Source organism: Oncorhynchus masou, chromosome 12, assembly GCF_036934945.1.
Source record: "Oncorhynchus masou masou isolate Uvic2021 chromosome 12, UVic_Omas_1.1, whole genome shotgun sequence".
Classification (NCBI taxonomy): Eukaryota; Metazoa; Chordata; class Actinopteri; order Salmoniformes; family Salmonidae; genus Oncorhynchus; species Oncorhynchus masou.
The window spans coordinates 38,405,564-38,544,661 of record NC_088223.1 but is presented as its reverse complement, the minus strand read 5'-3'; the positions used below and the strand labels follow the sequence as shown (position 1 = coordinate 38,544,661).

The following is a 139,098-nucleotide window of genomic DNA, read 5'->3' as shown; positions in this document are numbered from 1 at the left end:
TTTTTGTTCCTCTGATTCAGAATCTATAGAGCATTTATTTTTTTCATGCCGCCATTCTAGTAAACCATAGCTTGAAATTCATGAATGGTTGTGTATAAAATCTCCAGAATTACCTATGTTTACCTTTGATGATGTTAAATGGCATTATACTTATCCTTGTAATTCCGAACATAACTATTTCATTAACATTATTATTCTCTTGGCAAAATATTATATTCACAAATGTAAATGGGGTGGAAAAATGCCTTATTTTGTAGGGTTTTTTTTTTTCATAAAACTGTTACAATTTTATAAAACTTAAAGTTGGGAAAATTATTAGAAGTCATTATTAGAAGTCATGTCTCTGAATGTCTGTTAATGTCTCATTGCTTTGTCACATATAAATGATGTCCTGAATTCTTATTAAAAATAAATTGGGCAGGGGTCGTTTTATTTGTTCATTGCATTCACAGGAATGTCCCTATATTGATTTGTAATATTGTTATTATTGTTGCAATAAATAATACCAAATAGGAACATTTTGAGATTGCGACAGTTGCTAAAATTCCCACAAGAGGGCAATGAATAAAGACGTTTCTATTTCTGTGTGTCAGGCGCTTGCCTCAGATTTTGCGAATGATCCGGATGTACATTGCCTGGCCCGGTTGTGCTTAAACGTCATTGAGCTATAATAAGAAGTCAACTTGCGTAAACTATTCATTTGCGTCACTGCATAGAAACGTTACGCCACAGATTTTATATTATATTGACAAGATACTCGAGTGACTGTTCTAACAATGGAAATGCCGTGTCCTTAAAGATGGAAGGCATGCGGAAAGAGGCGAGATCAGGTGGTACAATGGTAGCCAATGAGAGGGCAGATACGAGGGTGACCAACAGGCACAACTCCAATATAAAGTATATTTTTTCAAAGTTGCCGAAATGCCACGTATGTCAACTTACATCAGTGCGTTTGTGACAACCAAACCATTACGAAACATCTACTCGATCAACAAGCCTCTCCTAACAACTTCTCAATTGCCTATTTTATTCATTCAACCATGACACTGATTGACCTCCATACAAAAATTCCTCCCTTTAGGGGTCTTATTTTTGTTAATTGGTAGACAGATTTTGGGCGGAAGTAAAAACCCTCTCCCTTCGCCTCTTCCTCTCTGACTACACAAACTTGTAGACCCTACACCACCCACTGCCCATACCTTTTTAGATCATTCTGATGTGTCTGCAGACACAGTCAGTGGGGAAAATGTGTCATTCGTGCTCTGACACAACAACTTAAATTATTTCCAAAATTGTCCCTTTGAGTAGGCCTAACTGTTCTGTGACCTGGCTGTCACTTATAAAACCAGATTCTCACTACAGTCAAATGGATACATGGACATAATCAGTACTAACTTAAAGCGTGACTGCACTTCTTAATTTGGTCTTGTTTTACATTTGGGCAGAGAGGAAGAGGCGAAGCTTGGCTGGATTTACTCCGCCCAAGCGGTACCAGAGCACCAAGTCTGGGAACAAAAGGCTCCTGAACAGCTTCTACCCCCAAGCCATTAGACTGCTGAGTAGTTAATGAAATGGCTACAGGGACAATTTGCATTGACCCACTTTTTTTGCGCTGACTCTCTTGCGCTGGCTCTATGGTAGGCATACTCACTGGACTCTGCCCACACACTCTCACATACTACACTGACACTCCAACACACACACACTACATATGCTCACAAACACATGCATATTGATGCCACACACACACACACACTTTCACGCTTTTCACACGCTGCTGCTACTCTGTTTATTATCTATCCTGATTGCCTAGTCACTTCTACCCCTACCTACATGTACGGTGCATTCGGAAAGTATCCAGGCCCCTTCACTTTTTCCACATTTTGTTAGTTACAAACTTATTTTAAAATGTATTAAATTGTTTTTTCCCCCTCATCAATCTACACACAATATTCCACAATGACAAAGCAAAAACAGGTTTTTAGAAATGTTTGCTAATTTATTAAAAATTAAAAACTGAAATATGCAATTTACATAAGTATTCAGACCCTTTATTAAGTACCTTGTTGAAGCACCTTTGGCAGCGATTACAGCCTTGAATCTTCTTGGGTATGATTGTACAAGCTTGGCACACCTGTATTTGGGGAGTTTCTCCCATTCTTCTCTGCACATCCACTCAAGCTCTGTCAGGTTGAATGGGGAGCGTCAGGTCTATCCAGAGATGTTCGATCGAGTTCAAGTCTGGGCTCTTGCTGGGCCAGTCAAGGACATTCAGAGACTTGTTCCGAAGCCACTTCTGCGCTATCTTGGCTGTGCGCTTAGGGTCGTTGTCCTGTTGGAAGGTGAACCTTCTCCCCAGTCTGAGGTCCTGAGCACTTTGTAGCAGGTTTTCATCAAGGATCTCTCTACTTTGCTCCGTTCATCTAGTTTCCCAGTCCCTGCCACTGAAAAACGTTCCCATAGCATGATGCTGCCACCACCATGCTTCACCAACACCATGCAATAAGACTGATGGTCACTGTGAAGCATCATAGTAACAGCATCATGCTGTGAGGATGTTTTTCAGTGGCAGGGACAGGACGACTAGCCAGGGTAGAGGGAAACATGAACTTGAGAGGATCTGCAGAGAAGAATGGGAGAAACTCCCCAAATACAGGTGTGCCAAGCTTGTAGCGTCATACCCAAGAAGACTCAAGGATGTAATCGCTGCCAAAGGTGCTTCAACAAAGTAATGAGTAAAGGGTCTGAATACTTATGTAAATGTCATATTTGTATTTTTAATACATTTTCAAAAAATTCTAAAAACCTTTTTTTCCTTTGTCATAATAGGAAATTGTGTGTAAAAAAAACAACAATTTAATCAATTCTGTGTTAAGACTTTCACCCTTCACACTTGGCCTGAGACCAAACAAAAGAAAAAGCTGACCAAATGGACTTTGTTTGCATATGTGAATCAACTCCTTGATATTGCCAGAGGGTGACAGACTGTACAGATTGCTCAGACTCAGTGAGCATAGCCTTGCTATTGAGAGAAGATGCCGTAGACAGACCTAGCTCTCAAGAGAAGACAGGCTATGTGCGCACTCAGTGACTACCAGTCATTCAGGGCACTCTGCCCCACCTGTTTTGAGCCCCACCTGTTTAACTAAAAAAAGCATAGCAATTTGCAAACAATGTAAAAAATAATAATAATTGAGTTAATAAAGCCGCATACAAACATGGTCTCTTTTTTGCTTTCTTGAGTAAGGCAGCTCCATAATGCAGGTGTTTCAGTCTAGCCCCGTGCTTTCTGCAGTGGTGTGGCAGCCAGCTGAAAATATGGAGCGTATGGGTTGGTAATGTTCTGTAGTTGCGCCGTGATTGGCTCAGTGTTCTCTCACTCATGGGGACACTACGTCACCGTAAAATCTACGGGGAGAGCTTGAAAATTAAAGCCTCTTGGGTGCTGCCATAGATTTACATTAGAAGTGCCCAAGAAAGCTCAAGGTCACTGGCCACAGATAAAATTATGTCAAATCTCATTATATCTACTGTAGCATCTCAACATCATACTTTCAAAATCTTAGCAAGCAAGCTAGACAAGCAGTCATCATTGTGAATCTAGTCAACAATATACTGGCAAATCCTTTTCAATTGTCACATGAAGAGAAATTATAGATAAAACGTATCGGAGCTCATCGGCCATTGGACACAAACATTACACAACAAGTTGGAAATTGCAAATTCAACAAAGAGTGGTTTGGAAAGAATCAGTGGCTAACTGCAAGTGTTGCAAAGCAATCATTAGCTTGCGATTCAGTGGAGTCTGGGTTTAAGGGTCTCTTTTTCAAGCTTAAAAGGATAAACATTCATATGCAACACCATGGGCCAGAAAAAGGTTGAATACCTTGGCAATGCTGTCAATCCAGCATGACTTCTGCCGTGTTCAAAACAACTGGAAACTCAGAACGTGAAAATCTCAGACTTCAGTGAGTTCAAGACAAACTGGGAACTATGGAAAAAATGAACTCCGACTGAGAAAATACATTTTGAACGGTCATCCAACTCGGAATTCCAAGTCGGGAACTCAGGCCTCATTCTAGAGCTCCGACCTGACGATCACTGATGTCATGATACGGCCATGTTTCTTTCAGTTCCCAATTGTCTTGAAAGCACCATAAATCCAGACAATGCCAGACTTTGATGACAAAGTTTGATGACAAAATTTGCCCACAAGAAGGATTGCCACATCACCTTCCTTTTCAAGTGAGCACAGCACAACAAGGTGAGTCCAAAAATGTATTGTCTGCTGCTGCATAAATTATGTAATAAGCTAGGGAGATATATATACTGTTGCTAAGAAAGTAATACTAACTGTATATTATGTAGTAAGCTGTAAGTAGCTATGGGCCTCACCCTAATAATTTGTTCCCTTCCCCCTCATAACTTAGCCTACTGTTCTGACTTGGTGGTGCACATATAGCCTGTTTTCGAGAAATGTAATCATTTAATATTTTAAGAGCTTTCACTGTCTGCTTATATGCCCCCTTTATTCATCCTATGGTTCTGACTTGGTGTACAGAGAGAATACTGTAAGAATGGCCCATGTTCTGAATTCTGTTGCTGTACATTCCATAAGTGCTGAACAAATTATTATAGTGATTTGTCCTAGATCGTTCATTAATGTCTTAATCTAAATTACGGATTGCCTCTTATCCGCTCATCGTTCCCTTATGCCATAGTTTGTACATCTCAATTGTCAGTAGAAACCACATTTGTTTAAGCAAGTCAGCCATATAAAACAGCTGGAGGCAGGGCTTTCTCCTATAGAGCTCAATATTTATGGAAATATCTGCATATCAATGTGAGAGACTCAGACCTTTAAGTCTTTACTGAAGACTTATCTCTTCAGTAGGTCCTATGATTGAGTGTAGTCTGGCCCAGGGGTGCGAAGGTGAACGGCAAAGCCCTGGAGCGATGAACTGCCCTTGCTGTCTCTGCCTGGCCGGCTCCCCTCTCTCCACTGGGATTCTTTGCCTCTGACCCTATTACGGTGGCATAATAGTGCTCTTCCATGTCGTCTCTAGGAGGGGTGTGTCACTTGAGTGAGTTGAGTCACAGACGTGATCTTCCTGTCCGGTTTTGCGCCACCTTGGGCTTGTGCGGTGGAGGAGATCTTCGTGGACTATACTCGGCCTTGCCTCAGGGTAGTACCTGTCTTTGATTGTCTCCACCTCCCTCCAGGTGTCGCCCATCTTCCCAATTATCCCATGTATTTATACCTGTGTTCTCTGTTTGTCTGTTACCAGTTTGTCTTGTTTGTCAAGTCAACCAGCATTTTGTGTCTCAGCGCCTGCTGTTCCCAGACTTTCTTTTTCTCGCACTCCTGGTTTTGACCCTTGCCTGTCCTGACTCTGAGCATGCCTGCCTGCCTGACCCTGAGCCTGCCTGCCTGCCAACCTGTACCTTTCCCCTACCTCTGGATTATTGACCTCTGCCTACCCTGACCCGAGTCTGCCTGTCTAGACCTGTCTATTGCCTGCCCCTGTTGGATTATTAAACTTTGTTAATTCGACTTTGTCTGCATCTGGGGTCTTACCTCCAAACATGATACTATGTGCCGGTTGGCTAGGCACAGTCTTTTATATCTGGTGTAATTCTCCTGTCTTATCTGGTGTCCTGTGTGAATTTAAGTATGCTCCCTCTAATTCTCTCCCTCTCTCCCTCCCCTCACGCAGGACCTGAGCCCTAGGATCATGCCTCAGGACTACCTGGCCTGATGACTCCTGGCTGTCCCCAGTCAACCTGGTCGTGCTGCTGCTCCAGTTTCAACTGTTCTGCCTGCGGCTAGGGAACCCTGACCTGTTCCCCCCGGATGTGCTACCCTGTCCCGGACCTGCTGTTTCTGACGTTCTCTACCGCACCTGCTGTCCGACCTCTGAATGCTTGGCTATGAAAAGCCAACTGACATTTACTCCTGGGGTGCTGACCTGTTGCACCCTCTACAACCACTGTGATTATTATTTGACCCTGCTGGTCATCTATAAACATTTGAACATCTTGGCCATGTTCTGTTATAATCTCCACCCGGCACAAACAGAAAAGGACTGGCCACCTCTCAGAGCCTGGTTCCTCTCTAGGTTTCTTCCTAAATTCCTGCCTTTCGAAGACGTTTTTCCTAGCCACCATGCATCTACATCTGCATTGTGTTGCATGCTTTTTGTGGTTTTAGGCTGGGTTTCTGATATCTACTGATGTAAAAAGGGCTATTCAAATATATTAGATTGCTTGATATCAGCAATGATTTTTAAAAAGGCAGTAAATGAGGCTGAATTAACTGTTTCGCTGCCAGACAAGGCTCCGTTGATAGCCAGATGTTATAGTGGTAAGGTTTCCCTCCAAGGTGCTGAAAAGAAAGCTCTGCTTTTGGGACAGCTTTATGTAGGCCCTAACAGTTTGTGGGTACCATTTATTACCGTTGTAGTGCAACTAATGTATTGTTTAGTGTTGTAGTTTTGCTGGAATGCATAAAAAAAAAGTTTTTTGCCCCACCAAGATTTACATGCTAAAGTCGCTACTGTGCATGACTATATTAGAGACACATATTGCCCTCAGATTAGCCAGACCCACAAAGAATTAACATTTAAAAAAAAAAACTAATTTAGACTCCCATATCTCCCATTTGACTCCCACACCCATTGGGTGAAATACAATATTGTGCATCACAGCAGCAAGATATGTAACCTGTTTCCACAAGAAAAGGGCAACCAGTGACGAACAAACACCATTGTAAATACAGTTGAAGTCGGAAGTTTACATACACATTAGCCAATACATTTAAACTCAGTTTTTCACAATTCCTGACATTTAATCCCAGTAAAAATTCCCTGTCTTAGGTCAGTTAGGACCACCACTTTATTTTAAGAATATGAAATGTCAGAATAATAGTAGAGAGAATTATTTATTTCAGCTTTTATTTCTTTCGTCACATTCCCAGTGGTTCAGAAGTTTACATACACTCAATTAGTATTTGGTAATATTGCCTTAAAATGGTTTAACTTGGGTTAAATGTTTTGGACAGCCTTCCTCAAGCTTTCCACAATAAGTTGGGTGAATTTTGGCCCATTCCTCATGACAGAGCTGGTGTAACTGAGTCAGGTTTGTAGGCCTCCTTGATCGCACACGCTTTTTTCGTTCTGCTCACAAATTTTCTATAGGATTAGGTCTTTGTGATGGCCACTCCAATACCTTGACTTTGTTCTGGAAAATGGCTTAAGGACAACTTTGGTTGTTGCTTCAATATATACACATCATTTTCCTACCTCATGATGCCATCTATTTTGTGAAGTGCACCAGTCCCTCCTGCTGCAAATCACCCCCACAACATGATCCTGCCACCCCCGTGCTTCACGGTTGGGTTGGTGTTCTTCGGCTTGCAAGCCTCCCCCTTTTTCCTCCAAACATAATGATGGTCATTATGGTCAAACAGTACTATTTTTGTTTCATCAGACCAGAGGACATTTCTCCAAAAAGTTCCATCTTTGTCCCCATGTGCAGTTGCAAACCGTAGTCTGGCTTTTTTATTGAGGTTTTGGAGCAGTGGCGTCGTCCTTGCTGAGTGGCCTTTCAGGTTATATCGATATAGGACTTGTTTTACTGTGTATACTGATACCTTTGTACCGGTTTTCTCCAGCATCTTCACAAGGTCCTTTGCTGTTGTTCTGGGATTGATTTTCACTTTTTGCACCAAAGTACGTTCATCTCTAGGAGACAGAACGCGTCTCCTTCCCGAGCGGTTTGACGGCTGCGTGGTCCCATGGTGTTTATACTTGCGTATTATTGTTTGTACAGATGAACTTGGTACCTTCGGGCGTTTGGAAATTGCTCCCAAGGATGTACCAGACTTGTGGAGGTCTACAAATTATTTTCTGAGGTCTTGGCTGATTTATTTTGATTTTCCCATGATGTCAAGCAAAGAGGCACTGAGTTTGAAAGTAAGCCTTGAAATACATCTACAGGTACAACTCCAATTGACTCAAAGGATGTCAATTCGCCTATCAAAAGCTTCTAAAGCCATGACATAATTTTCTGGAATTTTCCAAGCTGTTTAAAGGCACAGTCAACTTAGTGTATGTAAACTTCTGAACCACTGGAATTGTGATACAGGGAATTATAAGTGAAATAATCTGTCTGTAAACAATATTTTGAAACATTACTTGTGTCATGCACAAAGTAGATGCCCTAACTGACTTTCCAAAATTATTGTTTGTTAAGAAGAAATTTGTGGAGTGGTTGACAAACGAGTTTTAATGACTCCAACCTAAGTGTGTGTAGACTTCCGACTTCAACTGTACAACCCATATATATTTGTATTTATTTTCCTTTTGTACTTCAACTATTTGCACATTGTTACAACACTGTCTATAGCCATAATAAAACATTTGAAATGTCTCTTCCTTTTGATTGATTCTGAGTGTAATTTATTACTGTTTATTTCACTTTTGTTTATCTATTTCACTGGCTTTGGCAATGTAAACATGTTTCCCATGCCAATGAAGCCCAATGAATTGACAGGAGGGCACTGCCTTGCAAAATATTATATTTGCATTAGCAATCCGACCCCATGAAGGTAAAATGTGTATGTGTACCTCACACATATATTTCAGATATCAATACTTTAAATGTATGGCTTTGTCAGTAGACTATATGAAGAACATAATTGTTACTTCACTGACATTCTATGCTGAGACTATTTCCCACTATTTTTACACCCCAGTCTTATGTCACTGCATGACTAATGTTTCCCTTCCATTAAGGTTGGAATCTGTACTATCTATTGCATAATAGGCCACTCTAAGATAACAAGACTGTTGCTAGCAGTCACAATCTTAACTGCCTGCTTAGTCATCTGGAAGAAAAGGTTCAACCCTGCACTATGAGCAGGGACTCTGCAGGGGGCACAGCTATTAGCTGACAGCCTGAACCATGACATCCTCACTGACACTCTGCCAGACACCGTCCACTTGCCCTTCCTGAGTTAGTGTGTGCAATAAGACCTCAGCTGTCGTTTGTTGTCGCTGTGTGTGCGTCCTACTGACATTAAATCAAATCATAACTTCAGCGCTGACTTATAGTGTTGCCTGTGTGTGAGGTGGCCTGAAAGTCATGAGTTTGTCATCTACAGTGGCACCCGATAGGGAACACCGGTTGTGTGATATTTATATGCTGGTGTGAGCCACTCAGGGACATCCTGACTAATTGGTGAGCGCAAGTATGTGCCTAGGAATGGGAAGGGGTGTATGGGTTGTCTAGCCAGCCACATGGACAGCTGCAGTTATTCCCTTCAACTGCCACCAATCTCCCTCAGTTACAGTTTTTTACAATCACTTTGGCACTAATTTCGGAACCTTTATGGCATTTTTCAAAACTCTAGACACAAAACTCACAATGATCAAAATGCAAGTTTTTCAAATCTCGAGCACTTTTTCCAATTGCTTGGATACAATACACATAAAGCTAATATAATTTGTTCACTGAACTAAAATCATCTGTTCAAAATGACACAACTTAACATCAAAGTATTACCATCTGAAATGACTGTCCATTAATTTCATTACAATGATCTAACTATCAATTGATACAACTGCACATCATCAAATTTCATCATTCTTTATCAGACGATGTTTCTGTGGTCCCATGTACCACTTTTCTAGAACATGGTTTCAGATTTGATATTACTGTACACTCACCGGCCACTTTATTAGGCACACCCATCTAGTACTGGGTAAGACCCCCTTTTGCCTCCACAGCAGCCTGAATTATTTACGGTGTTGTACGTTAAGAGATGCCATTCTGTACACCACTGTTTTAAACAGCTGTTAATTGAGCATTTGTGGCCTTTCTGTTTGCTTGAATGTGTCTGGACATTCTCCTCTGACCTCTCATTAACAAGGTGTTTTGCCCACAGAACTGCCGCTCACTGAATGTGTTTTATTTATCGCACCATTCTCTGTAATCTCTAGAGACTGTAGTGTATAAAAATCCCAGGAAGGCAGCTGTTTCTGAGATGCTGGAATTACCATGAGAGGCATCAACAATCATACCACGGTCAAAGTTTCTTAGATTACGCATCTTGCCCATTCTAATGTTTGGTCAAAAAACATCTTAAGCTCTCTACTCTATATATTGAGTTGCAGGCAGCCTCATGATTCGCTGTTCAAATGTAACCTTCCTTGATGAGCTAAATCAGGTCATCAAGCTGATGTCATGACCTATGTCATTGTGTGGGATAATGTCAGGTTCCACCATGCTTAAATGGGGTAAGCATGGTTTCAGGCCCATCCACAATTTACCACCCTGTACTTACCCCCATACTCTCCTTTCCTAAAACCCAATTGAGGAATTTTTCTCCATATGGAGGTGGAAGGTACAGTGGGGAGAACAAGTATTTGATACACTGCCGATTTTGCAGGTTTTCCTACTTACAAAGCCGGTAGAGATCTGTAATTTTTTATCATAGGTACACTTCAACTGTGAGAGACGGAATCTAAAACAAAAATCCAGAAAATCACATTGTATGATTTTTAAGTCATTCATTTGTATTTTAATGCACAACATAAGTATTTGATACATCAGAAAAACAGAACTTAATATTTGGTACAGAAACCTTTGTTTGCAATTACAGAGATCATACGTTTCCTGTAGTTCTTGACCAGGTTTGCACACATTGCAGCAGGGATTTTGGCCCACTCCTCCATACAGACCTTCTCCAGATCCTTCAGTTTTCGGGGCTGTTGCTGGGCAATACGGACTTTCAGCTCCCTCCGAAGATTTTCTATTGGGTTCAGTTCTGGAGACTGGCTAGGCCAATCCAGGACCTTGAGATGCTTCTTACAGAGCCACACTATAGTTGCCCTGGCTGTGTGTTTTGGGTCGTTGTCATGCTGGAAGACCCAGCCACGACCCATCATCAATGCTCTTACTGAGGGAAGGAGGTTGTTGGCCAAGATCTCGCGATACATGGCCCCATCCATCCTCCCCTCAATACGGTGCAGTTGTCCTGTCCCATTTGCAGAAAAGCATCCCCAAAGAATGATGTTTCCACCTCCATGCTTCACGGTTGGGAAGGTGTTCTTGGGGTTGTACTCATCCTTCTTCCTCCTCCAAACACGGCGTGTGGAGTTTAGACCAAAAAGCTCTATTTTGTCTCATCAGACCACATGACCTTCTCCCATTCCTCCTCGGGATCATCCAGATGGTCATTGGCAAACTTCAGACGGGCCTGGACATGCGCTGGCTTGAGCAGGGGGACCTTGCGTGTGCTGCAGGATTTTAATCCATGACGGCGTAGTGTGTTACTAATGGTTTTCTTTGAGACTGTGGTCCCAGCTCTCTTCAGGTCATTGACCAGGTCCTGCCATGTAGTTCCGGCCTGATCCCTCACCTTCCTCATGATCATTGATGCCCCACGAGGTGAGATCTTGCATGGAGCCCCAGACCGAGGGTGATTGACCGTCATCTTGAACTTCTTCCATTTTCTAATAATTGCGCCAACAGTTGTTGCCTTCTCACCAAGCTACTTGCCTATTGTCCTGTAGCCCATCCCAGCCTTGTGCAGGTCTACAATTTTTTCCCTGATGTCCTTACACAGCCCTCGAGTCTTGGCCATTGTGGAGAGTTTGGAGTCTGTTTGATTGAGTGTGTGGACAGGTGTCTTTTATACAGGTAACGAGTTCAAACAGGTGCAGTTAATACAGGTAATGAGTGGAGAACAGGAGGGCTTCTTAAAGAAAATCTAACAGGTCTGTGAGAGCTGGAATTCTTACTGGTTGGTAGGTAATCAAATACTTATGTCTTGCAATAAAATGCAACTTAATTACTTAAAAATCATACAATGTGATTTTCTGGATTTTTGTTTTAGGTTCCGTCTCTCACAGTTGCAGTGTACCTATGATTAAAAAAATTACAGACCTCTACATGCTTTGTAAGTAGAAAAACCTGCAAAATCGGCAGTGTATCAAAAACTTGTTCTCCCCACTGTATAGGATATAGGCGCCTTCACGAACAAGCCACCCTTCTCCAGGCCATGGATGACGCATGCAATGACATCACTGCAGACCAGTGTCAGGCCTGGATTCGCCCGAAGATTCTTCCCAAGATGTTTGTCTAATGAAAACATCCATTGTGATGTGGATGAGAACCTGCGGCCAAATCCACAAGACAGAGTTGATGGAAATATAGGACAGTAATCAATCTTTTGTTTTGCTTTTTACAGTAAGCCAGGTGAGGAACACTGCAGTTGACGTTTTACTGTAGTTTTTTTCTTTTTTTGTAGCTAATTATTTTTGCTTTGATTCAAAGAAACCTATATTGTAATTTTATTGTATTTCATCAATACATTTCATATTTTGTTCAATGATTCCACTATGTCTGTAGTATTCTCTCTACTAGTCCTTTTACAGTGATGTATTTACATGTATCACATATTTTGTACTACAATATTTAATGATTGTACGAACAACTACACAGTGAAACTATCGGTATTTTGTGTGTGGGTGATCTAAATGTGTGTTCCTATGGTATTTCATGATAAATGAGTTATTTGAACCAATGATTCTGCAGGTGCAAGGTTTCTTTAAAGATATGAATTAACAATGCAATGTTTTGAACATTGGACAGCCTGTGTTACAAGTGATGACCGTTTTGAGTTTTGTGTCTAGAGTTTTGAAAAATGACCACAAGGTTCTGAAATTAGTGCCAAAGTGATTGTCAAAAACTGTAAGTTATCCACTGCTCTTCAGTGTGTGTGTTTCTGTGTGTGTGTGTGCGTGTGTGTGTGTGTGTGTGTGTGTGTGTGTGTGTGTGTGTGTGTGTGTGTGTGTGTGTGTGTGTGTGTGTGTGTGTGTGTGTGTGCGTGCGTGTGTGTGTGTATCGGTGTGTCGGTGTGTGTGTGTGTGTGTGTGCGTGCGTGCGTCGGTGTGTGGGTAACTGTGTTTGTGTACGTGTTCATTATATGGGTGTCACTTTAAGTGCTTGAACTCAACTTGGGTCTTTGCCAATTTCTGTGCTCCACCTCTCTAGCACTTCTGCTGGCCACTTGGAATGCTCAGCCCTCAGTAAAACTAATTTCCCTCTCTCTCTCTCTGAGTCTGCTGTACTGGTAACTGGACTTACAGGCAACTTCTGTTTTCTTTTGCTGTAGGGAACAGTTAAAGTAGGGTTCTGCCCCAATTAAACATTGCCTTGTCAATGTGATGTACATGATGTACAAATACAATATGATGTATTAGACAAATAAGGCAAAACTTTTCATTTTAGTGTCAGTTTAGTGAGGCCCTAAGACAAAATGACAGTAGCTAAAAGTAATCTATTTGGCGTAAACCCAGTCGTTAAAGTGGCACTCCAGTCTTCGTTTCACCTCATTTAACAAAGGCAAATCGCAACAGCTGATCCAGGTAAATCATGACATAACACCTCTTTTGTTCTCTATTGCTCCCCTATTGTTCCTCAAGCAAGGGGGAAGGCCGATGACAACATGAATTCCCATCAAACCAACTCCTTGAATGCCCTACTCCTTGAAGTTTGTAGTTGTATCTAAAAAACACTATTTTGTTAAAAATATGTATTTTTTACCCTTTAGTGTGTGTATTTCAATGTATTTATACTTGGGAAATTGATTTCCAACAGGAAAAGTTCAAAAATCACTGGAGGACTTCTATTACAGCATCATTTTCTCCTAGTCCCTGATTATCAGTCACACCTGCTCTTAAACTTAGCTAAATATTCATAATACAACATATGAATATGTTATTTGTCATATTCTTATCATAACTGTTATGTCACATGTTAAAGCTGCATGCTTTTTTGGTCACTGCTTCCTTATTCAAAACAGGACTGTATCTAGGAACCCGAGAGAATATATTTTCATAACATTGTTGGGTGTGGTTTAGCAATGGTTTAATTATACAAGTTTGGGTGGTATCGGACGTCAGCAAGACAACCCAAGGCTGGAGCTTCAACAAATAGCCCTTTTGTAAAGAGTTATGTAGTTCAGTTACATTTGCCTGCTCTTCTGGTGTTAGTGCTGCACCCACCCTTTACTTGTTGGCCTTTTTACTATACTAGCTCCTTCCTCATTCTAAAAGGAAGATTCAGTACTGTATAATCTTTGGGGATTAGAGACAACCAGGGCACATTTCCAGTGTTTCGTGTATTTATGATAAGTGCTTTAACAATTTTTCCACATAAAACCCAGCCGAATATGTGGGCCAATATAATGTCACGGGGAAACTTTTATAGAATAAACCATTTGTCCTATTTTTACGATGTATCATGCCAACACTTTTTAACAGACCGTCCAGAAGTCTCTAAAGCTCTGAGGAAGGTGTCTGACATGCTGAATTGTAAAGCCTATTAGTTTGCCCTGGATAAACCTTAAGATCAATGTTGATATCTAATTTTTTCTCTGGGATAGTCATTTTTAAACTGAGGTAAAAAAATGTATTTTTCTGGGCTCCTGAAAACCTGTTCTTGGCCAATGCCTCTCCGCTTCTATTCCTCCTTTGCTTCCCCCTCTGTTTTTTTTAACCTCTCCTGGCTTCCCATACTATATCTCCCCCTCTTCCTCGGACACAGTGCAGTTGCAGCAGCATTCATACTGACCTCCTGCACCCCAACACTCCCACCTATCCGCTGCCTTACTCTGACACCGGCCTCCTCCCCAACTCTGGAACTCCCTCCCTCTCCATGTCAGAACCTCACAATCCATACACATATTCAAGTCCTCATATAAGACTGCTTTCTCAGTGGCTGTTACCTGAACTGAGGGAGGAAGAGATAGTCGGGGAGAGCCGTCGCCGTGCCAAGGGATGCCAGCTGTCCTATATCGGGAATTCAACAGTGATGAGGACAGCAAGGAGACTGAAAGGCCCTGAGTCTGACCTCTCCACAGCACCCAAAACACAGAATGGACTTCCACAGCATCCTTTGGAATAGGCTCTATAGATTAGAATATATTGATCATATATTGGGCAATAGCAATATGCACATCATCACATCTTTGTGATGCTGGAGATGAGATACATCAATGTTTACATTGTTGTTGACTGTTCTTTTGAAACAGAGTGACTGAAATGTTGTAAAAAAACATGCAGAGTCATTTTTATCACTATTTGTCATAAAGCACAGTCACTGACTAGGGTATTGGGAAAAGGAAATGTAGAATGTAGAACTGCAATCACAGTTACATCACCCAACTTTGATGCAGTGTTATTGAATTTAACATTGTTTTTGGACTAGGTGGGCAACACATAGGCCTACAGCAAGGAGAGTTTTAGCATGCAATTTACTATATTTAATTTGATTGATATGATAATTATGAGAAAGCACTCAGCATTACAATGTGAATGGAGAATCCATCAGGACTCCCTCACACTTATTGATCACTGTATTCACTCACCTTAGCCTGGTCGGAACCTCTTTTGAACCTGAATGTGTGTGAGATGTGGTCATTGAGACAATGAGTCTGGGTCTCCCTTCTCAGTGCACTGTTTGAGTGCAAATCTCTGAATTTGAATACTCTTGTTATACTGATTGGGTCACCAAGAATCAATACCGGGCATTTCCTTTGTGTCTAGTGTAGCCTGCTACTAAAGTAATAATCCAAGACAGTTAATAGTCCACTGAGAAAACTGTATAATCTAATTATAGTAGGTCTAGAGTAAACTGACTAAATAACAAAATATGATATGACAATTGTAAATGCTATGTACTCATGTTGAAACCAAATTGATGAAATAATGTCATTTCATTTCCAGAAAGCAGGTTTTAATAATCTCACTCAAGGTTATGAGACAATGGGGATTGGTTTGTTGAGATATCTAATCCAACTCAATATATAGTGGGGTAATCTACTTTCAGATTTGAATCAAACTCTTGTCAATTGAGTTATTCAATGAGTTTCTGGTCATTTTTTCCTCGTGCCAATAAAGAGTGTACTTGACCACATGTGGTTATTTAGTCAATTTATAAATTACCTAGCTATATTGTTTTTAGACCCTTTGATTGAATCAGAAAGGATTTCGTTCAAATTTGGAAAATGTTTCAAACATCATGACGTACCACGACAGACGGGCATAGTTTTTCGCTGAATTGTGTGTGATTTGAGGGTTCGAGTAGGGAGGGGGAAGGGAAGCGGGGACGCAACCCAGTCTAGCCACCTCCCAGTGTATAAAAACTCAAACTCAACCAGCATTCTTTCTCTTTTTGTTACCTGGGTAGGGGCATCAGCAGTGGTCGAGTGAGCGCACAGTAACACCGGTAAGCGCGTTTATCTTATTTAGCCTCTAGTGGTTTCAGAAACAGGCCTAACATGTTAGCACGTTGGTTTTTATAACTTGTTAGACACATTGCGAAAACGTAAGCTATTTCAGATAGTATTTAATGGTGTGGGCAATGTTTCAATTTAAAGTGACTTGGATGGCGTAGGGGGATGCTTTAACGGTACTATCTAAGTTAACTTATAAAGTGGTGATTTGGTTTAAGTGAACTTCAAGATATATTTTGCCGGGGGGAAAACGTTTTCAATTGGGGGAGGGGGAGCTGGGGGGGAAACAAAGGATACTAAAGCGGTGGCCTGTGAGGATGAGTAGGTAGCTAAATGGAATGTCTTCCATGATCTGAACTGCACGTAAACCCAGGCGACTTGTCTAGTAGGGATACATTCCTTCTGGATATTTGGAGTTCTTTCTGTAACTCTATACGACGTGGCCTGGAAGCAACACGTGTCGCTTTTGGCCCATGGCCGACTGAGGCCTAACAGTACGTGATCGTAACTCACTCACCCCTTTTCGGACGAGTTTAACGACGAAGTCAGCTGACAGCAAACTATTTTATTTTTTTCTTTCGATATAATTTTAATGGGATGTGGACAGTGATTTGATGGTCCATCGACATAAGCGTTCGAATGCATAGTCTGAGTGACCTGGTGTTTTAATGCTGCAGCCTTGTTCCCCAAGCAAATTGGTACACTAACTTCAATGTTCAGTGTTATTAAGTGGTATATCTGCTCATTCTATTTCAGAAACTAATTAAGCAACCATGGGAAAGGAAAAGATCCACATTAACATCGTGGTCATTGGCCATGTCGACTCCGGCAAGTCAACCACCACAGGCCATCTGATCTACAAGTGCGGAGGCATTGACAAGAGAACCATTGAAAAGTTCGAGAAGGAGGCAGCTGAGGTAAGCGTTTTTCTGGTTGTTGGAGCTTTTTTGTTCTGGTTACATTACTTTGGATCGAAGATGGCGACCACGGCATGTTTTTTTTTAAACTGGTGAAGCCGGCAGGGTGTGGGTAACGAGTGCGCGCATGTGGGACGGTGCTTGCGCGCAGGCCTAGTGTCGGATAATGACGATGCACTTTGTGTAATGGCGGCTGAGGACTTTATAGCGGTCATGGCTAGGAGGGATACAGTTTACATTTAAAATACATATATACATTTTTTTAAATTAAACCTTTCCCTAACCTTGACATATGTCTCATAACCTGCTACATACAAAATGTATCTCATCTAGGCAACATTGGTTTAAATCATTCTCTACGTTTCAGATATTGCATACATCAGGATATGTTAAATTATGCAAATTATTTGGGCCATGTTTCCCAAGACTAATCTTAGCCTAACCCTATAAATGAGCTACTTACTCACTATACATTTTTGCTGTGTAGCATTACTTCACCGGTAAAATGAATTATTGAACATAATGTGCCTTTCCTCTAATTTTAGATGGGCAAGGGCTCTTTCAAGTATGCCTGGGTGCTGGACAAGCTGAAGGCTGAGAGGGAGCGTGGTATCACCATTGACATTTCTCTGTGGAAGTTTGAGACCGGCAGGTACTACGTCACAATCATTGATGCCCCTGGACACAGAGATTTCATCAAGAACATGATCACTGGTACCTCTCAGGTAATTGGGGGGGGGGGGGGGCAGGCAGTGCAATCAGACTATACTGTAAACCTGACCAACTAAGGTGAATGATGAACAAGTTGGGCTGACATGACTTGTCCCCCCCAGGCTGATTGCGCTGTGCTGGTTGTTGCTGGTGGTGTGGGTGAGTTTGAGGCTGGTATCTCCAAGAACGGCCAGACCCGTGAGCACGCTCTCCTCGCCTACACTCTGGGAGTGAAGCAGCTCATTGTTGGCGTCAACAAGATGGACTCCACTGAGCCCCCCTACAGCCAGAAGCGGTTTGAGGAGATCCAGAAGGAGGTCACCACCTACATCAAGAAGATTGGCTACAACCCTGCCACTGTCGCCTTTGTGCCCATCTCTGGATGGCATGGGGACAACATGCTGGAAGCCAGCGCCAATGTGAGTAGCCTATCCTCAGTGCATTCTACTACATTGAAACTCTCACCCTGTCACTTGCATATGTCATGCTTTGTACATAAACAGAAATTCTCCTTTTCTAGATGGCCTGGTTCAAGGGATGGAAGGTCGAACGTAAGGATGGTAACGCCAACGGTGTGACTCTGCTGGAGGCCCTGGACTCAATCCTGCCCCCCTCCCGCCCCACAGATAAGCCCCTTCGTCTGCCCCTCCAGGATGTCTACAAAATCGGCGGTAAGAACCAGTCTTGGACTTGATGTTTGTATACAGACTGTACTTGCATCTAGACTGTACTTGCTTGTATAGACTGTACTTGCTTCTGCTCTTGATCGTTAATCTATTCTCCCCTGGTTTCCCATCAGGTATTGGAACAGTACCCGTGGGCCGTGTGGAGACTGGCACCCTGAAGGCCGGTATGATCGTCACCTTCGCCCCCGCTAATGTCACCACTGAGGTGAAGTCTGTGGAGATGCACCACGAGACCCTGGAATCGGCCATGCCCGGTGACAATGTCGGCTTCAACGTCAAGAACGTATCCGTCAAGGATATCCGTCGTGGCAACGTGGCTGGAGACAGCAAAAACGACCCCCCAATGGAGGCCGGCACCTTCACCGCTCAGGTAGGCATGCTGTTTAAAATTGTTGGGTGGGTGAGCTGTCTTCCCTTGACAAGTTAATTGTTTTCATGCTCTAATCGACCATATCTTGTTTTTACAGGTCATCATCCTGAACCACCCTGGCCAGATCTCCCAGGGCTATGCCCCTGTACTGGATTGCCACACTGCTCACATTGCCTGCAAGTTCAGCGAGCTCAAGGAGAAGATCGACCGTCGTTCCGGCAAGAAACTTGAGGATGCCCCCAAGTTCCTGAAGTCTGGAGACGCTGCCATCGTAGACATGATCCCCGGCAAGCCCATGTGTGTGGAGAGCTTCCAGGAATACCCTCCTCTTGGTAAGTAATCCATAAGCCCTCCTACCAAAGACATTGTTCCTTTTTAAAAGGTCTTCTATGCTTGGAAAAGGCCTCGTTCCTAATTTTCTCTTTCTCTCAGGTCGTTTTGCTGTGCGTGACATGAGGCAGACTGTTGCTGTTGGTGTCATCAAGGCCGTCGACAAGAAGGCTGCCTCCAGCGGCAAGGTCACCAAATCTGCCGTTAAGGCTGGTAAAAAGTGAATTCTCCTCCCACAGGATGTCCCTCGGGTGGTGGGGTCTGCAGCCCTACATCCTGCGGAGTCTCGAAACCTGAGCTCTATACTTAAGGACTGGTTAATGCTGATTAAAACCCATCGTAAAAGTTTTCGCAGGAAAAGAACCCAACGCAGATACACTTTGTCACATGACTGACAGTGCCTCTTTCAGTTATATTTGAGTTAATGGTTGAGAACTACACCTGTTTGATGCCACAATTAAATTGGAAGAAAGCTGCTGGTAACTAATAAAGGTCTTTAAATGTCTTGACCAGAAAGCTTGCTCTGTCGTTTTCCTTAATCCTTGTTCTTGTTGTAGTTGAGTGGGAGCTGTGCCATAGGGTAGAACAAGTGCAGCACTGTATCTAACTTGGTCTTTGCAGCTGTTTTGACACAAGCTATCCCTGACTGCTGCAAGGCTGTGCCCAGTGATGGTTTTTGCCAGCCAATCACCTAGGTGGAGTTACACTGGCATAACCAATGGCACTTTATTTCTCGTGACACCAGGGCTGTAGCACCCGCCTCCCACTACACTGGTATAAAAAGAGATGTGGGCTCATATTCTGTCCTTTTTCTCCGGTCTAAAGCAGGAATACCCGTTACCTGTATTGTTTCAGGTTAGTGAAGAAAATGCTCATTTCAGGATGTAATTGTTATGTAGCTACACTAATTACCTCAATACTGCTACACTTAAATTGCAGCATGGTTATGAAAGTGGCAGCCTCTCTTGGGGCGCATGATTTTAGGACCGGTCTGATTTGTACAAGATGACTAACTGCTTTTTAAAATTTGGGGTCAGTCTCATTGCAGACCACTTCAAGTTTAGTGGGTAATTTAATTTCGTTCATGGGTAACGAAGTTTAACTGAATTGCTGTAATATAGCCTAGATAGAATTTTGAGTAGTCGGCTGTGCACGCCTCCCTTCACCGCCATAAAGCGGGTGTCGTTGATTTGCCTCAACATGGCCGGCTTGCTAGTCTTATGACTGAACATGGAGGGCAGTGGGAGGGGAATATTTGTGGATAGCACATGGTGCATGAGTCAGGGGCGCCTGTCGGCAATCTGTCGAATTCATCACTTGATTACACCATGAATTTCTACTCCTGCAGCCATGTCGGCCATATGTGTATTTTGTGTAAATAAAATTGTACATCGGTAGTTATGTCAAGTCTCCTTTTCATCAGTAAATCATGGGAAAGGAAAAGATCCACATCAACATTGTGGTCATTGGCCATGTCGACTCCGGAAAGTCAACCACCACAGGTCATCTGATCTACAAATGCGGAGGCATTGACAAGAGAACAATTGAAAAGTTCGAGAAGGAAGCCGCTGAGGTATGTTTGGGAGCCCTAGCATTTTCTAGGAATTCTGAGTTGGCTAATGTAGCTATGAATTGCGACGTTCTTTAACGGGTGTGGTTCGAAGAGAAAATCCTTCAACTGATTACTTTGACACGAGCGCCGTCTACTGTACCAAATGTATTGTCAGTTGTGGCCATTGTGCACTAGTTGCAAATGGCATATATTGATTAACTGATTAAAATCTTATTTAAATCTAATCTGTTTTGTCAGTGCATTATGACGAGTATTGGGGAACACAAACAAATGAATGTTGGCAAATGGGATTGAGTGGCCAGTTTGACTTTAGTCAAGAGAAATATGGATTATCTTTGATGGGACAGATTTATTGCTCAGCTAGCAGAAGTTTATCTGATTAGGCAGACATTTTAGGAGTAATTTTATTGGGTTGGATCGTCAATTTGCAATTCACGAGTAATACTGTTGTAAATAGATAAAATTCTTAAATTGTGTTTGCATTTCATTAACTGACAAAATAGTACAAAATTATCAGACTTTTGTAGTAGGTGTAATTGGATCGATTTGAACTGTGTAGACATAAGTGCAATAAAAGCAAACTTTTCTTTGCGTGTGTAGATGGGCAAGGGCTCTTTCAAGTATGCCTGGGTGCTGGACAAGCTGAAGGCTGAGCGGGAGCGTGGTATCACCATCGACATTTCCCTGTGGAAGTTCGAGACTGCCAAGTACTACGTCACAATCATTGATGCCCCTGGACACAGAGACTTTATCAAGAACATGATCACTGGTACCTCTCAGGTAAAGATGAGCTTTAATGTCCAATCTGCTTCCTAACTGAGAGAATCTATCAGTAGTGGCATTTTACCACAAGGTTTGGAGTGTCTATCTATGACTTCATCTTCTCAGGCTGATTGCGCTGTGCTGATTGTTGCTGGTGGTGTGGGTGAGTTTGAGGCTGGTATCTCCAAGAACGGCCAGACCCGTGAGCACGCTCTCCTCGCCTACACTCTGGGAGTGAAGCAGCTCATTGTTGGCGTCAACAAGATGGACTCTACTGAGCCCCCCTACAGCCAGAAGCGGTTTGAGGAGATCCAGAAGGAGGTCAGCACCTACATCAAGAAGATTGGCTACAACCCTGCCACTGTCGCCTTTGTGCCCATCTCTGGATGGCATGGGGACAACATGCTGGAGGCTAGCCCCAACGTGAGTAGCCCATCCACACACGATAAACTAAACCACAGCAGTGTAGGTCGAGGTGGTTATATGCGTAAATTATTAGGGCTAGAACTTTATAGTAGGATTAACTCTTGACAGGTAAGTAAGTCTGTGTAATAGTGATCTTGTTTCTTCTGTTGGCCATTGCAGATGGGCTGGTTCAAGGGATGGAAGGTCGAACGTAAGGAGGGTGGCGCTAGCGGTGTGACCCTTCTGGAGGCTCTGGACTCCATCCTGGCCCCCTCCCGCCCCACTGACAAGCCCCTCCGTCTGCCCCTGCAGGACGTCTACAAAATCGGTGGTAAGAACCAGTCATAGATCAATATGTTTGAATGTACTGGTTATCTTCTTTAGACATGAATGTGTCTTGTGGTTAAATACTTGTTTCCCATCAGGTATTGGAACAGTACCCGTGGGCCGTGTGGAGACTGGCACCCTGAAGGCCGGTATGATCGTCACCTTCGCCCCCGCTAATGTCACCACTGAGGTGAAGTCTGTGGAGATGCACCACGAGACCCTGGAAGCGGCTCTACCCGGTGACAATGTTGGCTTCAACGTCAAGAACGTGTCCGTCAAGGATATCCGTCGTGGCAACGTGGCTGGAGACAGCAAGAATGACCCCCCAATGGAGGCCGGCAACTTCACAGCTCAGGTGAGAGATGGAACTGATTTTCAATGTAGTTTTGGGAAAGATAAAAATACTAATATTCTAAGTCTACTTTACTACATATCTCGTTTCTGGCCATAAATTAGCACTTTCATAAACACCTTTTTTTTAAAGTGCACTTTTTAAATTCAGTTTTGCCACGTACCAACCCCCTTTCACTGTAGGTCTAGAGTCCAGCCCATCCTTACGCAAACTTTACCCCAATCTTCAGGTCATCATCCTGAACCACCCCGGCACCATCTCCCAGGGCTATGCCCCCGTACTGGATTGCCACACCGCTCACATTGCCTGCAAGTTCAGCGAGCTCAAGGAGAAGATCGACCGTCGTTCCGGCAAGAAGCTTGAGGACAACCCCAAAGCCCTGAAATCTGGAGACGCCGCCATCATTGTCATGGTGCCAGGAAAGCCCATGTGTGTGGAGAGCTTCGCCGCCTACCCTCCCCTTGGTGAGTCACACACGAACACCTAATGATGACGATTATGGGTTACGTGTTACGTGGGGGTTCCCATAACTGTATAGGACACATCTGGGTAATGCAGCCTTTTGGTATTGAAAGAATTCTCCACACATTTACTGTTGCATTGCTTGTAAGATGGTGAAGAGATCTTACTAGTCTCAACCTTACAATGTCACTTACAAAAACAGTGAAGTAGGAACTTCAATGACTTCTGGAATATGCTGACACTCCATTTAGCAAAACCACACAAAAAATCGTTCAGACCCGTCCAATAACCATTTCTCTTAACTGTTGCAGGTCGTTTTGCCGTGCGCGACATGAGACAGACCGTTGCCGTTGGTGTCATCAAGGCCGTTGACAAGAAGGCTGCCAGCACTGGCAAGGTGACCAAGTCTGCCATTAAGGCCACCAAAGCCAAATGAATTCCTGCTCCAGACATCCAGCAACAACAAGGCGTGTCACCGGCATCCCATCCTGCAGTGTCTCAGAACCTGAGCTCTCTACTCAAGGACTGGCTAATGCTAATAAAAACCCATCGCAAAAGTTTTCGCAGGAAAGGAAAACAAATGTTCGAAGAATAATGCTTTAGGGGAAATTATGATAAAACCAAAAATAAAAAAACATGAACATTACCTGCCAAAACGCTGCTGTTTCTTGTTTCTCATAAGCCAAACGCTGAATCAGTTACTGTTGGATACATACTGGTATCTATCATGAAATTATATGTTGTGTTAGAATATGAAAATAAAGTCTGATTTCTGTTGCTGTGAAACATTGAGCTAGTTGTCAGATTTTGGATTGATTTGCTGAAAACGTTCCATTGGTTTACAATATTGACTACAAACAGAAAATAATACCTATCAATTTCTTTGGGGAATATTCTATAGATATGATTCACTGCCTCGGGTTTTCTCGTTTGAGTTACTTCAGAAATGTAAGTGCTGTTGCTCAACATGTCAATACTGTAGATGCATACTTTCAGAAAAGTGTCTGCCCTGTAGGAAATTGTACATCAGTAAATTTCGGCTACAGTTAAATTATGGGGTTGTTACTGAAAGATAAACTAATTTCCAGTGGTGTGTTTATTTCTTAATATTAAAGCTTTCGCACAAAATGGCAAGCTTTCACGAACCGAGCAGAGCATAATATTTTTATGACGGTACCTATACAATCCTCTGGTGAAAACCTCTCTTACAGTTTTACGTTCAGTATCAACCCGTCACCTGGAATACATATGTGCGACCCGTCATTCACTGCTAAAAAGACAAAGGAGGGGCAATGCTCTTTTATCTTTCATTTATAATGTGACATCATACTTGGGAAATAGAAAGCGAAAATGGGAATAGTGGCAGGAAACGGGGATATGCTGTCACAGAGAGAAGGAACACAGTAAGTGAGCCGACACGGAGAAGAGCAATAGCGACGTCTCAGTCTGTCACCCTACCAAGCTGATATTTGTGACAAAGACGGCAATAGCAGGTAAATCTTCACAACCCGTGTAACATTTCACAATGGTTGAATGATTATTTAACAATCGGTCTGGGATTATGAATAAAATGTCACAAACCAGGTTGTCTTGAGTAACATGTAGCCTGGGCTGGGGTCAATGTGGTTCGGGTAAGGTCTTGGAAACAACAATTATGTTAATTCCTCATGGCAGGACCTTAGCATTACTTTCATTGTACTAAAATTACATCAAATGTAGTAATTTATTATGATCTCTGTGGTGCTATGTTTATAAGCAACCACTGAAGGTTGAGTGAGGTAGTTTTTTATTATTGAGCAGTCCTATCCCATATACATTCAACCTAGAAGGAAGAGGATATTCAAATGATATTTATGTCATACTTGCAGATATAGTTTCTCTGAATTGATTTGTGTTTGTGTGCGTTGATCAAAATAGAAAGATGAACAGAAGCACACCTCAGAGGGGATCATCCTCCAGGAGACAGTGCTCAGTTCCATCCACACCCTCTGGAGAGCACCAGACAACTCCAACACTCAGAAGGACCACATCCACCCCCATCGATCACCAACCTAGCCTGGGCAGAGAGGCAGAGGAGGGTGGGTTTCTGGACAGAGATGAAGGTAGCCCTATAGAGGACTCTCAGACTGGGGCATTGCTGGGTCAGGATGATGGAAATGCCAGTACCCCAGCCACACTCACCTCACACCTCCCTTGGCAGAGACCACACCTGGCAGGTAATAGCATGTTAGACCTACTCGCTTCAATGCTATTGTCGATTGTCCTCATCTGATGTGTGTATCAGTGTATGTCAAAGATGCTAAGACAATCAGTAACATGTTATATTCATGAATCTAGCTAGAATTTACATTCTGAGTTGAGTGAGTTTTTGCCTCTGAGACAGAAAGATGTTTTGTAGATGAAGTTCATGTGTGCATAATCCTGTAAAACAGGTTTGAAAATGACACCATTCATGCTTCAATACTATGCTCATCTGAGACAGTCCAGCCAATACATCAATCTGCCCACAGCCGAGATCCCCAAACCAGGGGACGAGCTGGCCCCTATCTCCCCAGAGCTGGCCCGTTGGATCAGGCTTCGGGCCCAGGACCTTAAGCTCCGCCAGAGTGACCGGCAGTGGGCCGTGGACCTGGTCAACCATCTCCGGGAAAGCCTGCTGGTCTTCCTCAAGAACAGTGACGAGCAGCCCTACTTCCAGTCAGCCTCTGTGCTCAGCAGTGGCTCATACTACGAGATGGTCAAGGTAACTCACACCATGAGACGGGATATGTCTCTGGCTGGCAGCTCATTTAAAACACATGAACACAAGAGAATAACCCAACAGCAAATTATCCACATTTCCACTTAAGGTGTGTTTTAAAAAACATGGATTAACCCTGAGTGACTGATAAGACAGTTTCGATGAGCCAATACGGCAATATGGCTGCCTGTCCTGCATTACCGGTAAATCTCTTACCTCCTCACCAATGCCCCACCTTAACACTGATAGGAATGTTTACTGTCCGTCATCAAATTATTTCCACAAACATATACAGCAAAAACAAATCCTCACCCCCAAACATATACAGTTGAAGTCAGAAGTTTACATACACCTTAGCCAAATACATTTAAACTCAGATTTTCACAATTCTTGACATTTAATCCGAGTAAAAATTGCCTTTAAATTGTTTAACTTGGGTCAAACGTTTTGGGTAGCCTTCCACAAGCTTCCCACAATAAGTTGGGTGAATTTTGGCCCATTCTTCCTGACAGAGCTGGTGTAACGGAGTCAGGTTTGTAAGCCTCCTTGCTCAGACACTCTTTTTCAGTTCTGCCCACAACTTTTCTATAGGATTGAGGTCAGGGCTTTGTGATGGCCAATACCTTGACTTTGTTGTCCTTAAGCCATTTTGCCACAACTTTGGAAGTATGCTTGGGGTCATTGTCCATTTGGAAGACCCATTTTCGATGTTGCTTCAATATATCCACACCTTTTTCCTACCTCATGATGCCATCTATTTTGTGAATCAAATCAAATCAAATCAAATGTATTTATATAGCCCTTCGTACATCAGCTGATATCTCAAAGTGCTGTACAGAAACCCAGCCTAAAACCCCAAACAGCAAGCAATGCAGGTGTAGAAGCACGGTGGTTAGGAAAAACTCCCTAGAAAGGCCAAAACCTAGGAAGAAACCTAGAGAGGAACCAGGCTATGTGGGGTGGCCAGTCCTCTTCTGGCTGTGCTGGGTAGAGATTATAACAGAACATGGCCAAGATGTTCAAATGTTCATAAATGACCAGCATGGTCGAATAATAATAAGGCAGAACAGTTGAAACTGGAGCAGCAGCACGGCCAGGTGGACTGGGGACAGCAAGGAGTCATCATGTCAGGTAGTCCTGGGGCATGGTCCTAGGGCTCAGGTGCTCCGAGAGAGAGAAAGAAAGAGAATTAGAGAGAGCATATTTGGGGTGGCCAGTCCTCTTCCGGCTGTGCCGGGTGGAGATTATAACAGAACATGGCCAAGATGTTCAAATGTTCATAAATGACCAGCACGGTCGAATAATAATAAGGCAGAACAGTTGAAACTGGAGCAGCAGCACGGCCAGGTGGACTGGGGACAGCAAGGAGTCATCATGTCAGGTAGTCCTGGGGCATGGTCCTAGGGCTCAGGTCCTCTGAGAGAGAGAAAGAGAGAGAGAAGGAGAGAATTAGAGAACGCACACTTAGATTCACACAGGACACCGAATTGGACAGGAGAAGTACTCCAGATATAACAAACTGACCCCAGCCCCCGACACATAAACACTTCTGCAGCATAAATACTGGAGGCTGAGACAGGAGGGGTCAGGAGACACTGTGGCCCCATCCGAGGACACCCCCGGAAAGGGCCAAACAGGAAGGATATAACCCCACCCACTTTGCCAAAGCACAGCCCCCACACCACTAGAGGGATATCTTCAACCACCAACTTACCATCCTGAGACAAAGCTGAGTATAGCCCGCAAAGATCTCCGCCATGCACAACCCAAGGGGGGGCGCCAACCCAGACAGGATGACCACATCAGTGAATCAACCCACTCAGGTGACGCACCCCTTTCAGGGACGGCATGAGAGAGCCCCAGTAAGCCAGTGACTCAGCCCCTGTAATAGGGTTAGAGGCAGAGAATCCCAGTGGAAAGAGGGGAACCGGCCAGGCAGAGACAGCAAGGGTGGTTCGTTGCTCCAGAGCCTTTCCGTTCACCTTCCCACTCCTGGGCCAGACTACACTCAATCATATGACCCACTGAAGAGATGAGTCTTCAATAAAGACTTAAAGGTTGAGACCGAGTTTGCGTCTCTGACATGGGTAGGCAGACCGTTCCATAAAAATGGAGCTCTATAGGAGAAAGCCCTGCCTCCAGCTGTTTGCTTAGAAATTCTAGGGACAATTAGGAGGCCTGCGTCTTGTGACCGTAGCGTACGTGTAGGTATGTACGGCAGGACCAAATCAGAGAGATAGGTCGGAGCAAGCCAATGTAATGCTTTGTAGGTTGGCAGTAAAACCTTGAAATCAGCCCTTGCTTTGACAGGAAGCCGGTGTAGGGAGGCTAGCACTGGAGTAATATGATCAAATTTTTTGGTTCTAGTCAGGATTCTAGCAGCCGTATTTAGCACTAACTGAAGTTTATTTAGTGCTTTATCCGGGTAGCCGGAAAGTAGAGCATTGCAGTAGTCTAACCTAGAAGTGACAAAAGCATGGATTCATTTTTCTGCATCATTTTTGGACAGAAAGTTTCTGATTTTTGCAATGTTACGTAGATGGAAAAAAGCTGTCCTTGAAATGGTCTTGATATGTTCTTCAAAAGAGAGATCAGGGTCCAGAGTAACGCCAAGGTCCTTCACAGTTTTATTTGAGACGACTGTGCAACCATTAAGATTAATTGTCAGATTCAACAGAAGATCTCTTTGTTTCTTGGGACCTAGAACAAGCATCTCTGTTTTGTCCGAGTTTAAAAGTAGAAAGTTTGCAGCCATCCACTTCCTTATGTCTGAAACACATGCTTCTAGCAAGGGCAATTTTGGGGCTTCACCATGTTTCATTGAAATGTACAGCTGTGTGTCATCCGCATAGCAGTGAAAGTTAACATTATGTTTTCGAATAACATCCCCAAGAGGTAAAATATATAGTGAAAACAATAGTGGTCCTAAAACGGAACCTTGAGGAACACCGAAATTTACAGTTGATTTGTCAGAGGACAAACCATTCACAGAGACAAACTGATATCTTTCCGACAGGTAAGATCTAAACCAGGCCAGAACTTGTCCGTGTAGACCAATTTGGGTTTCCAATCTCTCCAAAAGAATGTGGTGATCGATGGTATCAAAAGCAGCACTAAGGTCTAGGAGCACGAGGACAGATGCAAAGCCTCGGTCCGATGCCATTAAAATGTCATTTACCACCTTCACAAGTGCCGTCTCAGTGCTATGATGGGGTCTAAAACTAGACTGAAGTATACATTGTTTGTCTTCAGGAAGGCAGTGAGCTGCTGCGCAACAGCCTTTTCTAAAATATTTGAGAGAAGTGCACCAGTCCCTCCTGCAGGAAAGCACCCACACACCATGATGCTGCCACCTCTGTGCTTCACAGTTGGGATGGTGTTCTTTGGCTTGCAAGCCTCCCCCTTTTTCCTCCAAAGATAACAATGGTCATTATGGCCAAACAGTTCTATTTTTGTTCCATCAGACCACAGGACATTTCTCAAAAAAGTACGATCTTTGTCCCCATATGCAGTTGCAAACCGTGGTCTGGCTTTTTTATGTCCGTTTTGGAGCAGTGGCTTCTTCCTTGCTGAGTGGCCTTTCAGGTTATGTCGATAGAACTCGTTTTACTGTGGCTATAAACTCAGCAAAATAAGAAACGTCCCTTTTTCAGGACCATGTCTTTGAAAGATAATTCGTAAAAATCCAAATAACTTCAGATCTTCATTGTAAAGGGATTAAACACGGTCTCCCATGCTTGTTCAATGAACCATAAAAAATAAATGAACATGCACCTGTGGAATGGTCGTTAAGACACTAACAGCTTACAGACGGTAGGCAATTAAGGTCACAGTTTTGAAAACGTAGGACACTAAAGATGCATTTCTACTGACTCTGAAAAACACAAAAAGAAAGATGCCCAGGGTCCCTGCTCATCTGCGTGAACGTGCCTTAGGCATGCTGCAAGGAGGCATGAGGACTGCAGATGTGGCCAGGGCATTAAATTGAAATGGCCGTACTGTTAGACGCCTAAGACAGCGCTACAGGTAGGCAGTACGGACAGCTGATCGTCCTCTCAGTGGCAGACCACGTGTAACAACACCTGCACAGGATCGGTACATCCGAACATCACACCTGCGGGACAGATACAGGATGGCAACAACAACTGCCCAAGTTACACCAGGAACGCACAATCCCTCCATCAGGGCTCAGACTGTCCGCAATAGCCTGAGAGAGGCTGGACTGAGGGCTTGTAGGCCTGTTGTAAGGCAGGTCCTCACCAGACATTACCGGCAACAACGTTGCCTATGGGCACAAACCCACCGTCGCTGGACCAGACAGGACTGGCAAAAAGTGAGCTTCACTGATGGGTTGCGGTTTTGTCTCACCAGGGGTGATGGTCAGATTTGCGTTTATCGTCGAAGGAATGAGCGTTACACTGAGGCCTGTACTCTGGAGCGGGATCGATTTGGAGGTGGAGGATCCGTCATGGTCTGGGTCAGTGTATCATAGCATCATCGGACTGAGCTTGTTGTCATTGCAGGCAATCTCAACGTAATTGTGCATTACAGGGAAGACATCCTCATCCCTCATGTGGTACCCTTCCTGCAGGCTCATCCTGAGATGACCCTCCAACATGACAATGCCACCAGCCATACTGCTCGTACTGTGTGTGATTTCCTGCAAGACAGAAATGTCAGTGTTCTGCCATGGCCAGCGAAGAGCCTGGATCTCAATCCCATTGAGCACGTCCGGGATCTGTTGGATCGGAGGGTGATTGCTAGGGCCATTCCCCCCAGAAATGTCATGGAACTTGCAGGTGCCTTGGTGGAAGAGTGGGGTAACATCTCACAGCAAGAACTGGCAAATCTGGTGCAGTCCATGAGGAGGAGATGCATTGCAGTGCGTAATGACTGTTACTTTTGATTTTGACCCCCCCCCCCCCCCTTTGTTCAGGGGCACATTGCTCAATTTCTATTAGTTACATGTCTGTGGAACTTTTTCAGTTTATGACTCAGTTGTTGAATCTTAGGTTCATACAAATATTTACACATGTTAAGTTTGCTGAAAATAAACACAGTTGACAGTGAGAGGACGCTTCTTTTTTTAAACTTTTGTACCTGTTTCCTCCAGCATATTCACAAGGTCCTTTGCTGTTGTTCTGTGATTGATTTGCACTTTTTGCACCAAAGTACGTTCATCTCTTGGAGACAGACCGCGTCTCCTGTCTGAGCGGTATGACTACTGTGGTCCCATGGTGTTTATACTTGCGTACTATTGTTTGTACTGATGAACGTGGTACCTTCAGGCATTTGGAAATTGCTCCCAAGGATGAACCAGACTTGTGGAGGTCTACATTTTTTTCTGAAGTCTTGGGTGATTTCTTTTGATTTTCCCATGATCTCAAGCAAAGAGGCACTGAGTTTGAAGGTAGGCCTTGAAATACATCCACAGGTACACCTCCAATTGGCTCAAATGATGTCAATTAGCCTATCAGAAGCTTCTAAAGCCAAGACATCATTTTGGGGAATTTTCCAAGTCGTTTAAAGGCGTAGTCAACTTAGTTTATGTAAAATTCTGACCCACTGGAATTGTGATACAGTGAATTATAAGTGAAATAATCTGTCTGTAAACAATTTTTGGAAAAATGACTTGTGGTCATGCACAAAGTCCTAACCGACTTGCCAAAACTATAGTTTGTTAAGAAGAAATTTGTGGAGTGGTTGAAAAACGAGTTTTAATGACTCCAATCTAAGTGTATGTAAATTTCCGACTTCAACTGTAGTATCACATACTGTACATAATAGGGAAATATGACATGCAAACATGGAGGTCCTTGTTCTTCTTGTGTTGAATGTCAAGTGTTGCTGTTTGTGAGTTCATCTGGGTCAGTCAAACCTGCCCTTTGCATTCAGTGACTATACTTTACTTTTATTATAATCCTGTGAATGAAACTAAATAGTATATAAATATTCAATTGTACTTATTGCCATTGTGTGCCAACAGATACTCAACCCAAATGAGTTTGACATGATGCTGAAGCTCCAGTCTCCTTCCCGCCTCAAAATGACTGAGCTGGACCAATACCACGGCCTCTTCTACGAAGTCGCCCTATTCCGATCAACCCGTTCCCACATACGGTCTTTCCTTTTGGACGATGGGCTCACCATCTCAGCCAGCAAGATCATAAGTGAAATGCACCGTCTGGTCCGCAAGTTCATCAGCACCTACAGAGGTGTGGTAACTGGTCTATATTCACCTGAGAGTATACGAATGCAGTCATACAAATGCTCACATACCCACACTGTATATCTTGTACAACTGGTTTGTCTGTAGATGCTATGTTGTTGAGGGGTCAATATGATTATTTGAGCCTTTGAGGTCAGTGGTCGTAGTCCACATCTCCAACCACCTGGGGCATTGTTTTGTCTAAATATGACATGACGTTGCCTGTATGCTTTTGTGTGTTCTTCGATCACCAGTGCCTGGAAATAGCTGGCGTTGGGTTGTGAATAGGAAGCGTCCAAACTCCCCAGCGGTGACACTTTCCCTGTTGGAGGTGGATAATGGGAAACAGGAACTACTTTCTGTGGATGTGGTGCCCGCCCTGGAAGTGCCCTCCTCACAGGGCTGGCCTCTGGCTGCCCGCGCCGGCCCAGATGTGGACAACTGGCTGGGGAAGAAGACCCGGCGCTCTCTCACCCACCAAACTTGCTTCTTTGTGCCCAAGAAACCCCCGGGACGAAACCTTAGTGAGGCAGCTAAAGGTGTGCGGAACATTGTTGTTTTGTGCCAGAGCCATAGGTGCATGACTCTGGATGTGTATAGTTTTTGTGACTGATACATGATTGATACACTGAATGTGAATGATATTTTCCCTTTGATTGAAATGTTGCTGCTTTGTCTCCTGCAGAGAGTTGGAGGATTTCCTTTTCTCACATAGAAAAGGAACTGATCAAGACTCATGGGAACAAGAGGACCTGCTGTGAGACCTCTGCCACCAAGTGCTGCCGGTCAGAATTCACTCTACAACACCGTTTACTATCACCTGTGACTCATTTAGCCCTAATACTGAACAAACACCTTTATGTGAAGTGATCGATATTATGAACAAAACCTCTCTTTCTCTCCTCCTCTCGTTTAGTAAGCAGTGCTTCAAGCTCCTTAAGTGCCTGATCGAGGGACTGAAGCAACGCTACCCTCAAGAGCTGGATGCTCTGTGCTCCTACCACGGGAAGACAGCCTTCCTACACACCCTCTCGATCAGGGCCCAGGACTCCCTGTGGACGCCCCGTCAGCTGCCTGCCTGCTTCATGCACCTCCTAAGGGCCCTGGAGGGCCACGCAAGCAGTGGTCTGCTCCCCCACTTCTTTGTCCCCACCTCCAACCTCTTTGCCCCACCAACCTTCCCGCGCAAAGCTTTGGTGTTTCTGATTGAGGCTCTGGGGGAGCAGAGGAGACAGGGGTTTCCCCTTTTAATGCCCCCGGCTCCTGCCCCACCACTGGCAGTGCACTCCCACAGTGACTCCCAGCCCCAGCTTTCCCCTGTTGTACAGAAGACTTCTGTTATCCAGTATCCTGTTATCCTGCCACCCCAAGTTGTTGAGATGAAATCCTTTGGGCAAATGTTCAAAATTGTGGCTTTGGTTATGGTTCTTGTCTATGTTTGTTACCTCCTGTAGAGGTGTCTGTCCTGCCCATCGGTGGTAGGAAGGTGGCAGAGACAGTCTATCTACAGCAGATGGTGGTACAATGACATGCAGCTGTAGAAAATGGTATGCCATTTTGAAACAGTATAACATAGGATAGGATTCCAGATTTGTATTTCTCTCTAAATCATGTCTTTGCTCTAGACACAGTGAAACATTTAGCCCAAAAGTAAAAATGTTGTATTTGTATATACAGTGCATTCGGGAATTATTCAGACCCCTTCCTTTTTCAAATTTTTTTATGCTGCAGCCTTATTCTAAACTGTTCCTCATTAATCTACACACAATACCCCACAATGACGAAGTGAAAACAGGTTTTTAGAAATGTATAAAAAAATAACAAACAGAAATACCTTATTTACATAAGTATTCAGACCTTTTGCTATGATTCTCGAAATTGAGCTCAGGTGCATCCTGTTTCCATTGATCATCCTTTATATGTTTCTACAACTTGATTGGAGTCCACCTGTGGTAAATTCAATTGATTGGACATGATTTGGAAAGTAACACACCTGTTAATATAAGGTCCCACAGTTGACAATGCATGTTAGAGCAAAAACCAAGCCATGAGGTCAAAAGAATTGTCCAAGAGGCACCAAGACAGGTACCGAAAAATGTCTGCAGCTTTGAAGGTCTCCAAGAACACAGTGGCCTCCATCATTCTTAAATGGAAGTAGTTTGGAACCACCAAGACTCTTCCTAGAGCTGGCCGCCAGCGACAGAGCTCCAGAGTTCCACTGTGGCGATGGGAGAACCTTCCAGAAGGAAAACTATCTCTGCAGCACTGCCCCAATCAGGCCTTTATGGTAGAGTGGCCAGATGGAAGCCACTCTTCAGTAAAAGGCACATGATTCTCTGGTCTGATGAAACCAAGATTGAACTCTTTGGCCTGAATGCCAAGTGTCACATCTGGAAGATAACTTGGTCCCTTCCCTACGGGAGGGCATAGTGGTGGCAGCATCATGCTGTGGGGATGTTTTTCAGCACCAGAGACTGGGTGACTAGTCAGGATTGAGGGAAAGATCAACAGAGCAAAATACAATGAGATCCTTGATGAAAACCTGCTCCAGAGCGCTCAGGACCTGACTGTGGCGAAGGTTCAGCTTCAAACAGGACAACGACTCTGAGCACACAGCCAAGACAACGCAGGAGTGGATTTGGGACAAGTCTCTGAAGGTCCTTGAGTGGCCCAGCCAGAGCCCGGACTTGAACCCGATCTAACATCTGCACAGAGACCTGAAAATAGCTGTGCAGCGAAGCTCCCCATCCAACCTGACAGAGCTTGAGAGGATCTGGGAGAAACTCTCCAAAGACAGTTGTGCCCAGCTAGTAGTGTCATACCCAAGAAGACTTGAGGCTGTAATCGCTGCCAAAGGTGCTTCAAGAAAGTACTGAGTAAAGGGTCTGAATACTTAAGTACTGACCAATCTAAAGACTAGAGCTGCCGCTTTCAAGGGGCGGGACACTAATCCGGACGCTTATAAGAAATCCTGCTATGCACTCAGATGAACCATCAAACAGGCAAAGTGTCAATACAGAACTAAGATTGGATCCTACTACACCAGCTCTGATGCTCGTCAGATGTGGCAGGGCTTGCAAACTATTACGGACTACAAAGGGAAACTCAGCCGCGAGCTGCGCAGTGACGCGAGCCTACCAGACAGTCTAAATGCCTGTTATGCTCGCCTTAAGGCAAGCAACACTGAAGCATGCATGAGAGCACCAGCTGTTCCAGATGACTGTGTGAGTGAGATCTTTAAACAGGTCAACATTTACAAGGCCACAGGGCCAGACAGGTTACCAGGACGTGTACTCAGAGCGTGCGTGGACCAACTGGCAAGTGTCTTCACTGATATTTTCAATCTCTCCCTGACCGAGTCTGTAGTACCTACATGTTTCAAGCAGACCGCCATAGTTCCTGTGCACAAGAAAGCGAAGGTAACCTGCCTAAATGACTACTGCCCCATAGCACTCACGTCGGTAGCCATGAAGTTCTTTGAAAGGCTGGTGATGGCTCACATCAACACCATCATCCTGGAAACCCTAGACCCACTCCAATTTGCATACCACCCCAACAGATCCACAGATGACTTAATCTCAATCGCACTCCACACTGCCCTATTCCACCTGGACAAAATTAATACCTATGTGAGAATGCTGTTCATTGACTACAGCTCAGCGTTCACCCATGTAGTGCGCACAAGCTCATCACCAAGCTAAGGACCCTTGGACATAACACCTCCCTATGCAACTGGATCCTGGACTTCCTGACAGGCCGCGTCCAAGCTTAAGGTTAGGCAACAACACATTTTCCACGCTGATCCTCAACACGGGGGGACCCTCAGGGGTGCGTGCTTAGTCCTCTCCTGTACTCCCTGTTCAACCACGACTGTGTGGCCAAGCACGACTCCAACACCATCATTAAGTTTGCTGACAACACAACAGTGGTAGGCCTGATCACCGACAACGACGAGACAGCCTATAGGGAGGAGGTCAGAGACCTGGCAGTGTGGTGACAGGACAACAACCTCTCAACGTGAGCAAGACAAAGGAGATGATCGTGGACGACAGGAAATGGAGGGCTGAACAGGCCCCCATCCACATCGACGGGGTTGTAGTGGAGTAGGTTGAGAACTTCAATTTCCTTGGTGTGCACGTCACCAACAAACTATCATGGTCCAAATACACCAAGAAAGTGGTGAAGAGACCACGACAATGCCTTTTCACCCTCAAGAGATTGAAAAGATTTGGCATGGGTCCCCAGACCATCAAAACGTTCCACAGCTGCACCATCGAGAGCATCCTGACCGGTTGCAACACCGCCTGGTATGGCAACTGCTCGATATCCGACCGTAAGGTACTGCAGAGGGTAGTGCATACGGTGTCATACATTACTGGGACCAAGGTTCCTGCCATCCAGGACCTATATACTCGGGGGTGTCAGAGGAAGTTCCAAACAATTGTCAAAGACTCCAGTCACCCAAGTCATAGACTGTTCTCTCCAAGTTTAGGTCCAAAAGGCTCCTTAACAGCTTCTAACCTCAAGCCATAAGACTGCTGAACAATTAATCAAATGGCCACCCAGACTATTTGCATTGACACCCCCCCCCCCTTTGTTTTTACACTGCTGCTACTCGCTGTTTATTATCTATGCATTGTCACTTTACCCCTACCTACATGTGCAAATGACCTTGACTAACCTGTACCTCTGCACATTGACCCTGTACTCCTGTATATAGCCTCATTATTATTGTGTTATAATACATTTTTCTTTGATTTTATTTAGTCAATCTTTTCTTAACTCTATTTTCTTAAAACTGCATTGTTGGTTAAAGGCTTGTAGGTAAGAATTTCACGGTAAGGTCTACACCTGTTATGTTCGGCGCATGTGGCAAATAAAATTGCATTTGATTTTTGAATTCAGAAAAAAAAGATTTTCTACAAACCTGTTTTATTGCTTTGTCATTTTGATCCATTATCATCAATTTTAGAATAAGGCTGAAACGTAACAAATTGTGGAAAATGTCAAAGGGTCTGAATACTTTCCGAATGCACTGACAGTTATGCAGATTTCCAGGAGTATAGTAGCTACGCAATGTATTGTTGGCTACTTCTGTTCGCTACTCCCAATGTACATTTACATTTGAGTCATTTAACAGACGCTCTTATCCAGAGCAACTTACAGTAGTGCATACATTTTCATACTTTCTTCGTACCTGTACTTCATGACAAACATTTAAATAAACATGATTAAGTATCTCTTGTCCTGCATGTATGATCTTATATTTTATAATATGGTGTGTGTAAATTAAATCCTTGTTTCCTTACAGTGCTATAAGAGAGTTGCTGGTCTGTTGGTGTTGAAATCTGTTTTACGGTAGGACCTTCAAAATCAGCAATTTCTGAAATCAAAACTAATGTAATGGCATAACTAAGATGGATGACTGACTGATGAACAGGGTACCACAGTATGTCATAATACACAAACAACCCAGTGGTCAAACTGTTATGTACTAGAGTGAAGACCCAAAAGCGGTTTTAACAGAAAACAGAGTTCTTTAATGAAAAACAGGAATGGCATAAATCCTCTTCCAACGTTGACAATGGAACAAAAAGAACGTAGTATTGTGCAGGATGCACCTGCCAGGCAGACTCCGACAGGATAGGACAAGGTGGAAGCAAACGAGACGACAGCTTGCTTCTGGCATCAAAAACACAAACAAGAATCAGACACTGAAAGTAGCAGGAACAGAGAGAGAAATAGAGACCTAATCAGAGGGGGAAGAGAGAACAGGTGTGAAAGAGTGAATGAGCTAGTTAGGGGAGATGTAGAACAGCTGAAGAATGAGAGACAGAGAAGGTAACCTAAAAAGACCAGCAGAGAGAGACAGAGTGAAGAGAAAGGACAGGAACAGACATAACAAGACATGACAGTACCCCCCCACTCACCGAGCGCCTCCTGGCGCACTCGAGGAGGAAACCTGGCGGCAACGGAGGAAATCATCGATCAGCGAACGGTCCAGCACGTCCCGAGAGGGAACCCAACTCCTCCCCTCAGGACCGTACCCCTCCCAATCCACTAGGTACTGATGACCACGGCCCCGAGGGCGCATGTCCAAAATCTTACGAACCCTGTAGATGGGTGCGCCCTCGACAAGGATGGGGGGGGGAGGGACGGGGGGCGCGAAGAACGGGCTTAACACAGGAGACATGGAAGACCGTGTGAACGCGACGAAGATAGCGGGGAGAAGAAGTCGCACTGCTACAGGATTACTGACCTGGGAAATACGGAACGGACCAATGAACCGCGGGGCCAACTTGCGAGAAGCTGTCTTAAGGGGAAGGTTCTGAGTGGAGAGCCATACTCTCTGACCGCAACAATATCTAGGACTCTTGGTCCTACGCTTATTAGCGGCCCTCACAGTCTGCGCCCTATTACGGCAAAGTGCCGACCTGACCCCCTTCCAGGTGCGCTCGCAACGCTGGACAAAAGCCTGAGCGGAGGGGACGCAGGACTCGGCGAGCTGAGATGAGAACAGCGGAGGCTGGTACCCGAGGCTACTCTGAAAAGGAGATAGACCGGTAGCAGACGAGGGAAGCGAGTTGTGGGCGTACTCTGCCCAGGGAGCTGTTCTGACCAAGACGCAGGGTTACGAAAAGAAAGACTGCGTAAATGCGACCAACAGTCTGATTGGCCCGTTCGGCTTGACCGTTAGACTGGGGATGAAAGCCGGACGAGAGACTGACGGAAGCCCCAATCAAACGGCAAAACTCCCTCCAAAATTGAGACGTGAACTGCGGGCCTCTGTCGGAAACGACGTCAGACGGAAGGCCATGAATTCGGAAAACATTCTCGATAATGATCTGAGCCGTCTCCTTAGCAGAAGGGAGCTTAGCGAGAGGAATGAAATGAGCCGCCTTAGAGAATCTATCGACAACCGTAAGAATAACTGTCTTCCCCGATGAAGGCAGTCCGGTGATGAAATCTAAAGCGATGTGAGACCACGGTCGAGAGGGAATGGGAAGCGGTCTGAGACGGCCGGCAGGAGGAGAGTTCCCAGATTTAGTCTGCGCGCAGACCGAACAAGCGGCGACAAATCGACGCGTCACGTTCCCGAGTGGGCCACCAGAAACGCTGGCGAATGGAAGCGAGCGTACCCCGAACGCCGGGGTGGCCGGCTAACTTGGCAGAGTGGGCCCACTGAAGAACGGCCGGACGAGTAGGAACGGGAACGAACAGAAGGTTCCTAGGACAAGCTCGCGGCGACGGAGTGTGAGCGAGTGCTTGCTTTACCTGCCTCTCAATTCCCCAGACAGTCAACCCGACAACACGCCCTTCAGGGAGAATCCCCTCGGGGTCGGTGGAGACCTCAGAAGAACTGAAGAGACGAGATAAAGCATCAGGCTTGGTGTTCTTTGAGCCCGGACGATAAGAAATAACAAACTCGAAACGAGCGAAAAACAGAGCCCAACGAGCCTGACGCGCATTAAGTCGTTTGGCTGAACGGATGTACTCAAGGTTCCTATGGTCAGTCCAAACGACAAAAGGAACGTCGCCCCCTCCAACCACTGTCGCCATTCGCCTAGGGCTAAGCGGATGGCGAGCAGTTCGCGATTACCAACATCATAGTTACGTTCTGACGGCGATAAGCGATGAGAGAAAAACGCGCAAGGATGGACCTTGCCGTCAGAGAGAGAGCGCTGAGAAAGAATGGCTCCCACGCCCACCTCTGACGCGTCAACCTCAACAACAAACTGACTAGAGATGTCAGGTGTAACAAGAATAGGTGCGGATGTAAAACGATTCTTAAGAAGATCAAAAGCTCCCTGGGCGGAAACGGACCACTTAAAGCACGTCTTAACAGAAGTAAGGGCTGTGAGGGGAGCTGCCACCTGACCGAAATTACGGATGAAACGACGATAGAAATTAGCGAAGCCCAGAAAGCGCTGCAGCTCGACGCGTGACTTAGGAACGGGCCAATCAATGACAGCCTGGACCTTAGCGGGATCCATCTTAATGCCCTCAGCGGAAATAACGGAACCGAGAAAAGGGACAGAGGCGGCATGAAAAGTGCACTTCTCAGCCTTCACATAAAGACAGTTCTCCAAAAGGCGCTGGAGGACGCGTCGCACGTGCTGAACATGAATCGAGAGAGACGGTGAAAAAATCAGGATATCGTCCATGTAAACGAAAACAAAAATGTTCAGCATGTCTCTCAGGACGTCGTTAACTAGTGCCTGAAAGACAGCTGGAGCGTTAACGAGGCCGAAAGGAAGAACCCGGTATTCAAAGTGCCCTAACGGAGTGTTAAACGCCGTCTTCCACTCGTCCCCCTCCCTGATGCGCACGAGATGGTAGGCGTTACGAAGGTCCAATTTGGTGAAAAACCTGGCTCCCTGCAGGATCTCGAAGGCTGAAGACATAAGAGGAAGCGGATAACGATTCTTAACTGTTATGTCATTCAGCCCTCGATAATCCACGCATGGACCCGTCCTTCTTCTGAACAAAAAAAAACCCCGCTCCGGCGGGAGAGGAGGAGGAGACTATGGTACCGGCGTCGAGCGAAACCGACAAATAATCCTCGAGAGCCTTACGTTCGGGAGCCGACAGAGAGTATAATCTACCCCGGGGGGAGTAGTTCCCGGAAGGAGATCAATACTACAGTCATACGACCGGTGTGGAGGGAGAGAAGTGGCCTTGGAACGACTGAACACCGTGCGCAGATCGTGATACTCCTCCGGCACCCCTGTCAAATCGCCAGGCTCCTCCTGTGAAGAAGAGACAGAGGAAACAGGAGGGATAGCAGACATTAAACAGGTCACATGACAAGAAACATTCCAGGATAGGATAGTATTACTAGACCAATTAATAGAAGGGTTATGGCGCACTAGCCAGGGATGACCCAAAACAACAGGTGTAAAAGGTGAACGAAAAATTAAAAAAGAAATGGTTTCGCTATGATTACCAGAGACAGTGAGGGTTAAAGGCAGCGTCTCACGCTGAATCTTGGGGAGAGAACTACCATCTAAAGCGAACAAGGCCGTTGGCTCCCTAACTGTCTGAGAGGAATGTCATGTTCCCGAGCCCAGGTCTCGTCCATAAAACAGCCCTCCGCCCCAGAGTCTATCAAGGCACTGCAGGAAGCAGATGAACTGGGCCAGCGGAGATGGACCGGAAAGGTAGTGCGTGATCCAGAAGGAGAGGCCTGAGTAGTTGCGCTCACCAGTAGCCCTCCTCTTACTGATGAGCTCTGGCTTTTACTGGACATGAGGTGACAAAATGACCAGCGGAGCCGCAGTAGAGACAGAGGCGATTGGTGATTCTCCGTTCCTTCTCCTTGGCCGAGATGCGGATACCCCCAGCTGCATAGGCTCAGCATCCGAGCCGGCGGGGAGGGTGGCAGTGATGCGGCAGGTGGCAGTGATGTGGAGAGGGGAGCAACGGAGAACGCAAACTCCTTTCCACGTGCTCGGCGACGAAGATCAAACCGTCGCTCTATGCGAATAGCGAGAGCTATTAAGGAGTCCAGACTGGAAGGAACCTCCCTGGAGAGGATCTCATCCTTAACCTCGACGAGGAGACCCTCCAGAAAACGAGAGCAAAGCCGGCTCGTTCCAGTCACTAGAGGCAGCGAGAGTGCGAAACTCAATAGAATAATCCGTTATGGATCGATTCCCCTGACATAGGGAAGACAGGGCCCTGGAAGCCTCCTCCCCAAAAACAGAACGGTCAAAAACCCGTATCATCTCCTCCTTAAAGTCCTGAAACTGGTTAATACACTCAGCCCTCGCCTCCCAGATTGCCGTGCCCCACTCACGCGCCCGTCCGGTGAGGAGAGAAATGACGTAGGCGATGCGGGCTGCGCTCCTGGAGTAAGTGTTGGGCTGGAGAGAGAACACCACATCACACTGAGTGAGGAATGAGCGGCACTCAGTGGGCTCCCCTGAGTAACAGGGCGGGTTGTTGATCCTGGGCTCCGGAGACTCGGAAACCCTGGAAGTGGGCGGTGGATCGAGGTGGAGTTGGTGAACCTGTCTTGTGAGGTCGGAGACTTGGACGGCCAGGGTCTCAACGGCATGTCGAGCAGCAGACAATTCCTCCTCGTGTCTGCCTAGCATCGCTCCCTGGATCTCGACGGCGGAGTGAAAAGGGTCCGGAGCCGCTGGGTCCATTCTTGGTCTGATTCTTCTGTTATGTACTAGAGTGAAGACCCAAAAGCGGTTTTAACAGAAAACAGAGTTCTTTAATGAAAAACAGGAATGGCATAAATCCTCTTCCAACGTTGACAATGGAACAAAAGAACGTAGTATTGTGCAGGATGCACCTGCCAGGCAGACTCCGACAGGATAGGACAAGGTGGAAGCAAACGAGACGACAGCTTGCTTCTGGCATCAAAAACACAAACAAGAATCAGACACTGAAAGTAGCAGGAACAGAGAGAGAAATAGAGACCTAATCAGAGGGGGAAGAGAGAACAGGTGTGAAAGAGTGAATGAGTAGTTAGGGGAGATGTAGAACAGCTGAAGAATGAGAGACAGAGAAGGTAACCTAAAAAGACCAGCAGAGAGAGACAGAGTGAAGAGAAAGGACAGGAACAGACATAACAAGACATGACACAAACAAGGAAATGGTTCCAATAATTTCCCCACCATTTATTTTCAGTGGCGTGCATTCATTCATGGATGCCGAGGGCAGCCAGGCTTCTCAAATTATTTTACCAAGAAATATATATATTTTTAAATCTTTCATCTCTGTGTTTCACTATTTTCCTCCAATTCGCAAGAGGCTAAATGTATTTTACCAGAGAAAACATCAGAGAGAGCGAAACAGTGCCCCTCTATCTGTAGGCCATCTATCTGATACTGTCTGGTCAGAAAGAGTATGACATTGTTGCAGCCCATAGCATTGAATGCAAGGGAAACCAGGGAGTGTTTGGCTTCTCTTTATATCTTTTTTATAACATAATAGCCAATCAGCGTTGAGCTAAACTGATTAAGCTCAACTGTATATGGTCCCGGCGCACCAAAACAAAGTGTCAAGAGAAGCCAGTTTGGATTTGGCTTTACACCAATCACAAGCCAAACATCATTTACAGAAAAAACTTGTTGTATCTTCTTGTGTCGTTGTCCTCCGGTGGCTAGCTAGCATGCTAAAATGATCCCTTTCTTAAATTAGCCATGGATGGAGATAGGGATTTGGACTTGGTGGTTTTACTTAATTCTCTGTACTGGCCAATGATTATAATGGTGATTCTGATCTCACCATAAATTCATACATTGTGCCCCTGGTCTGAGAGGATGGAAGTTCAATATGTAGCTAGATGTAGTAGGCTAATGTTAAGAAACTAGCCTGTCACGTTGTTGCCCATGAAAGGAAGTTAGGCTAGCGAGGAAGCATTTTAACCAGGTAGCCTAGGACAACAAAAACTAAAGTGTGATTTGCAGTGGCGATTTTAGCATGTAAATCTTGGTGGGGCAAAAAAAATAAACGCATGCCATCAAAGCAACAACACAACACTAAACAATACATGAATTGCACTATAACGGTGACAAACAGTGCCCACAAACTGTTTAAATAAAGCTATCCCAACAGCAGAGCTTTCTTTTCACCACCATGGAGTGAAACCTTACCACTATTACATCTGGCTATCAGCGGAGCCTTGTCTGGCAGCGAAACAGTTCATTCAGCCTAATTTACTTCCTTTAAAAAAAGCATAGCTGATATGGGTGACTTGCTTAAAAATGTGGTTTCTACTGACAATTGAGATGTACAGACTGTAAGGGGATGACGAGCAGATACAGGGCAATCTGTCATTTCAATTAAGACATGAATGAGGACGGACGTAGTCAATATAACTATTTCTTCAGCACTTTAGAAACGTACAGCAACAGAATTCAGAACATGGGCCGTTCTTACATTATTCTCCCTGTACACCAAGTCAGAACTGTAGGATAAATAAAGGGGGTATATAGAGTGCATTCTGAAATTGTATTCAGACCCCTTCCCTTTTTTTTACATTTTGTTACGTTACAGCCTTCTTCTAAAATGTTTTTTTTTTGTTTTTAATTGTCCTCATTAATACCCCATAATGACAAAGCAAAAACATTTTTTTCCATTTTTTATTTTGAAAACATTTGAAAATATTTCTAAAAAACTGTTTTTGCTTTGTCATTATGGGGTATTGTGTGTAGATTGATGAGGAAAAAAACTATTTAATACATTATCCGAATGCACTGTAAGCAGACAATGAAAGGTTTTATAATATTCAGTGCTTACATTTCTCTAAAATAGGCTACTGGCCACTTAATAATGGAACACTAGTCACTTTAATAATGTTCAAATAATGTTTACATACTGCTTTACTCATCTCATATGTATATACTGTATTCTATTCTACTGTAATGAATGCCACTCCAACATTGCTCAATTTAATATTTATATATTTCTTAATTCCATTATTTTACTTTTAGATTTGTGTGTATTGTTGTGAATTGTTTTAGATACTACAGCACTGTTAGATACTACTGCACTGTTGGAGCTAGGAACACAAGCATTTCGCTACACCCGCAATAACATCTGCTAAATATGTGTATGTGACCAATAACATTTGATTTGAGGCTACATGTGCACCACAAAGTCAGAACAGTAGGCTAAGTTATGAGGGGGAAAGGGACCAAATTATTAGGGTGAGGCACATGGGCTACTAACAGCTTACTAAACAACATACTCTTATTATTACGTTCTTAGCTGGCATTTTACATAATTTATGCAGCAGCATACAAGACATTTTTGGACTCACCTTGTTGTGCTGTGCTCACTTGAAAAAGAAGGTGGCGCAGCGGTCCTTGTGGGCAAATTTGGCATCAACGTATGGCATGGACTGGGAACTGGAAAAACAAGACAACTGGGAACTGGAAAAAAACAAGGTAGAATCACAACGTCACTGTGATTTCTAGAGCTCTAGAAAGACGCCTGAGTTCCCAACTTGGAATTCTGAGTTGGATGACCATTTTCCCAGTCTGAGCTCTTTTTTTCAGAGTTCCCAGTTGTCTTGAACTCACTGAAGTCTGAGATTTCCCAGTTCCGAGTTTCCAGTTGTTTTAAACATGGCAGAAGTAATGCTGGATTGACAGCATGAATGTTTATCCTTTTAAACTTGGTAAAGAGACTCTTAAACCCAGACTTGGACCACACACCCACTCCACTGAATAGCAGGCTTGTGATTGCTTGCAACGCTTGCAGCTAGCCACTGATTCCTTCCAAACCACTCATTGTTGAAATTGCGATTTCAAACTTGTTGTGTAATGTTTATGTCCAATGGCAGATGAGCATCAATACATTTATCTATAATTTATCTTCATAAGACAAGGATTGAAAAGGATTTGCCAGTAGATTGTAGATGTGATTCAAGATGATGACTGCTTGTCTAGCTTGCTAGCTAAGATTTAGAAAGTATGATGTTGACATGATCAGTCCAATCAATAGATATAATGCGATTTGATGTCATTTTATCTGTGGCCAATGACCTTGAGCCTTCTTGGATGGGCACTTCTAATGTAACTCTAGGCAGCACCCAAGGGCTTGAATTTTCGAGCTGTCCCCTTAGATTGTGCGGTGACGTAGTGTCCCCATGAGTGACAGAACACTGAGCCAATCACGGCGCGACTAGAGGACATTACCAACCCCTACGCTCCATATTTTCCACTTCTGCCCCACCACCACAGAAAGCACTGAGCTAGGCAGAAACACCTGCATTTTGGAGCAGCCTTAGTCCAAAAAGAGACCACGTTTGCATGCAGCTTTATTAACTCAATTATTATTTTTATTTTTTACATTGTTTGAAAACTGATATGTGACACATATTAATTAATGCCAAAATAACATGCAAATCAAGCAAACAAATAGGGATGACATTTTCCACTTGTAATTTTGCTTTAAATAAACCATTTGATTGTGTTCTTTAATCTAAACAGTCTTATATAAGCGCAATTGAATAATGATATATACTGTTTTACTGTACATTATTATTGAATTTGTGCGCCTATGGAACCTTTCTTCAAATGCGTGATTTTACGTAGGGCTCGTTTAGTTAAACACTTCCCTATAAATGCACTGGCCCGGAAATGTGTCGTCCTCTTCAAGTGATCAAACATGGCGGTGAGTGCAAGTTTTACGCATAAGGAGGCAAGATTTCGCGGGTTACCTTTTAAATCCACAATCATCAGCGTTATACGGCCAAAAACCCATTGTTTTTATAACCAGATATGAGTAGGTTAATGTGCACTATTGAAACAAAGTTGTATTACGCACAAAATATGCGTCCTTGCTTTTAATTGAAGCGTATTTTGGGGAAAGTGACATGGCTGTTGAAGTCGAGGTTTCTCTCCGAATATGTTTCTCAGTACTTTGTTACAATTGACGCGACATCGGTAGAACGTTAACATGCGAACAGTGAAAATATGAACATTCACGAAATTGTACAATTGACTGCAACATTGTAAACATGATACCTTAGCAAGGTGGCTAGTAGCAGCCGACGATTAAGCCATAGCATATGCACCGGCATGTCCTGTTGGCAGGAATCTGGTTATTTAGCCCGGAAGTTAAAACACATTGAATCACGTTTTTGAATATATTTGTCAGTGTAAACATGTGGCTGCTTGGAAACGGCCTAAAGATCGCCAGTTGGGTATCTATTGACATTGACCAGGATTTAATATCTAGTTAATATCGACATGTTGCTGTGTTGGCAACTAGCTAGCTATCCAGCCTGGCTGCATAGCGGACAGCTGATGTAGCTAGCGAAATTTACGAAACGTAACCGTTAACCTCCTAGCCACCTAATGCCAACGTTTGATTTCAACAGGAACAGAGCGAGAAAAAGGAGAACCCCATGCGTGAGCTTCGCATCCGCAAGCTTTGTATGAACATCTGTGTTGGGGAGAGTGGTGACAGACTGACCCGTGCTGCTAAGGTGCTTGAGCAGCTCACAGGCCAGACTCCTGTCTTCTCCAAGGGTAGGTATCCTATGCCTGTTTGGTTTATGATCATCTGTGGCTGTGTGTTTGATGGTTACTCTGTTGATTGACGTGGTGTTAGTGGAAAATGTTTGTGCTGAAGTCTTCCTCCCCCTGTACCCCTCAGCCCGCTACACTGTGCGATCGTTCGGCATCCGCAGAAATGAAAAGATTGCTGTCCACTGTACCGTCCGTGGAGCTAAGGCTGAGGAGATCCTGGAAAAGGGACTCAAGGTGAGTTTTCAATATTTTATACACTGTCCGTTTTCTACACCTATTTATTACAAACACTGCATGAAGTGTTTTGGGATTGTGGGTTTGTTGACTATGCAAAACTCTTAATCACCATTAATTTGTCAAGGAAATGTTTCTTTCTGACACCCTTTAGGGTAGGGCTTAGTGTAGTGGTAACATTTACCCCTATTTGTACTTTCCTAGAGTTCCGTATACTTGTGGTTAAGTTGAATCACTTGTGTTCATCCTCAGCCAATGGTGATTTGATTTGGCAAGGTGTCAACTTTGACCATTGTCCACATTAGCAATGTATTTGGGCATATTGCCTAATGTTGCAACATGTTGCCCCTGCTAAATGGAATACCTCGTTTCTTCCAAAGGTGCGTGAGTACGAGTTGAGGAAAAACAACTTCTCTGACACCGGCAACTTTGGCTTTGGCATCCAGGAACACATTGATCTGGGAATAAAGTACGACCCCAGCATCGGTATCTACGGACTGGACTTCTACGTCGTGAGTGGCTAAACATATTTTAGAATTATTTTTTAAAAGTTGATTTTTACCTGCCAGTTGGGATACGATAGGGTTTTACATGTCTTCTAATCTGAACCACACTCTTTCTTTCACTCTTTGTTTTCAGGTCCTGGGCAGACCCGGTTTCAGCATTGCTGACAAGAAGCAGAAAACAGGCCGCATTGGTTTCAGGCACCGCATCCGCAAAGAAGAAGCCATGCGCTGGTTCCAGCAGAAGGTGTGGCTCTGTTTAAAAAATATATATATATATATATATATATATATATATATATATATGACTCATTGTTTTGAATGGGTTCTCTTATACAGGGTGGGCAGTCATACCTGCAGATTATTGGCTGTGTGTTGCCAATTAAGCAGTATCGCACTCCTGAGTCTACTAATCAACAATTTGGTCTTCAATGTTGACTTTGATTATTTTGAATTAGTGGTTACTGTTTGGCTGAAATAAAAGCCTGCACTCAGTGCCCCCATGCAGGTATGATTGCCTTCTGCTGCTTAAATGCTGTTGGTAAGAACTCTGTTGACTCGTATTGTATAGTAAGGCTGAATGACCTGTGTAATATAAAATTGACGGCTTTTCTTTTGTGTGCAGCTTGAGTGGACTTCCTTGCAAAGCATCTAATTGTTTTTTTTGTTTTTTTCCTTTAGTATGACGGTATCATCCTCCCCGGGAAGTAAAGGACCATCATTGACCTTGTTTATAACTATAATAAAATGGAAAAATACCAGTGTTTGGTTCTGTGGTCATTGACGTGATATGAACAATATGCTGAATTTTATAGTCCACATTTATAATTCTGCATAATAGGAAATTGTTGGCAGTAACGTGACTCAAAGGACAGACTGCGCTAATGGGTCTAAATTCTGGAATGAATGGAGCTTGCTCCTTACAAGCACATATTAGTATGTTCTCTTAGTCTGCTCTCAAAATACTAAGGGTCTGTTGAGAAGCTTTTGCTTCAAAGGGGAAATTAATATAAAATCAGAATGCATGATGGAGACAATGTATTTGATTTTGAGTGTTTTGCCTGAAGTATACTTTCCTAAGTGCATCCAGTTGTATTGAATGGTTTGTGTATGTAATACTTGGTGTTTCATTATTCTGGCACATGATGGCAGTATTGGCTCTTAAATTGAGTAGTCTGGGTGAATTGAGTTTGATACTATTTTTGGAGGTCACATGGCTCTTGAAATCATGAATTTAAGCAGCTGTCTCCTCGCTCTTCAGAATGCCTTTGGGAGGGTGTCAGATGAGTTGGTGCAGGCATGGAGGATTTTATGCTTCCAAATGCAGCTATTTCATGCCATTTTAGAGAATGTGGCAATGGACAACGCAGAAATTGTTTCCTGGACAATGTGACTAAGTTACCTCAGGGTTTTAATTAAAACCGATCCACCAAAGCCCCATACACTACCCACCATTGCGACCGTTGGTTGGCCCTTGCTTCATACTTGTCTCCAAACCCACTGGCTACAGGTTATTTACAAGTCTCTGCTAGGTAAAGCCATGCCTTATCTCGGCTCACTGGTCACCATAGTAGCACGCGCTCCAGCAGGTATCTCACTGGTCACCCCCAAAGCCAATTCCTCCTTTGGTCGTCTTTCCTTCCAGTTCTCTGCTGCCCATGACTGGAACGAATTGCAAAAGTCTCTGAAGCTGGGGAGACATCTCCCTCACTAGCTTTAAGCACCAGCTGTCAGAGCAGCTTACAGATCACTACACCTGTACATAGCCCATCTGTAAAGAGCCCATCTATCTACCTCCCTCATCCCCATACTGGTATCTATTTATTTATCTTGCTCCTTTGCACCCCAGTATCTCTACCTGCACATTTATCTTCTGCCGATCTACCGTTCCAGTGTTTAATTGCTATATTGTAATTACTTCGCCACCATTGCTTATTTCCTAAACGTACCTCATTTGAACTCACTGTATATAGACTTTTTGTTTTCTTTTGTTCTACTGTATTGACTTTTGTTTATTCCATGTGTAACTCTGTGTCGAATTGCTACGCTTTATCTTGGCCAGGTCGCAGTTGCAAATGAGTACTTGTTCTCAACTAGCCTACCTGGTTAAATAAAGGTGAAATAAAAAAGATCCCCTTCGGTCAGTTATGAATTGGGCTGCTTATGTAAATGCCAAAAGCACCAACACACACTTACCCTGTGCCAGCAACTCTCAGTAAGACGAATACAGAGTGATTCCTCCAATCCAATAAGCCTAATTAGCATCCAATGACATTATAGTTGAGTCCTCATTTACTTGACCCCTATTTTTGCTAGGCAGGTTCCCATCTATGGGAGTTTTACTGATTCCTGGTAGCTTGTCATTGTATCGCCTGGATGGAGGTCAACTCTATAACAAACAGGTGAGCTGGAATCCATGGCCTAAATACAAAACATGACCTGTGCCAAATCTCTAAACGGTCACCCATTTAATTTCCAAATCAAAGGTCTGCTGTTCTGTTTCTGGTAGGTGAAAATTCTGAGGCCTGCGAATAGGTCAGGGTCACAGTTTGCTGGGCTATCACCCTGTCAGACATTCTCTACCTGTGCTCGTCAGTGGGTGACATTGTAATCATGTTATTTTGACCTCTAACGTTGTCCACCTATACTTCAGCAGTCACTGCAACTCTCACTTCATTGCTCTTAAAAACATTTTTTATGTATAATAAAACTTTTGAGCTAAACTACTTCAGACAAGCATACTTTACAGTACTGTTATACATATAGTATTATAAATACATATTCACAGTTTTTTTAAATGAGAAATGTTTAACATTTTGCTGAAAATCATATTGTAATATTTGTCAAGATTTTATGACTTAATGTAGAACACCCAGACACTATCATTCACTCCAGAATGTTCACACACACACACAAAAACACACACACGTAATCACCACAGTCGTTAAATGTTCCACCTTACTAACTGCAATACATATTGTACACATTCTGCAAATTGATTTAATTTACAGTCATATTCACAGTCAACAACCACATAGGCCCCATTCCATTGAACTCCCTAATGTGCTGTTGTCATACCAGTATAGGAGTTAATTCACTCTGCCTTCCATCTTTAATTTTCCTTTCTTTACTGCTCTGTTCCTCTATCTACAGCACTCTTCTCTCCTCCACCTCTATCACTCCTCCCTTCCATCTTCCTCTCTCATATTTTTTTTTTTTAAATCTCGCTCTTAGTCAGTGATGGACTGTGGGGCCACGCTGCTCTCTCTCTGTGGCAGACGCAACTCCTCTTTGGTTGTTGGGGTGTTGCGGTGCTGTTGCCTGCGGGGGGTGTGGCGGGGTGGGAGGGTCAGGGTGCAGCAGGACACGCCCACAGTGGCCTCGGGCAGATTCTCCTCCATGGACCAGCTGTCAGTTGCCGGGGTGTACTTCTGCACGGCCGCCTTGTAGCGCTTCTCGGCCTCGTTCCAGCCACCCAGCAGGTACAGTTGTTCCGCGAGCGGCGACAGGCCTGCCGTGCTCACGCCCAGGGGCAGGGGGAGGCCCGGCTCCACTCACCGTTCTCTGGGGAGAACACCTCCATGGACAGGACGTCCACGCGGTCTCCGCTGGGGCCCAGCTGGCTACCACCCACCACGTACACCTTCCCTCCCAGGGTGGAGGAGCAGTGCCATCCTCGGGGGGTCTCCAGGCTGGCCTTCTCACTCCAGGTGTCCGTCTCAACGTTGTAGCAGGCCACGGAGCGCGAGTAGGCGCAGTTGATGTAGCCGCCGGTCACCAGGATGTCTCCGGAGGGCAGCACGGCACTGGCGTGGCAGCAGCGTGGCATCTCCATGGGCGCCTTGAGCTGCCAGATGTTGGAGGAAGGCAGGTAGCTCTCGGTGGTGGCCAGCAGGCCCTCCACGTTGCGGCCGCCAACAGCGTACAGGCGCCCCCCGGTGGCTACCAGGCTGAAGTGGGTGCGGCGCTGGCGCATGCTAGCCAGATGCAGCCAGGTGTTGAAGCGAGGGTCGTACCTGAGGAGGAAGTGATAAACAGTGATGAGTCAGAATATGAAGTTGTCTAAATTGAAATGAAATCTACACATAATCAATGAACACTCAAGTATGCTTTGCTGCCTTATAATCTTTACTGTATGTTAAGGTCTGGACCTAGTCAGTGACTTTTCTCATGTGTGGGTGTTTGCTAATACATTAACTCAGCAAAAAAAGAAACGTTCCTTTTTCAGGACCCTGCCTTTCAAAGATAATTCGTAAAAATCGAAATAACTTCACAGATCTTCTTTGTAAAGGGTTTGAACACTGTTTCCCATGCTTGTTCAATGAACAATAAACAATTAATGAACGCGCACCTGTGAACACCAAAAGAAAGATTCCTTGGGCCCTTGCTCATCTGCATGAATGTGCCTTGGGCATGCTCCACGGAGGCATGAGGACTGCAGATGTGGCCAGGGAAATAAATTGCAATGTCCGTATTGTGAGACGCCTAAGACAGCACTACAAGGAGACAGAACAGACAGCTGATCGTCCACGCAGTGGCAGACCACGTGTAACAACACCTGCACAGGATCGGTACATCCAAACATCACACCTGCGGGACAGATACAGGATGGCAACAACAACTGCCCGAGTTACACCAGGAACGCACAATCCCTCCATCAGTGCTTAGACTGTCCAAATAGCCTGAGAGAGGATGGACTGAGGGCTTGTAGGCCTGTTATAAGGCAGGTCTTCACCAGATATCACCGGCAACAACGTTGCCTATGGGCACAAACCCATCGTCGCTGGACCAGACAGGACTGGCAAAAATGCTCTTCACTGATGAGTAGCGGTTTTGTCTCACCAGGGGTGATGGTCAGATTTTAGTTTATCGTCGAAGGAATGAGCGTTACACCGAGGCCTGTAATCTGGAGCGGAATCGATTTGGAGGTGGAGGGTCCGTCATGGTCTGGGGCTGTGTGTCACAGCATCATCGGACTGAGCTTGTTGTCATTGCAGGCAATCTCAACGCTGTGCATTACAGGGAAGACATCCTCCTCCCTCATGTGGTACCCGTCCTGCAGGCTCATCCTGAGATGACCCTCCAGCATGACAATGTCACCGGCCATACTGCTCGTTCTGTGCGTGATTTCCTGCAAGACAGAAATGTAAGTGTTCTGCCATGGCCGGCGAAGAGCCTGGATCTCAGTCCCATTGAGCACGTCTGGGATCTGTTGGATCGGAGGGTGATTGCTAGGGCCATTCCCCCCAGAAATGTCAGGGAACTTGCAGGTGCCTTGGTGGAAGAGTGGGGTAACATCTCACAGCAAGAACTGGCAAATCTGGTGCAGTCCATGAGGAGGAGATGCACTGCAGTACTTAATGCAGCTGGTGGCCACACCAGATACTGACTGTTACTTTTGACCCCCCCCCTTTGTTCAGGGACAAGTTATTCCATTTTTGCTAGTCATGTGTCTGTGGCACTTGTTCAGTTTATGTCTCAGTTGTTGAATCTTACGTTCATACAAATATTTACACATGTTAAATTTGCTGAAAATAAACGCAGTTGACAGCGAGAAGATGTTTCTTTTTTTGCTGTTGTTATACAGGATATCCATGTACCTGCTGAGGGTGCTGACAGCGTGCTTGGCCTGGTTGCGTGCATCGTTCTGGTCCTCTCCTCCTGCCACATACAGAAAGCCGTCCATCACAGCCACACACTGGTTGAAGCTCTTAGCGGGCAGCTGGGACAGGTGGCGCCAGGTGGCCGCACCCTCACGTGGATCTCTCCACAGCACCTGGAAGGGAACCAACGTCAACAATGTAGCACTTCTCATTTCGGATAATACGGTTGAATCATGGTGATTGGTGAAACAGTAGTTTTCTAAAATGTTGGTTAACTTCTTCATCAGATCTTTGACCTCTGCCTAACGTTTAGCCTACCACAAGATCCGCCACACTCACCACTCTGCTCAGTGCCCGCTCGGTGATGGAGGGACGCCCCCCAACAGTCAGCAGGGTGGCCTGTCCTCCACGCACCTGCGTGCGACGAGACTGCAGCGTGTTCTGTTGGTGGGGCAGCAGGTGATAGTTCATGGCATCCACTAGCAGGCGGTGGCAGTGAGGGTCCATCATCATCCTCGCCACGGGCTGGATCTCGCTGACCAGCTCGCTGGCAGGAATGGTCTCGAAGCGCACGTGGGACAGCAGCTCGGCGGCGTGCACCTGGCGCTTGGGGTCGAAGTCCAGCCACTTCATGGCCAACTGTGGTTGAATGAAACCAGAAATATACTTAGAATCCTATTCGATTTGGCTTATAAATACCGTTCCCTCTCTGCTTCCTTGCTATGTCTCTCATTCCTACTGGTATTGTGTATTAATAACCATACATACAGAGAGTTATACTGACTGAGTATTTCTATTCACAGTAGGATGTCAAATAGCCTGGCAAGTGTCTGTGTACTAGGGTCATGTGGCTATATCATGTCCTTAACAGCTGGTCTGAGGATTGATTTAGGTTTCGCTCAAAATGGCTGTAGTTGGGGGTAGGGAATGAGGAGACCTGATCCCAAGTCAGTTATTACACGCAGAAAAGTAGGGTAAAGCAAGGTTAGCGGAGCTGACCTGGAAGGCGGTGACTTCAGATGGCAGCAGCAGGCTGTCCTCCTGGAGGAAGGCTGTGATCTGTTCCAGGGTCAGCTGGTTGAACAGGGGCGTCTCGGTGAACGCGACAAAGTTCTCCAGCACAAAGCGGCGGGCCGCGTCGCGCACGGGAATCAGGCCGTAGGCGACGGCGATGTTCCACACGTACACGCACGTCTGCACGTTCATCTCGGCCAGCAGGAAGTCCATGCACATCTGGAGCAGCTGGGGGATCTGGAGGGTGGCAGCGGCGGACACAGTGCAGCCGATGGTGTACAGGGACATGTGGACGCGGCCCAGGTAGGCGAAGGTGATCACGTTGGCCAGGCCTGAGAATAGGTGGAAAACATTATTGCTTTATTCATGTGTTTTTGTCTATTCATGTGGACTTTGACAGATACGTTTCCAAACAAGACTGTTCCTGCCTTTAATAAATGTCAGCTATAGATGCTAGGCGGTTAAGTTTGAAACCTACCGAGGGGGGAGAGCGACGACAGCTCTAGACGCTTCATTCCAGGGTCCTTGGCCAGGATCTCCCGGAAGTACTGGCTGACGGAAGAAATGACCAGCTTGTGCACGTCGAAGGCCTTGGTCTTACAGGCCAGCTCCAGGTCAGTGAGGAAGCGCTCCTGGCGCATGCGGCTCAGCTCCTCCAGCAGGGCGTTGCCGTGGAGGGGGCGGGTCACTTCACAGCCCAGGCCCAGGCCCTTTTCTCCGGGCTTGATGATGGGAGGGGGCAGGGGGAGGTTGAGGTGGTTGAGCTGCACGATATCCAGTGCAGCCATCTCCTCGATCTTCTTCACGCCCTCCACCACCACCACTCCTCCTCCTGTCATCTGAGTAGTAACAGTGCTCACCTGGGTGACAACTGGCTCCATGGCAGTCTCCTTTGTACGATTGATCTTCTTCTTGGGGGCCATGGCGACAGCTACTTTAACAGTTGGGTTAAAGATTTTGTCTCTCTCGAGTTCTGACTGAAGCACTGAGGGATGAGGACAGACCAACTAATCAACAAATTGACAAAGTAGATGTTTTACTGAGTGTGATACGGTGGACTTTCTTCATTGATAAACAACCACTGAGTGACTGTTGGACTAGCTATGTGTTCTCTACTGCTAACAGAAGGGGAACAGATTGACAGACACCGGTGTGTAAGGGTGGTGGGTAGGTGGGGTTGGTCAGTTTCAGTGCGACAGCACACAGGACCTGAAAAAGAGAAGTACTAAGTACCACAACATCAGAGATAAAGGCCATGGCAAAAAAGTAACGACATATACTCTTTATCTCACTCTCTATCACAGACGGAGTCTAAAAAAAGAGGGGTGTGTGATTGACAGCTGCAGGTTTCTGAGGGTGCTTCGGGTCAGGTTTATGGTTTATAGCAGCCAGACACAAGTGCTTGTACTCATACTCAAATACAGACTCCCACTATATTTCAGTAACAGAAAAACTATGAATCTTATTCATGTTTTAAAATGGTCCTATTTAAAAATGTGAGAAACTTGAGGGGAGTTTTAGAAGGACACTTGAAAAATATACCGTATGATCCTGTATAGTCTCTTAGTTTTGAATTAGAAATTAAGTATAAACGTTGCTTATACACATGCTGGTTATTCAAGTTTCAAAGTGTCTCAATCATTACGACAAACTAAGCACACACTTGTAACGCATACTTGGAAAAATACACACATCTCACTAGCTCAACATCCATGGCAACTTCAATTACAGATACACAGGCGTGCTCATGTCACCTAAAAATACACTAAGGGCAAAGCGAGTATAGCGGCGCCCCTGCCCCTTGGATTACTACCCATTAAACCACCTCTCTGGTTCCACACCCCATACCTCCCCTCATCATATCCTCCCAGTGATTTGACACACTATACCCAAATTACTTTCATTCAGTGCTTATCACTTTGTAAATAAACACAAAAGGACAAGCTGGGACTGTGGCCTTTATAGATATAAAATACAAAGGATCACGGGCAATTAAAATGATCATAGTGGGACAACCTAATCATGACTAACCCTTTGATTACAAGGGTACAGTGTCATTATCATCAACAGAGGACCAAAACCTGGAAATACTGCTGCTACTCTGTTCTTTTTTACTCGTATTATCTATCCTGATGCCTAGTCCCTTTACCCTGCCTTCATGTAAATATCTACCTCGAGTACCTCGTACCTCTGCACATTGATCTGGTACTGCTCCTCCCTGTATATAGCCTCATTCTTGTTTATTTTTATCCTCCTGTTATTATTGAAATTGTTCTTATTTTTAACTCTGCATTGTTGGGAAAGGACTCGTAAGTATTTCACAGTAATTTGTTGTAATGGAATTGGCCCCTGGGTGTTCTACTCTGGCAAAGAGTCTCATTTTGCTTCATGTCTGTTTTGACATGTACAAATAGAAACAGAAATTCAACATGCTTTTTTTTTACCTTGTGATATTCCTCTGCAGATTCATAAAAAACTAAAGTAGCAAGAAAGGAGATAATATGTATATGTTTTGTGTGAAAGGACATTTGTTTCTCTCTCAAAAACCATGGAGATTTTTCACTCCATGCTGCTGATGTTCTCGGTAAACGTTATACCTTTCCATGGCCAAAGTCAGAGTAAACAACATGTCAGAGTGCAGGTGCTTTCCACCACGTGTGCTATGAAAATACATACATGGAGATCCTGTCGGAGATTGACCCTCAGCCAAGGTTATTTATGTCCAGACTGTTGTTTACAGATCACCAACAGAAGCAGTGGATATGGGTCACCAATCATCCTTGACCTATCAAAGAGGTGTACATCTCCTCAATGTATGAAGTACCAGTTTTAAGAGATAGTAATTTCATTGAATAAATAGATGTGCTGCTATTTCTGGATCCTGTGCTGAAGTCTGATGTTGTTCTATTGTTGTGTCTATTTGCCATGGGGTGTCCAGTATGGGAGATGACACAGCAGCTGTGACTCCCACCAACCGTTGTTACAGATATTTGTGAGGGTTAATGTACTATGTGAAGTTATTTTCATTTGATGTAATCATGTCACATTGTTAGCTACATTTCTAGAACATTGCTGAATATTCTAAGACCTTTGCAAATGTCTTCCTTTGGTGGTTAGGTTCTTGCCCACCCGCGGAGAAGTTTTAAGAAAGTGGTCTCAGAAATATCAGGTTCTTTCTTACATAAGCAGCCTCTACTTGTGTTGTTGACCTTTCAGTGGATGCTTATCTTCACTTGCACTTCTCAAGAAGGCCTGGCCAAGCAACAATTTAGGTCAAACTGTCAGGGATCACTTTCCCCCATCATTCCGATAGTTATCATCCCACTGGGCACACACTGGAACCAACGTGGATTAGACGTTGAATTGACATCTGTTTCCAGTGGAATCTCTGGTGCAGACCAGCTATAGGTCAGTAATGGTAGGTTATAATTTTGGCACCCAGAACAAATCTTGAGTAAGCGGTGGCCTCTGGCCATCTACTCGATTTTGGCAAGTCTGTCACAAGATATTATTAGTGGTACAGTACATCACTGGTCACTGCTGTTTCATCTCTTTTGCGGTGTGTTGCGACATCCAACTAGGTGGCTACTCACACCCGCCCTTTGGCATGTAACTAACTATCTCCCAGTGTCAGCTCTCTCTCATATGACACCGACAACAGCTGCTGTCCTGTCCCCCTCTCCATATGGGGGTGAACACAGCCCAGACACAAGCATCATCCACTGCACTGACCGGGGATATTTGAAAACATCAAGTTCAGAGAGAATGAGTAGGAGGGGAGTGAGAGAGGCAGAGAATCTAATACAGTATGCATGTGAATCTTTGTGAAAAAAATAATGTAAGCTAGTTGAGGTCTGAGGCAGAGCTTAACGTTGGGAGGTAGTGGTGTACATTTTCATTGGTTGCTGTTTGGGGGTTTAGCCTGGGTTTCTGTATAGCACATTGTGACATCTGCCGATGTAAAAAGGGCCTTATAAAGAAATGTGATTGATTGATTGAGTGTACTTCTCAAATGTGTATTGGAGTGACCGAGTGTGCCATAACCTCCGTACGGAAAAGATGTCTTTGTCGAGGATGATGAGGGTCAGAGTTGGTAGGAAAACAGGACAATAATGTGAAGGAAAGATGAACTACCAGACCCTATGAAAAACATCATATGGGATAGGCTAGGAACAGACAGAACATCATATGGGATAGGCTAGGAACAGACAGAACATCATATGGGATAGGCTAGGAACAGACAGAACATCATATGGGATAGGCTAGGAACAGACAGAACATCATATGGGATAGGCTAGGAACAGACAGAACATCATATGGGATAGGCTAGGAACAGACAGAACATCATATGGGATAGGCTAGGAACAGACAGAACATCATATGGGATAGGCTAGGAACAGACAGAACATCTTATGAAGCTGAAGAAAAAGGAGGACAGAAATGAAAAGGGGGCATGAACATAAGGAAAATAGCAGAGATGGATCAAAATCGACAGGAAAGATTTTGGAACGTGGTAGAGGTACCTGAGTAGGTGACACCGTGACAAAACAAAAACAAAGCCTGAAAGAATGATCGTTAGCACTAACACCACCTGTTGTTTAACAGTGTTGATGCAAAATTGGGCTCCTGAGTGGCGCAGCGGTCTAAGGCACTGCATCTCAGTGCTAGAGGTGTCACTACAGACCCTGGTTCGATCCTGGGCTATATCACAACCGGACGTGATTTGGAGTCCTATTGTGCGGCGCACATTTGGCCCCGTGTCCTCCGGGTTAGGGTTTGGCCGGGGTAGGCCGTCATTGTAAATATGAATTTGTTCTTTAGTGTCTTGCCTGGTTAAATAAAATCTCAAAGCCCAGAACTCTGTGCGGTACACAATGCCATCATGCGTCCGACTCTCACCTCCCCCAGTGTCAGAATTCCTTTGCCTATCTCCAGAGATTATTTATAGATGCTGAGCAACACTGTGCCTTTGAGGCTATAGCTCGTATGCATCCTGCTATCAACTTGGCCTCACATGAACTGTTTGTGAGTGTGAGTGAAATAAAATGCAACTTCAGATTCTACATAGTGTGTAATTGATGCTATAGTCAATGTGATTACATCCATTATTTTAGGTGATGAAATGTTTGAAAAGGTTCTTATTTGGGTATGTCTTTCATGCCAATGTCTGCACAATTGTAGTTTGTATTATTGGCAATGGTTAAGTTGTAAGGTTCTGGTGAAATACAAGAGCACAGCAGTGCAACTTCTAATGTCAGCATGTTACTTAATATGTATAAATGCTTTATGATTAGGATAGGCTATCTCATCAAGTTGGATAAATCATGAGTCGAAGAATCATGCAAATAGTTAGAGAAAAATACAGTCAATATGCTTTACCTGTCTCTCTACCCACTTTCCTCTCACTCTTCTTCCTTTTCTTTCTTTGTTTCTTGGCTTTCTTTCACTTGATTGATTTTCTCTCACAGGTTGTTCTCTCTTCCTCTGTCCCTCCGTCCTCTGTCTGTCTTTCAGTGCACTGTGGTTCAGTGTTTGAGCGAGTCGGGGTCCAACCAAGTTTATGAAATGAGACCCCTCCCTCCCTAATTTCCAGCTCACACCACCTACAACTCCAAATGCCCCCCCCCCCCCCCCACTAAAAATACTCCATATGTGGCCAGCCCTCTGCAATCCACCCCCTTCAGCCACTAGGCTGAGCAGACTATGCCAATATGCTGTGCTCAAGTTTCTGTTGTCTCACAGTCTATCTCTCTGTGTTGTGTGTGTGTGTGTGTGTGTGTGTGTGTGGAAGGGCCTCTGGTGCTATTTTAACAAAGTAGTGGATAAACTTGATGGGGTTGTTGATGCACCGGATGTTGTAGAGGTTCTATCAAGTAGGCATGCACTATGATACTGACAACAACATAATTGTATTGATTATTAATACATTAGCATCTGAATACCAGTATTGTAAAGGCAATAACTAATGATGGCAAAAATATATGATAAAAACTGTAAGATGTAACATTTATATAGGGCCATATCAGTATATTATCACCAATATCATTGAGGTCACAAAGGATATTAAAGGCCCAGTGCAGTAAATATGTAATTCTCCTGTGTTTTATATATATTTCAACATTATGAGGTTGGAATAACGCTGTGAAACTGTGAAAATGATGATATTCCCCTTTAGTATAAAACAGTGGTTCCCAAACTAGGGTTTGCGAACCCATGTGGGGTTGCCTGATAGGAAAATGGGGTCGTGGGTGAATTTCCAAAATCCGGAAAAGAATGTAACATTATAGTAGACGATCTTATACAGAGTGACTTACATGAACAATTAGTGTTAAGTGCCTTGTTCAAGGGCACATAGACAGAGTTTTAACCTAGTGGGCTCGGGGGTTACTGGGCGAACGCTCTTAACTGTTGGGCTACCTGCCACCCTCAAAATGCTGTCTTTGTCTCTCAAAATCATTATAATGTCGTTTACATAAAAAATCTAAATGAAAATTATTTCACTTTAAAAAGTTAAAATTCAACCAGAGAGCCCCTTAGATCGTGGGAACGGCCGAACTTGTCCGTTGTACTTGAATCATTCCCACCGTGAATGTGTAAGCCTGCTATGCTATGAAACCCCATACTATTCCAGATACGTTGATATTACCAGCCACAATTAATGTGAAAAAAATGTGTGGGGAGGCAGAGAAACTCACATCAATACCTTTGTCAGATAACACTGTGAAACTAAGAATTGATGCTATCGCTAACTATCAAGAGGAAACTGACTGAACGACTCAAAAACTCCCCACACTATGCTCTATTAGTTGTGAGGGCCGAGATGCCCATGCATTGACTTTTGTTTTCTAGGGGCATGCTATTCACAAGTAAACATGGTTCTGTCTCACGATTTCCAAGCATGAAATGAAGCAGGGGACATTCAATGTGCTGCGTGGCTATATTGACGAAAAACAGGTTCCTTTGGATCGAATGGTGGGCTATTGCACAGATGGGGCTACATCTATTAAGGGACGGCAGAAAGCCTCTGTACTCTAGTTATGAATGTGCCTCCCTCTGCTATGTGGACGCACTGTATGATACACCCTCTGAGCTATGATGGATACACCGCAACAACTCGCCGCAAAAGAGCTAAGCGCCCAACTCGGGGGATATGCAGCAGGTAACTTCGATTGTAACCTAAATCGCGCACGCCTGTTGGCAAAACTATGTGGAGATATGGGATCAGAGCAATGACAATGTTCTAGTGAAAACAGAGGCTTGGTGGTTATCGAGGGGGAGTGTTGGGGGAAAAAAATAATTGAGAGAGAAACTGCTGTCAATCACAATGTCTGTGAAACAAAACAAAGACTTTGTTGACTTTCTGTATAACAAAATACAATGTGGCTATGTAACAGACATATTTGGGAAACTGAACAAACTAAACGCAAACATGCAGGGGGAAATACACCAAAATTCTACGAAATACGTTAGACTATGATCCTGGCTGTGTTGACATGCTGGTAAATCAAATCAAATCGCTGATCGAGCTGTCATGTGACCAAATGCTGCAGACAACACATTAATGGGCCACTGTGTCGGAGTTCTGGTTCCGGACTCAAAGGGATATTTTTTTCTTTTTGACCATTTTAATTTAACTCAATCACAGTAAGGTACTTAGTTGTTACCCAGAAATGATTTTACATTGAGATAAAAAAAAAAAAAAAAAAAACCGTCTGCATTGGACCTTTCATCGTCAAACAGGTTTATCCTTTGTCAGCTGTTTTATTGCGTAGTTCCGTCAATCTCCATGTCAACTGCAGGCTGACTGAAGCAGCGGATAGGACAGCGCTGACCCATTTCTGCTGTAATGAAGCAGCTTCCGGGTCACAGGACACCAGCACTAAACATGGCGGAGGAGCTGTTGGAAGTGGTGGAGAGACTTCAGTCTCGGCTCTCCGAAAACCTAGAGCCTCGCAAGGTAATAGTCGTAAGGCCCAGAATGAAATGGCAAGGCTGTAGCGGATGGCTTCGGCTCGCTAGAATGTTTTCAAATATTGTCGCGTGGCAGGTAGTTCCGCGAATGTCGCTAGCGACTGATTTTTCTAAGATCACGATGCGTAACTTAGCCAACGAACTGTGTTTCTTAACCATAATTCATGTTAAGTTTAACCGAGTCCCCGAGCTACCTACCAAGACCGCAGAACTGTTCTTTATGCGTTGGAGCCAACCGACATTGCCACTTTCAAATGCTAATAATGTAGCCATCTAGCTAGTGTTCAAGAAACGACACCGATTGTATAAGCTCCACGATCGAGTGACAGCAACATCAGCACGGGCCTAGTTGGTAGATTGTTGCACTTCACTCATGGACCAGTCCAAATTTGAAGGGCAACAACAATACATTGGGTTGTGCTGCGTTATTGTGATGTCGGCAGTTTCTTGATTGTGTCTCATTGAACAACGCAATCCCTGCACGCACTGCCGTGTCGGGGTGGATTTTTATCAGCTGATCGACTTTAGTAAACACAACCCCCTCTCCGGATATGCGTAACTAGCCTACCTCACAACCCCCATAGGCCACGACAACGGACACATCTTGATGAGCCATGACAGTGCGCAATTCGGGCACATTTGTCAATTTCTGACTCAAATACATCCTCAAAGTACGACACAGTTTGACATATATAGCCTACAAAGTCAACTACCAGTAGGCCTACACTTTTACACAGATAACGCTATCGTACGCTTTCACCCAGTAGACCCATGACATCAATGCTGTGATTTTGTAAATATTGTTATGTCGCTATGTTTTCATTCATTCAATGCGCAGCAGCCTTGAATTAACCTGACCATTACCTTTAACCAGCTATGTCCTCCCTTTTGGCATACCTACATTTTGTGCACTTGGCTAGTGTGCAGACTGTTATGTTTTTCTCAGAATCCGGCTAGTTAGGTCAATCAGTACCAAGGATGGAGTGAGCACAGTGTACATTTTCTGTATTTGCACTATTTAGCTCCTGAAGACACTCAAAAGGCTGGGGGAGCTGCCTATGACTGTGGATATCCTTGTGGTAAGATTTTGAAATAATGCATGGTCCTGTGTGACTGTTGGTAGAGCATGGTGCTTGCAACGCCAGATAGTGGGTTCTAATTTGTATTTTATTTTTTTATAAATCAGTGCACGCTCACTACTATAAGTTGCTCTGGATAAGAGCGTCTGCTAAATGACAAATGTAAAAATGCTCATGTCACGATTTTAATAGTATCTCTTTCTTTAGTCTCAAAGCCCCACATTGATTGCATTGCGCCCTCGTTCCTCAGTCACTGCAGAGTGTTCTTTAGAAGAGGAAGCCAAATACAGTCTTTGGTTATGCAACCGGATGATGTGGCCCTGTGTAGCCAGTTTCCCTATAGGAGTTGATGTGCTTTTTAATATTGTCAAGCAACCTTCAGAGCATGCTCACTTCCTTTTACCATGGGCAATAATGGTAATGTGGCCTATTTTATGTGCAATACTAAGAGTGCTGGCCTGCTCCTGAATCTATACAAACCACCCATGTCTCTCTCAATGACACTAGTGTCAAAACATAATGTACTGATGAGGAGGACACCCTACTACTATCTGTGTCCTGCTTATATTTTGTTCTCTCCGGTGCAGGAAACTGGAGTAGGAAAAACTGTGAATTCGTTCCGGAAACATGATCTTGCTGGAGATCTTGCGAAGAGCCTTGTGGCCAAGTGGAAGAAACTGGTTCCCACCCCGTCTGCTGAAAGGTACATTATTACTGAGGGGGATTTGGGGATTTCTTCTGATTCTTCATCTTCATTTTCTTCATCATCGAGTGTATTTTCATCTGGATTCTACTAAAGTGTAGCTTTAATGTTTTTCTTCTTCCTCACAGACCCGGCAACGCGAAGGATTTACGGACACACGGGCACCCTCGCAGCTCTGAGGGAAAGGACGGGAGGCGCGAACGTGTCCGGGAACTATCCCCGGAGGAGCCGCCTCCTCATGTAGAGGAGGACGACGAAGAGGAGGAGGAAAGAAGCTACCACACAAACTACTCCCCCTCCCCCCCTCAGCACCACTACAGCCCCCCACAGGTTGGCCACGGTGGCCAACGAGGGGGGTATCAGTCGGAGGGCTACGAGAGCCCCACGGAGGAAGAGCCAGAGCCCGTGCCCAGCCCCCCTCGCAAAGAGGTCCGACACGCCAAACCGCAAAAAGAGCCTGGGAGGGAGCATCACAGTTCCCACGGCGACGAGAGACGGCAACGTCACGCCCAGGCGAGCAGTGGTGGTGGCGAAGGGAAGAAGATCAGCATGGGAAAAGAACCGCAGCACAGTGGCAAGGCCTCCAAGCACAGTCGGCACTCCGCGCAGCACGAGAGCAAGAAGGACAAGAGAGGGGGAAGTGAAGGTGAGTGTGCTGCCGAGTGAGTTTGCTGAGAGAAGTTCGCTGTGACTTCTGTGTCATTGTGACATTTACAGAGAGGCTGGTTCTCAAATGTCATCCTATTCCATAGATGCCCCTTTCAATCTTTGAGTCAGTATTGGTCTGTTAATAGATGGTTTTCCAATTGTGTATTATATTTATTAATGTGGGATAATAAGAACTTTACTGTATTGTGGATTTGGTGACCCATGGTGTTTTTCATCAGAACTCTGTAACTGTACTGTGATTAAAATATGCGATGATAGTAGTGATTGTTAGCATTTCCCCATTAATTTGACCCTTAAAGATGTGGGTTGTCTCACACATCTACCCCCCCCCCCACTTAAAAAAATATATATATATATATACATCCCATAACATCCTTCCCTGTTCTCCTTACTCTTTAGGGAGGTCACGTGAGCCTAGGGACTCTCCTATATTAGCCCAGACACCTGAGGAGCAGGCAGAAGAGGCATTTGATACCCCCGCCGTGTCGTTTGAATCCTTCCTCACATATGACGCCCCTACGCCCACTAAGAAGAAGAAGAAGCCCGGCAGCAGCAGTCGGCCCTCCTCCCACCACCACACACCTCGTCCTCCTGTCCAGCCTTCGCCTGCTGCCCCTTCCTCCTCCAAGGAGTCCAAGCCCAGCAAGGCAAACGGGAACCGCAGCAAGAGGGCTGATCCAGCCCAGACCCCAACAACCCCGGTGCCTGAGAAACGCAGGAGGGTAAGAAGACTTTCACTGAACTTTTCCTCACTCGATCATGCATATGTTCAATTGGAGAATGTTATATTTGCTGTCAATTTTATGATGCTGGACAGTAAGTCCTTCCAATCGTGGGGCGGCCTAGTGGTTAGAGCGTTGGACTAGTAACCGAAAGGTTGCAAGTTCGAATCCCCGAGCTGACAAGGTACAAATGTCATTCTGCCCCTGAACAGGCAGTTAACCCACTGTTCCTAGGCCGTCATTGAAAATAAGAATTTGTTCTTAACTGACTTGCGCAGTAAAATAAATAAAGGTGTATGTTTTTATTAACCAGTTGCCGACTCTTGATTTTCCCATAGATGTTCTCAGCTTCTTGACTGAACTCTTCCTCTTTTACCCCAGGTGGTCGAGGTTGTGTCCACACTGCCTGATATCCCTCTGCCGGCCATCCAGCCTTACTACAGACCTCTGCCTTCCATTGATCTCACACCATTGTCCCCTCAGCGGCGCAAAGGTACTTAAACAAAAAAAGTTGGTTCCTCCTTCACACTGTGTACTTTCCAATATCCATAATACTGTACAACTGATTGCATTCCCAATACATTGATTAATTCTGTGTTATGATAGTGTGGATATTGGTAGTAGAATTTGTGTTGGTCTGGACTTGTAATTTGGGTAAATATGTATTAAGATACACTATGTATTTCTCTCTAGGCCTAAACCAGTAATTTCTGATTGTCAGCAATTTGTCATGCTTAACTTTTCACCTCTTTCCGGCAGGTCCTGTGTCAAATGACGCCGAGGAGGACACCGGCTTCACTGGGAGACGCTTTAACTCTAAAATGACTGTCTACTCGGGTTCAAAGACGTCTTATCTGCCCAAGATGATGAGTCTGTACGAGCAGTGCATCAGGGTGCTACAAAACAACATTGACTGTGAGTGTTGTCTCCTAGTGACACTGAATGCCATGTAATCATAATGCTCAAGTTTTATTTCAGTGTCTTATCACATTATGTACATGTTAATGTCCTACACCTAACATCTCCCAGAAGGCAAAAGACAATTTACCTCATTTATAATGGTCTATTGTTTAAACACCAACTTAATTGTGTGGTTTCTTATGGCTGCTGGCCAACTTAGATCCACTTGTACACACTCAATCATTAAAACCAGAACGTCACGTGTTGCTCTTAGTTAACATTACACTCCACAAAACATTGACGGTTAGTGTCTTACTCTTCTAGGACTTTTTATATTTGTCTAAATCCAGGAAATGTGTTCCTGCCACAATTTTCAAATCACACTATCATTGTTTGACACCCTGCCGATTGTGTCATTGTATAATGAGATACTGTATGTTTATCCAGCAATTGATGAGGTGGGAGGCGTGCCTTTTGAGATACTGGAACCAGTACTAGAGCGATGCACCCCAGAACAGCTTTACCGCATTGAGCAGTGCAATCAGGTAACAGACACAAGTATGAATGCACAAACCCACAAATGGAATGAAATGGTCAGTTGTCAGTTGTGCCTTTAAAGAACTTGGAAAATTCCTGCAAATAATGTCATGGCTTCTTATAGGCTAATTGACATAATTTGAGTCAGTTGGAGGGATACCTGTGGATGTATTTAAAGCACGGGGTGGCAGCATGTTGTGGGGGTGCTTTGCTGCAGGAGGGACTGGTGCACTTCACAAAATAGATGGCATCAAAGGTAGGAAAATTGTGGATATATTTAAGCAACATCTCAGACAGTCAGGAAGTTAAAGCTTGGTCACAAATGGGTCTTCCAAATGGACAATGACCCCAAGCATACTTCCAAAGGTGTGGCAAAATGGCTTAAGGACAACAAAGTCAAGGTATTGGAGTGGCCATCAAAGCCCTGACCTCAATCCTATAGAACATTTGTGGGCAGAACAAACCTGACTCAGTCATGAGGAATGGGCCAAAATTGACCCAACTTATTGTGGAAGGCTACCCAAAACATTTGACCCAAGTTACACAATTTAAAAAGGCAATGCTACCAAATACTAATTGTGTATAAACTTCTAACCCACTGGAATCTAAAATAAAATCAGTACTATTGTTGACATTTTACATTCTTAAAAAAAAAATTGGATCCTAACTGACCTGAGAAAGGGTATTTTTACTAGGATTAAATGTCAGGAATTGTGAAACTGAGTTGATGTATTTGTCTAAAAAAATTAAAGCAGGAAGCAGTCAATAAAACAGTGTACATACCAACCAGAAGCCATGGATTACAGGCATCATCTGAGCCAAAGGGTAGAGCTGCCACTTTCAAGGAGCGGGAATATAACCCGGAAGCTTATAAGAAATCCCGCTATGCCCTCTGATGAACCTTCAAACATCAGAACCTTCAAACATTCAAAAATCGTACTACACCGGCTCTGACAGATGTGGCAGGGCTTGCAAACCATTAGACTACAAAGAGCAGCACAGCGACACGAGCCTACCAGACAAGCTAAACTAATTCTATGCTTGCTTCGAGGCAAATAACGCTGAAACATGTAGGAGACCACCATCTGTTCCGGATGACTGTGTGATCAGTCTCCGCAGCCGATGTGAGTGAGACCTTTAAACAGGTCAACATTCACAAGGCCCTCGGGCCAGACGGATTACCAAGACGTGTACATGCGCTGACCAACTGGCAAGTTTCTTCACTGATATTTTCAACCTGTCCGAGTCTTATACCAACATGTTTTGAGCAGACCACCATAGTCCCTGTGCCCAAGGACACTGCGGTAACCTGCCTAAATGACTACCGACCTGTAGCTCAACAACATTAGTCCCCCGGATGTGCTGCACATTGAGATGGAATGCAACAACATCAAATGTGTCCGAGGAGCAACCCCTAGGTACATCTGGGTCACCTTCCCAGAGCAAACTCTCCCCTGAGTTTTCCTTCTCTAACCAGCTCTAGCCGCTCTTGTTGCAGCTTGATTATTAGCACGCTCCAATCTTTTTAAATTCCAATTCATATTTTACACAATCATGCTCTAGCTGTAACAGAAGCAGGTTTCTGCTGTTCAAAAAGAACACTCCTCGGACTAACCGATGGCGTGGCCATTGTGACGTTACAGGGAGACAGAGTCCTCAGAGGCTGCCCCAGTGGTAACTTCAGGAATACCACTCTCCATCAGATTAACCTAATAGAATTTGACATTTATCTCCCAATTTCAAACTTGTAGTGTTCAGCAACCTTCAGCTGTTCTTTAGTACATAATTCTAACAGTTCCTTGGATGAAAAGCGAATGAACGCATCTACATAAGACACCATAGTCACAAGAACAAAATACAAATAATCTCGCTCTTCTCCTCTGCTGAACACACCAGACCACACAGAGAAATGACAATCATACTGGGCATCAGAAGAGAGATGAGATATGGAGCTTCCCCAAAACCTACAGTAACTCAACCCAAATCTTCATGTGGATTTGCAGTGGGTAGTTCGGCACTGTAGCCCACTGGCAAGGAAATAAGCCATGCTGGCAGAGTCTCAAGCCACGGATGTGCCCCCGAGACAACTGCTCAGTCCAGACAACACAATAAAACAAAATAAGCATGCCCAACGTATTCCAAAGTGAAACATGTCACTAAGCCTAACAGAGTTAAAGACTATAGCTCCGAGTAGCTAGTGTCACTACCCTCCCAAATCTCCCACTGAGGTACACAGCCAATTGTACTCAACTCAGACCGATTAACCAACAGCGAGTAGAACAAGTCTCCAGCCTTGGCAGGCGCCAGGAAATTAACCAATGTACTTTCTCCAACGCAGCACACAAACTATCCACCGCAGTAGCAAGTTTACCAAACAAAGGCAATTAGTACTAGGCACCAAACATTACAACTCAAACAAGCTGTAACAAAAGATGCAAACAATGCCCCTACAGAGTTTAACATTAATTCCACATTTTCTCCCAAACACAACACACATACTAGCAAGCCAAACGACACTAGTATTAGTCCTTCATAATACAATAAAGTGCGAAACGCCAAAATGTCTAGGAACCAACCTTATGATCCCGGACGAGCCCCCACTTGTCACAAACTGCTCAAAGTGCGTAACAAAAAGGGAGATAAGGAATAACAAAATATTTATTAACAAAAGTCAACTAAATATAATTAATGGTGTGTGGTTGCGTGCATAAATGTGATAACGCAAACAACCAAAATCTGTGTCTGCATGGAGAGAGTCTCCTCAATGAATGGGGAACGAGGTGCATTTATGCTGGGACACACCCGAACCCAGGTGTGTCCAACTTCACTGACGACCCTCCTGGCTCTGCCCACTGACATCCTATTAAGGAAAACAAGAGCAAAGAGAGAGAATTCGGCAGACAGTGGGAGGGTCGTCACAATGGGGTATGGGTAGATGGGTGAGGGGAACAAATATATTTTCAATCCATTTTGAATTCAGGCTCTAACACAACAAAATGTGGAATAATTCAAGGGATATGAATACTTTCTGAAGGCACTGTATTTCGTGTCAACACTCTTGTAAATTGTATTGTATTTTATAATTTTAACCCAAAATTTTCCTCTCAGTGTTTTATGGAGGACTCTGATGAGCTTTGGCAACGCCACTGCCAGCGTGACTTCAAGCGTGAGACGCCCCAGGAGTACGAATCATGGCGGGAGATGTACCTGCGGAAACACGACGAGCGGGAGGAGCGCCTGCGCAAGCTCACCCAAAACATCAGCTCGGCCCATGCCAACAAGCCCAAAGGTGTGTCCTATCTATGAACTGGATCCTACTATACAGTACTTATTACTAGGAGTTATTTCATCCATGAAAGTGTACTGAGGGTGTTTATTTTGAGTGAGCATATGTGTATATACAGTACCAGTCAAAGGTTTGGACACACCTACTCATTCCAGGGATTTTCTTTATTTTTACTATTTTCTACATCAAAACTATTAAATAACACATATGGAGTCATGTAGTAACCAAAAAAGTGTTAAACAAATCAAAATATATTTGAGATTTTTCAAAGTAGCCACCCTTTTCCTTTGACAGCTTTGTACACTTGACATTCCCTCAACCAGCTTCATGAGGTAGTCACATGGAATGCATTTCAATGAACAGGTGTGTCTTGTTAAATTGTGGAATTTCTTTCCTTCTTAATGTGTTTGAGCCTATCAGTAGGGGTGGAATACAGAAGATAACCCTATTTGGTAAAAGATCAAGTCCATATTATGGCAAGAACAGCTCAAATAAGCAAAGAGAAACAACAGTCCATCATTACTTTAAGACATGAAGGTCAGTCAATCCAGAAAGTTTCTTCAGGTGCAGTCGCAAAAACCATCAAGCGCTATGATGAAACTGGCTTTCATGAGGACTGCCACAGGAAAGGAAGACCCAGAGTTACCTCTGCTACAGAGGATACGTTCATTAGAGTTATCTGCCTCAGAAATTGTAGCCCAAATAAATGTTTGACAGAATTCAAGTAACAGACACATCAACATCAACTGTTCAGAGGAGATTGTGTTAATCAGGCCTTCATGGTTAAATTACTGCAAAGAAACCACTACTATTATTACTATTATTACCACTACTATTTGACCAAGAAGGAGAGTGATTGAGTGCTGCATCAGATGACCTGTCCTCCACAATCACATGACCTCAACCCAATTGAGATGATTTGGGATGAGTTGGACCGCAGAGTGAAGAAAAAGCAGCCAACAAGTGCTCAGCATATGTGGGGACTCCTTCCAGACTGTTGGAAAAGGATTCCAGGTGAAGAGGGTTGAGAGAATGCCAAGAGTGTGCAAAGCTGTCAAAGGCAAAGGGTGGCTACTTTGAAGAATATAAAATATATTTTGATTTGTTGTTTGGTTACTACATGATTCCATATGTGTTATTTCATAGTTTTGATGTCTTAGATATTATTCTTTAACTGGTACTGTGTGTGTGTGTGTGTGTGTTTTCCTCGCAGGTCGACAGGTTAAAATGGCATTTGTGAACTCTGTCGCAAAACCTCCACGTGATGTCCGTCGGCGACAGGAGAAGTTTGGCACCACAAGCACCTCCACTGCCAGCTCCACCGCAGCTGCTGCTCCGATCAAGTATGTGGACACTAGTGTGCATACCACTATCAAACACTGCATAGTACTGCATGTACTGCCGTGTTTATTTTTTCCTTATTCCTTATCTGAAGATATGATTGGCTGAATGGTAACTTTGTATGCTAACATGTAATTCAGACTCTCAAACTTATTCTCAAAAGTTCACCTAGATCATATTTTCATCAACAAGTTGACCGTTATGATTTTCACCCCAATTTTTTATCTTGTCTCATCTCTGCAACTCTCCAACTGGGTCGGGAGGCGAAGGTCGAGTCATGCGTCCTCAGAAACATGACCCACCAAACCGTGCTTCTTAACACCCGCCCACTTAACCCGGAAGCCAGCTGCACCAATGTGTCGGAGGACACACAGTTCAACTGACAACCGGGGTCAGCCTGTAGGCGCTCGGCCGGCCACAAGGAGTCGCTAGATCGCAATGAGCCAAGTAAAGCCCCCCCCGGCCACACCCTCCCCTAACGACGCTGGGCCAATTGTCTGCCGCCCTATGGGACTCCCGATCATGGCCGGTTGTGATACAGCCCGGGATTGAACCCGGGTCTGTAGTGACACCTCTGCACTGCAATGCAGTGCCTTAGACCGCTGTGCCACTCGGGAGGTCGACCGTTATGATTCTATGTGAATTGTTGCAACGTCATCATGGGAAGTTATAAAGGTTATCAAGTTCACACAGGGATTACGATTCCTTACATTTAAATAAAATGCTGAAACTCCCCCTGACATTTTCTGGCTGTTCTGAACTTGCAGGTGGACACACAGCTTCAGGGATGCCAGAGTAGCCAGAGGACCATATGTTAAACAGGAAAAGCAAGAGACTAAAGCGAAAGATTTCCCAGTGTTCAATCTGGTGTGAGGATGGAGAGGCTGAAAGAGAAGAGCACATACAAACATTCCAGAATTCCTGTAATCTCTCCACCACCATCAAACATTCTGATGTGCTGGCACTTACATTTTCATATACACAGAAATGCTTGGCTGAATGCTAATTTAAGATAATATGCACTTCAGCATATTTGTATCCAAAATATGATGAAAATATGTCCTGCTTTGAAGAATGCATGAGTAGTCATAAGATATCATAGTTTCAACACACTGGAGGATGAAACGGGAGACGGCAAGCTTCAGAGACATTGTGAAAGCTTGACAGGAAAAAGAAAGCGAGACAGTTGTTCAATCTGACGACAGGTTGAGGATATAGCAGCTAGACTACATGAGTAAAGAAGAGCAAATAGAAACTTTCTTGAAATGCTGATTTTTGAGAACTATTAAGTGATGTAGATACAAAACAGTATAGTTTCATAATAGTATGTTTTCAAGCCTGGGGGGGGCATTATAATGCCCACCAGGCTTGAAAACATACTATTAAGAAACTATACTTTTTTGTAAATTCCTGTACACTGATTGGATCGTCCTTTCTGCATTTTCTTTTTTTCAGAATAAGGCCTGCCATGTCTTATAGCTCTCACTTGGCTGAGCCCAGCCTCTCCTCCTCTCACGACAGTCCCCCTGAGACCTCTCGCTCCTCAGGCCCCAGCGGTGGGGGTTGCCCCAGCGCAAGAGACAACAAGCCACAGGTCAAAAGTGAGTATCGTGTGTGTGAGAAAATGGGTGCAGAAATGTACGCTAACGTTCAAACGTTTGGGGTCACTTAGAAATGTCCTTGTTTTTGAAACATTTTAAAAGTTTTTGTCCATTTTAAAATAACATTTATCAGAAATACAGTGTAGACATTTATTAATGTTGTAAATGACTACCCCCTACACAGAACAGCAAAAACTGTAGAAAGAGGAGTGAGAGGCCCCGGTGCACTACTGAGCAAGAGGACAAGTACATTAGTGTCTAGTTTGAGAAACAGACGCCTCACAAGTCATTAACTGGCAGCTTCATTAAATAGTACCCACAAAACACCCGTCTCAACAGTGAAGAGGTGACTCTGGGATGCTGGCCTTCTAGGCCAAGTTCTTCTGTTCAGTGTCTGTGTTGTTTTGCTCATCTTAATATTTTCTTTTTATTGGCCAGTCTGAGATAATGCTTTTTCTTTGCAACTCTGTCTAGAAGGCCAGCATCCCGGAGTCACCTCTTCACTGTTGCTATTGAGACTGGTGTTTTGTGGGTGCTGTTTAATGAAGCTGCCAGTTGAGGACTTGTGAGCTGTCTGTTTCTCAAACTAGACAGACTAATGTACTTGTCCTCTTGCTCAGTGATTCACCGGGGCCTCCCACTCCTATTTCTAGTCTGGTTAGAGGCAGTTTGCGCTGTTCTGTGAAGGGAGTAGTACACAGCGTTGTACGAGATCTTCAGTTTCTTGGCAATTTCTCACATGGAATAGCCTGAATTTCCCAGAACAAGAATAGACTGACGGGTTTCGGAAGAAAGTTATTTGTTTCTGGACATTTTGAGCCTGTAATCCAACCCACAAATGATGCTTCAGATACTCAACTAGTCTAAAGAAGGCCAGTTTTATTGCTTCTTTAATCAGAACAACAGTTTTCAGCTATGCTAACATAATTGCAAAATGGTTTTCTAATGATCAATTAGCCTTTTAAAATGATACATTTGGATTAGGTAACACAACGTGCCATTGGAACACAGGCGTGATGGTTGCTGATAATGGGCCCCTGTACGCTTATGTAGATATTCCATAAAAAACCTGCCGTTTCCAGCTACAGTAGTCATTTACAACATTAACAATGTCTACACTGTATTTCTGATCAATTTGAAGTTATTTTAATAGACAAAAAATTAGCTTTTCTTTCAAAAACAATTGGACCCAACATTCATGTAAAAAAAAAATATATATATATATATATATTTTTTTTACATGAATGTTGGGTCCAATTGTTTTTGAAAGAAAAGCTATTTTTTTTTATATATATATATATATATATATATATAAAAAAGTTAGCCACGACATTTATATATTTATTTATTTTTCTGTTTTAAAACATTTTGACTTTAATCTGTGTTGAGGACATGTCTGCGTGGCTAACTTTTCTGCTGTTACAATGTCACGTCTGTTTGTCTTGCAGAAATCGCCCCCATGATGGCTAAAACTATCAAAGCTTTCAAGAACAGATTCTCCCGCCGATAGAGTTGCAGAGAGATGAATGTATGGAGTTATTGAGAGGAAGAGAGATTGTAGGAGCTAAGTGAGCTAAGCTCTTTTTTTTAATTCAATGAATTATGGAAGATCTACAAACCCCGACCAGACATGTGTACACACACAGACACACACACACAGATTTATTCCATTATTTTAGCATTTCTTAAATACACACACAATTATGTCCTATTTTGTAACTGTTCCCAGTTTGACCCTGGCAAACACACACTTGTACACACACAGACAAAATAACATTTCAAAGGTGAAACTAGTAATTTGTTACAAGTTCATACAAGCAGTATCACACTACAGAGGGACTCTGACAGACAGAACTATTCTTTATTATGGTACTCATAAGTTAAGACATCAAACTACATAGTGCTGTTACAGTCAGTCATGTTTTTTTAAATACAATTGAGTAGACATCCTTTTACTCCAGTGTATTCCCACTTTCTTTTCCTACTGTGTTCAGTGTTGAACCACATGTGCATCCCTACTTTTATCTGGTTCACTGTGATGAGTGAGGAATGAAGTGACTGCGGGAAGAGGAAAACACAAAAAGGGAGAAAGAGGAGAGAGGAAGTGATAGGACCCTGCAGCTTCACTCGTATGTATTTATTTTAAACTCTGGGACCCCGGGGTCACCCTGAACCCAGACCCAAATGGAAGTGGATGAAATAGTAATTTTAATAGATTTTAATAAATGTTATATGGACATTTTTAATAAAATTGACTTTTTGCCCTCATATGTTAATGGTCTATTTTCTTCAGTCTGTGTTGATGTTGAAAAACACAGCTCAAATCTAGCAATGGAACCAAGCAATAGTGCACTGAATAAATTGTTGTAATAGGGTATAATCTGTATGCCCCACACTGAGAACAGAGAATGTCATTGTTCAGCTTTTTATTGTATCACTGTAATAATGACTACTGAAAGAAATATGCAATGGATGTTGGGTGCAAAACAAATGGGAGTAGCTTTCCACTAGACACTGATCTAAGCTCAGTTATTGATTTTACATGTGTGTGTGTGCTTGGGTTGCCACTACTTTGTATACTCAGTCATAAACCCTGCCCATTTTTACAATTTATCTTTAAATTTAGATTTTAAACTGAACTTTAACCACACTGCCAACCTTATGCCTAACCCTGACCTTAAATCAAGACCAAAAAGCTCATTTCTGTAGCTAATTTTGACTTTGTGGCTGTGCAATCTGACTGTGCATAAAGCAATTATGTATACAAACCCTGGTTTGCAGATGCTATGTATTGGCTATTGAGAGGCTTTGAAGCCAAGCCAGTAGGAGCAGTTCTCCACAGGAATTAATGGAATTCTACGGTATTTCAATTAAATGTTTTGTTGTAGTGGGGACGGTAAAATTAGTGATCTCTAAAAGTTATACTTTAAAGAATTTTATATTTTTTTTATGTTTACTCACCTAGTATAATTTAAAGTATGCATTTAGGCACGTGTCAAACTCCATGGTGGGCCAAGTGTCTGCGGATTTTCGCTGCTTCCTTGTACTTGATCGAGGGAGTAGGAACTGACGGGAAATAACGAAAACCAGCATACACTTGGCCCTCCATGGAATGAGTTTGAAACCCCTGCTTTACATTTACATTACATTTAAGTCATTTAGCAGACGCTCTTATCCAGAGCGACTTACAAATTGGTGAATTCACCTTCTGACATCCGCTTTAAGGTGTCTAATAGAATAAACGTTGCAAAAAGGAATGTAGATTGACATTAATAAATGCATTTCAATAGCTTCCAAACTATGTTTTACAATGTTGGGGTAGTGCCAAAATGGAGACACAATAACTTCAACAAGTAATTCTAGTGTATATATAAATGATTTCTAACTCATTGGTCAAAAATCTAGTGAAACCTGTGCTTGTTCATTGGTCTTGGCCAGGCCAATCAATGAGCACTTTGGCGTTGTGCGTAGGTACGTCCATCTTGATTGGCTATTAACGTAAGTGTCATTTTCAAACGTTTCCTCTCCTGAATGTTGTGGAAAAGTGAAACCAGTCAAGTCAGTCTGTAACAAATAATTTAGCAAGTTAGACAGCCTGTATCATCACTAGCTAGGACTTACATTTCCCTAAAGTGCGATATATATAGTTAGTACCCGCGATGTCTGGTCACGGCTGCTGTGAAGACGAGCACGAGCCAGTTGAACGGGGCCTGGAGTATGCACTTTATCAGCGCATTGACATCGAGAAACTGCAGTGCCTCAACGAAGCAAGAGAAGGCGATGGGAAACTCGTACTTAAACCATGGGATCAACGGACAGACAGGGAGAAGGTAATGTTATCGACTCATTGAACGTATAGTAAGTACATCATCTTAAATGAACCATTTTGGTGTAGAATCAATGAATCCCGCACTAAAATTACGTGGCTCTGCGTTAAATCAAACATTGAAAAAATGAACACCCATGTTTACTCATTTTGTACACTGAACGAAATATGTACACAGGTGGTGGAATATTTTAGTGTCAATGAGCCTTTCCTTAAAGCTGATCTGGACCTCTTCCATTGATGAAGTCAAATATCCTCTTCTTCCATTGAAGGCCAATTTCTTATAACCTTTCTAATGTGATGAAGGGTCACTCACTCACTGTTGGTTAACTTTATCATAACTGTTATGTGATACTAATTAATTATTATTATTTATTTTTTTCACCAGGTAAGCTAGTTGAGAACAAGTAATCATTTGCAACTGCGACCTGGCCAAAATAAATCATAGCAGTTCGACACATACAACAACACAGAGTTATACATGGAATGAACAAAACATACAGTCAATAATACAGTAGAAAAAAAAGCCTATATACAGTGAGTGCACATAAGGAAGTTAAGGCAATAAATAGGCCATGGTGGCGAAGTAATTACAATATGGCAATTAAACACTGGAATGGTAGATGTGCAAAAGATGGATGTGCAAGTAGAGCTACTGTGGTGCAAAAGGAGCAAAATAAATAAATACAGTATGGGAATGAGGTAGATATATGGGCTGTATACAGATTTGCTATGAACAGGTGCAGTGATCTGTGAGCTGCTCTGACAGCTGGTTCTTAAAGCTAGTGAGGGAGATGGGAATCTCCAGCTTCAGTGATTTTTGCAGTTCGTTCCAGTCAGTGGCAGCAGAGAACTGGAAGGAAAGGCGACCAAAGGAGGAATTGGCTTTGGGGGTGACCAGTGAGATATTCCTGCTGGAGTGTGTGCTACGGGTGGGTGCTGCTATGGTGACCAGCGAGCTGAGATAGGGCGGGGCTTTACCTAGCAGGGACTTGTAGATAACCTTTAACCAGTGGGTTTGGCGACGATTATGAAGCGAGGGCCAGCCAACGAGAGCGTACAGGTCGCAGTGGTGGGTAGTATATGAGGCTTTGGTGACAAAACGGATGGCACTGTGATAGACTACATTCAGTTTGCTGAGTAGAGTGTTGGAGGCTATTTTATAGATGACATCGCCGAAGTCAAGAATTGGTATGATGGTCAGTTTTACGAGGGTATGTTTGGCAGCATAAGTGAAGGAAGCTTTGTTGCGAAATAGGAAGCCGATTTTAGATTAAATTTTTGATTGGAGATGCTTAATGTGAGTCTGGAAGGAGAGTTTACAGTCTAGCCAGACACCTAGGTATTTGTAGTTATCCATGTATTCTAAGTCAGAACCGTCTAGAGGAGTGATGCTGGATGGGCGGGCAGGTGCGGGCAATGATTGGTTGAATAGCATGCATTTAGTTTTATTTGCATTTAAGAGCAGTTGGAATTATCTTGAAACGGTCTCCATCTTCTGCAGTTTGTTGAGAGTGATGCTGATGAAGAGCTCCTGTTCAACATCCCGTAAGACCCCCCCCTTCAACCCCCTTTTCACCCTTTCTTATTCTGTCATTTTAACTTTAAACTTGTTTCATCATATTATGTTTATGCGTTATCTTTCACAATTCATATTTTTCTCAGGTTCGCCGAAAGTGTCAAACTGAAAGGGATCGTCATCGCCTGTGAATCGCATCCTGCTGAAATGAGACTGTGAGTGAGTACTGTTTCTGCCTTTCAGAAACACCTTGATCCAGTGTAGCATGTATCAACTCTTTGACATTTGATGGTTATTACTCACAACAAGTCAACCGGTGTGTATTTATTTGTGCAAAAGGGGTTACAATGGGAAATGTTGTACAACAAGTTTCTATTGGACATATTCCGGTAGGTCCCTCCCCGTTTAATTATGTTTTCTTGCGTTTGGTTCATAGTGAATACACCCCCAGCTCTGAGCCAGCTGTACAAACTGAAAGAGCAAGTATAGTAGTTAGCTTATTGCTCCGTGAGTGACGTTTGACTCATTCTTCACACTGTGAGATCAAGACGGCTAGTGACAAATTAGATAGCTTCTGCTACATCGGCATGGAACTGCATTCATTGTCAGCGTGTGTGGTTTTGATAACTATGTGTTGTTGTTGCATTGTCCCTGTAGATACAAGAACATACCCCACATGTTCTTTGACACATGCAGAGAACCTGGAATACCTAACTAGGTAAGAGCAACAGAAGTGCGCAAACACACTAAAAGTAGTATTGTTTTCCAAGGGTTTATGGTCATTGCTCACCCATAGACTATTTCTGAGACAAAATAACAAAACCATTATGCCTAAGTACCCACCAAACCTAAAACACACCAAACGAATCAATCCTAAATTGACATTCTTTCCAGAATTGACCGTTTTTCCAACATTAATCACTTGTCAGTTCACATATCACGGAACTTTGGGACAGAGTACACACGGGTCTACTACATTGGGCTGAGAGGGGAGTACTCCCAGGTGAGAACAAACATGAGACCAACGTTCAGTAAATGATCTTATACAGCTCAGACAGTGTATGCCTCAGCTGAGTTTATTTTTCTTATTGCTCTAAGGATTTCCAGAATTGTTTCACTTATGTATCAGGCTTTACTCTGACTTATATGTTGTCCATTTTTTTAAAATGGCAAAACACCTCACCTCTGTCTCATCTGTTTTCTTCCTCCCAGGCTCACAGGCATGAATCAAATCAAATCAAATTTATTTATATAGCCATTCGTACATCAGCTGATATCTCAAAGTGCTGTACAGAAACCCAGCCTAAAACCCCAAACAGCAAGCAATGCAGGTGTAGAAGCACGGTGGTTAGGAAAAACTCCCTAGAAAGGCCAAAACCTAGGAAGAAACCTAGAGAGGAACCAGGCTATGTGGGGTGGCCAGTCCTCTTCTGGCTGTGCCGGGTGGAGATTATAACAGAACATGGCCAAGATGTTCAAATGTTCATAAATGACCAGCATGGTCGAATAATAATAAGGTAGAACAGTTGAAACTGGAGCAGCAGCACGGCCAGGTGGACTGGGGACAGCAAGGAGTCATCATGTCAGGTAGTCCTGGGGCATGGTCCTAGGGCTCAGGTCCTCCGAGAGAGAGGAGAGAATTAGAGAACGCACACTTAGATTCACACAGGACACCGAATTGGACAGGAGAAGTACTCCAGATATAACAAACTGACCCCAGCCCCCCGACACATAAACTACTGCAGCATAAATACTGGAGGCTGAGACAGAAGGGGTCAGGAGACACTGTGGCCCCATCCGAGGACACCCCCGGACAGGGCCAATGAACTGACCATCTGCAACTACGAGGTGTCGGCTAACCCTGCAGACCATAAAGTCGACAGCATCATCCCACAAACAAATGTCATCTCCTGAGAGAAAGGAGGGGTGGGATAGTTGCATTGACAGAGATGGGTCAAAAGGAAGTGTGATGGATACTTAGGCCTGGTGGGTGAACTTTCTCATTGGAGGTCAGGTATGCCTAATACTGAACATAAGTGTCTAATCTGGATTTTCTCAGTTACACTTATTGTACCACCGAGTGGAGCCTGAAAGAAGTACGTTTTCGTTTGGTAAATTAATACATTTAATGTCAGTTGCTGGTAACCCTATGATAAAGCATCACGGTGATTTTATCTAAAACTATATCTGGTCGCTGTCTGCCACCTATTGGTTCGTTGTAATATGACAACTTGTCTCAGCAAAATTGGAATGACTCAAGTCCCCTGCAGTGGGAGCTCACTCACATTATTTCAGCCAAGCTCTGAATGGCATGGTAATAATGTGACTATGTAGACATTTTGACACAACCAAAGTAGATCAGCATAAGGTTTTCATTTGATTAGACTCATATACACACACTTACTTTAGGGGTGAGTTGCTTACTATACCACACAGCTTTCTTTGACACCCACCAAACAAAAGCTATTTAACTCATGATTTCATTGCATTATTAATGTGGTGTCACATTGCTTTCTATGACCGCCAGTGGCTGAATGTGATGGCTTGGTGCGACATATTGGAGTTGGGAATTTGCTGTATGCGTAGGCTGAGAATTAGAAAATGTCCTCGGCTGTTGTGTGTAATGTAATTGATGGAAGAATAAAGATGCGTTACATAATATATTTTTTAATTAGTATAGAATTTATTTGAAATTTAGATTTTGGATTAATAAAAGGCAGTATTGTTATTTGTGTAAAAATATGGTCTTTGCATTTGGTTTAATTTATTTGTTTAGTGTAAATTGGACTGAATATATTGCCTATCAATTGATGGAGGGGTGTACGGTAAGCGCGAGCTCGAGAAAGGGTTTGTACGTCATCATGACATCACGTCGAAGAATACCCGCCCCTCGACACCAGTAGCGGAAGTTCTGTTGATATTCTTGGACAGCAATTGGTGAGTGTATGAATTCGTATTAGCGGGCCGCGGTTTTACAATAATCATTTACCCCGTCCGTACCGAACCCACATGGGCCTTCGGTTACCACTGGGGTTCAAGGGCATGGGGAAACGATGTAATTCAAATACCTGGTCGAATTTAGGCCACATGTCAATCGAACCAAGCTCGAATGGCAGTGTACTGAGACGATACAGATTGCTGCTGTGTGTTTAGCTTTCTAAACTAGTCATTGTGAGGATTTATAGCCCGCTAAACGGGATTAAACTGGCTACATGGATGTAGCTAACTAGCTTTTCCGTGTTTGAAACAATCTAGCTAGTGGCTTTGCACTAATCCTCTCCCGAATTCTCCCAACGGCTCGCTCAACGACTGGGTTAGTGAGCTAAGCTGCTTCTCAGCCCCATTGTTTCTTCATCCCCACCCCCTTCCTTTCCTTTAGCTTGCTAATGAACAAAATATCCGTAACCTGAATCGCAGGTTGTCTATGTCTAGCCACACATGTCTACTTCAAATTATCGAAATAAAGTAATGTAAAAAGATAACTGATTTATGTTGCAAGTAGCTACACCAACTAGCTAGCCTGCATAACCAAGCTGGCTTTTAAAATTAGGGGGTGTAATCATTAGTCCAAACAGTTCCGTTTTGCAACTACAGCTAGATTTTCTATTGGAAAAATTCAGGTAGGTCCCTGTTCCGTTTAAGAGCCGATTTGCAACATAATCGTCGGAATGAATACACCCAGGTGTTGCTGGTGAAAGACTGCTATACTGACTGCCGCATATGACTTGATGCTTGCCAGGTGGATAGAATTTATGCACCGGGTTTACCTTACAGGGCCTTTATCCCGGTAATTATTGCTCTTGACTACTGAGGAAATCGAGCCATTAGCTGCTGTAAATGCAAGTGAATAAAGAGCCAAGGCGGGACATTTTCTTACGCCAACCACTGAACCAGTCAACGTTTAGTTTGTCCTAGACAGTTTAATGCAAGTCAGATGGGAACTCGTGATGGTGTAGCCGTGCATGGACGGCATTGTTTGTATCACAAGCAGAAGCCTTGCGCAGAGGGAGAGAGGGGTGACTGAAATCAGTGTATTTCCACTCGATAAGCTATTTGTGGTCTTTCTGTTATCTCTGAAGGGACTGAGAATGTTTGCCTTGCAAACATAATTATAGTCTGCCTAACATTAAGTGGTGGTATAAAGTCAAAGGACGACATTGGTATGCTGGAACAAAGCCTCCCCTGTGTCATTGTTGCTAGATGCTACTATCCAATTGCTTCAGAACAGGCCTATCAGAGAGCACATCTCTGGTTAATGCAATCTGGGGTCCTTGGTAGTCCCTACCGTAACCATAACTTATACCTAACCTTAACCATTTTAAATGTCAACTTCAATTTGGTATGGATGTCCCAAGGATCCTGGATAGCAATGGACCAAGTGCTGTAGGCCTACCTGCCTGGGGGAATCGTATCGTTTGGTCTATTAAAGCGTGCAATAGCTGACACGGTCGCAAGGAAATGAGGCAAAGGCACAATGAGCATGCGTGTCACTGCAGTTCAGAAAGTTATTGTGATGTGTGATGCACAGCCCTGTTCTTTCTCCCTATTGAGCCTGTCATTATCATTCCCCTGATTTGGCTCTTTTCTGTCTCTCCCTTTGCTTTCACTAACTGCCGGTCATTAGGTGGGTGGAATTGTAACTAACTCGGTGTATGATCACCCTAAGATTAAACCTCCTTACTTTTCCTTTTATTTTCTCCTCCCATTGTTTCTTTCTCTTGCTCGCCTCATCTTTTTGTTGTCATATGTCACTCAACCTGACTTTGAGGGTATTAAAAGTTGACTTTGAAAACAATATGCTCTAGCTAGCCGATATCCATTATCAGTGGATAGGCAGTGGCATCAGTCATAGCCTATTGGCACCTTGGTTAATTACATAAATACAGTTAGGAGTAGTACATTTAGTTGAGTTTCAAAACTTGCTGACTGAAGAGATTCTTCTCAGTATTCAGCCTGTCTCTTTGGTTCAAAGCAGCCATAATCTGTGGGATGTTCAGTTCTTTTGTCACCATGTCTGTCCCTATGCTGAATAGCTGCGTTGATAACCAGCCAACGTCATTGATATGCCCTTCCCCCCTCCCCCCCCCGTCCTCTCTCTAGCACCCCTTACAGTGTATGTGTGGCAACAACATGTCTCTGCCGCTGCTTGCCGAGGCTGTGACGGTGTCTGGGACAGAGAAGGAGACCGCTGCGGTGAGAGACCACACCAACACCATACTGTAACTTATGGCATCCATCAGCAAATTTGCCCACTTGTTGCAAAGTATCAAAGGAAGTGGAAGAGTTGCCTTGCTAAACCTAATTTGTAGTTCAGAGGCACTGTACACTAGGGCTGGGACGATACTAGTATTGCAGTATTTTTTTAGTTCTTTAAAAGTCTTTAGTTCTTTAAAAACCTGCTCTAGGTAAAATATTGGGTTCTTTGAATTGGAAAATAAATAAATGATGACAATGATGTTTCTCTAAAATTAGGACTTTTTCCTAAAGAAGTTAAATCTGCTTCGTATTTTGTTTACTTGCCAAGATACTGACAAGTATTTATTTGTTTTCCAATTCAAAGAACACTACCTACAGCGGGTTTTTAAAGGACAAAAGACTTTAGTTTAAAATTTTTGCCATGGAAAAAATACTGCAATACTAGTATCGTCCCAGCCCTAGTTTACAGCAACAAGTATCGTGATACTGGTATCGTCCCAGCCCTAGTTTACAGCAACAAGTATCGTGATACTGGTATCGTCCCAGCACTAGTTTACAGCAACAAGTATCGTGATACTGGTATCGTCCCAGCCCTAGTTTACAGCAACAAGTATCGTGATACTGGTATCGTCCCAGCCCTAGTTTACAGCAACAAGTATCGTGATACTGGTATCGTCCCAGCCCTAGTTTACAGCATCAAGTATCGTGATACTGGTATCGTCCCAGCCATAGTTTACAGCATCACGTATCGTGATACTGGTATCGTCCCAGCCCTAGTTTACAGCATCAAGTATCGTGATACTGGTATCGTCCCAGCTCTAGTTTACAGCAACAAGTATTGTGATGCTGGTATCGTTCCAGCCCTAGTTTACAGCATCAAGTATTGTAATACTAGTATCGTCCCAGCCCTACTGTGAACCCACTGGGCAAAAAGTGCTTAAATCAACATTTTATTCCATGTGATTTAAAAAATAATAATCAATGTGGTGACGTTGAATCAATGTGGAAAGTTGATTGGATTTGCAAAAAGTCCTCAGTGTAAGGGAATTTAGTCCTTTTTTCACCCAACTTTTAACCCAAATCCAATGACATGGTTCTTTTATGTTGTTGATTTCATATTGTACTTCCGGCGCCGACAGAGATGGCCGCCTCGCTTCGCGTTCCTAGGAAACTATGCAGTATTTTGTTTTGTGTTATTTCTTACATTGTTTCCCCAGGAAATATTAAGTTTTATTACAAACAGCCAGGAGGAACTATTGGATATAAGAGCAATGTCAACTCACCAACGTTACGACCAGGAATAAGACTATTCCGAAGCGGATCCTCTGTTTGGTCCACCACCCCAGGAAAATGGATCGGATCCCAGCCGGCGACCCAAAACAACGGCGCCACAGAAGGGGCAGACAGAGCGGTCTTCTGGTCAGGCTCCGTAGACGGGCACATCGTGCACCGATCCCGAGTGTACTACTCTCCAATGTCCAGTCTCTTGACAACAAGGTAGATGAAATCCGAGCAAGGGTTGCCTTCCAGAGAGACATCAGAGACTAACGTTCTTTGTTTCACGGAAACATGGATCACTCGGGATGCGTTATCAGAGTTGGTACAGCCACCTGGCTTCTTCACGCATCGCGCCGACAGAAACAATCACCTCTCCGGTAAGAAGAAGGGTGGGGGTGTATGCCTTATGATTAATGAGACGTGGTGTGATCATAACAACATACAGGAACTCAAGTCCTTTTGTTCACCTGACCTAGAATTCCTTACAATGAAATGCTGACCGCATTATCTACCAAGAGAATTCTCTTCGATCATAATCACAGTCGTGTATATCCCGCCCCAATCAGACACATCAATGGCCCTGAAAGAACTTCATTTGACTCTATGTAAACTGGAAACCACATATCCTGAGGCTGCATTTATTGTAGCTGGGGATTCTGAAAACAGGGCTCCCCAAATTTTATCAGCATATCGAATGCGCGACCTGGGCTGGCAAAACCCTGGATCATTGTTATTCTAACTTCCGCGACGCATATAAAGCCCTCTCCCGCCCTCGTTTCAGAAAATCTGACCACAACTCCATTTTGTTGCTCCCAGCTTATAGACCGAAACTAAAACAGGAAGCGTCCGTGCTCAGGTCTGTTCAACGCTGGTCCAACCAATCGGATTCCACGCTTCAAGATTGCTTCGATCACGTGCACTGGGATATGTTCCGTATAGCATCAGACAATAACATTGATGAATACGCTGATTCGGTGAGCGAGTTTATTAGCAAGTGCATCAGTGATGTACCCACAGCATCTATTAAAACATTCCCCAACCAGAAACCGTGGATTGATGGCAGCAACTGAAAGCGCGAACCACTGCTTTTAATCAGGGCAAGGTGACCGAATACAAACAGTGTAGCTATTTCCTCCGCAAGGCAATCAAACAAGCTAAGCGTCAGTATAGAGACAAAGTAGAGTCACAATTCAACGGCTCAGACACGAGAGGTATGTGGCAGGGTCTACAGTCAATCACGGACTCAAAAGGAAAACCAGCCCCGTTGCGGACCACGATGTGTTGCTCCCAGACAAACTAAACTTCTTTGCTCGCTTTGAGGAAAACACAGTGCCACTGACACGGCCCAAAACCTGCGGGCTCTCCTTCACTGCAGCCAACGTGAGTAAAACATTTAAACGTGTTAACCCTCGCTAGGCTGCTGGCCCAGACGGCATCCCTAGCCGCATCCTCAGAGCATGCGCAAACCAGCTGGCTGGTGTGTTTACAGACATATTCAATCAATCCTTATCCCAGTCTGCTGTTCCCACATGCTTCAAGAGGGCCACCATTGTTCCTGTTACCAAGAAAGCGAAGGTAACTGAGCTAAATGACTATCGCCCCGTAGCACTCACTTCCGTCATCATGAAGTGCTTTGAGAGACTAGTCAAGGACCATATCACCTCCACCCTATCTGACACCCTAGACCCACTCCAAATTACTTACCGCCCCAATAGGTCCACAGATGATGCAATCACACTGCACACTGTCCTAACCCATCTGGACAAGAGGAATACATATGTAAGAATGCTGTTCATCGACTACAGCTCAGCATTTAACACCATAGTACCCTCCAAACTCGTCATTAAGCTCGAGACCCTAGGTCTTGATACTGTCCTGTGCAACTGGGTCCTGGACTTCCTGATCCCAGGTGGTGAGGGTAGGTAACATCTCCACCCCGCTGATCCTCAACACTGGCACCCCACAAGGGTGCGTTCTCAGCCCTCTCCTGTACTCCCTGTTCACCCATGACTACGTGGCCATGCACGCCTCCAACTCAATCATCAAGTTTGCAGACAACACCACAGTGGTAGGCTTGATTACCAAAAACAACGAGACGGCCTACATGGTGGAGGTGAGGGCCCTCGGAGTGTGGTGTCAGGAAAATAACCTCACACTCAATGTCATTAAAACAAAGGAGATGATCGTGGACTTCAGGAAACAGCAGAGTGAGCAGCCCCCTATCCACATCGATGGGACAGTAGTGGAGAAGGTGTAAAGTTTTAAATTCCTCGGCTTGTCACCAAAAACATGCACAATCGAGAGCATCCTGTCAGGCTGTATCACCACCTTGTACGGCAACTGCTCCACCCACAACAGTAAGGCTCTCCAGAGGGTAGTGAAATCTGCACAACGCATCACCGGGGGCAAACTACCTACCCTCCAGGACACCTACACCACCTGATGTCACAGGAAGGCCAAAGAGATCATCAAGGACAACAACCACCCGAGCCACTGTCTGTTCACCTCGCTATCATCCAGAAGGCGAGGTCAGTACAGATTAGAGGTCGACCGATTATGATTTTCAACGCCGATACCAATTTATTGGAGGACCAAAAAAAGATGATACCGATTAATCGGACAATTAAAAAAATATATATATATATTATTTTTTAATATATTTTTTACATTTTTATTTAAAAAAAAGTTTTTATATAATTATTTTTTTTATTTGTAATAATGACAATTACAACAATACTGAATGAACACTTATTTTAACTTAATATAATACATCAATAAAATCAATTTAGTCTCCAGTAAATAATGAAACATGTTCAATTTGGTTTAAATAATGCAAAAACAAAGTGTTGGCGAAGAAAGTAAAAGTGCAATATGTGCTAAGTAAGAAAGCTAACGTTTAAGTTACTTGCTCAGAACATCAGAACATATGAAAGCTCGTTGTCCTTTTTAACATGAGTCTTCAATATTCCCAGGTAAGAAGTTTTAGGTTGTAGTTATTATAGGAATTATAGGACTATTTCCCTCTATACCGTTTTGTATTTCATTAACCTTTGACTATTAGATGTTCTTATAGGCACTTTAGTATTGCCAGTGTAACAGTATAGCTTCCGTCCCTCTCCTCGCTCCTCCCTGGGCTCGAACCAGCAACACGACAACAGCCACCATCGAAGCAGCGTTACCCATGCAGAGCAACTACTAGAAGGCTCAGAGCGAGTGATGTTTGAAACGCTATTAGCGTGCGCTAACTAGCTAGCCATTTCACTTCGGTTACACCAGCCTCACCTTGGGAGTTGATAGGCTTGAAGTCATAAACAGCGCAATGCTTGACGCACAACGAAGAGCTGCTGGCAAAATGCACGAAAGTGCTGTTTGAATGAATGTTTATGCGCCTGCTTCTGCTTACCACCACTCAGTCAGATACTTAGATGCTTGTATGCTCAGTCAGATTATATGCAACGCAGGACACGCTAGATAATTTCTAGTAATATCATCAACCATGTGTAGTTAACTAGTGATTCTGATTGTTTTTTATAAGATACGTTTAATGCTAGCTCGCAACTTACCTTTGCTTACTGCATTCGCGTAACAGGCAGTCTCCTTGTGGAGTGCAACGAGAGAGAGGCAGGTCGTTATTGCGTTGGACTAGTTAACTGTAAAGTTGCCAGATTGAATCCCCCGAGCTGACAAGGTGAAAATGTGTCGTTATGCCCTTGAACGAGGCAGTTAACCCACCGTCATTGAAAATAAGAATGTGTTCTTAACTGACTTGCCTGGTAAAATAATGGTATATTTAAAAAATCAGCAAATAGGCTACCAAAAATACTGATTTCCGATTGTTATGAAAACTTGAAATCGGCCCTAATTAATCGGCCATTCCGATTAATCAGTCGACTTCTAGTAGAGATGCATCAAAACGGGGACCGAGAGACTGAAAAACAGCTTCTATCTCAAAGCCATCAGACTGTTAAACAGCCATCACTAACTAACTGCTGCCAACATACTGACTCAAATCTCTAGCCACTTTAATAATGAAACATTTATTACATCAATTTATCACTAGCCACTTTAAACAATGCCACTTTATATAATGTTTACATACACTACTCATCTCATATGTAGTTACTGTACTCTATGCCATCTACTGCATCTTGCCTATGCTGTTCGGCCTTCGCTCATTCATATATTTTTATGTACATATTCTTATTCATTCCTTTACACTTGTGTGTGTATAAGGTAGTTGTTGTGAAATTGTTAGGTTAGATTACTTGTTCGATATTACTGCATGGTCGGAACTAGAAGCACAAGCATTTCGCTACACTCGCATTAACATCTGCTAACCATGTGTATGTGACAAATAAAATTTGATTTGACGTTAGTTAACAATTCAACCAAATGTAAATAACATAAAAACGTTGAACTGCCGTCTGTGTCCTGTAGGAAATGATTTGGTATGGTTGCACAGCCCTATCAGAACTGTGCTATGTTAAAATATTGCAGCTTGAAGGCATAACAAACTGATTACACCAGTTATTTGGGTCTGTAAGCACTTGTAAGGTCAAAACCAACTCCATTGAATTCACTTGTGAATGCTCAGATTTGATTTTTGCAGAATTAAAATTCATTTTAATTTATTTTAATTTTTACATTCTTATATTCTATCTGGCTCGCCAAATTCATTTTCTTTCTCTTATGCTGCCTCTGATTTAAATACTATTATTTAGCGTTGGCAAGTAGTACTATCAACTGAGTAGGAATTTGCCCTTTGTTGTTGTTGGGCCTGATTCACTTGTTCATGATGTTCATATGCAAATACAGTGCAGTAGCCATTGGTGTTCTTTGTGGTTCGTAATGCACCATTGACCATTTTACAATCTCCCCAACTCTACCACAGGTGATCTTCCTTCATGGTTTGGGTGACTCAGGGTGAGTTTTCTGTCTGAAGCCTGTTGCATGCTTCCCAGTCAACATTTTGCATATATTATAACAACATTTTGAGGCGTTTTGGTGTTCGGCAGGTTTTTTTCCCGGCTGTTCATGCACACTTTTTTTTTTTTTTTTCTTGAGGCAAGTCGAAGTTCGGTAGCCGAAGTCTGCGCCCCTTTGTCAGTGATTGATCAACCGTACTACTCCTAGTAGGATTAGGTACTATGGACGGGATTCTTCAATTAAAGTGTTGCTTGTCATTCAACGACAGACGACTAGTTTTCATGCAAATGTTTTCACTTGAGAAATACTGCACCAAAAATCTTAGTTAGATGTAAAATTGCGCGACTAAGACATCCTCTGCAAAAACGTGAAAATCAAGGTAATTTATTACAGTTAGATTAATTCAGACTATTTTGAGCAAGTGTGCACCTTCATATATACGGTCATGGTGTATACTGACTATGTTGTTGCTACGGCGTCTCAAGGGGGACAAACGGTAAAAATTGCTTATTTAAAAAAAAGCATTAAAAAAACGATAGTCTTTTAAGGGAGTATGAGAGGCACAGACATTCACTTTGCCTAGCCAAGTTCTGCTATGAGGAAACCGAACCTAGTATGCAGGCGCCTTTATACTCTGTATAAATCGTTCTGTCTTATAGCCTAATCTGTAAAGAGTACAACGTTCTCGCTCTGATTTGCTCTTTTTCTTCCTGTTGTCAGTCATGGCTGGGCAGATGCCATGACGGCTATCCGACTGCCACATGTAAAGTATATCTGCCCCCACGCGTAAGTCTGTATGATTATCTATCATTTTCTGTTTATTTCTCTGCTTAAGTGCCTCTGTCTCAATTTCCAGAGTAGGATGTAATAAGAGAGTTGAGTCTTATATTTGGTAGTGTCTCATCTCTGATCTTTCTATACAACCACTTTGTATTCCTCCACCCATGTGTACTTACATTGACTCACTTGTTTGTCCGCAGGCCCAGAATCCCCGTCACTCTCAATATGAAGATGACCATGCCCTCATGGTGAGTCATATGTTTGCCCTGATCTGAAAAATGTCATTGGCCAATGGCTTGACTCTAACCTACACTTCAGTGGGAAAATATATTTCCTTTTGGTAAGAGATTTGTTGAACAAGGATTTCCTTCAAAGACGGATTCACACACACACACACTACCAGGGGCACATAAGATATACAGTGAGCTCCAAAGGTATTGGGACAGTGACATATTTTTGTTGTTGTTTTGGCTCTGTACTCCAGCACTTTGGATTTGAAATAATACAATGATTGAGGTTAAAGTGCAGACTGTCAGCTTTAATCTCAGGGAATTTGAGCTTTTGGTCCCCTAAAATATACAAAAAGTGCTGTAAATTCTAAGCGGTTCATCCGATATGGATGAAAAAACCCCACATTTAAAGCTGACAGTCTGCACTTTCACCTCATCGACATTGAATAATTTCAAATCCAAAGTGCTTGAGTACAGAGCCAAAACAACAAAACATTTCACTGTGCCAATACTTTTGGAGGTCACTGTATGAGATGCGTATTAAATTGACTGACCATGGATCTGTAGGTTTGACCTGATGGGTCTCAGCCCAGATTCTCCAGAGGACGAGGCTGGCATCAAGAGGGCAGCGGAGAACAGTAAGTCATTCAGTGTGACACCAGTACTATACATTATTTATTTATATATATATATAAAAATCAAATTTTATTTGTCACATACACATGGTTAGCAGATGTTAATGCGAGAGTAGCGAAATGCTTGTGCTACACTCGCATTAACATCTGCTAACCATGTGTATGTGACAAATTTGATTTTATATATATATAAAATAGCATTGTAGATGCATATAGGTATCATACCAAGCCCTATTCACATAACCATGTTAGCTAAAGCACAGTATGCATCATTATTAGACATTATCAGGCCCACTATGTACTGTAGATTTTCGTTTTCACTCTATTCCACAGTCAAGGCCATAATCGACCATGAGGCAAAGAATGGGATACCCGCCAATCGTGTGCTGCTTGGAGGGTTCTCTCAGGTAAGCGTCAATGTGAATCGCTATGGAGGTGTTGTGCAAATGAAGTCCTCTTTTTCGAGTTCCTGATTCTCTGTGATTTATTTTTGTCAACATTGCTGTTTAAACTGTGTAAACTATGTGAACATCTCTATAGCTCTAAACCCATTCTACCCCTCTTTCCCTCTATTGTTCCATTTCTCCCAGGGTGGGGCTCTGTCCTTGTATACCGCTCTCACCTGTCAGCAGCAATTGGCGGGCGTGGTCGCTCTCAGTTGCTGGTTACCGCTTCACAAGAGTTTCCCACAGGTACAGCTAAACAGCTTACTTGTTTGTACGGTACTCTCGGGGCCCCTGAACATTCCACAGAGCTGTTTCTTTTATTACTGGGCTGGATTCCAAAATGGAAAATGTACTCTCCGTTTGTCTTGATGATTTTGCTGTGTAGATATGAATGAACTGATTAGGTGATTTGCTGTTAGAACCTGGTCTTGGTCTTCACTTTTTGCTTGTATTATTTTTGTTCCCATTAGGCAGCGAGCGCCAGTGGGAACAGAGACATGCCCATACTGCAGTGTCATGGGGAGATGGACCCCATGATCCCAGTGCAGTTTGGGGCCATGACGGCCGAGACGCTCAAGGTCATCGTCAACCCTCAGAAAATCACCTTCCGGACCTACCCGGGACTCATGCACAGCTCCTGTCCTCAGGTAAAAGGGGATTCTGGTTGTAACATGCATGAGTATCAATGTTCTATATGTGTTAATATTTTTCTATGAGTATCGGTGTGGAAGTATTCATGGTGTTCGGTTTCTTATAAGCCTCTTTATTTTGATTTTGCAGGAGATGGCAGCAGTGAAGGAATTCATTGAGAAGCAGTTGCCCCGAATCTGACCTCACCTCAACCCCACTGTGACCCTTAAACACTGACTTCTCACCTCTGACCTGCCATTCTCCCACTGGAAACAGCCATGAGCACTGCCCCCTCCCTCCCCATACATACACAGTAACACTTACTTTCACATATCATCATCATATACACACAATACATTCCATAAAAATCCAACCAACGCACATTAAACTGGACACACCATTTATAAACGCACATTTGTTAACACACTGAAGTGCACACACAAGTCTTACCTTTTTGAGCGAGAATCACACACTCGCACAGTACATTCCCCTGGGATTCTTTTCTCTCTTATCCAACCTGCCATTGTCCCCTCTTTCTTTCTCTCAATCTCTCTCCTCCTTTCACAACCTCCACTCCTGTTTCCCTCCTATGCTGTGTGTGTCAGTGAGTCAGTGAAGCAGTTAGTGTGCAGGTGGCCCTGTTGCTAGATGCCACCCGGTGTCAGAGAGCCTGGCTCAGGTTCAGCAGCCTGTGGTTCTGGTCCTCAGGCCCCGAGGTCTGGTGCCGTCTGGAGTGACTCTGGTGCCGTCTGGAGTGACTCTGGTGCCACGCTGCTCTGCATACTGTTCCCCAACGGGTTCTCGGCCACTGGTGGTGTTGTGGTCACACCCCAGCTACCCATGGGATGCCCCTGTTACTCCTGGGTGCCCCTACTTATGCTGATTCAAATATCTGACATTATTATTAAAATAAATAAATAAAGGAAACCTATGGATCATTACTTTTGCCACCATCTTCTGTTCTTTACCGCAATTTAGGGCTATTGATGATGTGGATAAAGTGTACATTTTATGATTTATTTTGTTTGACATAAATGGGAATGATAACAAAAATGAAGTGGCAGGATTTCATAAAAATGTATTGACTGACAAAGAGTAAAATGTTGAATTACATGCACCTTAAATGGCTTAGGGCTTTAAAAAATCCTAGAAATGAAAGCTAAACCTAGATTGGGCATGTCTCACACCAGATGGAACCAGACCAGGACGTAAAGTGTAGTAGACACAACTGGACTCATTTGACTGCAGCTCTTCCTAGCTGTTCCCTCTCAGCATCTAGCATTTGACCAGTGAGCCAAGTTCCATTCCATCCATGTGTTCAGCACAAATCAGTCTCGGCTCTCCCGCTGACAGGTCATTTTTACTGTCGAACAAAACCATTTACTCATTTGACAACTTACTGGCACCCACTAGTAAAGTGTGAAAAGGTCAGAGTTAACTCTGAAAATGGTTATACACTGGGAAGACTTTGATAGAAAGAAGCGGTTCCTTTTTAATTGAAGGGTGATTTTTAAAAAGCATTAATCTTTAACAACTTGTGGCTCTTGGGTGTATGACTTTTAACTGAGTTAGTGTGCTAAAAGATGTTCTGTCTTTTCCTTTTGTCAATGTTTTCTCTCTTTAAGGTGACCTATTCTGTGTTACTGAAACCTCATTTAAAGGGGTAGACATTGGAGAATAAAAAAATCTGTTGATTGTTCCTCTATTTAATGAATGTCTCTTACTCCCTAATTTGTCTCTTATGACATCTTTCCCCATGTCATCTTCCTTGACCCAACACATCTGTTACTTTTCACTTGTACTAGTGTGCTATATTTTGTATTTTCTCTGTTCCTTTCTCTTTTATTTGTCTTCCATCCCTTTTTTGCCTTCTCGTCCCATCCTATCACCTAATTCCATGTCGGACAAGGTTGGATAAAGTGTCTCATATGTTCTCCTGAGTTGTACTTTGTCTTTGTTTGAATTTTTACGGTTGTGACTCATTTTGATCTGTCATTTTGTCTCAATGTGTCTGGTCACTTTGTCATCTCATCTTTGTGTCTGTTAATTCGACTGGCTAAAACATGTTGAGCGACTCTTTGTCCCTCAGGTTATTTTATTTTTCCAAGACACCTGTATGTGTGGAATAAATGATGCAAATAACAACAGTGCATTTGAGTTGAGTTTTTTTTGTTTTTGTGGAATGGTTATGGTCCTAATATTCTGCTCTGAGAACTGTGCATCACATCGTTCAAGAAATTCGGGACATCCAAAGCGTGCATGTGTACATCTCTTGTGCAGACTTCTGCAGTGCAGACCATAGAGAATGATAGAGGCCTCTAGTGGCCCAAAGGGCCATTGAGGGCTTCCACCATGCTTCTGCCCTTTTTAAAGTAGCCAATTGGTTGGGACTTCCTATGGGTTGTAGCCTCAATGGCCGCTGCCCATGCTATCACAGACGCTATAATGGTACCGATATAAAGTTGAGTCCTCTATTTCTATGTTGCAGACTAAGAAATGTATGTATTTGGGTAGTTAAGTGGTAGTTACCACGCTAAATGAACAGGACAAGCCATATAACATCAATGTTTCAGGGATTGAAATGATCGAGTCTGTTTGAAAGGAGTCTGTCACTCAAGTGTAGCCTAATGACATGCATGAATAGATCTACTACTGTAACGGCATCAGAAAGGTAAGCGTAATGTTTCTTGAGACATTTAGCTATATAATAGTTTCTCCTTCGACCTTCTCAAATGTCCTTTTTCTTTTTGCCTTTGAGTTGTGTCAACAAAAGTCGACCTGTACCCCAGAGGAGTGAGGTGAGTTCAGAAACTCAGGAAATGGCATCTGTTTGCAGCGCTGCATTGTAGTTAACCAGGCACATATAGTTAACCACTGCCTGCAAATCTCTCAAAATATAATATGTAGGCTAGGAGATAGCCTACCACAGATGCATTCTTGCCACCGATGCAATTGTTAGTCCTTTTACCAGACATGGGGGTGCTTATTACATTCGATAATGCGAAGCATAAATTCACAGATAAGCTATGATGATGTGAGGGACCAGTATGAGGGATTGAGGAAAGAAACAGAACACATTTATTAATGGTGTCTTTATTGGGTTACAGGCAAACAGTAATTTGACAACAATGGTAAATAGTATCCAGGCACATGAGTGATTGGTTTATTTCCCAGGCATTGCAGCTGTGCTTTTTCACAGGAATATCTATGTTCCATCCAATGTCAGAAACATACCTTTTGTATTGGTGTATTCTCACACTTTTAATAGTGTCTGTCAAATTGTGAGTGAGAATTGCTTTTTATTCCTGCATCTCCACCATCAGTCTTTGGGTCAAAATTATTCTTGAGAAAATCATTTAGTTAAACCTATTCCTGAACTAAAAAACTAAAGTAGGGATAGTCTCCATAGAGTATCCTTTTAAGTCCAGGAAACCGGCCCATCGTGCATTGATTCTTTGACATGACATGAAGCTTTTGCAAAACTTCAAACTCAGCTCTCATAGACCACTGTTGTGGGGCAAGTGTGAACTGCCAAGTTCCTGTGCCAACTGTGAGTAACTTTTCTTGACATTCATGACAAGGAACAGGTTATAAGCAATTTCCTGGGTAATGACTACTTTATTAGTGTCCCCTTTCAGCTGCCTCCGACAACAATGGTTTAGGTCTGCTGAGGCCAACCTAACCCTCTGTGTCTGGGTTGCTGTCATTGCTGATTATTGACCCAACCTTGCAATGTAAATGATTTTCAATTAGGACTGACTGAGTGAATCCCAGACCCCACTGAAGTTCATGAAGGGAACCATTGCTCATATCAAAATAATCAAGTGTATTTTGTACTTCTTCAGTCACTGCTAGTATCCATTACTGCACTGTAAATTCATCCCATCTGAGAACATAATAACACATGTTTGTTGTAATTGTGGATGCATAGAGAAAGAGATGCAGAAATAACCAAATGAAATACATTTTAATGACACGCTTATAAATTAATTTACAAGGCTTTTACACTTACAAAATACTGGCTTAAAGAACAACAGCTGTCCCTGAGAAAATGATAGAATAGCGCTTTGTTTACTGCAAATTCCGTGTGTATAAAAATAAGACAACTAAAAGTAATAGAAATAACTTGTTTTGACAAATTATGACGACAAATCGTGATAAGAGTCCATTCAGTATCCAGTGCACCTTTAACAAAAGCTGTAAAGAGATATAATAAATACATGTTTCATAATAAATATAACAAATAAATAAAGCTACATGTTGCTCTCTCTAGATCTATAATTCAGTGCAAACTTAGTTGACCATCATTGTAAATACATAACACTGCAATACTGAACAAACCTTACAACACAATAAATCAGGTTGTTGCATATCATCATCTCGACATGATTTTGCATCTCTGCTGTGCATCGTAGAATAGAGATCATACGTGATGTAACTGAATGAATGATAACTGATGGTGTTGTTTCACAATTCATATTACTGAACCAGATTTTTTCCCCACACAGCCTTTATACATAGCAAATTCATTTATTTTAAGCCCCACTGATATAGTTGGGACTAGACTATGTTCTCCTCCTCTTCTTCTTCACACTCCCTTCTGCAGCAGTCACAACAGCGGCAGCAGCCACAGCAGTAGCGCCAAAGCCACCGTAGCAACCTGCTGAATGGAGAAGCTTCTGCTCTTACGACGCTCATCTGAGCATCCTCTATCACTGTGTGCTCCTCTGATTGACCCTGGAGCTCCAGTGATGAACTGGCGAATGTCATATCCACTGTGGTTTGCTCTGTTTCTTGACTTACTTCTGCCAGCATCCTGTACTCCTCCGTCGTTGAGTCCTCCATCAACCACATTCTCTCTTCTTCTATGGTTAATACCACGTCTGAGGTTTGGACACCTTTGTCACTTGTCTCGAGTGTTTCCATCTCTTTTTCCATATGAACCTGCAGTCTCTCGATCTCTCGGAACATCTCCACTTTTAGCATCTCAAGCTCCTGGTCCTTCTCCTGAAGTTTCCTCCTGCCTCTGTCCCACTCTGTTTGCCGAGCTTGGCTGTCTCTCTCCAACTCTTCCTTCATCTTCTTTAGCTCTTCTTTCTCTCTTTGTATCCTTGTTCTCTGTACCAACTCGTGTCTCTGAATCACTGCTAGTCTTCCCTCTAGATGTTCTTTCATCTCATGAACTCTGTGCTTAATCTTCTCAATCTCCTCCTTTTCTGCCTGAGCCTCCTGACAGATTTTCTCCAAATGATCTCTCTTTGGGAGCCTTTCATCTGTTGCTCTCATTTGTTCGAGATCATCTCTGTCCTTCTTGACTGAGTCCATCGTTTCGTCCTGTGTCTGAAGTGTCTCAACTGCGCTTTGTTCGGGTTCATCCTTTATTTTTTCTGACTGTGTTGAATCTGAGATGAAGACAACTTCAACACTCTGTTTCTGAACGCTGTCTTCTCTTTTCTCCAGCGGAGGCGCCTCCATCATTGCTGCACCCTTTCTTTTGTCAATCTTCTCCTTCTGTCTTTCTGTTTCAGCTGCCATGTGTTCCAACTCATCCATCTCCGACCTTGTCTTTCCCAGTTCATCTCTCTCTCTTTCCACCAAGTCCATATTGTTCATCATCTCTTGTCGCTGTCTTTCCATATCAGTCTTAAATTGCTCAAGAGTGTCCCTCTCGTCCCTTAAGACTGCGGTAATTTGTTCAATTTCGCATCTCTGTCGTGTAATCATAGACTTCATTTGTTGCAGGTCATCCTTCTCCCTTTCAATCATGGCCTTGTTAGAGTCTATTTCTTCTCTCTCACTTTGCATCTTAACGTTCATCAGCTCTAAATATGCCTTCTCTTGCTCCATCTCCTCAATGATTCTCACATTGTCCTCCATTTGCTTTTGTATTTGGATAGCCATTTCCTCTGCACCCTCGTTCTCCATGGTTTCGTCCACAACGTTCTCCAGATCTTCCAGCACTCTCTGGGACTCTATGTTAGCCCGTTCTAACCCCTCCATCTCCCTTCCTGTCTTCTCTTTAATGCCCTTAGTTTCCTCCTTTCTTTCTGTTTCTTTCAGGCGTTCAAGTTCCTGTCTGTCGTGTTTCAGAGTTTCCATCAGTTTGTCTTCCATTTGATCTTTCTGTTCCTCTGTTTCAGCCTTTATCCTCGCCACATCCTCCCTCTCCCTCTTTGTCATTTCAATGATGGCTTCTACCTCCTCCGTTTGTTTTTGCTCGCCAGCAAGCTTCTCTTCCAGTTCATTCTTTTCCATGATCATAGCATTTTGTGTTTTGCCCATCTGTTCTATTTGTCTGTCGATGTCCAGTTGAATGTTTTCCAGCTCTTCTTTCTTGACATTTAACTCTTCCATTTGTGTTGCAATGTCATCTCTCTGTACTTGTATTTCAGCATTAATCTGCTCTAAATTTCCTTTCATCTTCCCAATATTCACTTTCATACTCTGCTCTTCCTCTTTCAGTGAAGCCAGCAGATTTTTCATTCCATCTTCTTCTCCTTCTAACTCAACCCTTCTTTGTTCCAGCTGACTAATATCAATTTCTGTCGTGTCCTTGGTGTTCTCCAGTTCTTGTATTTCTTTCTCCATCTTCACCTTAATTTGTTCCAAGTCACGTTTCTCCTTTGATGTCATGTCCTTCAGGTTGAATGTTTCTTGTTTCTCTGTCTTTATCTCAGCTTTCAACATTTCCAGTTCAGGGCTCTTTGTCTTGATATCCTCAATAACACGTTCAATTCCCTCCTGATCCTTCTGGATTTGAGCAGCCCTGTCCTTAACATTCTCCTTTTCCCTCTTTGTCTCTTCCACGAGGTTGTCTAGATTCTCTGACCGTTTCTGTAAATCATTCTTGATCTTTTCAATCTCAGCCTTCTCATCCTGTATCTTTTGATTGTTCTCCTCTATTTCCTGTCTTTGTTTTCCTATTTCAGACTTCATGGATACCAACTCATCCCTCTCTATCATTGCCAGCCTGTTGGTTTGTCCCAGGTCCTCTTTCTCTTTGTCTATGTCATGACCTTCAACTTCTTCCATGTCCCCTTTGAGCTGTTCCTCCATGGGCTCTGTCTGTGTTTGTATGTCAGCCTTTATCACAGCTGTTGGTTCCATGATATTATCCATCTCCTCCCTTTGTTTTTGCAAGGCAGCATTCCTCTCGTCCAGTGGATTCTTTCCCACAAATATGTATTTTCTCATGTCATCATGTTCTACTTTCTGTCTGTCTAGATCAGCTTGAATGTTTTCCAACTCTGCTTTTTTGACATTTAACTTAGCCATTTGGGCTGCAATGTCCTCTCGCTGTAATTGTATTTCAGCATTGATCTGCTCTTGGTTGTCTTTCATCTTCTCGATATCCTCCCTCATTTGTTGTTGTTCTTCTTTCAGTTGTCTCTCTATTACAACCTTTGTCGCTTCCAGCCTTTCCATATCGATCGCTATCTTGATCTTGGTATTATCAATTTTTTCTCTTCCTCTTTCCATCTCAATCTTCATTTGTTCCAGATATTTCTGATCCTTTAATACAATGTCCTTGATATTCTCTGTTTCTTCCTTCTCTACCTCCACTTTTGCAAATTCCAGTACTTGTCTTCTTATCTCGGGTTCTACCATGACACTTTGAATTTCCTCCTTTTCCATCTGGAATTGGACAGCCATGCCCTCAACATTTTCCTTTTTGCTCTTCATCTGTAAATCAGCCTTGATGTGTTCCAGCCCACCCTTTTCATCTAGTATATTTTGTTTGTCTTCTTCTATTTCCTTTCTCTGGTTTTGTAGTTCCTCCTTTTCTCTGTAAATATCGGTCAACATGTTTTCCAGCTCTCTCTTTTTGACATCCAACTCTTCCATTTTACTTTCAATATCATCTCTCTTCAGCTGTATTTCAGTGTCTAGGTTTTCTTTCATCTTCCTGATATCCTCCCTCATTCTTTGGTCTTCTTCCTTCAACTCAGCAATCAGTTTTTCAGATTGATGTTTTCCATTCTCTACCTCAGCCTTTCTATTTTCCAGCTCATCCATATCCATTTCAATTTTGCCCTTGGTGATATCAATTTCTTCCTTCTCTCTTTCAATTTCAATCGTCATTTGTTCTAGTTTGTCTTTTTCCCTGGAGATCATTTCCTTGATGTTTTCTGTTTCTTGCTTCTCTACTTCAGCCGTTGCTTTCATCAATTCCAGATCAGCTTTCCTTGTCTTGATATCCTCAACGATACTTTCAACTTCCTCCCTTTCCTTCTGAATCTGAAAAGCCATACTTTCAATGTTCTCCTTCTTCCCCATTGTCTCCTCAATGAGGTTTTCCAGGAAATCTGACCGTGTTTGTAACTCCATCTTGATCTGTTCCAGTTCATCCTTTTCATCTTGCATCTTTTGTTTGTCTTGTTGTATTCCTTCCCTTTGATTTTGAATTTCCTCTTTATGTCTGTTGATATCTGTCATAGCCTTATTAATCTCAGCCTGTTTTACATTCAGCTCCTCCATCTTGCTTTCAATGTCTTCTCTCTGTGGTTGTATTCCTGTGTGGATCTGTTCCAGGTTCTCCGTCATCTTGCAGATTTCCTCCTTCACTCGTTGCCCTTCCTCTTTTAGTTCAGCCACCCAATTTTCTGCTTCATATTTTCGATTCTCCATCTCAACTTTTCTCTGTTCCAGCTCATTCATATCAACTGCAATATTGTCCTTGGTGTTATCCATTTCTTCTCTCTCTCTCTCCATCTCAATCTTCATTTGTTTAAGATCATTCTTTTGCTTTGATAGCACATCCTTGACATTTTCAGTCTCTGATCTCTCTTCCTCTAGTTCAGCTTTCATCAATTCCAGTTCCTCTCTCTGTCTGTTGTTGTTGACTATCAAGTTTTCAATGTCCTCTTTTTCTTTCTGCATTTGGACAGTCATGTCACCAACATTCTCTTTCTCCCTCGTTGTCTCGTCCATGATGTTGTCTAGATGTTCAGATCGTGCCTCTAACTCCATCCTGATCTGTTCCAATTCAATCTTCTCCTTTGTTACCATGTCCTTGATGTTTTCTGTTTCTCGTTTCTCTTTATCCACCTCAGTTTTCATGAATTCCAGTTTCTCTGTCCGTTTGTTGTTCTCCTCGACAACACTTTCAATTTCCTTCCTTTCCTTCTGGACTTGAATAGTCATTATCTCAGCATCCTCTTTCTCCCTCTTTGTTTTCTCCAAAAGGTTTTCTAGATGTTCTGATCGTGTTTCTATCTCCATCTTAATCCTTTCCAGATCATCCTTTTCCTTTATCATCTTTTGTTTGTCTTGTTCAATTTGCTGTCTTTGGTTTTGCATGTCCTTTTTTTGTCTGTCGATATCTGTCATAACACTTTCCATCTCAGCCTTTTGGACATTCAGCTCCTCCATCTTGCTTTCAATGTCTTCTCTCTGTGGTTGTATTTCAGCTTTGATCTGCTCGAGACTGTCTTTCATCTTGCAAATTTCTTCCTTCATTCTTTGCTCTTCCTCTTTCAGTTCAGCCATCAACATTTCTGCTTCATATTTATCATTCTCGATCTCAGCTTTTCTCTGTCCCAGCTCATCCATCTCCGTCACCATCTTGCACTTGGTGATATCAAATTCGTCCCTCTCTCTTTCCATTTCAATCTTCATTTTGTCCATGTTGTCTTTTTCTTTTGAGATCATTTCCATGATATTATCTGTTTCTCGTTTCTTTGTCACAATCTCCGTTTCCATCACTTCCTGATTAGCTTTTGCTCTCTTGATATCTTCAATAACACTTTTCATTTCCTCCCTTTCTTTCTGGATTTGTTCTATTTCCTCCAAATGTCCCTGGGTTTCAGACTTCATCAGATCAAACTCATCTCTTTCTTTCATGGTCAATCCCTTCTTTCTCTCAAAGGCTTCTTTTTCCTTCTGTATCTCCTCCTTTACATCTTCAAGTTGTTGTCTTTCCCTCGTGAGCTTTTCCTTCCAGTCTATTTCCATAGGCTCGGTCTGTGCTTCTGCTTCAGCCTTCAAGCTTGTCAAGTCTTCCCTTTGTCTTTTCATCAGTTCAAGACTGATATCCCATTCCTCTTTCTCCTTACTTATCTTACCTCGCCTCTCTTCCAACTGATCTTTCTCTTTCAGTGTTTCATCCTTCCTGTCTTTCACTTCCTTCTTCTCTCTATCTAGTTCTTCACGCATTTTTTCCAACTCAAGCAATTTTGCATTTAGCTGGTCCTTTTCACTGTCAATTTCATCTCTAAGTCTTTTAATTTCACAACTTTCCTTCTTTAAGATGTCCATCTTCCTTCCGATTTCTTCCCGCATTCCATCCTCTTCCTCTTTGAGCCGAGCCATCTTGTTATCCATGTTGTCTTTTTCTCTCACCATTTCTGCCTCTTTCACTCTCAGTTCACCCATTGAGCTTTCTATCATTTCCTTGTCATTATCCACCTCTAGCAACTGTTTTTTCATGTCCGTCGTCCTTTGTTCCAAATGTTCTTTCTCTTTCCTTTGGTCTTCCATGTGAGATTCTGTCTCCTCTCTCTGTTGCTGTATCTCACTCCTCATTTGTTCCAGCTCCTCTCTCTCCTTTGTTAGCACATCCCGACTTTCTTCGATGTCTTGTTTCTCTCTTTCAATCTTGTCATTCATGAGTTCCAGTTCGTTCTGCTTTTGTTTGTTCTTTTCCATAAAACCCACCATTTCTTCTCTTTGTTTTTGAGTTTGGATAGCCAGTTCTTCAACCTTCCCCCTCTCCCGTCTTGTCTCATCCATGATCTGATTTACGTCTTCAGACCGTCTTTCTAACTCAGCTTTGATCTGATCCAGCTTTTCCTTCTCCACACGAATGTCTTGTTTGTTTTGTTCTATTTTCTCCAATTGTCCCTGGGCTTCAGACTTCATCAGATCAAACTCATCTCTTTCTTTCATGGTCAATCCCTTCTGTCTCTCAAAGGCTTCTTTTTCCTTCTGTATCTCCTCCTTTACATTTTCAAGTTGTTGTCTTTCCCTCGTGAGCTTTTCCTTCCAGTCTATTTCCATAGGCTCGGTCTGTGCTTCTGCTTCAGCCTTCAAGCTTGTCAAGTCTTCCCTTTGTCTTTTCATCAGTTCAAGACTGATATCCAATTCCTCTTTCTCCTTAGTTATCTTACCTCGCCTCTCTTCCAACTGATCTTTCTCTTTCAGTGTTTCATCCTTCCTGTCTTTCACTTCCTTCTTCTCTCTATCTAGTTCTTCACGCATTTTTTCCAACTCAAGCAATTTTGCATTCAGCTGGTCCTTTTCACTGTCAATTTCATCTCTAAGTCTTTTGATTTCACAACTTTCCTTCTTTAAGATGTCCATCTTCCTTCCGATTTCTTCCCGCATTCCATCCTCTTCCTCTTTGAGCCGAGCCATCTTGTTATCCATGTTGTCTTTTTCTCTCACCATTTCTGCCTCTTTCACTCTCAGTTCACCCATTGAGCTTTCTATCATTTCCTTGTCATTATCCACCTCTAGCAACTGTTTTATCATGTCCGTCGTCCTTTGTTCCAAATGTTCTTTCTCTTTCCTTTGGTCTTCCATGTGAGATTCTGTCTCCTCTCTCTGTTGCTGTATCTCACTCCTCATTTGTTCCAGCTCCTCTCTCTCCTTTGTTAGCACATCCCGACTTTCTTCGATGTCTTGTTTCTCTCTTTCAATCTTGTCATTCATGAGTTCCAGTTCGTTCTGCTTTTGTTTGTTCTTTTCCATAAAACCCACCATTTCTTCTCTTTGTTTTTGAGTTTGGATAGCCAGTTCTTCAACCTTCCCCCTCTCCCGTCTTGTCTCATCCATGATCTGATTTACGTCTTCAGACCGTCTTTCTAACTCAGCTTTGATCTGATCCAGCTTTTCCTTCTCCACACGAATGTCTTGTTTGTTTTGTTCTATTTCCTCCAATTGTCCCTGGGTTTCAGACTTCATCAGATCAAACTCATCTCTTTCTTTCATGGTCAATCCCTTCTTTCTCTCAAAGGCTTCTTTTTCCTTCTGTATCTCCTCCTTTACATTTTCAAGTTGTTGTCTTTCCCTCGTGAGCTTTTCCTTCCAGTCTATTTCCATAGGCTCGGTCTGTGCTTCTGCTTCAGCCTTCAAGCTTGTCAAGTCTTCCCTTTGTCTTTTCATCAGTTCAAGACTGATATCCAATTCCTCTTTCTCCTTACTTATCTCACCTCGCCTCTCTTCCAACTGATCTTTCTCTTTCAGTGTTTCATCCTTCCTGTCTTTCACTTCCTTCTTCTCTCTATCTAGTTCTTCACGCATTTTTTCCAACTCAAGCAATTTTACATTCAGCTGGTCCTTTTCACTGTCAATTTCATCTCTAAGTCTTTTGATTTCACAGCTTTCCTGCTTTAAGATGTCCATCTTCCTTCCTATTTCTTCCCGCATTCCATCCTCTTCCTCTTTGAGCCGAGCCATCTTGTTATCCATGTTGTCTTTTTCTCTCACCATTTCTGCCTCTTTCACTCTCAGTTCACCCATTGAGCTTTCTATCATTTCCTTGTCATTATCCACCTCTAGCAACTGTTTTTTCATGTCCGTCGTCATTTGTTCCAAATGTTCTTTCTCTTTCATTTGGTCTTCCATGTGAGATTCTGTCTCCTCTCTCTGTTGCTGTATCTCACTCCTCATTTGTTCCAGCTCCTCTCTCTCCTTTGTTAGCACATCCCGACTTTCTTCGATGTCTTGTTTCTCTCTTTCAATCTTGTCATTCATGAGTTCCAGTTCGTTCTGCTTTTGTTTGTTCTTTTCCATAAAACCCACCATTTCTTCTCTTTGTTTTTGAGTTTGGATAGCCAGTTCTTCAACCTTCCCCCTCTCCCGTCTTGTCTCATCCATGATCTGATTTACGTCTTCAGACCGTCTTTCTAACTCAGCTTTGATCTGATCCAGCTTTTCCTTCTCCACACGAATGTCTTGTTTGTTTTGTTCTATTTCCTCCAATTGTCCCTGGGTTTCAGACTTCATCAGATCAAACTCATCTCTTTCTTTCATGGTCAATCCCTTCTTTCTCTCAAAGGCTTCTTTTTCCTTCTGTATCTCCTCCTTTACATTTTCAAGTTGTTGTCTTTCCCTCGTGAGCTTTTCCTTCCAGTCTATTTCCATAGGCTCGGTCTGTGCTTCTGCTTCAGCCTTCAAGCTTGTCAAGTCTTCCCTTTGTCTTTTCATCAGTTCAAGACTGATATCCAATTCCTCTTTCTCCTTACTTATCTCACCTCGCCTCTCTTCCAACTGATCTTTCTCTTTCAGTGTTTCATCCTTCCTGTCTTTCACTTCCTTCTTCTCTCTATCTAGTTCTTCACGCATTTTTTCCAACTCAAGCAATTTTGCATTCAGCTGGTCCTTTTCACTGTCAATTTCATCTCTAAGTCTTTTGATTTCACAGCTTTCCTGCTTTAAGATGTCCATCTTCCTTCCTATTTCTTCCCGCATTCCATCCTCTTCCTCTTTGAGCCGAGCCATCTTGTTATCCATGTTGTCTTTTTCTCTCACCATTTCTGCCTCTTTCACTCTCAGTTCAACCATTGAGCTTTCTATCATTTCCTTGTCATTATCCACCTCTAGCAACTGTTTTTTCATGTCCGTCGTCATTTGTTCCAAATGTTCTTTCTCTTTCCTTTGGTCTTCCATGTGAGATTCTGTCTCCTCTCTCTGTTGCTGTATCTCACTCCTCATTTGTTCCAGCTCCTCTCTCTCCTTTGTTAGCACATCCCGACTTTCTTCGATGTCTTGTTTCTCTCTTTCAATCTTGTCATTCATGAGTTCCAGTTCGTTCTGCTTTTGTTTGTTCTTTTCCATAAAACCCACAATTTCTTCTCTTTGTTTTTGAGTTTGGATAGCCAGTTCTTCAACCTTCCCCTCTCCCGTCTTGTCTCATCCATGATCTGATTTACATCTTCAGACCGTCTTTCTAACTCAGCTTTGATCTGATCCAGATTTTCCTTCTCCACACGAATGTCTTGTTTGTTTTGTTCTATTTCCTCCAATTGTCCCTGGGTTTCAGACTTCATCAGATCAAACTCATCTCTTTCTTTCATGGTCAATCCCTTCTTTCTCTCAAAGGCTTCTTTTTCCTTCTGTATCTCCTCCTTTACATCTTCAAGTTGTTGTCTTTCCCTCGTGAGCTTTTCCTTACAGTCTATTTCCATAGGCTCGGTCTGTGCTTCTGCTTCAGCCTTCAAGCTTGTCAAGTCTTCCCTTTGTCTTTTCATCAGTTCAAGACTGATATCCAATTCCTCTTTCTCCTTACTTATCTTACCTCGCCTCTCTTCCAACTGATCTTTCCCTTTCAGTGTTTCATCCTTCCTGTCTTTCACTTCCTTCTTCTCTCTATCTATTTCTTCACGCATTTTTTCCAACTCAAGCAATTTTGCATTCAGCTGGTCCTTTTCACTGTCAATTTCATCTCTAAGTCTTTTGATTTCACAACTTTCCTGCTTTAAGATGTCCATCTTCCTTCCTATTTCTTCCCGCATTCCATCCTCTTCCTCTTTGAGCCGAGCCATCTTGTTATCCATGTTGTCTTTTTCTCTCACCATTTCTGCCTCTTTCACTCTCAGTTCACCCATTGAGCTTTCTATCATTTCCTTGTCATTATCCACCTCTAGCAACTGTTTTTTCATGTCCGTCGTCATTTGTTCCAAATGTTCTTTCTCTTTCATTTGGTCTTCCATGTGAGATTCTGTCTCCTCTCTCTGTTGCTGTATCTTACTCCTCATTTGTTCCAGCTCCTCTCTCTCCTTTGTTAGCACATCCCGACTTTCTTCGATGTCTTGTTTCTCTCTTTCAATCTTGTCATTCATGAGTTCCAGTTCGTTCTGCTTTTGTTTGTTCTTTTCCATAAAACCCACCATTTCTTCTCTTTGTTTTTGAGTTTGGATAGCCAGTTCTTCAACCTTCCCCTCTCCCGTCTTGTCTCATCCATGATCTGATTTACGTCTTCAGACCGGCTTTCTAACTCAGCTTTGATCTGATCCAGCATTTCCTTCTCCACACGAATGTCTTGTTTGTTTTGTTCTATTTCCTCCAATTGTCCCTGGGTTTCAGACTTCATCAGATCAAACTCATCTCTTTCTTTCATGGTCAATCCCTTCTTTCTCTCAAAGGCTTCTTTTTCCTTCTGTATCTCCTCCTTTACATCTTCAAGTTGTTGTCTTTCCCTCGTGAGCTTTTCCTTCCAGTCTATTTCCATAGGCTCGGTCTGTGCTTCTGCTTCAGCCTTCAAGCTTGTCAAGTCTTCCCTTTGTCTTTTCATCAGTTCAAGACTGATATCCAATTCCTCTTTCTCCTTACTTATCTCACCTCGCCTCTCTTCCAACTGATCTTTCTCTTTCAGTGTTTCATCCTTCCTGTCTTTCACTTCCTTCTTCTCTCTATCTAGTTCTTCACACATTTTTTCCAACTCAAGCAATTTTGCATTCAGCTGGTCCTTTTCACTGTCAATTTCATCTCTAAGTCTTTTGATTTCACAGCTTTCCTGCTTTAAGATATCCATCTTCCTTCCTATTTCTTCCCGCATTCCATCCTCTTCCTCTTTGAGCCGAGCCATCTTGTTATCCATGTTGTCTTTTTCTCTCACCATTTCTGCCTCTTTCACTCTCAGTTCACCCATTGAGCTTTCTATCATTTCCTTGTCATTATCCACCTCTAGCAACTGTTTTTTCATGTCCGTCGTCATTTGTTCCAAATGTTCTTTCTCTTTCCTTTGGTCTTCCATGTGAGATTCTGTCTCCTCTCTCTGTTGCTGTATCTCACTCCTCATTTGTTCCAGCTCCTCTCTCTCCTTTGTTAGCACATCCCGACTTTCTTCGATGTCTTGTTTCTCTCTTTCAATCTTGTCATTCATGAGTTCCAGTTCGTTCTGCTTTTGTTTGTTCTTTTCCATAAAACCCACCATTTCTTCTCTTTGTTTTTGAGTTTGGATAGCCAGTTCTTCAACCTTCCCCTCTCCCGTCTTGTCTCATCCATGATCTGATTTACGTCTTCAGACCGTCTTTCTAACTCAGCTTTGATCTGATCCAGCTTTTCCTTCTCCACACGAATGTCTTGTTTGTTTTGTTCTATTTCCTCCAATTGTCCCTGGGTTTCAGACTTCATCAGATCAAACTCATCTCTTTCTTTCATGGTCAATCCCTTCTTTCTCTCAAAGGCTTCTTTTTCCTTCTGTATCTCCTCCTTTACATCTTCAAGTTGTTGTCTTTCCCTCGTGAGCTTTTCCTTCCAGTCTATTTCCATAGGCTCGGTCTGTGCTTCTGCTTCAGCCTTCAAGCTTGTCAAGTCTTCCCTTTGTCTTTTCATCAGTTCAAGACTGATATCCAATTCCTCTTTCTCCTTACTTATCTCACCTCGCCTCTCTTCCAACTGATCTTTCTCTTTCAGTGTTTCATCCTTCCTGTCTTTCACTTCCTTCTTCTCTCTATCTAGTTCTTCACACATTTTTTCCAACTCAAGCAATTTTGCATTCAGCTGGTCCTTTTCACTGTCAATTTCATCTCTAAGTCTTTTGATTTCACAGCTTTCCTGCTTTAAGATATCCATCTTCCTTCCTATTTCTTCCCGCATTCCATCCTCTTCCTCTTTGAGCCGAGCCATCTTGTTATCCATGTTGTCTTTTTCTCTCACCATTTCTGCCTCTTTCACTCTCAGTTCAACCATTGAGCTTTCTATCATTTCCTTGTCATTATCCACCTCTAGCAACTGTTTTTTCATGTCCGTCGTCATTTGTTCCAAATGTTCTTTCTCTTTCATTTGGTCTTCCATGTGAGATTCTGTCTCCTCTCTCTGTTGCTGTATCTCACTCCTCATTTGTTCCAGCTCCTCTCTCTCCTTTGTTAGCACATCCCGACTTTCTTCGATGTCTTGTTTCTCTCTTTTAATCTTGTCATTCATGAGTTCCAGTTCGTTCTGCTTTTGTTTGTTCTTTTCCATAAAACCCACAATTTCTTCTCTTTCTTTTTGAGTTTGGATAGCCAGTTCTTCAACCTTCCCCCTCTCCCGTCTTGTCTCATCCATGATCTGATTTACATCTTCAGACCGTCTTTCTAACTCAGCTTTGATCTGATCCAGCTTTTCCTTCTCCACACGAATGTCTTGTTTGTTTTGTTCTATTTCCTCCAATTGTCCCTGGGTTTCAGACTTCATCAGATCAAACTCATCTCTTTCTTTCATGGTCAATCCCTTCTTTCTCTCAAAGGCTTCTTTTTCCTTCTGTATCTCCTCCTTTACATCTTCAAGTTGTTGTCTTTCCCTCGTGAGCTTTTCCTTCCAGTCTATTTCCATAGGCTCGGTCTGTGCTTCTGCTTCAGCCTTCAAGCTTGTCAAGTCTTCCCTTTGTCTTTTCATCAGTTCAAGACTGATATCCAATTCCTCTTTCTCCTTACTTATCTCACCTCGCCTCTCTTCCAACTGATCTTTCTCTTTCAGTGTTTCATCCTTCCTGTCTTTCACTTCCTTCTTCTCTCTATCTAGTTCTTCACGCATTTTTTCCAACTCAAGCAATTTTGCATTCAGCTGGTCCTTTTCACTGTCAATTTCATCTCTAAGTCTTTTGATTTCACAGCTTTCCTGCTTTAAGATATCCATCTTCCTTCCTATTTCTTCCCGCATTCCATCCTCTTCCTCTTTGAGCCGAGCCATCTTGTTATCCATGTTGTCTTTTTCTCTCACCATTTCTGCCTCTTTCACTCTCAGTTCAACCATTGAGCTTTCTATCATTTCCTTGTCATTATCCACCTCTAGCAACTGTTTTTTCATGTCTGTCGTCATTTGTTCCAAATGTTCTTTCTCTTTCATTTGGTCTTCCATGTGAGATTCTGTCTCCTCTCTCTGTTGCTGTATCTGACTCCTCATTTGTTCCAGCTCCTCTCTCTCCTTTGTTAGCACATCCCGACTTTCTTCGATGTCTTGGTTCTCTCTTTCAATCTTGTCATTCATGAGTTCCAGTTCGTTCTGCTTTTGTTTGTTCTTTTCCATAAAACCCACCATTTCTTCTCTTTGTTTTTGAGTTTGGATAGCCAGTTCTTCAACCTTCCCCCTCTCCCGTCTTGTCTCATCCATGATCTGATTTACGTCTTCAGACCGGCTTTCTAACTCAGCTTTGATCTGATCTAGCTTTTCCTTCTCCACACGAATGTCTTGTTTGTTTTGTTCTATTTCCTCCAATTGTCCCTGGGTTTCAGACTTCATCAGATCAAACTCATCTCTTTCTTTCATGGTCAATCCCTTCTTTCTCTCAAAGGCTTCTTTTTCCTTCTGTATCTCCTCCTTTACATCTTCAAGTTGTTGTCTTTCCCTCGTGAGCTTTTCCTTCCAGTCTATTTCCATAGGCTCGGTCTGTGCTTCTGCTTCAGCCTTCAAGCTTGTCAAGTCTTCCCTTTGTCTTTTCATCAGTTCAAGACTGATATCCAATTCCTCTTTCTCCTTACTTATCTCACCTCGCCTCTCTTCCAACTGATCTTTCTCTTTCAGTGTTTCATCCTTCCTGTCTTTCACTTCCTTCTTCTCTCTATCTAGTTCTTCACGCATTTTTTCCAACTCAAGCAATTTTGCATTCAGCTGGTCCTTTTCACTGTCAATTTCATCTCTAAGTCTTTTGATTTCACAACTTTCCTGCTTTAAGATGTCCATCTTCCTTCCTATTTCTTCCCGCATTCCATCCTCTTCCTCTTTGAGCCGAGCCATCTTGTTATCCATGTTGTCTTTTTCTCTCACCATTTCTGCCTCTTTCACTCTCAGTTCACCCATTGAGCTTTCTATCATTTCCTTGTCATTATCCACCTCTAGCAACTGTTTTTTCATGTCCGTCGTCATTTGTTCCAAATGTTCTTTCTCTTTCATTTGGTCTTCCATGTGAGATTCTGTCTCCTCTCTCTGTTGCTGTATCTCACTCCTCATTTGTTCCAGCTCCTCTCTCCTTTGTTAGCACATCCCGACTTTCTTCGATGTCTTGTTTCTCTCTTTCAATCTTGTCATTCATGAGTTCCAGTTCGTTCTGCTTTTGTTTGTTCTTTTCCATAAAACCCACCATTTCTTCTCTTTGTTTTTGAGTTTGGATAGCCAGTTCTTCAACCTTCCCCCTCTCCCGTCTTGTCTCATCCATGATCTGATTTACGTCTTCAGACCGTCTTTCTAACTCAGCTTTGATCTGATCCAGCTTTTCCTTCTCCACACGAATGTCTTGTTTGTTTTGTTCTATTTCCTCCAATTGTCCCTGGGTTTCAGACTTCATCAGATCAAACTCATCTCTTTCTTTCATGGTCAATCCCTTCTTTCTCTCAAAGGCTTCTTTTTCCTTCTGTATCTCCTCCTTTACATCTTCAAGTTGTTGTCTTTCCCTCGTGAGCTTTTCCTTCCAGTCTATTTCCATAGGCTCGGTCTGTGCTTCTGCTTCAGCCTTCAAGCTTGTCAAGTCTTCCCTTTGTCTTTTCATCAGTTCAAGACTGATATCCAATTCCTCTTTCTCCTTACTTATCTTACCTCGCCTCTCTTCCAACTGATCTTTCTCTTTCAGTGTTTCATCCTTCCTGTCTTTCACTTCCTTCTTCTCTCTATCTAGTTCTTCACGCATTTTTTCCAACTCAAGCAATTTTGCATTCAGCTGGTCCTTTTCACTGTCAATTTCATCTCTAAGTCTTTTGATTTCACAACTTTCCTGCTTTAAGATGTCCATCTTCCTTCCTATTTCTTCCCGCATTCCATTCTCTTCCTCTTTGAGCCGAGCTATCTTGTTATCCATGTTGTCTTTTTCTCTCACCATTTCTGCCTCTTTCACTCTCAGTTCACCCATTGTGCTTTCTATCATTTCCTTGTCATTATCCACCTCTCGCAACTGTTTTTTCATGTCCGTCGTCATTTGTTCCAAATGTTCTTTCTCTTTCCTTTGGTCTTCCATGTGAGATTCTGTCTTCTCTCTCTGTTGCTGTATCTCACTCCTCATTTGTTCCAGCTCCTCTCTCTCCTTTGTTAGCACATCCCGACTTTCTTCGATGTCTTGTTTCTCTCTTTTAATCTTGTCATTCATGAGTTCCAGTTCGTTCTGCGTTTGTTTGCTCTTTTCCATAAAACCCACAATTTCTTCTCTTTGTTTTTGAGTTTGGATAGCCAGTTCTTCAACCTTCCCCCTCTCCCGTCTTGTCTCATCCATGATCTGATTTACGTCTTCAGACCGTCTTTCTAACTCAGCTTTGATCTGATCTAGCTTTTCCTTCTCCCCACGAATGTCTTGTTTGTTTTGTTCTATTTCCTCCAATTGTCCCTGGGTTTCAGACTTCATCAGATCAAACTCATCTCTTTCTTTCATGGTCAATCCCTTCTTTCTCTCAAAGGCTTCTTTTTCCTTCTGTATCTCCTCCTTTACATCTTCAAGTTGTTGTCTTTCCCTCGTGAGCTTTTCCTTCCAGTCTATTTCCATAGGCTCGGTCTGTGCTTCTGCTTCAGCCTTCAAGCTTGTCAAGTCTTCCCTTTGTCTTTTCATCAGTTCAAGACTGATATCCAATTCCTCTTTCTCCTTACTTATCTCACCTCGCCTCTCTTCCAACTGATCTTTCTCTTTCAGTGTTTCATCCTTCCTGTCTTTCACTTCCTTCTTCTCTCTATCTAGTTCTTCACGCATTTTTTCCAACTCAAGCAATTTTGCATTCAGCTGGTCCTTTTCACTGTCAATTTCATCTCTAAGTCTTTTGATTTCACAGCTTTCCTGCTTTAAGATATCCATCTTCCTTCCTATTTCTTCCCGCATTCTATCCTCTTCCTCTTTGAACCTTGCCATCCTGTTATCCATGTTGTCTTTTTCTCTCACCATTTCTGCCTCTTTCACTCTCAGTTCACCCATTGAGCTTTCTATCATTTCCTTGTCATTATCCACCTCTAGCAACTGTTTTTTCATGTCCGTCGTCATTTGTTCCAAATGTTCTTTCTCTTTCATTTGGTCTTCCATGTGAGATTCTGTCTCCTCTCTCTGTTGCTGTATCTCACTCCTCATTTGTTCCAGCTCCTCTCTCTCCTTTGTTAGCACATCCCGACTTTCTTCGATGTCTTGTTTCTCTCTTTTAATCTTGTCATTCATGAGTTCCAGTTCGTTCTGCTTTTGTTTGCTCTTTTCCATAAAACCCACAATTTCTTCTCTTTGTTTTTGAGTTTGGATAGCCAGTTCTTCAACCTTCCCCCTCTCCCGTCTTGTCTCATCCATGATCTGATTTACGTCTTCAGACCGTCTTTCTAACTCAGCTTTGATCTGATCTAGCTTTTCCTTCTCCCCACGAATGTCTTGTTTGTTTTGTTCTATTTCCTCCAATTGTCCCTGGGTTTCAGACTTCATCAGATCAAACTCATCTCTTTCTTTCATGGTCAATCCCCTCTTTCTCTCAAAGGCTTCTTTTTCCTTCTGTATCTCCTCCTTTACATCTTCAAGTTGTTGTCTTTCCCTCGTGAGCTTTTCCTTCCAGTCTATTTCCATAGGCTCGGTCTGTGCTTCTGCTTCAGCCTTCAAGCTCGTCAAGTCTTCCCTTTGTCTTTTCATCAGTTCAAGACTGATATCCAATTCCTCTTTCTCCTTACTTATCTTACCTCGCCTCTCTTCCAACTGATCTTTCCCTTTCACTGTTTCATCCTTCCTGTCTTTCACTTCCTTCTTCTCTCTATCTAGTTCTTCACGCATTTTTTCCAACTCAAGCAATTTTGCATTCAGCTGGTCCTTTTCACTGTCAATTTCATCTCTAAGTCTTTTGATTTCACAACTTTCCTGCTTTAAGATGTCCATCTTCCTTCCTATTTCTTCCCGCATTCCATCCTCTTCCTCTTTGAACCTTGCCATCTTGTTATCCATGTTGTCTTTTTCTCTCACCATTTCTGCCTCTTTCACTCTCAGTTCACCCATTGTGCTTTCTATCATTTCCTTGTCATTATCCACCTCTAGCAACTGTTTTTTCATGTCCGTCGTCATTTGTTCCAAATGTTCTTTCTCTTTCCTTTGGTCTTCCATGTGAGATTCTGTCTCCTCTCTCTGTTGCTGTATCTCACTCCTCATTTGTTCCAGCTCCTCTCTCTCCTTTGTTAGCACATCCCGACTTTCTTCGATGTCTTGTTTCTCTCTTTTAATCTTGTCATTCATGAGTTCCAGTTCGTTCTGCTTTTGTTTGTTCTTTTCCATAAAACCCACAATTTCTTCTCTTTCTTTTTGAGTTTGGATAGCCAGTTCTTCAACCTTCCCCCTCTCCCGTCTTGTCTCATCCATGATCTGATTTACATCTTCAGACCGTCTTTCTAACTCAGCTTTGATCTGATCCAGCTTTTCCTTCTCCACACGAATGTCTTGTTTGTTTTGTTCTATTTCCTCCAATTGTCCCTGGGTTTCAGACTTCATCAGATCAAACTCATCTCTTTCTTTCATGGTCAATCCCTTCTTTCTCTCAAAGGCTTCTTTTTCCTTCTGTATCACCTCCTTTACATTTTCAAGTTGTTGTCTTTCCCTCGTGAGCTTTTCCTTCCAGTCTATTTCCATAGGCTCGGTCTGTGCTTCTGCTTCAGCCTTCAAGCTTGTCAAGTCTTCCCTTTGTCTTTTCATCAGTTCAAGACTGATATCCAATTCCTCTTTCTCCTTACTTATCTCACCTCGCCTCTCTTCCAACTGATCTTTCTCTTTCAGTGTTTCATCCTTCCTGTCTTTCACTTCCTTCTTCTCTCTATCTAGTTCTTCACACATTTTTTCCAACTCAAGCAATTTTGCATTCAGCTGGTCCTTTTCACTGTCAATTTCATCTCTAAGTCTTTTGATTTCACAGCTTTCCTGCTTTAAGATATCCATCTTCCTTCCTATTTCTTCCCGCATTCTATCCTCTTCCTCTTTGAACCTTGCCATCCTGTTATCCATGTTGTCTTTTTCTCTCACCATTTCTGCCTCTTTCACTCTCAGTTCACCCATTGTGCTTTCTATCATTTCCTTGTCATTATCCACCTCTCGCAACTGTTTTTTCATGTCCGTCGTCATTTGTTCCAAATGTTCTTTCTCTTTCCTTTGGTCTTCCATGTGAGATTCTGTCTTCTCTCTCTGTTGCTGTATCTCACTCCTCATTTGTTCCAGCTCCTCTCTCTCCTTTGTTAGCACATCCCGACTTTCTTCGATGTCTTGTTTCTCTCTTTTAATCTTGTCATTCATGAGTTCCAGTTCGTTCTGCGTTTGTTTGCTCTTTTCCATAAAACCCACAATTTCTTCTCTTTGTTTTTGAGTTTGGATAGCCAGTTCTTCAACCTTCCCCTCTCCCGTCTTGTCTCATCCATGATCTGATTTACGTCTTCAGACCGTCTTTCTAACTCAGCTTTGATCTGATCTAGCTTTTCCTTCTCCCCACGAATGTCTTGTTTGTTTTGTTCTATTTCCTCCAATTGTCCCTGGGTTTCAGACTTCATCAGATCAAACTCATCTCTTTCTTTCATGGTCAATCCCTTCTTTCTCTCAAAGGCTTCTTTTTCCTTCTGTATCTCCTCCTTTACATCTTCAAGTTGTTGTCTTTCCCTCGTGAGCTTTTCCTTCCAGTCTATTTCCATAGGCTCGGTCTGTGCTTCTGCTTCAGCCTTCAAGCTCGTCAAGTCTTCCCTTTGTCTTTTCATCAGTTCAAGACTGATATCCAATTCCTCTTTCTCCTTACTTATCTCACCTCGCCTCTCTTCCAACTGATCTTTCTCTTTCAGTGTTTCATCCTTCCTGTCTTTCACTTCCTTCTTCTCTCTATCTAGTTCTTCACACATTTTTTCCAACTCAAGCAATTTTGCATTCAGCTGGTCCTTTTCACTGTCAATTTCATCTCTAAGTCTTTTGATTTCACAGCTTTCCTGCTTTAAGATATCCATCTTCCTTCCTATTTCTTCCCGCATTCTATCCTCTTCCTCTTTGAACCTTGCCATCCTGTTATCCATGTTGTCTTTTTCTCTCACCATTTCTGCCTCTTTCACTCTCAGTTCACCCATTGTGCTTTCTATCATTTCCTTGTCATTATCCACCTCTCGCAACTGTTTTTTCATGTCCGTCGTCATTTGTTCCAAATGTTCTTTCTCTTTCCTTTGGTCTTCCATGTGAGATTCTGTCTTCTCTCTCTGTTGCTGTATCTCACTCCTCATTTGTTCCAGCTCCTCTCTCTCCTTTGTTAGCACATCCCGACTTTCTTCGATGTCTTGTTTCTCTCTTTTAATCTTGTCATTCATGAGTTCCAGTTCGTTCTGCGTTTGTTTGCTCTTTTCCATAAAACCCACAATTTCTTCTCTTTGTTTTTGAGTTTGGATAGCCAGTTCTTCAACCTTCCCCCTCTCCCGTCTTGTCTCATCCATGATCTGATTTACGTCTTCAGACCGTCTTTCTAACTCAGCTTTGATCTGATCTAGCTTTTCCTTCTCCCCACGAATGTCTTGTTTGTTTTGTTCTATTTCCTCCAATTGTCCCTGGGTTTCAGACTTCATCAGATCAAACTCATCTCTTTCTTTCATGGTCAATCCCTTCTTTCTCTCAAAGGCTTCTTTTTCCTTCTGTATCTCCTCCTTTACATCTTCAAGTTGTTGTCTTTCCCTCGTGAGCTTTTCCTTCCAGTCTATTTCCATAGGCTCGGTCTGTGCTTCTGCTTCAGCCTTCAAGCTCGTCAAGTCTTCCCTTTGTCTTTTCATCAGTTCAAGACTGATATCCAATTCCTCTTTCTCCTTACTTATCTCACCTCGCCTCTCTTCCAACTGATCTTTCTCTTTCAGTGTTTCATCCTTCCTGTCTTTCACTTCCTTCTTCTCTCTATCTAGTTCTTCACACATTTTTTCCAACTCAAGCAATTTTGCATTCAGCTGGTCCTTTTCACTGTCAATTTCATCTCTAAGTCTTTTGATTTCACAGCTTTCCTGCTTTAAGATATCCATCTTCCTTCCTATTTCTTCCCGCATTCTATCCTCTTCCTCTTTGAACCTTGCCATCCTGTTATCCATGTTGTCTTTTTCTCTCACCATTTCTGCCTCTTTCACTCTCAGTTCACCCATTGTGCTTTCTATCATTTCCTTGTCATTATCCACCTCTCGCAACTGTTTTTTCATGTCCGTCGTCATTTGTTCCAAATGTTCTTTCTCTTTCCTTTGGTCTTCCATGTGAGATTCTGTCTTCTCTCTCTGTTGCTGTATCTCACTCCTCATTTGTTCCAGCTCCTCTCTCTCCTTTGTTAGCACATCCCGACTTTCTTCGATGTCTTGTTTCTCTCTTTTAATCTTGTCATTCATGAGTTCCAGTTCGTTCTGCGTTTGTTTGCTCTTTTCCATAAAACCCACAATTTCTTCTCTTTGTTTTTGAGTTTGGATAGCCAGTTCTTCAACCTTCCCCTCTCCCGTCTTGTCTCATCCATGATCTGATTTACGTCTTCAGACCGTCTTTCTAACTCAGCTTTGATCTGATCTAGCTTTTCCTTCTCCCCACGAATGTCTTGTTTGTTTTGTTCTATTTCCTCCAATTGTCCCTGGGTTTCAGACTTCATCAGATCAAACTCATCTCTTTCTTTCATGGTCAATCCCTTCTTTCTCTCAAAGGCTTCTTTTTCCTTCTGTATCTCCTCCTTTACATCTTCAAGTTGTTGTCTTTCCCTCGTGAGCTTTTCCTTCCAGTCTATTTCCATAGGCTCGGTCTGTGCTTCTGCTTCAGCCTTCAAGCTTGTCAAGTCTTCCCTTTGTCTTTTCATCAGTTCAAGACTGATATCCAATTCCTCTTTCTCCTTACTTATCTCACCTCGCCTCTCTTCCAACTGATCTTTCTCTTTCAGTGTTTCATCCTTCCTGTCTTTCACTTCCTTCTTCTCTCTATCTAGTTCTTCACGCATTTTTTCCAACTCAAGCAATTTTGCATTCAGCTGGTCCTTTTCACTGTCAATTTCATCTCTAAGTCTTTTGATTTCACAGCTTTCCTGCTTTAAGATATCCATCTTCCTTCCTATTTCTTCCCGCATTCTATCCTCTTCCTCTTTGAACCTTGCCATCCTGTTATCCATGTTGTCTTTTTCTCTCACCATTTCTGCCTCTTTCACTCTCAGTTCACCCATTGTGCTTTCTATCATTTCCTTGTCATTATCCACCTCTCGCAACTGTTTTTTCATGTCCGTCGTCATTTGTTCCAAATGTTCTTTCTCTTTCCTTTGGTCTTCCATGTGAGATTCTGTCTTCTCTCTCTGTTGCTGTATCTCACTCCTCATTTGTTCCAGCTCCTCTCTCTCCTTTGTTAGCACATCCCGACTTTCTTCGATGTCTTGTTTCTCTCTTTTAATCTTGTCATTCATGAGTTCCAGTTCGTTCTGCGTTTGTTTGCTCTTTTCCATAAAACCCACAATTTCTTCTCTTTGTTTTTGAGTTTGGATAGCCAGTTCTTCAACCTTCCCCTCTCCCGTCTTGTCTCATCCATGATCTGATTTACGTCTTCAGACCGTCTTTCTAACTCAGCTTTGATCTGATCTAGCTTTTCCTTCTCCCCACGAATGTCTTGTTTGTTTTGTTCTATTTCCTCCAATTGTCCCTGGGTTTCAGACTTCATCAGATCAAACTCATCTCTTTCTTTCATGGTCAATCCCTTCTTTCTCTCAAAGGCTTCTTTTTCCTTCTGTATCTCCTCCTTTACATCTTCAAGTTGTTGTCTTTCCCTCGTGAGCTTTTCCTTCCAGTCTATTTCCATAGGCTCGGTCTGTGCTTCTGCTTCAGCCTTCAAGCTCGTCAAGTCTTCCCTTTGTCTTTTCATCAGTTCAAGACTGATATCCAATTCCTCTTTCTCCTTACTTATCTCACCTCGCCTCTCTTCCAACTGATCTTTCTCTTTCAGTGTTTCATCCTTCCTGTCTTTCACTTCCTTCTTCTCTCTATCTAGTTCTTCACACATTTTTTCCAACTCAAGCAATTTTGCATTCAGCTGGTCCTTTTCACTGTCAATTTCATCTCTAAGTCTTTTGATTTCACAGCTTTCCTGCTTTAAGATATCCATCTTCCTTCCTATTTCTTCCCGCATTCTATCCTCTTCCTCTTTGAACCTTGCCATCCTGTTATCCATGTTGTCTTTTTCTCTCACCATTTCTGCCTCTTTCACTCTCAGTTCACCCATTGTGCTTTCTATCATTTCCTTGTCATTATCCACCTCTCGCAACTGTTTTTTCATGTCCGTCGTCATTTGTTCCAAATGTTCTTTCTCTTTCCTTTGGTCTTCCATGTGAGATTCTGTCTTCTCTCTCTGTTGCTGTATCTCACTCCTCATTTGTTCCAGCTCCTCTCTCTCCTTTGTTAGCACATCCCGACTTTCTTCGATGTCTTGTTTCTCTCTTTTAATCTTGTCATTCATGAGTTCCAGTTCGTTCTGCGTTTGTTTGCTCTTTTCCATAAAACCCACAATTTCTTCTCTTTGTTTTTGAGTTTGGATAGCCAGTTCTTCAACCTTCCCCCTCTCCCGTCTTGTCTCATCCATGATCTGATTTACGTCTTCAGACCGTCTTTCTAACTCAGCTTTGATCTGATCTAGCTTTTCCTTCTCCCCACGAATGTCTTGTTTGTTTTGTTCTATTTCCTCCAATTGTCCCTGGGTTTCAGACTTCATCAGATCAAACTCATCTCTTTCTTTCATGGTCAATCCCTTCTTTCTCTCAAAGGCTTCTTTTTCCTTCTGTATCTCCTCCTTTACATCTTCAAGTTGTTGTCTTTCCCTCGTGAGCTTTTCCTTCCAGTCTATTTCCATAGGCTCGGTCTGTGCTTCTGCTTCAGCCTTCAAGCTTGTCAAGTCTTCCCTTTGTCTTTTCATCAGTTCAAGACTGATATCCAATTCCTCTTTCTCCTTACTTATCTTACCTCGCCTCTCTTCCAACTGATCTTTCTCTTTCAGTGTTTCATCCTTCCTGTCTTTCACTTCCTTCTTCTCTCTATCTAGTTCTTCACACATTTTTTCCAACTCAAGCAATTTTGCATTCAGCTGGTCCTTTTCACTGTCAATTTCATCTCTAAGTCTTTTGATTTCACAGCTTTCCTGCTTTAAGATATCCATCTTCCTTCCTATTTCTTCCCGCATTCTATCCTCTTCCTCTTTGAACCTTGCCATCCTGTTATCCATGTTGTCTTTTTCTCTCACCATTTCTGCCTCTTTCACTCTCAGTTCACCCATTGTGCTTTCTATCATTTCCTTGTCATTATCCACCTCTCGCAACTGTTTTTTCATGTCCGTCGTCATTTGTTCCAAATGTTCTTTCTCTTTCCTTTGGTCTTCCATGTGAGATTCTGTCTTCTCTCTCTGTTGCTGTATCTCACTCCTCATTTGTTCCAGCTCCTCTCTCTCCTTTGTTAGCACATCCCGACTTTCTTCGATGTCTTGTTTCTCTCTTTTAATCTTGTCATTCATGAGTTCCAGTTCGTTCTGCGTTTGTTTGCTCTTTTCCATAAAACCCACAATTTCTTCTCTTTGTTTTTGAGTTTGGATAGCCAGTTCTTCAACCTTCCCCCTCTCCCGTCTTGTCTCATCCATGATCTGATTTACGTCTTCAGACCGTCTTTCTAACTCAGCTTTGATCTGATCTAGCTTTTCCTTCTCCCCACGAATGTCTTGTTTGTTTTGTTCTATTTCCTCCAATTGTCCCTGGGTTTCAGACTTCATCAGATCAAACTCATCTCTTTCTTTCATGGTCAATCCCTTCTTTCTCTCAAAGGCTTCTTTTTCCTTCTGTATCTCCTCCTTTACATCTTCAAGTTGTTGTCTTTCCCTCGTGAGCTTTTCCTTCCAGTCTATTTCCATAGGCTCGGTCTGTGCTTCTGCTTCAGCCTTCAAGCTCGTCAAGTCTTCCCTTTGTCTTTTCATCAGTTCAAGACTGATATCCAATTCCTCTTTCTCCTTACTTATCTTACCTCGCCTCTCTTCCAACTGATCTTTCTCTTTCAGTGTTTCATCCTTCCTGTCTTTCACTTCCTTCTTCTCTCTATCTAGTTCTTCACGCATTTTTTCCAACTCAAGCAATTTTGCATTCAGCTGGTCCTTTTCACTGTCAATTTCATCTCTAAGTCTTTTGATTTCACAACTTTCCTGCTTTAAGATGTCCATCTTCCTTCCGATTTCTTCATGCATTCTATCCTCTTCCTCTTTGAACCTTACCATCCTGTTATCCATGTTGTCTTTTTCTCTCACCATTTCTGCCTCTTTCACTCTCAGTTCACCCATTGTGCTTTCTATCATTTCCTTGTCATTATCCACCTCTCGCAACTGTTTTTTCATGTCCGTTGTCATTTGTTCCAAATGTTCTTTCTCTTTCCTTTGGTCTTCCATGTGAGATTCTGTCTTCTCTCTCTGTTGCTGTATCTCACTCCTCATTTGTTCCAGCTCCTCTCTCTCCTTTGTTAGCACATCCCGACTTTCTTCGATGTCTTGTTTCTCTCTTTCAATCTTGTCATTCATGAGTTCCAGTTCGTTCTGCGTTTGTTTGCTCTTTTCCATAAAACCCACAATTTCTTCTCTTTGTTTTTGAGTTTGGATAGCCAGTTCTTCAACCTTCCCCCTCTCCCGTCTTGTCTCATCCATGATCTGATTTACGTCTTCAGACCGTCTTTCTAACTCAGCTTTGATCTGATCCAGCTTTTCCTTCTCCATACGAATGTCTTGTTTGTTTTGTTCTATTTCCTCCAATTGTCCCTGGGTTTCAGACTTCATCAGATCAAACTCATCTCTTTCTTTCATGGTCAATCCCTTCTTTCTCTCAAAGGCTTCTTTTTCCTTCTGTATCTCCTCCTTTACATCTTCAAGTTGTTGTCTTTCCCTCGTGAGCTTTTCCTTCCAGTCTATTTCCATAGGCTCGGTCTGTGCTTCTGCTTCAGCCTTCAAGCTTGTCAAGTCTTCCCTTTGTCTTTTCATCAGTTCAAGACTGATATCCAATTCCTCTTTCTCCTTACTTATCTTACCTCGCCTCTCTTCCAACTGATCTTTCTCTTTCAGTGTTTCATCCTTCCTGTCTTTCACTTCCTTCTTCTCTCTATCTAGTTCTTCACGCATTTTTTCCAACTCAAGCAATTTTGCATTCAGCTGGTCCTTTTCACTGTCAATTTCATCTCTAAGTCTTTTGATTTCACAACTTTCCTGCTTTAAGATGTCCATCTTCCTTCCGATTTCTTCACGCATTCTATCCTCTTCCTCTTTGAACCTTGCCATCCTGTTATCCATGTTGTCTTTTTCTCTCACCATTTCTGCCTCTTTCACTCTCAGTTCACCCATTGTGCTTTCTATCATTTCCTTGTTATTATCCACCTCTAGCAACTGTTTTTTCATGTCCGTTGTCATTTGTTCCAAATGTTCTTTCTCTTTCCTTTGGTCTTCCATGTGAGATTCTGTCTCCTCTCTCTGTTGCTGTATCTCACTCCTCATTTGTTCCAGCTCCTCTCTCTCCTTTGTTAGCACATCCCGACTTTCTTCGATGTCTTGTTTCTCTCTTTTAATCTTGTCATTCATGAGTTCCAGTTCGTTCTGCGTTTGTTTGCTCTTTTCCATAAAACCCACAATTTCTTCTCTTTGTTTTTGAGTTTGGATAGCCAGTTCTTCAACCTTCCCCTCTCCCGTCTTGTCTCATCCATGATCTGATTTACGTCTTCAGACCGTCTTTCTAACTCAGCTTTGATCTGATCCAGCTTTTCCTTCTCCACACGAATGTCTTGTTTGTTTTGTTCTATTTCCTCCAATTGTCCCTGGGTTTCAGACTTCATCAGATCAAACTCATCTCTTTCTTTCATGGTCAATCCCTTCTTTCTCTCAAAGGCTTCTTTTTCCTTCTGTATCTCCTCCTTTACATCTTCAAGTTGTTGTCTTTCCCTCGTGAGCTTTTCCTTCCAGTCTATTTCCATAGGCTCGGTCTGTGCTTCTGCTTCAGCCTTCAAGCTTGTCAAGTCTTCCCTTTGTCTTTTCATCAGTTCAAGACTGATATCCAATTCCTCTTTCTCCTTACTTATCTTACCTCGCCTCTCTTCCAACTGATCTTTCTCTTTCAGTGTTTCATCCTTCCTGTCTTTCACTTCCTTCTTCTCTCTATCTAGTTCTTCACGCATTTTTTCCAACTCAAGCAATTTTGCATTCAGCTGGTCCTTTTCACTGTCAATTTCATCTCTAAGTCTTTTGATTTCACAACTTTCCTGCTTTAAGATGTCCATCTTCCTTCCGATTTCTTCACGCATTCTATCCTCTTCCTCTTTGAACCTTGCCATCCTGTTATCCATGTTGTCTTTTTCTCTCACCATTTCTGCCTCTTTCACTCTCAGTTCACCCATTGTGCTTTCTATCATTTCCTTGTTATTATCCACCTCTAGCAACTGTTTTTTCATGTCCGTTGTCATTTGTTCCAAATGTTCTTTCTCTTTCCTTTGGTCTTCCATGTGAGATTCTGTCTCCTCTCTCTGTTGCTGTATCTCACTCCTCATTTGTTCCAGCTCCTCTCTCTCCTTTGTTAGCACATCCCGACTTTCTTCGATGTCTTGTTTCTCTCTTTTAATCTTGTCATTCATGACTTCCAGTTCGTTCTGCGTTTGTTTGCTCTTTTCCATAAAACCCACCATTTCTTCTCTTTGTTTTTGAGTTTGGATAGCCAGTTCTTCAACCTTCCCCCTCTCCCGTCTTGTCTCATCCATGATCTGATTTACGTCTTCAGACCGACTTTCTAACTCAGCTTTGATCTGATCCAGCTTTTCCTTCTCCACACGAATGTCTTGTTTGTTTTGTTCTATTTCCTCCAATTGTCCCTGGGTTTCAGACTTCATCAGATCAAACTCATCTCTTTCTTTCATGGTCAATCCCTTCTTTCTCTCAAAGGCTTCTTTTTCCTTCTGTATCTCCTCCTTTACATCTTCAAGTTGTTGTCTTTCCCTCGTGAGCTTTTCCTTCCAGTCTATTTCCATAGGCTCGGTCTGTGCTTCTGCTTCAGCCTTCAAGCTTGTCAAGTCTTCCCTTTGTCTTTTCATCAGTTCAAGACTGATATCCAATTCCTCTTTCTCCTTACTTATCTTACCTGCCTCTCTTCCAACTGATCTTTCTCTTTCAGTGTTTCATCCTTCCTGTCTTTCACTTCCTTCTTCTCTCTATCTAGTTCTTCACGCATTTTTTCCAACTCAAGCAATTTTGCATTCAGCTGGTCCTTTTCACTGTCAATTTCATCTCTAAGTCTTTTGATTTCACAACTTTCCTGCTTTAAGATGTCCATCTTCCTTCCGATTTCTTCACGCATTCTATCCTCTTCCTCTTTGAACCTTGCCATCCTGTTATCCATGTTGTCTTTTTCTCTCACCATTTCTGCCTCTTTCACTCTCAGTTCACCCATTGTGCTTTCTATCATTTCCTTGTCATTATCCACCTCTAGCAACTGTTTTTTCATGTCCGTTGTCATTTGTTCCAAATGTCCTTTCTCTTTCCTTTGGTCTTCCATGTGAGATTCTGTCTCCTCTCTCTGTTGCTGTATCTCACTCCTCATTTGTTCCAGCTCCTCTCTCTCCTTTGTTAGCACATCTCGACTTTCTTCGATGTCTTGTTTCTCTCTTTCAATCTTGTCATTCATGAGTTCCAGTTCGTTCTGCGTATGTTTGCTCTTTTCCATAAAACCCACCATTTCTTCTCTTTGTTTTTGAGTTTGGATAGCCAGTTCTTCAACCTTCCCCCTCTCCCGTCTTGTCTCATCCATGATCTGATTTACGTCTTCAGACCGTCTTTCTAACTCAGCTTTGATCTGATCCAGCTTTTCCTTCTCCACACGAATGTCTTGTTTGTTTTGTTCTATTTCCTCCAATTGTCCCTGGGTTTCAGACTTCATCAGATCAAACTCATCTCTTTCTTTCATGGTCAATCCCTTCTTTCTCTCAAAGTCTTCTTTTTCCTTCTGTATCTCCTCCTTTACATCTTCAAGTTGTTGTCTTTCCTCGTGAGCTTTTCCTTCCAGTCTATTTCCATAGGCTCGGTCTGTGCTTCTGCTTCAGCCTTCAAGCTTGTCAAGTCTTCCCTTTGTCTTTTCATCAGTTCAAGACTGATATCCAATTCCTCTTTCTCCTTACTTATCTTACCTCGCCTCTCTTCCAACTGATCTTTCTCTTTCAGTGTTTCATCCTTCCTGTCTTTCACTTCCTTCTTCTCTCTATCTAGTTCTTCACGCATTTTTTCCAACTCAAGCAATTTTGCATTCAGCTGGTCCTTTTCACTGTCAATTTCATCTCTAAGTCTTTTGATTTCACAACTTTCCTGCTTTAAGATGTCCATCTTCCTTCCGATTTCTTCACGCATTCTATCCTCTTCCTCTTTGAACCTTGCCATCCTGTTATCCATGTTGTCTTTTTCTCTCACCATTTCTGCCTCTTTCACTCTCAGTTCACCCATTGTGCTTTCTATCATTTCCTTGTCATTATCCACCTCTAGCAACTGCTTTTTCATGTCCGTTGTCATTTGTTCCAAATGTTCTTTCTCTTTCCTTTGGTCTTCCATGTGAGATTCTGTCTCCTCTCTCTGTTGCTGTATCTCACTCCTCATTTGTTCCAGCTCCTCTCTCTCCTTTGTTAGCACATCTCGACTTTCTTCGATGTCTTGTTTCTCTCTTTCAATCTTGTCATTCATGAGTTCCAGTTCGTTCTGCGTTTGTTTGCTCTTTTCCATAAAACCCACCATTTCTTCTCTTTGTTTTTGAGTTTGGATAGCCAGTTCTTCAACCTTCCCCCTCTCCCGTCTTGTCTCATCCATGATCTGATTTACGTCTTCAGACCGTCTTTCTAACTCAGCTTTGATCTGATCCAGCTTTTCCTTCTCCACACGAATGTCTTGTTTGTTTTGTTCTATTTCCTCCAATTGTCCCTGGGTTTCAGACTTCATCAGATCAAACTCATCTCTTTCTTTCATGGTCAATCCTTCTTTCTCTCAAAGGCTTCTTTTTCCTTCTGTATCTCCTCCTTTACATCTTCAAGTTGTTGTCTTTCCCTCGTGAGCTTTTCCTTCCAGTCTATTTCCATAGGCTCGGTCTGTGCTTCTGCTTCAGCCTTCAAGCTTGTCAAGTCTTCCCTTTGTCTTTTCATCAGTTCAAGACTGATATCCAATTCCTCTTTCTCCTTATTTATCTTACCTGCCCTCTCTTCCAACTGATCTTTCTCTTTCAGTGTTTCATCCTTCCTGTCTTTCACTTCCTTCTTCTCTCTATCTAGTTCTTCACGCATTTTTTCCAACTCAAGCAATTTTGCATTCAGCTGGTCCTTTTCACTGTCAATTTCATCTCTAAGTCTTTTGATTTCACAACTTTCCTGCTTTAAGATGTCCATCTTCCTTCCGATTTCTTCACGCATTCTATCCTCTTCCTCTTTGAACCTTACCATCCTGTTATCCATGTTGTCTTTTTCTCTCACCATTTCTGCCTCTTTCACTCTCAGTTCACCCATTGTGCTTTCTATCATTTCCTTGTCATTATCCACCTCTAGCAACTGCTTTTTCATGTCCGTTGTCATTTGTTCCAAATGTTCTTTCTCTTTCCTTTGGTCTTCCATGTGAGATTCTGTCTCCTCTCTCTGTTGCTGTATCTCACTCCTCATTTGTTCCAGCTCCTCTCTCTCCTTTGTTAGCACATCTCGACTTTCTTCGATGTCTTGTTTCTCTCTTTCAATCTTGTCATTCATGAGTTCCAGTTCGTTCTGCGTTTGTTTGCTCTTTTCCATAAAACCCACCATTTCTTCTCTTTGTTTTTGAGTTTGGATAGCCAGTTCTTCAACCTTCCCCCTCTCCCGTCTTGTCTCATCCATGATCTGATTTACGTCTTCAGACCGTCTTTCTAACTCAGCTTTGATCTGATCCAGCTTTTCCTTCTCCATACGAATGTCTTGTTTGTTTTGTTCTATTTCCTCCAATTGTCCCTGGGTTTCAGACTTCATCAGATCAAACTCATCTCTTTCTTTCATGGTCAATCCCTTCTTTCTCTCAAAGGCTTCTTTTTCCTTCTGTATCTCCTCCTTTACATCTTCAAGTTGTTGTCTTTCCCTCGTGAGCTTTTCCTTCCAGTCTATTTCCATAGGCTCGGTCTGTGCTTCTGCTTCAGCTTTCAAGCTTGTCAAGTCTTCCCTTTGTCTTTTCATCAGTTCAAGACTGATATCCAATTCCTCTTTCTCCTTATTTATCTTACCTGCCCTCTCTTCCAACTGATCTTTCTCTTTCAGTGTTTCATCCTTCCTGTCTTTCACTTCCTTCTTCTCTCTATCTAGTTCTTCACGCATTTTTTCCAACTCAAGCAATTTTGCATTCAGCTGGTCCTTTTCACTGTCAATTTCATCTCTAAGTCTTTTGATTTCACAACTTTCCTGCTTTAAGATGTCCATCTTCCTTCCGATTTCTTCACGCATTCTATCCTCTTCCTCTTTGAACCTTACCATCCTGTTATCCATGTTGTCTTTTTCTCTCACCATTTCTGCCTCTTTCACTCTCAGTTCACCCATTGTGCTTTCTATCATTTCCTTGTCATTATCCACCTCTAGCAACTGCTTTTTCATGTCCGTTGTCATTTGTTCCAAATGTTCTTTCTCTTTCCTTTGGTCTTCCATGTGAGATTCTGTCTCCTCTCTCTGTTGCTGTATCTCACTCCTCATTTGTTCCAGCTCCTCTCTCTCCTTTGTTAGCACATCTCGACTTTCTTCGATGTCTTGTTTCTCTCTTTCAATCTTGTCATTCATGAGTTCCAGTTCGTTCTGCGTTTGTTTGCTCTTTTCCATAAAACCCACCATTTCTTCTCTTTGTTTTTGAGTTTGGATAGCCAGTTCTTCAACCTTCCCCCTCTCCCGTCTTGTCTCATCCATGATCTGATTTACGTCTTCAGACCGTCTTTCTAACTCAGCTTTGATCTGATCCAGCTTTTCCTTCTCCACACGAATGTCTTGTTTGTTTTGTTCTATTTCCTCCAATTGTCCCTGGGTTTCAGACTTCATCAGATCAAACTCATCTCTTTCTTTCATGGTCAATTCCTTCTTTCTCTCAAAGGCTTCTTTTTCCTTCTGTATCTCCTCCTTTACATCTTCAAGTTGTTGTCTTTCCCTCGTGAGCTTTTCCTTCCAGTCTATTTCCATAGGCTCGGTCTGTGCTTCTGCTTCAGCCTTCAAGCTTGTCAAGTCTTCCCTTTGTCTTTTCATCAGTTCAAGACTGATATCCAATTCCTCTTTCTCCTTATTTATCTTACCTGCCCTCTCTTCCAACTGATCTTTCTCTTTCAGTGTTTCATCCTTCCTGTCTTTCACTTCCTTCTTCTCTCTATCTAGTTCTTCACGCATTTTTTCCAACTCAAGCAATTTTGCATTCAGCTGGTCCTTTTCACTGTCAATTTCATCTCTAAGTCTTTTGATTTCACAACTTTCCTGCTTTAAGATGTCCATCTTCCTTCCGATTTCTTCACGCATTCTATCCTCTTCCTCTTTGAACCTTACCATCCTGTTATCCATGTTGTCTTTTTCTCTCACCATTTCTGCCTCTTTCACTCTCAGTTCACCCATTGTGCTTTCTATCATTTCCTTGTCATTATCCACCTCTAGCAACTGCTTTTTCATGTCCGTTGTCATTTGTTCCAAATGTTCTTTCTCTTTCCTTTGGTCTTCCATGTGAGATTCTGTCTCCTCTCTCTGTTGCTGTATCTCACTCCTCATTTGTTCCAGCTCCTCTCTCTCCTTTGTTAGCACATCTCGACTTTCTTCAATGTCTTGTTTCTCTCTTTCAATCTTGTCATTCATGAGTTCCAGTTCGTTCTGCGTTTGTTTGCTCTTTTCCATAAAACCCACCATTTCTTCTCTTTGTTTTTGAGTTTGGATAGCCAGTTCTTCAACCTTCCCCCTCTCCCGTCTTGTCTCATCCATGATCTGATTTACGTCTTCAGACCGTCTTTCTAACTCAGCTTTGATCTGATCCAGCTTTTCCTTCTCCACACGAATGTCTTGTTTGTTTTGTTCTATTTCCTCCAATTGTCCCTGGGTTTCAGACTTCATCAGATCAAACTCATCTCTTTCTTTCATGGTCAATTCCTTCTTTCTCTCAAAGGCTTCTTTTTCCTTCTGTATCTCCTCCTTTACATCTTCAAGTTGTTGTCTTTCCCTCGTGAGCTTTTCCTTCCAATCTATTTCCATAGGCTCGGTCTGTGCTTCTGCTTCAGCCTTCAAGCTTGTCAAGTCTTCCCTTTGTCTTTTCATCAGTTCAAGACTGATATCCAATTCCTCTTTCTCCTTATTTATCTTACCTGCCCTCTCTTCCAACTGATCTTTCTCTTTCAGTGTTTCATCCTTCCTGTCTTTCACTTCCTTCTTCTCTCTATCTAGTTCTTCACGCATTTTTTCCAACTCAAGCAATTTTGCATTCAGCTGGTCCTTTTCACTGTCAATTTCATCTCTAAGTCTTTTGATTTCACAACTTTCCTGCTTTAAGATGTCCATCTTCCTTCCGATTTCTTCACGCATTCTATCCTCTTCCTCTTTGAACCTTACCATCCTGTTATCCATGTTGTCTTTTTCTCTCACCATTTCTGCCTCTTTCACTCTCAGTTCACCCATTGTGCTTTCTATCATTTCCTTGTCATTATCCACCTCTAGCAACTGCTTTTTCATGTCCGTTGTCATTTGTTCCAAATGTTCTTTCTCTTTCCTTTGGTCTTCCATGTGAGATTCTGTCTCCTCTCTCTGTTGCTGTATCTCACTCCTCATTTGTTCCAGCTCCTCTCTCTCCTTTGTTAGCACATCTCGACTTTCTTCGATGTCTTGTTTCTCTCTTTCAATCTTGTCATTCATGAGTTCCAGTTCGTTCTGCGTTTGTTTGCTCTTTTCCATAAAACCCACCATTTCTTCTCTTTGTTTTTGAGTTTGGATAGCCAGTTCTTCAACCTTCCCCCTCTCCCGTCTTGTCTCATCCATGATCTGATTTACGTCTTCAGACCGTCTTTCTAACTCAGCTTTGATCTGATCCAGCTTTTCCTTCTCCACACGAATGTCTTGTTTGTTTTGTTCTATTTCCTCCAATTGTCCCTGGGTTTCAGACTTCATCAGATCAAACTCATCTCTTTCTTTCATGGTCAATTCCTTCTTTCTCTCAAAGGCTTCTTTTTCCTTCTGTATCTCCTCCTTTACATCTTCAAGTTGTTGTCTTTCCCTCGTGAGCTTTTCCTTCCAATCTATTTCCATAGGCTCGGTCTGTGCTTCTGCTTCAGCCTTCAAGCTTGTCAAGTCTTCCCTTTGTCTTTTCATCAGTTCAAGACTGATATCCAATTCCTCTTTCTCCTTATTTATCTTACCTGCCCTCTCTTCCAACTGATCTTTCTCTTTCAGTGTTTCATCCTTCCTGTCTTTCACTTCCTTCTTCTCTCTATCTAGTTCTTCACGCATTTTTTCCAACTCAAGCAATTTTGCATTCAGCTGGTCCTTTTCACTGTCAATTTCATCTCTAAGTCTTTTGATTTCACAACTTTCCTGCTTTAAGATGTCCATCTTCCTTCCGATTTCTTCATGCATTCTATCCTCTTCCTCTTTGAACCTTACCATCCTGTTATCCATGTTGTCTTTTTCTCTCACCATTTCTGCCTCTTTCACTCTCAGTTCACCCATTGTGCTTTCTATCATTTCCTTGTCATTATCCACCTCTAGCAACTGCTTTTTCATGTCCGTTGTCATTTGTTCCAAATGTTCTTTCTCTTTCCTTTGGTCTTCCATGTGAGATTCTGTCTCCTCTCTCTGTTGCTGTATCTCACTCCTCATTTGTTCCAGCTCCTCTCTCTCCTTTGTTAGCACATCTCGACTTTCTTCGATGTCTTGTTTCTCTCTTTCAATCTTGTCATTCATGAGTTCCAGTTCGTTCTGCGTTTGTTTGCTCTTTTCCATAAAACCCACCATTTCCTCTCTTTGTTTTTGAGTTTGGATAGCCAGTTCTTCAACCTTCCCCTCTCCCGTCTTGTCTCATCCATGATCTGATTTACGTCTTCAGACCGTCTTTCTAACTCAGCTTTGATCTGATCCAGCTTTTCCTTCTCCACACGAATGTCTTGTTTGTTTTGTTCTATTTCCTCCAATTGTCCCTGGGTTTCAGACTTCATCAGATCAAACTCATCTCTTTCTTTCATGGTCAATTCCTTCTTTCTCTCAAAGGCTTCTTTTTCCTTCTGTATCTCCTCCTTTACATCTTCAAGTTGTTGTCTTTCCCTCGTGAGCTTTTCCTTCCAATCTATTTCCATAGGCTCGGTCTGTGCTTCTGCTTCAGCCTTCAAGCTTGTCAAGTCTTCCCTTTGTCTTTTCATCAGTTCAAGACTGATATCCAATTCCTCTTTCTCCTTATTTATCTTACCTGCCCTCTCTTCCAACTGATCTTTCTCTTTCAGTGTTTCATCCTTCCTGTCTTTCACTTCCTTCTTCTCTCTATCTAGTTCTTCACGCATTTTTTCCAACTCAAGCAATTTTGCATTCAGCTGGTCCTTTTCACTGTCAATTTCATCTCTAAGTCTTTTGATTTCACAACTTTCCTGCTTTAAGATGTCCATCTTCCTTCCGATTTCTTCACGCATTCTATCCTCTTCCTCTTTGAACCTTACCATCCTGTTATCCATGTTGTCTTTTTCTCTCACCATTTCTGCCTCTTTCACTCTCAGTTCACCCATTGTGCTTTCTATCATTTCCTTGTCATTATCCACCTCTAGCAACTGCTTTTTCATGTCCGTTGTCATTTGTTCCAAATGTTCTTTCTCTTTCCTTTGGTCTTCCATGTGAGATTCTGTCTCCTCTCTCTGTTGCTGTATCTCACTCCTCATTTGTTCCAGCTCCTCTCTCTCCTTTGTTAGCACATCTCGACTTTCTTCATGTCTTGTTTCTCTCTTTCAATCTTGTCATTCATGAGTTCCAGTTCGTTCTGCGTTTGTTTGCTCTTTTCCATAAAACCCACCATTTCTTCTCTTTGTTTTTGAGTTTGGATAGCCAGTTCTTCAACCTTCCCCCTCTCCCGTCTTGTCTCATCCATGATCTGATTTACGTCTTCAGACCGTCTTTCTAACTCAGCTTTGATCTGATCCAGCTTTTCCTTCTCCACACGAATGTCTTGTTTGTTTTGTTCTATTTCCTCCAATTGTCCCTGGGTTTCAGACTTCATCAGATCAAACTCATCTCTTTCTTTCATGGTCAATTCCTTCTTTCTCTCAAAGGCTTCTTTTTCCTTCTGTATCTCCTCCTTTACATCTTCAAGTTGTTGTCTTTCCTCGTGAGCTTTTCCTTCCAATCTATTTCCATAGGCTCGGTCTGTGCTTCTGCTTCAGCCTTCAAGCTTGTCAAGTCTTCCCTTTGTCTTTTCATCAGTTCAAGACTGATATCCAATTCCTCTTTCTCCTTATTTATCTTACCTGCCCTCTCTTCCAACTGATCTTTCTCTTTCAGTGTTTCATCCTTCCTGTCTTTCACTTCCTTCTTCTCTCTATCTAGTTCTTCACGCATTTTTTCCAACTCAAGCAATTTTGCATTCAGCTGGTCCTTTTCACTGTCAATTTCATCTCTAAGTCTTTTGATTTCACAACTTTCCTGCTTTAAGATGTCCATCTTCCTTCCGATTTCTTCACGCATTCTATCCTCTTCCTCTTTGAACCTTACCATCCTGTTATCCATGTTGTCTTTTTCTCTCACCATTTCTGCCTCTTTCACTCTCAGTTCACCCATTGTGCTTTCTATCATTTCCTTGTCATTATCCACCTCTAGCAACTGCTTTTTCATGTCCGTTGTCATTTGTTCCAAATGTTCTTTCTCTTTCCTTTGGTCTTCCATGTGAGATTCTGTCTCCTCTCTCTGTTGCTGTATCTCACTCCTCATTTGTTCCAGCTCCTCTCTCTCCTTTGTTAGCACATCTCGACTTTCTTCAATGTCTTGTTTCTCTCTTTCAATCTTGTCATTCATGAGTTCCAGTTCGTTCTGCGTTTGTTTGCTCTTTTCCATAAAACCCACCATTTCTTCTCTTTGTTTTTGAGTTTGGATAGCCAGTTCTTCAACCTTCCCCCTCTCCCGTCTTGTCTCATCCATGATCTGATTTACGTCTTCAGACCGTCTTTCTAACTCAGCTTTGATCTGATCCAGCTTTTCCTTCTCCACACGAATGTCTTGTTTGTTTTGTTCTATTTCCTCCAATTGTCCCTGGGTTTCAGACTTCATCAGATCAAACTCATCTCTTTCTTTCATGGTCAATTCCTTCTTTCTCTCAAAGGCTTCTTTTTCCTTCTGTATCTCCTCCTTTACATCTTCAAGTTGTTGTCTTTCCCTCGTGAGCTTTTCCTTCCAATCTATTTCCATAGGCTCGGTCTGTGCTTCTGCTTCAGCCTTCAAGCTTGTCAAGTCTTCCCTTTGTCTTTTCATCAGTTCAAGACTGATATCCAATTCCTCTTTCTCCTTATTTATCTTACCTGCCCTCTCTTCCAACTGATCTTTCTCTTTCAGTGTTTCATCCTTCCTGTCTTTCACTTCCTTCTTCTCTCTATCTAGTTCTTCACGCATTTTTTCCAACTCAAGCAATTTTGCATTCAGCTGGTCCTTTTCACTGTCAATTTCATCTCTAAGTCTTTTGATTTCACAACTTTCCTGCTTTAAGATGTCCATCTTCCTTCCGATTTCTTCATGCATTCTATCCTCTTCCTCTTTGAACCTTACCATCCTGTTATCCATGTTGTCTTTTTCTCTCACCATTTCTGCCTCTTTCACTCTCAGTTCACCCATTGTGCTTTCTATCATTTCCTTGTCATTATCCACCTCTAGCAACTGCTTTTTCATGTCCGTTGTCATTTGTTCCAAATGTTCTTTCTCTTTCCTTTGGTCTTCCATGTGAGATTCTGTCTCCTCTCTCTGTTGCTGTATCTCACTCCTCATTTGTTCCAGCTCCTCTCTCTCCTTTGTTAGCACATCTCGACTTTCTTCGATGTCTTGTTTCTCTCTTTCAATCTTGTCATTCATGAGTTCCAGTTCGTTCTGCGTTTGTTTGCTCTTTTCCATAAAACCCACCATTTCTTCTCTTTGTTTTTGAGTTTGGATAGCCAGTTCTTCAACCTTCCCCCTCTCCCGTCTTGTCTCATCCATGATCTGATTTACGTCTTCAGACCGTCTTTCTAACTCAGCTTTGATCTGATCCAGCTTTTCCTTCTCCACACGAATGTCTTGTTTGTTTTGTTCTATTTCCTCCAATTGTCCCTGGGTTTCAGACTTCATCAGATCAAACTCATCTCTTTCTTTCATGGTCAATTCCTTCTTTCTCTCAAAGGCTTCTTTTTCCTTCTGTATCTCCTCCTTTACATCTTCAAGTTGTTGTCTTTCCCTCGTGAGCTTTTCCTTCCAATCTATTTCCATAGGCTCGGTCTGTGCTTCTGCTTCAGCTTTCAAGCTTGTCAAGTCTTCCCTTTGTCTTTTCATCAGTTCAAGACTGATATCCAATTCCTCTTTCTCCTTATTTATCTTACCTGCCCTCTCTTCCAACTGATCTTTCTCTTTCAGTGTTTCATCCTTCCTGTCTTTCACTTCCTTCTTCTCTCTATCTAGTTCTTCACGCATTTTTTCCAACTCAAGCAATTTTGCATTCAGCTGGTCCTTTTCACTGTCAATTTCATCTCTAAGTCTTTTGATTTCACAACTTTCCTGCTTTAAGATGTCCATCTTCCTTCCGATTTCTTCACGCATTCTATCCTCTTCCTCTTTGAACCTTACCATCCTGTTATCCATGTTGTCTTTTTCTCTCACCATTTCTGCCTCTTTCACTCTCAGTTCACCCATTGTGCTTTCTATCATTTCCTTGTCATTATCCACCTCTAGCAACTGCTTTTTCATGTCCGTTGTCATTTGTTCCAAATGTTCTTTCTCTTTCCTTTGGTCTTCCATGTGAGATTCTGTCTCCTCTCTCTGTTGCTGTATCTCACTCCTCATTTGTTCCAGCTCCTCTCTCTCCTTTGTTAGCACATCTCGACTTTCTTCAATGTCTTGTTTCTCTCTTTCAATCTTGTCATTCATGAGTTCCAGTTCGTTCTGCGTTTGTTTGCTCTTTTCCATAAAACCCACCATTTCTTCTCTTTGTTTTTGAGTTTGGATAGCCAGTTCTTCAACCTTCCCCCTCTCCCGTCTTGTCTCATCCATGATCTGATTTACGTCTTCAGACCGTCTTTCTAACTCAGCTTTGATCTGATCCAGCTTTTCCTTCTCCACACGAATGTCTTGTTTGTTTTGTTCTATTTCCTCCAATTGTCCCTGGGTTTCAGACTTCATCAGATCAAACTCATCTCTTTCTTTCATGGTCAATTCCTTCTTTCTCTCAAAGGCTTCTTTTTCCTTCTGTATCTCCTCCTTTACATCTTCAAGTTGTTGTCTTTCCCTCGTGAGCTTTTCCTTCCAATCTATTTCCATAGGCTCGGTCTGTGCTTCTGCTTCAGCCTTCAAGCTTGTCAAGTCTTCCCTTTGTCTTTTCATCAGTTCAAGACTGATATCCAATTCCTCTTTCTCCTTATTTATCTTACCTGCCCTCTCTTCCAACTGATCTTTCTCTTTCAGTGTTTCATCCTTCCTGTCTTTCACTTCCTTCTTCTCTCTATCTAGTTCTTCACGCATTTTTTCCAACTCAAGCAATTTTGCATTCAGCTGGTCCTTTTCACTGTCAATTTCATCTCTAAGTCTTTTGATTTCACAACTTTCCTGCTTTAAGATGTCCATCTTCCTTCCGATTTCTTCATGCATTCTATCCTCTTCCTCTTTGAACCTTACCATCCTGTTATCCATGTTGTCTTTTTCTCTCACCATTTCTGCCTCTTTCACTCTCAGTTCACCCATTGTGCTTTCTATCATTTCCTTGTCATTATCCACCTCTAGCAACTGCTTTTTCATGTCCGTTGTCATTTGTTCCAAATGTTCTTTCTCTTTCCTTTGGTCTTCCATGTGAGATTCTGTCTCCTCTCTCTGTTGCTGTATCTCACTCCTCATTTGTTCCAGCTCCTCTCTCTCCTTTGTTAGCACATCTCGACTTTCTTCGATGTCTTGTTTCTCTCTTTCAATCTTGTCATTCATGAGTTCCAGTTCGTTCTGCGTTTGTTTGCTCTTTTCCATAAAACCCACCATTTCTCTCTTTGTTTTTGAGTTTGGATAGCCAGTTCTTCAACCTTCCCCCTCTCCGTCTTGTCTCATCCATGATCTGATTTACGACTTCAGACCGTCTTTCTAACTCAGCTTTGATCTGATCCAGCTTTTCCTTCTCCACACGAATGTCTTGTTTGTTTTGTTCTATTTCCTCCAATTGTCCCTGGGTTTCAGACTTCATCAGATCAAACTCATCTCTTTCTTTCATGGTCAATTCCTTCTTTCTCTCAAAGGCTTCTTTTTCCTTCTGTATCTCCTCCTTTACATCTTCAAGTTGTTGTCTTTCCCTCGTGAGCTTTTCCTTCCAATCTATTTCCATAGGCTCGGTCTGTGCTTCTGCTTCAGCCTTCAAGCTTGTCAAGTCTTCCCTTTGTCTTTTCATCAGTTCAAGACTGATATCCAATTCCTCTTTCTCCTTATTTATCTTACCTGCCCTCTCTTCCAACTGATCTTTCTCTTTCAGTGTTTCATCCTTCCTGTCTTTCACTTCCTTCTTCTCTCTATCTAGTTCTTCACGCATTTTTTCCAACTCAAGCAATTTTGCATTCAGCTGGTCCTTTTCACTGTCAATTTCATCTCTAAGTCTTTTGATTTCACAACTTTCCTGCTTTAAGATGTCCATCTTCCTTCCGATTTCTTCACGCATTCTATCCTCTTCCTCTTTGAACCTTACCATCCTGTTATCCATGTTGTCTTTTTCTCTCACCATTTCTGCCTCTTTCACTCTCAGTTCACCCATTGTGCTTTCTATCATTTCCTTGTCATTATCCACCTCTAGCAACTGCTTTTTCATGTCCGTTGTCATTTGTTCCAAATGTTCTTTCTCTTTCCTTTGGTCTTCCATGTGAGATTCTGTCTCCTCTCTCTGTTGCTGTATCTCACTCCTCATTTGTTCCAGCTCCTCTCTCTCCTTTGTTAGCACATCTCGACTTTCTTCAATGTCTTGTTTCTCTCTTTCAATCTTGTCATTCATGAGTTCCAGTTCGTTCTGCGTTTGTTTGCTCTTTTCCATAAAACCCACCATTTCTTCTCTTTGTTTTTGAGTTTGGATAGCCAGTTCTTCAACCTTCCCCCTCTCCCGTCTTGTCTCATCCATGATCTGATTTACGTCTTCAGACCGTCTTTCTAACTCAGCTTTGATCTGATCCAGCTTTTCCTTCTCCACACGAATGTCTTGTTTGTTTTGTTCTATTTCCTCCAATTGTCCCTGGGTTTCAGACTTCATCAGATCAAACTCATCTCTTTCTTTCATGGTCAATTCCTTCTTTCTCTCAAAGGCTTCTTTTTCCTTCTGTATCTCCTCCTTTACATCTTCAAGTTGTTGTCTTTCCCTCGTGAGCTTTTCCTTCCAATCTATTTCCATAGGCTCGGTCTGTGCTTCTGCTTCAGCTTTCAAGCTTGTCAAGTCTTCCCTTTGTCTTTTCATCAGTTCAAGACTGATATCCAATTCCTCTTTCTCCTTATTTATCTTACCTGCCCTCTCTTCCAACTGATCTTTCTCTTTCAGTGTTTCATCCTTCCTGTCTTTCACTTCCTTCTTCTCTCTATCTAGTTCTTCACGCATTTTTTCCAACTCAAGCAATTTTGCATTCAGCTGGTCCTTTTCACTGTCAATTTCATCTCTAAGTCTTTTGATTTCACAACTTTCCTGCTTTAAGATGTCCATCTTCCTTCCGATTTCTTCACGCATTCTATCCTCTTCCTCTTTGAACCTTACCATCCTGTTATCCATGTTGTCTTTTTCTCTCACCATTTCTGCCTCTTTCACTCTCAGTTCACCCATTGTGCTTTCTATCATTTCCTTGTCATTATCCACCTCTAGCAACTGCTTTTTCATGTCCGTTGTCATTTGTTCCAAATGTTCTTTCTCTTTCCTTTGGTCTTCCATGTGAGATTCTGTCTCCTCTCTCTGTTGCTGTATCTCACTCCTCATTTGTTCCAGCTCCTCTCTCTCCTTTGTTAGCACATCTCGACTTTCTTCAATGTCTTGTTTCTCTCTTTCAATCTTGTCATTCATGAGTTCCAGTTCGTTCTGCGTTTGTTTGCTCTTTTCCATAAAACCCACCATTTCTTCTCTTTGTTTTTGAGTTTGGATAGCCAGTTCTTCAACCTTCCCCTCTCCCGTCTTGTCTCATCCATGATCTGATTTACGTCTTCAGACCGTCTTTCTAACTCAGCTTTGATCTGATCCAGCTTTTCCTTCTCCACACGAATGTCTTGTTTGTTTTGTTCTATTTCCTCCAATTGTCCCTGG

At 42.8% G+C, this 139,098-nt stretch overlaps 13 protein-coding genes across 20 annotated transcripts; 7 read left to right on the top strand and 6 right to left on the bottom strand.

Moving 5' to 3' along the window:
• Positions 1-16,186: 16,186 nt before the first annotated feature.
• Positions 16,187-19,833, top strand: LOC135550039 (elongation factor 1-alpha, oocyte form-like). Its single transcript, XM_064980479.1, has 8 exons — positions 16,187-16,296; positions 17,060-17,220; positions 17,766-17,945; positions 18,054-18,350; positions 18,452-18,602; positions 18,731-18,987; positions 19,085-19,319; positions 19,420-19,833. The coding sequence occupies exons 2-8, from the start codon at positions 17,077-17,079 to the stop codon at positions 19,539-19,541; spliced, it is 1,386 nt and encodes a 461-aa protein (XP_064836551.1). The 5' UTR covers positions 16,187-16,296; positions 17,060-17,076; the 3' UTR covers positions 19,542-19,833.
• Positions 19,834-19,978: 145 nt separating this feature from the next.
• On the top strand, positions 19,979-23,990 carry LOC135550038 (elongation factor 1-alpha-like). Its single transcript, XM_064980478.1, has 8 exons — positions 19,979-20,172; positions 20,741-20,890; positions 21,491-21,670; positions 21,779-22,075; positions 22,238-22,388; positions 22,483-22,739; positions 22,966-23,200; positions 23,510-23,990. Exons 2-8 carry the CDS (start codon positions 20,747-20,749, stop codon positions 23,632-23,634), a joined length of 1,389 nt encoding a protein of 462 aa, XP_064836550.1. The 5' UTR covers positions 19,979-20,172; positions 20,741-20,746; the 3' UTR covers positions 23,635-23,990.
• A 98-nt stretch (positions 23,991-24,088) lies between these two features.
• LOC135550037 (cyclic GMP-AMP synthase-like) lies at positions 24,089-37,467 on the top strand. The gene is made up of 7 exons (XM_064980477.1): positions 24,089-24,691; positions 25,116-25,414; positions 25,709-25,941; positions 31,925-32,153; positions 32,401-32,685; positions 32,832-32,931; positions 33,063-37,467. Exons 2-7 carry the CDS (start codon positions 25,120-25,122, stop codon positions 33,598-33,600), a joined length of 1,680 nt encoding a protein of 559 aa, XP_064836549.1. The 5' UTR covers positions 24,089-24,691; positions 25,116-25,119; the 3' UTR covers positions 33,601-37,467.
• Positions 37,468-46,223: 8,756 nt separating this feature from the next.
• LOC135550036 (large ribosomal subunit protein uL5-like) lies at positions 46,224-48,643 on the top strand. The gene is made up of 6 exons (XM_064980476.1): positions 46,224-46,285; positions 46,995-47,145; positions 47,273-47,379; positions 47,760-47,891; positions 48,019-48,129; positions 48,564-48,643. Exons 1-6 carry the CDS (start codon positions 46,280-46,282, stop codon positions 48,591-48,593), a joined length of 537 nt encoding a protein of 178 aa, XP_064836548.1. The 5' UTR covers positions 46,224-46,279; the 3' UTR covers positions 48,594-48,643.
• A 1,736-nt stretch (positions 48,644-50,379) lies between these two features.
• LOC135549100 (kelch-like protein 31) lies at positions 50,380-60,065 on the bottom strand. Its single transcript, XM_064979160.1, is given in 7 exon segments — positions 50,380-51,423; positions 51,426-51,898; positions 53,483-53,658; positions 53,825-54,124; positions 54,485-54,831; positions 54,978-55,484; positions 59,879-60,065. Coding segments are annotated over 6 exon segments (2,052 nt in total). The 5' UTR covers positions 55,423-55,484; positions 59,879-60,065; the 3' UTR covers positions 50,380-51,112.
• Positions 60,066-62,341: 2,276 nt separating this feature from the next.
• LOC135550035 (elongin-A-like) lies at positions 62,342-75,576 on the top strand. Of its 3 annotated transcripts, XR_010457057.1 has the most exons (13): positions 62,342-62,456; positions 63,493-63,549; positions 64,137-64,252; positions 64,381-64,898; positions 65,321-65,643; positions 66,025-66,136; positions 66,403-66,558; positions 66,991-67,088; positions 70,189-70,369; positions 71,580-71,709; positions 73,163-73,308; positions 74,757-74,876; positions 75,303-75,576. XR_010457057.1 is itself a non-coding variant. In XM_064980474.1 (12 exons), the coding sequence occupies exons 1-12, from the start codon at positions 62,346-62,348 to the stop codon at positions 74,816-74,818; spliced, it is 2,010 nt and encodes a 669-aa protein (XP_064836546.1). In that variant the 5' UTR covers positions 62,342-62,345; the 3' UTR covers positions 74,819-75,576. The 3 variants fall into 3 exon arrangements, 2 of the variants coding, with proteins under 2 accessions (XP_064836546.1, XP_064836547.1); XM_064980474.1 differs by having other exon boundaries at positions 74,757-75,576; XM_064980475.1 differs by lacking the exon at positions 63,493-63,549 and having other exon boundaries at positions 74,757-75,576.
• Positions 75,577-76,838: 1,262 nt separating this feature from the next.
• On the top strand, positions 76,839-81,450 carry LOC135550034 (PITH domain-containing protein 1-like). 6 transcript variants are annotated; one of them, XR_010457054.1, is made up of 6 exons: positions 76,839-77,138; positions 78,639-78,682; positions 78,800-78,868; positions 79,311-79,371; positions 79,583-79,656; positions 79,866-81,450. XR_010457054.1 is itself a non-coding variant. In XM_064980471.1 (5 exons), the coding sequence occupies exons 1-4, from the start codon at positions 76,968-76,970 to the stop codon at positions 79,369-79,371; spliced, it is 345 nt and encodes a 114-aa protein (XP_064836543.1). In that variant the 5' UTR covers positions 76,839-76,967; the 3' UTR covers positions 79,866-81,450. The 6 variants fall into 6 exon arrangements, 3 of the variants coding, with proteins under 3 accessions (XP_064836543.1, XP_064836542.1, XP_064836545.1); XR_010457055.1 differs by lacking the exon at positions 79,583-79,656 and having other exon boundaries at positions 78,800-78,872; XR_010457056.1 differs by lacking the exon at positions 79,866-81,450 and having other exon boundaries at positions 78,800-78,872; positions 79,583-79,597.
• A 91-nt stretch (positions 81,451-81,541) lies between these two features.
• On the top strand, positions 81,542-94,924 carry LOC135550033 (acyl-protein thioesterase 2-like). Its single transcript, XM_064980469.1, has 10 exons — positions 81,542-81,590; positions 83,754-83,846; positions 90,019-90,050; positions 90,774-90,839; positions 91,034-91,081; positions 91,631-91,701; positions 92,032-92,105; positions 92,289-92,390; positions 92,615-92,791; positions 92,925-94,924. The coding sequence occupies exons 2-10, from the start codon at positions 83,769-83,771 to the stop codon at positions 92,973-92,975; spliced, it is 699 nt and encodes a 232-aa protein (XP_064836541.1). The 5' UTR covers positions 81,542-81,590; positions 83,754-83,768; the 3' UTR covers positions 92,976-94,924.
• A 1,798-nt stretch (positions 94,925-96,722) lies between these two features.
• LOC135549321 (centrosome-associated protein CEP250-like) lies at positions 96,723-111,563 on the bottom strand. Its single transcript, XM_064979328.1, has 3 exons — positions 108,735-111,563; positions 107,692-108,630; positions 96,723-106,544 (listed from the first exon to the last, which is right to left on the bottom strand). Exons 1-3 carry the CDS (start codon positions 111,561-111,563, stop codon positions 97,335-97,337), a joined length of 12,978 nt encoding a protein of 4,325 aa, XP_064835400.1. The 3' UTR covers positions 96,723-97,334.
• A 73-nt stretch (positions 111,564-111,636) lies between these two features.
• On the bottom strand, positions 111,637-115,671 carry LOC135549320 (trichohyalin-like). The gene has a single exon (XM_064979327.1). The coding sequence runs from the start codon at positions 115,669-115,671 to the stop codon at positions 111,637-111,639; it is 4,035 nt and encodes a 1,344-aa protein (XP_064835399.1).
• Positions 115,672-115,901: 230 nt separating this feature from the next.
• On the bottom strand, positions 115,902-118,051 carry LOC135549319 (trichohyalin-like). Its single transcript, XM_064979326.1, has one exon. It carries the CDS (start codon positions 118,029-118,031, stop codon positions 115,902-115,904), a length of 2,130 nt encoding a protein of 709 aa, XP_064835398.1. The 5' UTR covers positions 118,032-118,051.
• Positions 118,052-126,620: 8,569 nt separating this feature from the next.
• LOC135549318 (trichohyalin-like) lies at positions 126,621-131,378 on the bottom strand. Its single transcript, XM_064979324.1, has one exon. The coding sequence runs from the start codon at positions 131,376-131,378 to the stop codon at positions 126,621-126,623; it is 4,758 nt and encodes a 1,585-aa protein (XP_064835396.1).
• Positions 131,379-132,932: 1,554 nt separating this feature from the next.
• Positions 132,933-136,595, bottom strand: LOC135549317 (trichohyalin-like). Its single transcript, XM_064979323.1, has one exon. It carries the CDS (start codon positions 136,593-136,595, stop codon positions 132,933-132,935), a length of 3,663 nt encoding a protein of 1,220 aa, XP_064835395.1.
• Between the last annotated feature and the right edge of the window lie 2,503 nt (positions 136,596-139,098).

Excerpts from the sequence above, each read along its gene's own strand:
- LOC135549320 (XM_064979327.1), bottom strand. The coding sequence starts at position 115,671 with ATGGGTGAACTGAGAGTGAAAGAGGCAGAAATGGTGAGAGAAAAAGAC.
- LOC135550036 (XM_064980476.1), top strand. Across the intron at positions 47,146-47,272 it reads GACTCCTGTCTTCTCCAAGG|CCCGCTACACTGTGCGATCG; the intron begins GTAGGTATCCTA and ends TGTACCCCTCAG. Across the intron at positions 47,892-48,018 it reads ACGGACTGGACTTCTACGTC|GTCCTGGGCAGACCCGGTTT; the intron begins GTGAGTGGCTAA and ends CTTTGTTTTCAG.
- LOC135549319 (XM_064979326.1), bottom strand. The coding sequence starts at position 118,031 with ATGGAAAAGAGCAAACAAACGCAGAACGAACTGGAACTCATGAATGAC.
- LOC135549321 (XM_064979328.1), bottom strand. The coding sequence starts at position 111,563 with ATGACGACGGACATGAAAAAACAGTTGCTAGAGGTGGATAATGACAAG. Across the intron at positions 108,631-108,734 it reads TAGAAAGACGGTCTGAAGAC|AACAAACAAAAGCAGAACGA; the intron begins GTAAATCAGATC and ends TTTATGGAAAAG. Across the intron at positions 106,545-107,691 it reads TAGAAAGCCGGTCTGAAGAC|AACAAACAAAAGCAGAACGA; the intron begins GTAAATCAGATC and ends TTTATGGAAAAG.
- LOC135550033 (XM_064980469.1), top strand. The coding sequence starts at position 83,769 with ATGTGTGGCAACAACATGTCTCTGCCGCTGCTTGCCGAGGCTGTGACG. Across the intron at positions 90,840-91,033 it reads AAGTATATCTGCCCCCACGC|GCCCAGAATCCCCGTCACTC; the intron begins GTAAGTCTGTAT and ends GTTTGTCCGCAG. Across the intron at positions 92,106-92,288 it reads TGCTTGGAGGGTTCTCTCAG|GGTGGGGCTCTGTCCTTGTA; the intron begins GTAAGCGTCAAT and ends CATTTCTCCCAG.
- LOC135550034 (XM_064980471.1), top strand. The coding sequence starts at position 76,968 with ATGTCTGGTCACGGCTGCTGTGAAGACGAGCACGAGCCAGTTGAACGG. Across the intron at positions 77,139-78,638 it reads AACGGACAGACAGGGAGAAG|TTTGTTGAGAGTGATGCTGA; the intron begins GTAATGTTATCG and ends CATCTTCTGCAG. Across the intron at positions 78,683-78,799 it reads GAGCTCCTGTTCAACATCCC|GTTCGCCGAAAGTGTCAAAC; the intron begins GTAAGACCCCCC and ends TATTTTTCTCAG.
- LOC135550035 (XM_064980474.1), top strand. The coding sequence starts at position 62,346 with ATGAAGCAGCTTCCGGGTCACAGGACACCAGCACTAAACATGGCGGAG. Across the intron at positions 64,253-64,380 it reads CCCACCCCGTCTGCTGAAAG|ACCCGGCAACGCGAAGGATT; the intron begins GTACATTATTAC and ends TCTTCCTCACAG. Across the intron at positions 66,137-66,402 it reads GTCCCCTCAGCGGCGCAAAG|GTCCTGTGTCAAATGACGCC; the intron begins GTACTTAAACAA and ends TCTTTCCGGCAG.
- LOC135549318 (XM_064979324.1), bottom strand. The coding sequence starts at position 131,378 with ATGAAAAAGCAGTTGCTAGAGGTGGATAATGACAAGGAAATGATAGAA.
- LOC135550037 (XM_064980477.1), top strand. The coding sequence starts at position 25,120 with ATGAACAGAAGCACACCTCAGAGGGGATCATCCTCCAGGAGACAGTGC. Across the intron at positions 25,415-25,708 it reads GCAGAGACCACACCTGGCAG|CCGAGATCCCCAAACCAGGG; the intron begins GTAATAGCATGT and ends ATCTGCCCACAG. Across the intron at positions 32,686-32,831 it reads CCTTAGTGAGGCAGCTAAAG|AGAGTTGGAGGATTTCCTTT; the intron begins GTGTGCGGAACA and ends TGTCTCCTGCAG.
- LOC135550039 (XM_064980479.1), top strand. The coding sequence starts at position 17,077 with ATGGGAAAGGAAAAGATCCACATTAACATCGTGGTCATTGGCCATGTC. Across the intron at positions 17,221-17,765 it reads TCGAGAAGGAGGCAGCTGAG|ATGGGCAAGGGCTCTTTCAA; the intron begins GTAAGCGTTTTT and ends CTCTAATTTTAG. Across the intron at positions 17,946-18,053 it reads TGATCACTGGTACCTCTCAG|GCTGATTGCGCTGTGCTGGT; the intron begins GTAATTGGGGGG and ends TGTCCCCCCCAG.
- LOC135549317 (XM_064979323.1), bottom strand. The coding sequence starts at position 136,595 with ATGAAAAAGCAGTTGCTAGAGGTGGATAATGACAAGGAAATGATAGAA.
- LOC135550038 (XM_064980478.1), top strand. The coding sequence starts at position 20,747 with ATGGGAAAGGAAAAGATCCACATCAACATTGTGGTCATTGGCCATGTC. Across the intron at positions 20,891-21,490 it reads TCGAGAAGGAAGCCGCTGAG|ATGGGCAAGGGCTCTTTCAA; the intron begins GTATGTTTGGGA and ends TTGCGTGTGTAG. Across the intron at positions 23,201-23,509 it reads CGCCGCCTACCCTCCCCTTG|GTCGTTTTGCCGTGCGCGAC; the intron begins GTGAGTCACACA and ends TAACTGTTGCAG.